This window comes from Moschus berezovskii, chromosome 5, assembly GCF_049115385.1.
Source record: "Moschus berezovskii isolate FMDL1 chromosome 5, NW_MosBer_1.0, whole genome shotgun sequence".
Classification (NCBI taxonomy): domain Eukaryota; kingdom Metazoa; phylum Chordata; class Mammalia; order Artiodactyla; family Moschidae; genus Moschus; species Moschus berezovskii.
Window position 1 is genome coordinate 22,522,579 of NC_142464.1, and position 144,179 is coordinate 22,666,757.

General features: G+C 39.0%; 1 protein-coding gene and 1 pseudogene across 4 annotated transcripts; one reads left to right on the top strand and one right to left on the bottom strand.

Annotated features, from left to right (window-relative positions):
* Nucleotides 1–394: 394 nt before the first annotated feature.
* SEC24B (SEC24 homolog B, COPII component) lies at nucleotides 395–82,393 on the bottom strand. Of its 4 annotated transcripts, none has more exons than XM_055434792.2 (24): nucleotides 82,178–82,393; nucleotides 66,125–66,868; nucleotides 56,427–56,600; nucleotides 47,296–47,400; nucleotides 33,724–33,804; nucleotides 30,428–30,645; nucleotides 23,519–23,700; nucleotides 20,253–20,355; nucleotides 18,454–18,580; nucleotides 17,431–17,540; nucleotides 16,503–16,615; nucleotides 13,315–13,433; nucleotides 12,906–12,961; nucleotides 12,454–12,660; nucleotides 10,402–10,525; nucleotides 9,291–9,449; nucleotides 8,617–8,790; nucleotides 7,904–8,014; nucleotides 7,086–7,261; nucleotides 6,341–6,478; nucleotides 5,288–5,392; nucleotides 4,224–4,316; nucleotides 1,830–1,933; nucleotides 395–1,593 (listed from the first exon to the last, which is right to left on the bottom strand). In XM_055434792.2, exons 1-24 carry the CDS (start codon nucleotides 82,302–82,304, stop codon nucleotides 1,479–1,481), a joined length of 3,765 nt encoding a protein of 1,254 aa, XP_055290767.2. In that variant the 5' UTR covers nucleotides 82,305–82,393; the 3' UTR covers nucleotides 395–1,478. The 4 variants fall into 4 exon arrangements, with proteins under 4 accessions (XP_055290767.2, XP_055290765.2, XP_055290769.2 ...); XM_055434790.2 differs by having other exon boundaries at nucleotides 399–1,593; nucleotides 23,519–23,703; nucleotides 82,178–82,392; XM_055434794.2 differs by lacking the exon at nucleotides 47,296–47,400 and having other exon boundaries at nucleotides 404–1,593; nucleotides 82,178–82,392.
* Nucleotides 82,394–86,383: 3,990 nt separating this feature from the next.
* Nucleotides 86,384–88,694, top strand: LOC148777799 (elongin-C pseudogene; annotated as a pseudogene).
* The last annotated feature ends 55,485 nt before the right edge of the window (nucleotides 88,695–144,179 follow it).

Genomic DNA, 144,179 nt, shown 5'->3' on the forward strand with positions numbered 1-144,179 from the left:
TGGCAGGGCACAGGGACACATACAGCGCTAGGGGTGGGCTGGGCTCAGAGTAGGTGGTGGGTGGGTAGAACATTTGACTTCTACTATCAGCTCTGTCACTAATGAGTAATGTCATTTAGGGTGAGTCATTTAACCTCTCATTTCCAGCAGGGAATTTGAGAGAGTCCTTTTATTTTTATCCAAAGAAAAGAGATCCAACAAGCGCAAAACCACTCATCACACGTATCAAGAGCCTTTTTCCCTTCCAAAGTTCATCAGTAGGACTTTTATAATGTTTATAATAAAATTTTATTCTACAACCTAATGGGTCATTACCAGTTTTTACAGTAAATATATGTCAGTAAATGAGATTTTTTAAAATCAGAATAAGATAGCTCTCAAAGTTCCAAATGGTAATCTTAAAAGTCAATTAAATAGGATAGTCATGTTATTATGAATGTGCAAAGAAAAAGAATGCCTAATTTAACCAAGAAAGACAAATTAAGGTTATGATTAGTTAATAGTCATATATATTTTGAAAGTAGGGTTTGTTTTCTGAATACAAACAGAGTAAGTACTTGGAATGTCCACAAATTAATAAAAACATGTTCACATATATTACTAGTTGAATACAGTATCACTGCATTTCCTAGAGCAGTAAATCCAATACATTCTAGATGTAAGAATACCACCGATTCTCCCCAACCATAAACACACAAAACACCAAGCCATATTGTCAAGCAAAATATTTTTAATTAGTAGGCTGATCATAAATAAATCCACATAAAAGATTTAACAGAATTACAAAGAGTTTTGTGTTTCTTTTGTGGACTCAATTCATAATATGCATTAGTCAACCTCATTCTCTAACTGCGACAAAAAGAGTTGTCATCCAACAATGCAGCACAGTTTAAGCAATTCATATTCTGTAGTTACATTTTTACATTTTCTTTACAAATGTAACATTTATGTACATTATATATATATATTTTTCTATAGTTCATGTACTGAAACTCTATTGTTTTTACAGGGAAAATATTGAATTCATTTAATGAATATGAATCATTCCTTGTTAAAAAGTAATTCATATAAACAAATAACACGGAACCACTGCCTTTTGGCATCTCCTGTCAGAGTTCAGGTCCAGAAGTGTTATATTAATTATAAGAAAAAGAATTTATCTAATTTTTCATTGACATATCATCCCACATAGCTACGGAAGTTTGCCAGCTTGCAATGAACAGAGAACTGTACTGCTGCACTCTGGAAATGTGTGGAAACCAATTCAAAATATACTTGGTGAAACAGCATCATCAGCACGAAATTTAGGGTGAAGAAAATCTGTCAAGTTCCTTCTTCCTCTTTACCTTTTGCCAAAGCCTCAGACAAGGTACTATGCTACGCACTGCCTTCATTTCAAATTTCCTACGTGCTTCTCTGACAGATTATGCTTTATCTAGTTTATAGATCTCTTTCTTCTTATTCAGTTTTATTTCACTTCACTTACAAATCTGCTGCTGAACATGAAGCAAAAATTCATAGTAAGAGAAGGCGGCTTCTGTCCGGTCTTCAATCAAATGTTGAAAAAACTCTGTTTTGGCAGGACTCTCATCTCTGAAAAAGAAAAAGGAATATTTATCTAAAAATGCATATTATTAAAAGGAATATTTATACATTAGAAAAAATATGTGGGGACTTTTACGAAAAAGGATAGGGAATGTTAGTCAAGTAACAGCCTTCTACCACTACAATGTATTCTGATATTATTATCTAAAATTTGATTTGAAGACAATTTCACATGGGTTGGACAGGATAAGACAATTTCATAATTAAGTTACAGAAGTACTTACTTTACCACGTGAAGAACTGGGCTTAATGGTCTGCTGTCTCTAAGCCAAGTTATAAAGGATCTGGCTCTCTCTGATGAAAGTGTGTCTAGCTCTGGAAGATGTGTCTGGCAAAAAATGCAATTAGGAAGTCATTTTCTTTCTCACAGACTTAGGCAGTATTAGAACTCAATCATAATCACCACTACTACCAAACGCCAGCACTCAATTCCAGCCCCAACCAAACACAAGACATTTATTACATTGTTGATAAATCTGTTTTTCTGACTAACAGGACATATTTAATGATAAGTATGCCACTGATATTTTACCTGAATATTATAGTTTTTCCAGACAAGTCAATAAAACATACACAATTAGTATGTTACTCATATTGTGTTATATATTTTGTTTCTTCCAACGGAAATATTCAGATCAGGGGGCTATCATTAAGCTCCAATTTCACTTATAAACAATTATACATTATTCTAATAACAGACATTCTTACAGAATTTTATGTTTCCTTTGTTCTTAATATTTAAGGGCAAGAAATTTTAAAAGAATAGTGTGAATGTTTAAATATATTTAAAAACCATATGCAAGACTATTTTTTAAAAGACCTAACAGAGAATGAGATGGCTGGATGGCATCACCAACTCGATGGACATGAGTTTGAGTGAACTCCGGGAGTTGGTGATGGACAGGGAGGCTTGACGTGCTGTGATTCATGGGGTCGCAAAGAGTCGGGCACGACTGAGCGACTGAACTGAACTGAAAGAATCTATTCTTTTATATATATGTGTGTGTATATGTATATCTGAGGGCTTCCCTGGTGGCTCAGATGGTAAAGAATCCATCTGCAATGAAGAAAAAGTATATTCTTCTATGTGTGCAATGAGTTTTTTCCAAAGTACATAGTATACAAAAATTTAAGCAGAAAAGTTTGGGTTAGTTATATTTAAATTTATATCAATATTAAAAAGTACAAGAAAAACGTATTTTTATGTACATTCTTTCATATATTTTCTAAATATATATAATATAGCCACTATTATATATAGAAACACATTTTTGAAAATACAAATGGATATTATGCATGTTGTTTTTTCAGATTGGATTCTTTTTAATAGATTCATAGATTTTACTTGGGCTTCCCTGGTAGCTCAGTGATAAAGAATCCACCAGCAATGTAAGAGCCACAGGAGATGCGGGTTCAGTTCCTAGGTCGGGAAGATCCCCCTGGAAAAGGGCATGGCAATGCACTCCTGTATCCTTGCCTGGAGAATCCCATGGACAGAGGAGCTGGGGCTACAGTCCAAAGGTCTTAAAGAGTTGGACAGGACTGAAGTGACTTCGCATACAAGCACGACATCCTCATAAGTATGTGTACATATGAACACTTCCATGAGCATATCTACAGGATACATTCTTAGGAGTAAATAGTTTACTGTGTCACATGCTGTGCAATTTTAATTTCAACAGATATTGTCAAATGGTCCTCCTAAAGACTATAAATGTATACAGTTCAATCAAGACATTATTGCCTATTATCAAATTAAAAAAATTTTTTACCAGGGGGCAAAATCTGAAAAATGAAAGAAATACTATGCTGTTATTAATAGTTTATTTTGTCTTCTTATTTATAAATGAAGCTGAACACTGATTCATATGGTCACTACTATATTTTCCACCTATGAATTACCTGTTCAAATCATTTTCTCATTTTTCTTCTTTGTTGAGTCTTAGAAATAAACTCTATATGTTTATTATCAGCAAAATAATTTAAATTAGAGAAGTTAAAGTTGTTGGAAAATAGTTTGGAGTTGCTCAAAAAGTTTACCATATGACCCAGCAATTCCACTTCTAGTTACATATCCAAGAGAACTTGAAAACATGCTCACACAAACATTTGTACACAAATTGTTCATGGAAGCACTTATTACAATAGCACCAGAGTAGAGATAACCTAAATGTCCAAGAAGAGATGACTGGATAAACAAAATGTGATATAGTCATACAATGGATTATTATTTAGTCATAAAAAAGGATGAAGTACTGATACACATTAAACATGGATGTTGAAATCATGGTGAGAAGAAGACAAACTCAAAAGGCCTCATATTGTGTGATTCCATATATATGAATTGTCCAGAACAGACAAACCCACCCAGATAGAAAGTAGGTTAGTCGTGGCCCAAGGAAAACAGAAAGGAGAATTGGGAGATACAGGTTTCTTTCTGAGGTGATCTAAATGCTCTGAAATTATATACTGGAAATGGTTGTAAACACCGTGAATATACTAAAAACAAATGCATTGTACATTATAAAATGGTGACTCTTATGTGCATTATATCGCAAAAAAAAAAAAAATTAAACAAGTAAGTACACAAAAAGTTAAAGCTATATAAATCCACTGACCATTTTCTGTGGTATTGATGCAAAATCAGGATACCCAAGCACATCCTCTATAAAGTTATTGTCACAGCTCTTTCCAATCCAAATGTAAAAAATCTAAAAACAAAACAAATCACAGTTAAACTCCCTAAATGGAAACCCATTACAGCTAATTTTCTCAAAATCATCAAGCATAAAAGAGGAAAAGTACACTAGCTCAAATCAAGTAGCAACAAACAAGAAAGTAAACAAGGAAACCTGTAACTTGCATGTTTGGAATCTGCATTCAGGAATCCAGAGCGGCTCATATCTTTTCTGCTTAAATTTCAAGCTTCTCATAAAATATATTTTACCATTTTCCTTACTTTTCCCCCAGTGCTTCAACCAAGATATGTGACTTACTACATTTCCCACCCACTATTTCCATTATTTCAATCACTGTCTCTGTACTTTAACTAAAGTCCCCTGCCCCCTACCACTGCCCCACCCCATACGTGGCTATTGGAATTCTTTTCCTGCTCACAAGGTTTCATTCATGAAGCCACCCTGCCTATTCTGACACTCTTCACCATCACCCTGTCCAATGACATCTCCTGAAATCCTAAATATTAATGGCATTTCAGACAACAGATCAAGTTGAACGAGAAAAATTCTTGAGGTCCCTTAAAATTTTATGATTCTAGACAAAAAATTCCTTGAAGTAAGGAATTTATCTCTTTCAGTTCAGTTCAGTCGCTCAGTCGTGCCCGACTGTTTGCGACCCTATGAATCACAGCACGCCAGACCTCCCTGTCCATCACCAACTCCTGGAGTTCACTCAAACTCACGTCCATCGAGTCGGTGATGCCATCCAGCCATCTCATTCTCTGCCGTCCCCTTTTCCTCCTGCCCCCAATCCCTCCCAGCATCAGAGTCTTTTCCAGTACTTCTCTTAAATAAATTGATCTCCTGTGCCATTTCCAATTTATTGCCCCTGAGTTTCCCAATCCACCTCTCATTGCCGATCTGTGGTAACAGAGCTGGATCCTGTAAGTGTTTCTCCTTTTGCCAGATGCAAGTGTTAAACTTTGTCACTGAAGGGTACTTACAGAGCCACAGTCCATAAGGAAAGCACCTTCTCTTGTCAGTTTCTCTGCAGACAATTTTTGAAGAGGTGGTTGAGGTACAACCCTGTCATTAACGTGTATTGCACCCTGAAAATACAAAAAGATAGAATGTGAATGACCTTCCATTACTAGTATCCCAGGCTGGAAGCTAATGGCCACTAGCTCTGATACTGAAAAATGATACTTGATAATTTTATAATACGTAAAAACTACAGTTGACCTTTGAACAACATGAGTTTGAACTGCGTGGGTCCACCTACATGCAGTTTTTCTCAATATACTACAGAACTACATGCTCTGCAGTTGGATGAATCCGTGGACACCGAATAGAGGATACAGAGGACTGACTATGAAGTTACACGTGGCCTTTCAATTGCACAGGGGTTGGTGCTCATAACCCCCACGGTGCTCAAGGGTGAACTATATTGATAATATATACCACCTTGGCGGTAGAATCAAGACTCTCAAATGTATTTAAATTAAAAGATGCTCAAAGGAATTCAAATTTAAAAGATAAAAACTTGACTAGGTAAAAAGATCTGCCCATTTCCTTCCCTTCTGGGGTCAAGATATATTAAAAGTACGACAACGACATCTGCTACAAAGGACTTTTTGATTCCAAAGAGTAGAAAAAAAAAGACATTACATATTTGCATATTAAAAATACTGTTGGATACCAGATTAGTTTTACAATAATATAGTCAAAATTGCACTCTGATCACATCAGAAACTGTCAGTATCTTCAAAATACAAATGGAAATGCCCTTCTATAATGCAGCTTTGTAGTAAATGTAACCAAATCCACAAAGTGAATCACTTCCCACATGAAACTATTTTTGAAAAATGCCATAACCATGATACTATCTAACAGTCGTGTTGTCCAATCAAATCCATAGTTAACGTCTGTATTTAATGTATTATTGTCACAGGGGAAAAACAGTTGGAAGAAATTGTTTACATTACCATCTTAGATGCAGAATCAAGACACCCAAATTAAATGAAAAAATTTCAAACACAATGAAAAAAAAATCATACCTCATCTGTCAATCTGTCTATCCTGTACAGGTTGGGATGAATCATTTTCATTAGATGAACAAGTGGCTGACACTTTATCTGACACATGGCATATACACGATCATCCAGGCGTGTGCTTGTGCCGGTTCTAAATGCTTTCTACATAGAGAAACAATACACATTTTTCAGTAAAACATAAATATGGTGGACAAACATTAAAACAGATAGATACCATCAGCCATGGGGAAAGCACAGCCTTCACACCAGATAGGCCTGGATTCCGTTTTCAGCTCTGACAATTTAATTGGTAGATATGTGAGCAAGTTACTTAGTTTCTCAAAGGTATACTGACATCATAAGAAAAAAGGGGAAAATAATACCTCTAGGCAGCTGTAAGGATTAAATACGATGATGTGCACATAACACGCATTATGGCACCTGAGACTTGGGAAGATGCTCACTGAACAGTAGGCCCTTTCCTTAGTCTCTTTCCAGGAGCACATACCAAGACTGTGCTATACGCACACCATTATTCAAGCTGCTCCCACATATCAGAGTGAGAGCATCCAGTTTCATGAGAGTCATGTATTTGTGTATCTTCATTTTCCATTTATCTCTTCCTGTTTAAAACTCTTCCAGTGCTAAGCTGCAACTGTCTAATCAAGTATTTAATCCCCTACCACCCACCAGAAAAACTAGGTTTGGAAACCTATATACTGAAAATTTCAAAAGACTTTATTAAATCTAACAGTGTATAGAAAGTCACCTGTTTGAGAAGGGCCAAAACATAGAGAGGAAACAACTTGAGGGAGCTGGGTGCTATCAACCCCGAGTGCTGTAAATTTGAGACAGTTGAGCCGTATGCAGATAATGAATCCACCACAGCATTCACTAAGGCATCTCTTGCATCTGATAGACTTGAGGAAATTGATCGATCCACAGCTATAAAGCAACCAAAATGAAAAAGTTTTAACAATTAGATGCCAGTGAATACTGTAAGAGATATAATTTACATGCAGTACTTAAGAAACAAACAGAAGTTTCATCTTTATGTTAGAAAAATACATTTCAGTTGTTCCCTTGAGTATGGCTGCCCGTTTGTAGTAAAAATCCTCCTCCTGCCACCAACCCTGATAATCAGTGAGCTATTCTTCATTCTTATAATTTTCACTTTTCCAGAATGTTGAATGAATGAATCAATTGTATGTAGTGTTTTGAGTTTAGCTTCTTTCACTTAGCATAATGCCTTTAAGAGTCATCCACGTCTGTTCACATATCAACAGTTCATTCCTTTTTATTTCCAAGTTGTATTCCATCATATGGATGTACTACAGTTTGTTCACAAAGTCACCATTTGAAAAACGCTTGAGATGCTATCAGTTATTAATGATTATGAATCCCACACATGATTTTTAAACTAAAGCATTTGTAAGAATGAGAACAGCCCAATTCACACTGTTGTAAATGAAAACGTAAAATATAAATACTTTTTAAATGAGGAATTTCTAGGGTAAAACAATACCCAGGCTTCAGTTTTTAGTATAGAAAAATATATTTCACCTGGTGCTTCACTTTTTTACTTACCCATGTTTGCCAGGAGGCAGATGGCAGCCTGTACATCCACTCCTGCATATACATCTGCTAGTGAACTGACCACTGGCAAGCAAAGAGTGTGCACTCTAATTCTCCGCTCACCTAATGAAAGGATGAACCATGTCATTGCAAAATACATTAGGCCAAGAAAAAAAAAAAGCAAACAGGTCAAAATATTATTCAAGTTATTGTTTGATGGTATTAAATTATAAACAGGATTCTGAAATGGCAAAAACAAAGTTTTACAATGAACATGTTTTAAAGAAAATTAAACATTCCCTAAACCTGAACATAGACTATGAACATACATTATATTTTGAACACTAGGTTCTGGTTTTTATCTTAGCAGTACTCATTCTAAACTATATGTTACATGGTATAATGTCAGAAAACAGACCACACAGACCTTAAGTGCAATAGAGAATTTCTCATGTTACAGATAAAGAAATAACGCTCAGCATAACCCAGACAGATTTAGTTTGAGTTATTATGCTAATATGATTTTGGGGGTACAAGTCTTCCAAAAGTCAAAAAGGTACTCTTTGAAGATTCAAAACTGAGTATTAAAGCAAAGAACGGAACATATATTTGATGAACACAAATTCCGTGACTTCCCACTGGTGTTCACTCTCCCTAATCTCCCGGGATGTGAGAAGAGGGGTGACTTACTGGGGCAGGTCACATTTCACTTCTGTTAACATTACCTTTGCTAGATGTATACAATAGGGCTGTCTGAAAGCACACCAAGGAAGTATCTGCCAAACTTTCTTCAATTGAGAGTTGTACTGCAAATCCAGCATCAGGATTGATGTTGGCAAGGGATAACAAATCAGTAGAACGGACAAAGAAATTTCCATGAAAAGTGTGCATGGAAAGACCTAGGGAAAAGAAAACTTGTTAAAAAGATGAGGTAGCACTAGTCTCTTTACCGCGGGTTAAAGCTTCTTTTTAAATAAAAAATATCTCTGGTTTTGAATCAAAAGGATAACTGGGGAGCAATACTTTTCACATAAAACAGAGATAATCTAAACTGAAGACTTTTTGAATGATGAGGAAGACAAAGATCATTCATTAATTTGACAGTTTTCACTTAAGATCCTCCCTGTTCCTCAAATTCATCTGAAATCACCTCCAATATGGGCTTTCTCTTGACTTCCTCCTAATAAGGCAAAGCATTACCTCTGACCACTTATTCAAATTACTTAAGAAACTGAACAATGATTATTTAATAATAATATTTAAAACGGTACAGCTAGTTGGATCAAGCAGTAAATCTTTTTTATGATAATGAAAGGTGGTCACAGGTTGTCAATATATGAATGCTTATTAATTTTGAAAAAAGTATATAATATAAAGCATAATTTTTATAATTTCATACCTTTAGTACACCTTATTCTCATAACAGCTTCAAATCCAATTTTTCTTGTGAGATACCGTTTTAGATCTTTTTGTAACTTTTCTGCTTGTGAGGGATTGTGAGTATAGTGGAAAGATGGATAATAATAGATGCACCCTGCAGAATACTTGGACATGCAAGCTTTAGAGAGAAAAAGGAAAAGTATTAGCTACTGAAATGATAAAATTTTACTCATCCAACAGCAGTGCAGATTCTGTATTATGAAGAAATCTAAGTTATAATGAAAAAACAGTGGTCAAAAATGGGGATAATATATAAATCTGAGAAAGAAATATTCATAAAACATAATATATATTAAGTTTACTGTTGAGCAGAATGGTAACGAATGGATAAGAAAGCTTTGGTACATATACACAATGGAGTATTACTCAGCCATTAAAAAGAATGCATTTGAATCAGTTCTGATGAGGCGGATGAAACTGGAGCCTATTATACAGAGTGAAGTAAGCCAGAAAGAAAAACACCAATACAATACACTAATGCATATATATGGAATTTAGAAAGATGCAAATGATAACCCTGTATACGAGACAGCAAATGAGACACAGATGTATAGAACAGTCTTTGGGACTCTGTGGGAGAGGGTGAGGGTGGGATGGTTTGGGAGAATGGCATTGAAACATGTATATTATCATATGTGAAACGAATCGCTAGTTCAGGGTTGATGCATGTTACAGGATGCTCGGGGCTGGTATGCGGGGATGACCCAGAGGGAGGATAATGGGGAGGAGGGAGGTGGGAGGGGGATTCAGGAGGGGGAACTCATGTACACCCAGGGCAGATTCATGTCAATGTATGGCAAAACCAACCAATATAATATTGTAAAGTAATTAGCCTCCAATTAAAAAAAAAAAAAAAAAGAATTTTATCTAAACAAAAACAACAACCCAGATTAGCATTTTATATTTGTATAAGGTTAGGGTTTTTAAGTTTAATGGTAATTTTCATAGACATTATCTAATCCACATGTCTTTCTCCCCAAATAATTGAGAACTCTTTTAAAGAATTTACATTTAATTATATGCTAAAAATGTTTATATAAAAACAGATAAATACAATGGTATCTCCTTACCTAGAGAAGCGAGATCAGAATACTGTGAACTTAAAAGGAACAGATCCACTGCAGTCTGCTGCCCTGAGCAATCTAAAGCGAGTTTCTTATAAAAATCAGTTGCAGGGCCAAGATGTTGTACAACCTAAGTCAATAGGTCATAAAGTAAGAGCTAGAAAACCTTGAATTATGCATATATTTCTTGTCTGTTATAATAAGGAAGAGAATATCCTCTGTCCCCCTATCAAACTAAGGATTTTTTTTTTTAATGTCTAGGTAGTTGGCATAGATTTCCTATGAGAATAATCACTAACATTTATAAAAGCACATATAGGGCAGCATAGATGTCTCATATAATTAAATTATTTAATCCTCATAGTAATATATATTTCACAGAGTTACCAACATTTTACAGATGAGGAAACTGAGGCAAACAAATGACTAATTACATAGTTACTGAGTGGTAGATGCTGGAATATCCAAGCAGTCTGGCTCCAGAATGAGTGCTGTTACCAATTATTACCCGTATATTGTTACACAATAACACGAGAGACTAACAGATTAAGCAAAGTCTTTCCTGTTGGTATGAGGACACTTAAGCTGAGGAGATGGCACTAGAGAAGAGTTAAGAATGCAAGAGCCAGCACTACATTGCACAACAAAATGTTTCAATTATAGTGTATGATTATATTATAATCAATTATATTATATTAGAGTTTAAAACAGAACAGACACTTAAATTCTTGAGTCTCAGGCAGATAGACAATACTTCTAAAAGTTACATGAGAACAAAAAACCCAAAACTGTATCAAAGAAATCAGTAAACACTTTGCTTTTGTTCAGTATTCCATGATGGATTACGATGGATCAATGCACTGGATAATGCTAGCTGTACTTGCTGATGAGTTAAAAAATATACTTGTTCCCAGTTTATTTTGAAATTTGCTTTCTCAAAAGCAATTTAAAAACACAATTTCATAAAAAGTAAAATATGCTGCTATTCAAAAGTAAAACACAGTGCTATTCTTCTTTAGCAAATTGGTAAAGAATAAAAAAGTAGCAATTCTTAATGGTGCCCAGAAGATCAGAGTCCTTAAGAGTACAGGTTCATTAAAAATCCAAATAAGTAAAATAAAATAATAATTTGAAATACAGTTTATACTCATTGATCCAATAATTTTACTTCTAGGAATTTACCTTAGGGAAAAACTCAATATGTGGCTAAAGATTTACAACACTATTAAAACTGTTTTAATTCAAACTCATAACTAGTTGCAATGGCATTTTCATATATATAAGTTGAGGTCAGACAAAACTTATTTACAGAACAAAAACAAGTATTTGAAAATGGTGTTAAAATACCCTGAACAAATCTTCACTGTAAAACCCTAGGAACATTCAGCTTCATTTCACTCTTAAACAGCAAGAAGGCCATTAACGAAATCATGTTTTTCACATTTACTAAAAAACCTTTTTTAAGTAGAATTTTTAGGGACCTCCAAAATGATCACTATCAGCGAATGCTCACTTCAGTGAAAAAAGTCAATGAAAAAATATAGTATATGTATAATGCCCAATTGCACTTACTTGTATTTATTTAACTACTATTATCTTGACAGTGAGATAACTATCATCTATGTTTCCACGTTACAAGTTTTATACAATGATTTATATTACCTTCATTAAGTTTATTAATATGTGAATATTAAATTGTATCTCAGATTTAGTAAGTTTTATCAATTGTGAAATAGAAAAGAACACTAGAGTCAGAAAATCCAAGTCACATCTTTACCATTAAATATTTATTTAACTTTTGGCAAGACTGTTTAATCTGTTTCCTCAACTGTAAAAAAGGGTTAGAGTAGATAATTTCTAAATTTCTATGACTCATAAACAAAGTATTAAAAAGAACACACTGCAACACAACAATAAAATGGTAATTTGAATTAAACTCTTACCAGTTTTTTTTTTAACTATCAAACAATTAGAAAAATAGACTAACAAATAATTAAACAAGTCGATAGAGATAGAAGCCATCCACTTGAATACGAGAGAGGAACTAATATAAAATACCTTTGTGCTTGATCTCTGATTAGGATCTTCTCTGGACTGCAGAAGTCCTGCCCCCAAGGAAGGTAACTGTGTCTGAAATACAGACACACGGCCACCTGTTGGAGACATTAATTTAAAGGCAGCCTGGAGAGCAGGACCCAGGGCACTGTGTGTTTCTCTTGTATTGGTGAACATATTTGGTAATGCATTCAATAAGTCTTTTATAAGCTGGGAAAACAAAGATTAAAAGTTGAATTACTGAGAAGGAAGGGCAATATTCTTCTTTAAAACATTCCAGAGTACAGTATATGCCAATATATTTTGGAGGACTGTACAGTGAGCACTCAACCGATACGCTGCCTACATTGTTTACTGCAAGGTTAATATATACCAAGTAAACACACGTTCAACATTACAAAAAGCTGAAGTAACAGAAATACTTTAATACTTAAAAAAAAAAAAATCAATCTCACCTCTTTACTTTCATATAGATTCACAAGTAAGCTATCCGGAGTAGGTAGAAAAACATCTATAGGGAAAACATATATTTTAACCAAAATATAAATAAACTCAAAAGAATTTCGAATTAAAAAAATCTTAGTTTTCTAAGTCCATACATGTAAAGGATATGCACAATATTGCTTTATTTAATATATACCCTCTGTACATATCATACATGTGTGTGTGAGCATGTGCGAGTACACAAACATAGGTGTAAAAAACTTTGACTCAAGTACTTTCTAGGAAAGCAATTATTTTAAAACAAATATCTAATGAGCTAAATTATCTGTACAGCATTATGACAAGATGTATTGTAAAATAAAGTACCCTTAATTCCAAAATTCTGTTTTATTAATAGAGTTTTGTTTTTTCACTGCTTACCATCTATATCAGACACAATCAACATTTGAGGCTGTGATAATCCTTCTTGCAAATTGTAGAAATGAATAGTGCTATCAAAGGTCACGAATCCTATTCTCGTTCGTGAATCTCCAGGGAGCCTAAAGATAAAAATGATAATTTTAAATTCAAACTGCTAAGTGACATATTCTGTTTAAAAAAAAAACTAAGAATAATTGTTTATGTTTTTATATAGAGGACAGAATACCCCTATCTAAACCAATGTATATCAGAAAAGAGTAGTATAAAACATTCCATTTTCAGATGAAACCAGACATGTTTAGAGTTCATGCCTCTGATAACAGAACTATCTTCAAATAATATATCAAAACTTAAAATGATATGCTTAAAAACAAAGATTTCTTGCTAACTTTCCTCTGAAACTCCCCTAAGTGAAAAATTGATATTTTCCGTTTCAATATTACAAAAATCATGTATGTTGTTTAAGTATTTTAAGGACAGATTGACAAAATGAGTACTATTCAAGAAAAGATTTTAACGTGTAAAATTTTAAATAAAAAGCACATTCAGAAACATCAAGATATTTTATCTATGATCACTCCTTTAAAAATTTTCTGTGAGTATTCAAGTATTCAAATTTTCTGTCAGTATTCAAGTCAATAATACAGCAAAGAATAAATGACCATTTAAAAGCCTGTCCAAAAAAAAGGCTGTCAAGCTATCCTTATTAATAAGATAGAGGCTGTGTCTTACAAAAATATCAGTACATTTCTAAGTACCATCATGTTAACTGCTGTAATTTTTTAATGTAATTTATAACAATTTTTATGTAATTTATTGTTTTAGCAATGTCTTTAAAGATATTTTTTAATATTACAGGACGCCAAAACAGTGTGCATCAAAGCAAGAAGCACTATTATTATTATGAAGGATCAATCAGGCTACTCTGAGGCTGACTCATGACACTGCAAAGCAGAAACTAACACAACACTGTAAAGCAATTATATTCCAATTTTTAAAAAAGGCATTTCAGAGAACAGAAAATAACAAGTTACGTAGGTGTTTAGTTTAGCAATACTGGTCAAGGTTTATCTTGTTTCTACAGACTAATTTCTTCACTTCTTTGAGATTTCTAAGGTCACTGATTATTAGAGTCATTTGTTATCAATTACAATGGAGACTACGTACCTCTAGGCCAAAATACAAAGCTGAGCTAGAACCGCTCCAGCATCAGATTTCCTTTCTCAAAGTTATATACACAGCCCTTTCCAAGAGCACAATAGTATCTTATTGCTATCCTATCATCTTTACTTTTTTACTTTCCTGATACTTTTAATATCCACTTTAATCAAACATATACATTTAAAAAACTATTTTTCATTCCCAATATTATCTTTTTGGCTTTCCATAGACCATTTAATTTGCAAATAGTCACTCATCTCTGTTGAAAGTGAAAAGTGAATGTGTTTGTCTCAGTCGTGTCCAACTCTTTGCAACCCTATAGACTGTAGTTCACCAGGCTCCTCTGTCCATAGAATTCTCCAGGCAAGAATACTAGAGTGGGCTGCCATTTCCTTCTCCAGGGGATCTTCCTGACCTGGGGGTTGAGCCCTGGTCTCTTGCACTGCACTGGCTCCTATTTCTAGAGCTGTATCATCAAATACCTTCCCAGCAAGCGAACCCTTCAGTCTTAACAGCTATTTCTTTGCAGAGTGTCTTCCTTTGCTACTCACTGCTAAAGTCATGTCTGAATTAAGCACTTGTGACTTAAAAAGGGTAAATTATTCAATCAAGAACAAAAACATGAAATAACTAAGTTACTAACAGAAACTTAAAGCAAATCATTTAATATCTCTGGATGTTTTTAATCTTGAATGTTTCAATGTTATCAGTTTATTCACAGGCCAAGATCAGTGACATACAATTATAGCAACTAGAGCTGGTACTCCGGAGAAGGCAATGGCACCCCACTCCAGTATTATTGCCTGGAGAATCCCATGGACGGAGGAGCCTGGTAGGCTACAGACCATGGGGTTGCTAAGAGTTGGACACGACTGACAAAACTTTACTTTCACTTTTCACTTTCATGCATTGGAGAAGGAAATGGCAACCCACTCCAGTATTCTTGCCTGGAGACGGGGGAGCCTGTTGGGCTGCCGTCTATGGGGCCGCACAGAGTCAAATACAACTGATGTGACTTAGCTGCAAGAGCAGCAGCAGCAGAGCTAGCACTCAACAGAATCAGGACTCAAACGCAAATGGAAAACGGGAGAGAAGAACCTTTTGGAATCACCGAGTACTTCTGACAAAATATTCATGTATTTTGAATACTGAAGTATATTTCAATATATATCAAATATATATATGTATACACTATATATACACAATATATAAAATATATACTATATATATATACACTAAAGACCTATAATATATATGTATATATTGAATATATATATTCAATATACATTAACACCTACATCTCTACACAAGTCAAGAACCACTGCAGTAGGAAGCTACTAACAACCTGAAGTCATATTTCTTATGGGTGTTGGAACAGAAAAAGAAATGTACAAACAACTTTGTTTCCAAGAGATCTGGAACATCCACTTTTTAAGTTAGTTAAGGGTCTCCTTCATGACTAATACTGGTAGATAGACAGGCAGGAATGAAAGCAGTGTTTAATCACCTTATCCTATACTTTGTTTCCACTTTCACCATAAAGCTTCTTACTAATGTGCCAGTTCAGTTTCTGGCTTCTTGAAATATTCAGCATAGTATCAATTCCCTCTTTCCCTTTATCTGGCTCATTTTCTCATTAGCACATCTGAAACTATCTTATGAAAAACTTCTTGCTTAGGCATAAATTACAGCTCGATCTTTTTCATCCAGATCCTTGATACCCTGGCTAGGTTGAGTTTTCTGGATCTAAGTGCTCAGACTTGCTAAGTCAGGGGGATAGTTAAGATAAAATCTAAATTCCTAAGTATTAAAACTATTATGGTTTTAAGATTCAGATATAAAGTTATAAATCCAAATAATATACATAGTAGATCTTTATTCTAAAGTAGACAGGATGTACTCTTTTAGTGATAAATGAAATCAAACTTAATAAAAGCCAACCCCATAAACTGCTAATAAATACACTTCACATTTTATACATTTATACACACACACACACACACACACACGAGTAAAAAAATTCTTACTTGTCTAGATTTTCTAACAGTGACTGGCACAAAATTGTCAAATATCCAGCTTCTACTGCATTATGAGACACATCTAAAACAAACAAGTAAACTGCCGGTTGAGGTGGACGGAGCTGAAAGGAATAGAAATAATGTAACATATTTATTTAGTAGGTATAAGTTATTCTTTTTATATTGCAACTAGTACTGGATATTTACTGACTGTAATATATATATATCTACACAAATAGAATTAATGTTTTATAAGATCTTAGGTAATGAAAATGACATTCCTTTGATTTTTTTCTTTTAAATTTGGTCATGGATTAAGCATGATTAGGCAGTAATTACACAGTAATGGTTAAGCAGATGGGCAAAATGTCATCCTGATAGAGTGATGGCTGAGATATCTTTCCAAGGAAAATTAAATGTATTATTAAGTATTAACCTTTAAACCCCTTCCCTACTCCTAAAAATATTTTACTTTAAACATTTTTAAACCCGACAATCATTAGTACCATTGGGTCACCTGATGGCAGTCGAATCCCAAGGGTTAAACGCTAGGTGTAAAGCAAGTTCTTAAAAGCAATTTTTGACAAAAATACGAGTTTTTCTGTTGAAGGATCTTAAATACTAAGTGGTAAAAAGAATACTTATATTCATTCCAAGCAAGTAATGAAATCAAAAGGGCAACAAATTGTAGATGATAGAATTTATTAGGAAACATTACCAATGTTTCTTAGTGATATAATTGCATTATTCTAGGAGATCAAGTAATCTTTACAAAGATACAAAGAGTTATCTATTCGTTAAGTACAAGCTTTCAGCACTATTTCAAAAAAAATCATACTATGGACAATTAAACTTAGACAAGAATTCACTTAAGAGTAAACTACCAAATGACTTATACAATTGCACTCCAGGACTAATTTTAACACTGAATAGTTACCATATAATCTGAAGAAGCAATGAACTCCACTGTTGAATTCTGAACTTCTGGCCGCTTATGAGGCTCTCCATAGGATCGGGTAAGGGGATTATACATAAATTCTTCAGGAACTAGATAAGATTAGGAATCCAGTACAAATTTAGTCGCACAATTTCTAAACACATATATATGCCTAGAAATAAACACCGCTATCATTAATATTTACGAAGTTTATAATAGCTTTGTGAAGATCTAATGGTAAAAACTAATCCCCTAAACCGTCTTTAAAAAATAAATCAGGAGGGCAAGAAAACTATCTTCTGAAATCAGATGAGAAAACCAGGACACAAGTAGCCTTGCTTCTTAGGCTTGTGTCCTATTTATTATGTCACATGACATGGGAAAGAAATCAGAAACACAGATATGAAAGCAATCATAGTAAGAGGATCTGAGAAATGTCCCTAAAGGGGACAGCAGATACACACGCACACGCTGTGTCCACGCACACTGGCAGAGACCTACAGTGAGCTGAATGAACCAAATGTACAAGAAGACAATCTAAACTGTCAGGGTCAAGCAAGATTAGTGCACATGCTCTCATCTGTCAGACCTGCACTGCTTCACTTTACTTCTTCAAAAATAATCTATGAATTCTTTTTACCTTCTCCCCTCCCTGTCACTGTCTGCATTATCAATTACCCCCTTGGCGAGCCAAAAATGAAGTGTCCCTCGCCTGTATTCTCTTCATTAAAAGTGTCATGAAAGTTGAGAAACAGTGAGGAGAGACCAGATAATAGCAACAATGTCAAAATGTCTAAAATAATATAAGACACATTATTTTAAGAATCTGAGGGACTTCCCTGGTAGTCCAGTGGCTAAGATTCTGCTCCCAATGCAGGCAGCCCAGGTTTGGTCCCTAGTCCGAGATCTAGAGCTCACCTGCTGTTAACTAAAGATCCCACATGCCACAACTATACACCCTCAACTAAGACCTGGCACAGACAAATAAATGAAATAAATATTAAAAAAGAACATGAAACTCACCATCATTAACTCTATAGCACAAATTGCATTTCCATCTACGTTGATCAATGAAGGATACAAAAGGATTGATATATGTTCGACAAGATCGGCACCTCACAATGGTATTGGATGTTATCACTGGTAATTGCTAGGAAAGAGAATAAAGATGTAGCAGCAGAAAAAACACCCCAGAGGAAAAATGGACTACATACTGCTCTGCTCCCTATGCAGAACAGAAAACACATTTGTGTTTTGAAACTGAAGCATTTAAATAAATTCCAGTGGTGCACTGAGCAACATAAGCAGCTATCAAGTTTCTCCCTCTTCTGACACAACCTGTAAAGTAACACTAAAATAAAGCCAAATCAAATGTAATGAAAGTTACTGGCAGACAGTCTGGTTGGCCAAGATAATATAACAACCTCAGCTTATCAGCTAAACTGATAAGAAGCAAGAGTGAGTGAGAAACACGTACTGTATAAAATGTCTCTGTCTGTGCCGCCTGACTGCACCTGGTACCAGACTCCGAGGCCCTTCTTGTTAGGCAACCACACAGCCCAGACGGGGACCACAGTCTCCAGAAACCAAGGACAATGTGCCTTAAAGACAGTACATCTCTCAAGGCTTAGTGTGGGACAGGAACTTTATATATAAGTAACTACATGTTATTTGTGAAAAAATTAGGAAATATATTTAACTGAAAATGGGAAAATTAAAAATCACCCAGAATTCTACACTCCCAAGGAAGTCACTGCTGCCAATTTAGCATATACACTTCTAGAAGGTATCATACATGGAATACATATTTAGACAAAAATTTTCACCTATGTATCTGGGAAATTACATATCTTGGTTTAGAGATAAAGGCTGCAATTTTATTACAGCTGGTCAAATAATACTTACTGAATGAATATAATGAAGGTACTTATCACATATTATACTTATTTTATTTTCTATTCACTTGAGGAAAGAAAACTCCACAAGGAAGCTTAATGACTTTTGTATCCTCAGCACTCAGCATGACAGGTAATCAAAAAAGATTTTTTGGTTGAATCAGAGCAAAAGAAACTCATTAGCAACGAGAGGGTAAAAAAACCCACAGTTATAAAGAAGTATGAGGGCGAAATACAACTTATAAAGTATAAATAAAATGTATCTGATTAAATGTTTTTCCGAAGTTTAGAAATTTAAGTTTAAATATACTTGCACAAAATACCAGAAATATGTATAAATATCTAGCATGCTAGGTATTAAATCAAATAGACTACAGAAACTTTAAAAAATAATGTTTTAACTCAATAGGCTTGAAGAATTTAGACTTTATTATACAAAGGTTACTTGATTAATACAGTTGAGAACAATCGTATGGCTTCCTTCCCTAACTGTGCATCACTGGTGGTGTTTCCTTTATGTTTAAAAAAGAACTCCTAAAGTTTATCTGTCACCGATGGCCATTCCACAGTACCACTGAAACTACTACTCTTTCCAAATCCAGCTCAGATCTCTTTGCTCGTAGAAAACATCTGCTACTGTACCCAGAGGAAACCCCTTCCAGGACTGTGTTCATTACCTGACTACTTCATAGATTCTGATTAGTTACACGTATTAGTTATCCTGCACTGCAATTATCTGCCTTTACATTTTTGCTCCTGTTAGCAGGGGACAGAAAACGTTTGTTGTATCGAAACTTGACAGAAATAATTAATTCTACCTTTAATAAAACAAAATAAAAACAATTCTAAGAAAATATACAATCTAAACATCTTGCACGTAAGTACAGAGGTCAATACCCACAAATACCTTAAAATATGTTACTTTACCGTTAGGTCTCTGAAGGGATGTAACAATAATCCTAAAGGAAGCTTAGCTTTATTCAGTAGCGCCTGTGTCTGTGGAATATTTGTTAAAGTACACCGAAATGAACTGTAAAGACAGAAACAACATGGACTATGTTAGCTATCAGGAAAAATATTAACACTGATGTGGATACTTGCAGACAGCCAGACGTTTAAGAGGATACGTGAAAATCATTGGACATACTACATAACTATAACTATGAGGGTCCTGATGACTTAACAGGTATATATGTAATTTATATGTCAAAAGATCCAAATTAAGGTCTCAACATTTTCATGGTGAAAAAGTACAACATGCTGATGAAAACATAGCAACTCTAGGGTGACTATCAGGGCACGAATAGGAGGGAGCAGAAAACAGGACTGAAAAGGTACCTGCGCATCTTAAGGATGCTGTTCCTGCTCTATTGTGCATCCTTCAGCTGTTGAACTCCTCCTTCTTCTAAGAGACTCATCAGAGTTCCAGCTTCCTGTGAAACCACCCTCAGCCCTGATCACAGGTCAGAAGGAAAGACTTCTGCCTCTGTGCTCTGACATCCACTTGTGCTCCTATGGCATCAGTTAGCCTGATCTGCTTTAGCTGTGTACCTGATCTTCTCTATCGGCGATCTTCTGTTCGTTGTGCCACCCTAGCACTACTCCTCTCACAGACTAAGTGCTTACAACTTGCGATCAGCAGACACAGAATCAATAAAGGAGCAAGCAGATATACAAAGCAGAGGTGCTAGAAACGGTGACAGGAATTTTAAGAAGAGTGGTTGACAGTATGTAGAGATAATCCAGATATGGGTTGACTCCACACTGGTGAGTTCCCTGAACACACCAAGCTGGTTTCTGCTTCAGGACCACTGCATTTGCTGTTCATGCAGCTTGGCACCCTCTTTCTAGAGTCACATGTTGCTCTTTCATTTCATTCAGACCTCTATTCAAATGTTAACTCCTTGGGAAAACCTATCCTGACTCCTCAATTAAAAATGATCAACCTCAATCCTTTCTACTCCCTACTTCATAGTCATTCTGAGATTACACTGTGTACCCACTGGTTGATGATTCACAGTGCATCTTCCCTAATAGGATACAGGCTGCACGAGACTGTGAGAGCTCTGGTTTACTGCTTCATTCCCAGCGCCCGGGAACAGTGTCTGCCACCTAATTTAGAAAGCATTTCATTCTGGTGGCCATGCATGCATGTGAGCTGGACGGTGAAGAAAGCTGAGCGCGAAAAGAATTGATGCTTTTGAACTGTTGTATTATAGAAGACTCTTGACAAGTCCCTTGGACTGCAAGAAGATCCAACCAGTCTATCCTAAAGGAGATCAGTTCTGAATATTCACTGGAAGGACTGAAGCTGAAGCTTCAATACTTTGGCCACCTGATGTAAAGAACTGACTCACTGGAAAAGTCCCTGATGTTGGGAAAGACTGAAGACGGGAGGAGAAAGGAACGACAGAGGGTGAGATGGTTGGATGGCATCACTGACATGATGGACATGAGTTTGGGCAAGCTCCAGGAGTTGGTAATGGACAGGGAGGCCTGTCATGCTGCAGTACATGGGGTCACAAAGAGTCAGACACAACTGAGCGACTGAACTGAACTGACTGAAATACTGAATAACTCATCTTAACACGCAGACACAATTACTATTCCTGTTTTACAGTTGATAACACAGATTTGAGACGCTGAGTAACTGGCACAGCTTCACAGATACTTATCAGTGGAACCATGATAAGTACCTAGGTCTGTAAAACTCTAAATCTATGCTCTAAAGCCTAATACTCTGCTCTGCTATTTAGGTAAGAGGTATTTTATGTATTTTACACATGACTGAGTAGAAACATAGAACCATTCCCTATCTATGTGATCTCTTACACATAAACATATACTATATTTACCTACTTACTGGGGGGGTTGCCTAACCATTCATAGTACAAGGCCATAATTCACATACTTATTGACCTGATAGCAACTTACACATAGTTTGGGTGGCTACTTTCAATCTGGAATCAATGATTATACATTTTTATAGAAATGATCTTGGCACTGCCTTAGGCACTGACTGGGGGCTGGTGTAGGGTGTGGTAGAAGAGGTGGAACCCTCAAAGCACCCCCATTTTCTGTTTCCTGTATTAGAAATCTATATAAGACTTTGGTTAAAAACAGGGGAACTTGTTAGCTTTTTTTTTTTTAAGCTAGAAAACTATCACCTTAAAAATACATATAGCTTTTTTATTTTTTTAAGCTAGAAAACTATTGCCTTAAAAATACATATATATATGTTGCCTCTGCTGCTGCTAAGTCGCTTCAGTCGTAAAGAACACTAATTCTAATACAAGGAAGACAGTGTTGTCTGTGAATTGAGTTTATGAGGAGAGATTCCAGAAGCAGGATGATGTCTGGGTACATAGAAACATTCTATATTGAGGAGACAGAAAAACAGAAAGCAGGCAATAACAGTGAACCTTTGGTCTAGGGGGCACTGTGAGGTAACAGAGCTCAGCAAACACCAGTCGCTCATGGCCATCAGATGGAGGCTGCCAACTAAACTTCTCTGTGAGGTGAGGAAATACTCAACAAAGAAAATCCAAATCAATATTCAGGCTAAATAAATGGATAAATACACATTGGGGCAAGGGTCTTCTCATTCATCACTAGGTGGGAAAAGAAAATTTAGAAATAAAACTACTTATCTAATCTGTATCCTTTTCAAGCAGAGATTGAATTGCATTAAGATTTCACCTAATTTAAAAGGCATCAGAAGTTACTACTGGTGAAAAGTGAGGAGAAAGAAATTTAAGAAAAATATAGGTAGATTCGGGTTTCTAAAACCCTTCACTAAAACAGAAAAAAAACTTTCCCTAGCATTAGATAATGGAGAAGGCAATGTCAGCCCACTCCAGTGTTCTTGCCTGGAGAATCCCAGGGACGGGGGAGCCTGTGGGCTGCCGTCTGTGGGGTCGCAGAGTCGGACACGACTGAAGTGACTTAGCAGCAGCAGCAGCAGTAAATAATAGGGAATGAGACAAGGAATGAGACTCGATAGCAACAAAGAGGACAGGAGCCGATGACTTCACTGAATTTTACATCTAGAATTTCTACGCAAACTAAATCACAAGAGTTCCCATTAACAAAACTTCCAATCAAGGAATTAATACCATAGTATTTTTACTATGTTTGAAAGTCGTGCAATGTTTTTGACAAGGTTTCACTTACTAAAGATTATAAATACTTACTCTGGGCTACAGTTTAATTTTTTGAGGTCTAAATTCAAGTTGGGTACAGGAGCCCAAACAGGAGTCATGGGTAAAATATTCCTCTCCTGAGTAAGGTTGACAGGTCTCAAGCTCTCTGGCTGTGAAGAACTCTGAAGACTCAATCCTCCCAGACTGGAGGACAGCTGGTTCATACCAGGATACTGCTGAAAGGGCAATTTGAAACAACACAAAACAACACTGTATCAACACAAATACAATTTATTATACTATGTATAGGAAATTAACATACAGGAAAGCAAGAAGATAAAATTTGAATCTAGCTTTGTAACAGTAGAAAAACCTAATTGGGCAGCTCAGTTTAAAGCACTCTTTAAAAAACTCAAAGCAAAAAAACTGAAAAAAGTTAAACCTTATGTGAATGGTTAGACATAACAACAAAATTTCGACAATGCTTTTCAACATCAAGAATTTGGTTTTACTGAATGTTTTTCATACTGGAAAGATAGGATAAATGCTTATTTTTTAAGTTTTTCAATTTTCAGAATGTGTTGCTGCCACAGGAATGATAATGATGTTCTATGGGTTCTGCTTGCTTAGTTTTTGTTTCCTTTTATATTTTGAGTATTATTATGAAGTCATGGCTCTTACTAACTCAAAGTGACTTAATGAATTGTAGTTACTGTTCGCTTTGAAGCCCACACTACCCAATCTTTTGCCAGTGACAGCCCCCTAACAGCTGATCCCAGTGTCCTTTTGATATGAAGCCTTGTCTCTGTTGGTTTCCTTGCTTTCTGGCATGACATTCCGTATCACTCCTCCTTCAGAACTGAAATCAGCCATTTATCCAAAAAAGATTCCTGGTTCCTTTTAAATTGGGATGGTATCTAGTGACCAAAATCTAGATAACATTGTTATTGTGCTGTTACTTCCAGACTTCTACAACAGAGACAGAAATCATAGAAGAAAAAAAAACTAATGAGTTCACACTGACATTTCCAATTCAAATTTAGGTAATGGCATTTTAACTTTTTTGATTTTATGCCTATATCACTCTTCTCTTTTGATGAAAATCTTGAATTCTAGTGGTAACAACAGCCTTATGCATATGTGCTCAGTCAAGTCCAACTCTTTGCATCTCCATGGACTGCACCTGCCAGGCTCCTCTGTCCTGGAATATTCCAGGAAGAATACTGGAGTGAGTTGCCATTTCCTCCTCCACGGGAAATTCCCAACCCAGGGATTGAACTCCATCTTCTGTGTCGGCAGGTGGATTCTTTATCATTGAGCCACCTGGGAAGCTCCAATAACAGCCTTACTTATTTGTTTCATCCTAAAATATCCTAAGATAGTTCCAATATAACAACACTAATATTATTATAAGTGTAAGGTTATTTAAAGATTTCTTTATTGTTCTTTTGTCCTTAGATTATTTTCCATTCAGAACATACAAAATACTGAGTTTTAAGATTTGTTAAAACAATACTTTTTTCTATATCAGAATGTATTCAACTTGATAAACTGGTTCACTTCTTTTTATTTTTATTTTAATTTTCAAGGATTGCTTTCTTTCATTCATTTTGTTTTTTTGAGTAAAATTTATGTAGTTTTAATGTCAAAACTTAATAATTCAGAAATATTTTTTTTCACTCTTGATTCCTCTCCCTAAGCTAACTAGTAGCTTTTGGTCTTACCTTCCATTGTCTATACTTAATAATACAATATAAACGAATATATACACTGCTCTAAATGTGACCTTTTCACCTAAAAAAAGGTGCTAGCAATAACTCTACATCTGTATATAGAGATTCTCCACATTCTTTTGTATAGTTCTCAAACACTCCATTATGTGAACATACTGAGGAATTCCAGCTAATCAGTACAGAATGATAAAGTCAGGAAAATCACTATTTTACAACCCATATGGGAATAAATGATACGGGTAATGGTCATCTGGAATAGATGATAAACAGATACCAACAGATGAGTGAAAGCTTAACAAGGAAGTTCACAATGAAAAGATCAGTCTGTCACCAAATGAACCCACTAATCTATCTTAGCACCACTAAAGTGAGACAATCAGGTATTATTATGTTGTACACAGAATCAAAATATATATTTTGGCTTACGAAATAAATAAATGAAGTAATATACTGAGTTCAATCAAGCCATTGGATCTAATTTCTACTCCACAGGAAATAAAACAGAGGAACAAGTCAAATGATACCACAAGAAGCAATTAGTCAAATTCAGAATGTGGGACAGTCTATAGATCAAGAGACTTAGTTGAATTAAGAGACATACACTAGTACAATTAGTGAGTCTTGATTTGAACAAACCAACTACAGAATAGCAACCTGGAAACTACCAGGCAACTCTGAATACTGACTGAATTGTAAACGACATTTAGAAATTATTGTTACTTTTGTTGGCTCTAACAGTGGTATTACAGTTTGCACTGCCCAGGGTCAGCTTTAAGACCCTCAGCAAGAAAAGGGGTTGGTGTGTGCGCCCTCAGCAAGATGTGTGTGTGTGTGTGTGTGCCCTCAGCAAGGTGTGTGGTGTGTGTGTGTGTGTGTGCCCTCAGCAAGGTGTGTGTGGTGTGTGTGTGTGCGCCCTCAGCAAGATGTGTGTGTGTGTGTGTGTGTGTGTTGGGGATAGGTAAAACAAGTAGAGCAAATTGTTGACAGTAATTGAAGCTGCTGAAACTAAGCAAAAGGAAAGAAAACATGCATAATAAAATGGATTCTGAGTTTTCAGCAGAGCTGTAAAGGAGGGGAATAAAATTATTATATGAATTTAACAGTGTATAATAGAAAACCCCAAACAGACCCAAGTTTAGGATAAGAACTTAGAATTTAAATTTAAGAATTTAGGATATAAAATAAGGGTAGAATATTTAATCAATGAGAAAGAACAGATTATTTAATATCAGTGAAATTAGAACTATTTTGGAGAGGGAATGAGATTTATATTTATATACCAAAATAAAACCTTAAAAGATGCAAAAGTAAAGTCACCAAAGAACTAAAAAAAATATACAGAGGGAATTTTTCCTATCTTAATGTTGAAAGACTTTTAAAAGATACAAAGGTAAAAACAAAGGAAATTATGACTATGTAAACATTTCTCTAATATATTTTAAAAAACACTAAAATTGAAAACTAATGTCAAGCTGGGAGAAAAAAACTATAATATAAATTAGACAAGAAAAGGTTAATCTACTTATTACAGACAGCTTTTACAAACCAGAAGGACCTGAACAGAATAATGGTGAAACAATATGAACAAGGATGTCAGTAAAGAAACACAACTAATAATTATGAAAATAGTAAAACATTTTTGCTTATAAAAAGATAATTCTTGGCATACTGAGAAGTGGGCAGTCATAGACACTTTTGCTAGGAATATAAATTGGTTACATTATTTTTTCGTATCTGAGCACCAAAAACTACTGTCTGCTAGACAGCTCCACTTGGATGTCTACTGGGCATTTTAAATTAATATGGCAAACTCGATTCCCATTCCCAGAACTATTCCTCTGTCTTCCATCTAAATAAATACACTACCCTCTATCCAGCTGTCCTGCCCAAAACCTAAGCATTATTCTTAATGCTTCCTTTCTCTCACCCACCATAGCAGTCAAAAGATATCCCTTATCCATCCACTTTTTACTATCTCTGCCAATACCACCTTAGAACAAAGCATAATCATCTATTTCTGGGATGATGCAAAGCTTCCATCTGTCTCCCTGTTTCCATTTTTATCTTTTCAAATACTCCCATCCCTAATCCGTTCTTCACTTAAGTAGCCAAATGATTCTCTAAATACATAAATCAGATTTCATTCCATTCCATAAAATCTCCTATGTCTTTCCTTTGCTCTGGTGTAAAACTCAAGTTTCTGACTATGGTCTTTCCCAAACTCTCTGATTTCATTACTACTATTCTTCCCTTTGCCAGCTGAGCTAGAGCCACACTGGGACTTCAGTTCTGAAACACGTCAAAGTTGCCTCTGCCTTACGTTTCTGTATATCTGTCTTCTCAGCCTGAAATTCTCTACCCTCATATTTATCCTTGTCTGGCTTTTCCTGTCATTCAAACATTAACTAAACATAACTTCTACAGTGAGGGCTTTCCTGTTTACTCTATATACCCAAGCCCTGCAATTTCTTCAACTCATCTTGTTTCACAGCATTTGTAATTGTTTGAAATGAGCTTGTTAATTTATGGATTTACTTATTGTCTTATTGGTCTGGCCTTCCCACCAAGTTTCTTGAGAGAGGGAACTCTGTTTTGTTCACTTGGCTTCCTCTTGTAGCCTCAGTGCCTAAAGCAGGGCTGTCACACAGTAGAAATTCAGTTCTCACTGAATGAGTAAGCAGAGAGAAATTCTAAAGTCTGGTATCAGCGGCTGTGATTGACTTAACTTTACCTGAAGAAATTTCATCTAAGGAAATAATGAGACAAAGGCACAAAGAAGGTTTGTGCACACTTGTACATGTTGATTCTGATGCTCACTTATGACCAACAGCAGTAGGCTGGGCTATTACACAGCTATTAGATGAAAGGTATGAAATAATATGGAAAGGTTCCCTCTCATGCTGTTCAAGGACTTTAAAAAAATTTAAAACGATGCCCATATTTATTAACTTGTTTTTATAAATAAGTCATTTAGATGCCCAGCTCCTTTACTGGCTTTCTCCCATAGACGCATATAGCAAGAAACCTGGAAGGACAAAATGCAAGTGTTACTGTTTATATCTTGATGGTGGGAATACTGGCTGATATTTATTTTCTTCTTTTCTGCTTATCTGCATTTTCCTACAACTGCTCATGCACCGCTTTTTAATAATAATAAAAAAGCCATACAGTATCTGTATCTGTTTTTTATTGTTACATATTCACTAAAATATATTTTTTTAAAGATTTAAAGAATTTTTTTGGCTGTGGTGGGTCTTTGCTGTTGTACACGGGCTTTCTCTAGGGCTTGTGGGATCTTACTTTCCCAACCAGTGATTGAACCTGAGCCCAAGGCAGTGAAAGCACTAAGTCTTAAACAATGGACTGAGGGAATTCCCTTCTTTTTAAAACATCAACTTTTGCTGTTTTTCAACTCTGAAAAACTAATTTTTTTTCTTCCTCAAAGGGCAACCACTGGAGTTTCCCACTACTTAGTATAGGTCATCTCAAATAAATGAATACCAAGAAAGCCCTTAAGATTCAGGGCCCTCCCACTGGGTTACACTAAATGCAATATTTAGAGTCATTTCAATTTTACTCCTTGTGGCTCAGCTGGTAAAGAATCCACCTGCAATGCGGGAGACCTGGGTTCGATCCCAGGTTTGGAAGATCCTCTGCAGAAGGGAAAGGCTACCCACTCCAGTATTCTGGCCTGGAGAATTCATGGAATGTATAAACCATGGGGTCACAGAGAGTCAGACATGACTGAGTGACTTTCACTTTCACTTTTCAATTTTACTACAGAAAGTTATTTGAAGTAAAATATTCCTATTCTAAATAGGACTTGAAAAATAAATGGCTTCTTTTAAAATTAGCTTGTTAATGTTAATATTAGATTAAAATCTATAATCTTTTTTTAAGTAGACAGATAAGAATTTAAATGCAAATCCCTGCTATGTGCTTAAATGATTATTGCTCACTTATCCTGAAATATTGGAATTCCAGTTGGACCAATACAGGACTAAAGAAAATCTAACAAAACACAAGGCAGGGAAACTTGAACTAACCAACCATTATTTCTCCTGTTTCTTTCCCAGTTTCCTTCTTCCTGCAGTGCTTTAATTCTAAAATTAAATTCCAGGAAGAAATTTTTTTTTTCTATAGCTTTATTTTTTTTTGTCCTGAATACCCTTTTTTTAAAAAATTTATTTATTTTAATTGGAGGCTAATTACTTTACATTATTGTATTGGTTTTGCCATACATCAACATGAATCTACCCCAGGTGTACATGTGTTCCCCATCTTGAACCCCCCTCCCACCTCCCTCCCCATCCCATCCCTCTGGGTCATCCCAGTGCACCAGCCCCGAGCATCCTGTATCACGCATCAAACCTGGACTGGAGATTCGTTTCACATATGCTAATGTATATGTTTCATTGCCATTCTCCGAAATCATTCCACCCTTGCCCTCTCCCACAGAGTCCAAAGGCAGGGAAACCTGAACTTAACCAACCATATTTCTCCAGTGCCATTCCCAGTTTCCTTCTTCCTTCAGTGCTTTAATTCTAAAATTAAATTCCAGGAAGAAATGTTTTTTTTTCTCTTCTCTAATTTTCATCAGTTCACCATAAGATGAAATCTCTGTAAAGTTAGTCTACTAAGAGCAGTTTTTTTATTATAAGTAGAATGCTTTTGTCATTTAAACTGTTTCCTTGTATTTTACTTTTTCTCAACAAGTATAAATGCAAAATACTTATTGTTCTTTTAATAAACTGCTATGGTATTTAAGAGGTAACTCCATGAAAGGTCAAGTCAAAAATAATGAACAAATGAATTAATGAGCATTTGTCGAAGCTTTAACCAATTTTAGTTATATGCCACAGAGACTTCAAGTTAAGCGCTGAAATCAAAATCCCAAACTATATTTATACCATGTCAGTTTTTGAGAAAGCCAGCTTAGTAATACAAAATTTAAACTAACATTTAATTTCCTGATCATAGAATGAATATCCGCACATTACAGAGACTCTGAAAAATGAAAGGACAAGGCAGAAAAGAAAAACCAGTTTCATCTTCTTCTGTGTATACACACGCACGTAAACACACACACAAATGGGAATCAATGTCTGTGCATGTTTAAGCTAGGCTTATCTACATTAGCACCTATGATCCGTTTCAATCACCAGGGACTTGTCAGAATTGCTAAGTTTCACAATTTTTATGTAACTTTATATGACTAAATACATACTTGAGCATACTGCTGGAATCCAGAATACACTGGGCTACTGGGTGGTCCTCCAGGATTAAGTGGTGCTGTGGCATTCTGATACCCAGGCTGAAGAGTCGGATAACCATACCCAAAGGGCTTAGGCATTTTTGAAGGCTGAGGAGCAGCTGGCGCTGGCGCTGGAGCAGGGTCAGGAGCGGGGTCAGGAGCAGGACTACTTGCTGATGAGGAAAGCACATCTAACAAAGGAAAAAATCATGCTGTTCACTGAAAAGCAGCACTCCACAAAGACACCTGGGTAAGCCACAACTTTGGGTACTTTCCTTTCTTTTATTAAAACTTTTTATTATGAGAAATTGTGAATGTATACAAAAATGGAACAAAATAATAAACCCATACATCCATTACTTAGCTTTAACTATTTTGCTAATCTTGTTTCACATGTTCCTACTCCATTTTTTTTAACAAATATATTACAGGAAAACTCCATCTTGTATGTTTCATTTCACTGACACATACTCCAGTTGACATTCCTAACAGATAACACATTAATGTATATAATACATACAATATAGCATATGTTATAATATAAATATATATTTATATATATATGAAAATAGTTATTTTTTCCCTTTATTCTCTCAGCAGAAGTGGGGTTAAGAAGCAGAAAACACAGCAAAGCAATAAAAAGAGTGTCAATTACTCTCTTCTCCAACTTGCCTTTTTACCTGACCTTGACATTTATTTTAAAAAAAAAAAAAAAAAAGGCCCATGGAAGAAATGGCCTATCTCCACAGTCCCCCGGAAGTCTGCTTTATTTTCAGAAACAAAACTGTGACACTATGAAAGACAGTGTCTAGAATAGTGTCCAGCTCCTAAAACAATGTCTGGTATATAGTAGAGGCCAAATAAAATTTAATGAATGAATGCTTTTCCTTCATTTAAATTTAAAACAGAAACTAAAACTTGATGAAAACTGCAGGGGGAAAATAACTGTAGAAAATTTAATTATCATATACAAGAATAACATCAACAAAAGAAAGCCTATTACTCTACTACACAAAACCATTATTAACATTTTGTTATACTGTTAGTCTTATTTTTAAAGTTATATCTAAAATATATGTGTATTTTACACTGCTGTATTTAAAAGGAACTACTGAACAGCACATGGAACTCTGTTTAACGTTATGTGACAGCCTGGACAAGAGGGGAGTTGGGGGAGAATGGGTACATGTATATATATGGCTGAGTCCCTTCCCTGTTCTCCTGAAACTATCACAACATTGTTAATCAGCTATACTCCAAAACTAAATAAAGTTTTTTAAAAAATAAAATATATGTATTTTAATCTATTTTTCATATAAAAATTAAATTCTTCACTAGCAATCAGATTCTGCAAAAAAATTCTTAAAAGCATCTGACTTTAATAAATTTATTTTTTCAAAGTTTATTGAGGAATCCCATCCTTCTACTGACTCTATTAGCTCTCATTTTTGAAGAGACCCTTCCTGGACATTCTTAAAAGGACAAAAGCATCAACGTCATGTCATTTCCTTAGACTTCCTCCTTGTCTCTCCTGATGGTGACAGAAATAGAAGTATTAATAGAAAGGTCTCTTAACATAGCAAGTCATCAGCTTAAGAAATGAAGAACTGGAGTCCTAAACATGAGGGTCCAAAGCTTTTTGCCTTATTAGGAAAGGGACAATATTTCATACATCTCTATAGTCCCTAAGATCTATCTAGTATCTGACATACAGACTTATTTCACTTAATCTTACTCTGACAGATTCTCATCTTTCCTTAATTGTGGTGTAGTACAAATAGCTAGAAAAGTTGCCCAGGGTCATTCACTTACTGTCAAGGCATAGTCCATAACAAGATTAAGATCTGTTGATTAAACGAGCACAGACAAACACAGCAAGGTCTAACTCCAAGGCCACCATCTTTTAACTCCACTACACTGGATGTTTTACTTCAGGTTAACCTGATGCTCATGAAATACTATAGTTATCGTTTTCATTTTTTAGTGAATGAAGTGACTCTTCTAGAATATTCTGATAATGGGGATTGCTTTTGGAATGGTCCACAACTTCTCACCCATACACACACACAGATCCACAGATTCCTAGGAGAAAAATCCCTTAACCACAAAAGACTGAGTAGCTCATATAAGTATTCTTGAAATATTAAAAGGGAACTCTATATTAAGCTGAGATGATTGAAGTTTTCTACTGATTCATACGACAGTGACGCAAGACAGTGTGTGAAGTCCAGCACATTCCAATTCCAGTTAAGCTTCATCCTGGATAACTACCAATGTGATAAGAAAGAGAAAAGCATAAATAAGTTGTTTTGTTAGTCCTAAAGTTTGGAATCATTAAAAAGAAAAGACAGAAGGTCAGGTGTAGTTGTCAGGCTGTTGGTGTTAGGAGATAGGCAAACAAGGAAAATAACAGCACAAGATGCTGGAATGAAACAACTATCCATTATAGAAGTCAAATTTGTATATTTTTTTAACACTATCCACTACTCGGGCTTCTACATGATGACCAAAGTTATTTCCAGATATGGTTAAAAGTAATGCCTCCAAAACCTACCCACAAATTGGTTAATCTATTTACTGGTGGAGGCAGGAAGGAGCCATAGGGGGAGTAAAGAATCAAAGACTGTTTATACTCAGAGGCTAGTTGGAAGAAATTCAAGGACCTAAGCATGAGAACAGAAATATAAATTTAAGGAGTTATTAGCATTAAAAAGAAGGGAAAGAACAGAAAAATTATTCAGTATTAAGTCTTCTAGAAAGAGGAAAAGGATAAAGAGCATGGTAATAAAAATCAAATACTAAATTTCCTTAGGCCTCCCAGAGACAGCATCCATAGCTATTAACATGATAACTACACCATGAAATTAAGGCTGAAAATAACAGGAAAATGTTTCCTTTCTCTGTTAAAAATATAACCTGCTAATTATGCACAGTAAGTGTTCATATTTGAAAGTAATTGATGGTCAGTAACTTTTCAAATAAATGTCAACTATGCAATGGCAAGCCACTCCAGTACTATTGCCTAGAAAATCCCACGGATGGAGGAGCCTGGTAGGCTGCAGTCCGTGGGGTCGCTAAGGGTTGGACACGACTGAGCGACTTCACTTTCACGCATTGGAGAAGGAAATGGCAACCCACTCCAGTGTTCTTGCCTAGAGAATCCCAGGGACGGGGCAGCCTGGTGGGCTTCCGTCTATGGGGTCAAACAGAGTCGGACACGACTGAAGTGACTTAGCAGCAGCAGCAGCAGCATACACAAAACAAATTACCTGGATAGCTGCCTCCTTCTAGAGCATCATAACTGTTGGGCATGGGAGAAGCACTGCTTGTCGTAGAAGAGCTGTCAACACCTGAAAGGAGAATCAAAATATCTGCTAAGTTTAAAATGACCATATATCTTAAAGCAGTCTTTGGCAATTCTGAAAAAAGATGTTTTGCTGATCTAGGAAAATTCCTGATCCTAAAAACATGAGATGGCTGATGTTTAAAGACATTTAAAAAACTATATAAATTTCTGATAAGAACAGGGGATGAAAGTGGGAAGAATACGGAGCTGATGAGTAGAATAAAATTTAATCAGATACACATGAAAGAATCTTAAAGATATATAACTTCTTCAGAAGTAGTAAAACACAAATATCAATTTAGAATGATAGAAATGTTAATATAATCACACCTCAAAGACAAGCTCTACCAAATCGCAAGCTATTAAATCAAATACCTCTTATCAACATCAGGGTATTTTAAAATAATTAAATTTTAATGACTTTTATAACTCAGTACAGTTGTATGAAACCCACATAAGAGGAATCTCTGGCTTGGGTTGCCACCTAGCATGTTACTAAGCTTTTCTATGTCTTGGCTTATTCATCTGAGCCATAGAGATTAAATAATATCTGTGATTTTAATAAGATAACAAAAATAAGTGGTACTCTATTAAATATGTGTTAGACTATAAAAACTTTTATTACTGTGTTCATTCGAAACTTGAAAGATTAACTGCAATGTTCAGTGGCGATTTATGATAAAATTTAGTAATGTCACACAGATAGTAGGATACAATATAAAACCTCTCATTTACTCACTCAACAAATACTTGACTGAAAGCCTATAGTTAACATAGGTAGATACACTAAAGTATATACTACTAAATAAAACTGAAAATGCACATGGCCCCTCTCGTGTTGGCTTTTTTCACCAGAAGACAAAATTCTGAGTTATAGAGATGATCCATAGCTCTTAATACCAATATTGTAACTGGGGTTAAAACTATATTTTAGGTTAAATTTCAATTGTGATATAAAAAGAATAAGTATGCACAATATCTTTCACTGAATAATTTAGATTAACTACAAGAATTCAGTGTACTGACTCAGGGCATGACAGCTAAAATTCTTTGTGTAGGAACATTTTGCTATAAGTAAATAACATGATTTAAAGGCAAAAGGTGATAGTTACATTAGACTCTGCCACTTAAGTGCTACATAAATTTGGGTAAGTGACAACCATCAATAATACTCTCTCCTGGAAAACAAGAACAATTTTTTAAAAGCCCTATGTGTGCTTTTTAATGTCCTTGTGATGCTTAAATGAGGCAGTGGATATTAAGCAACTTACAAAACATGAAGATTATAAAATAAATAACAGGCGAAAGACACTAATGCAAAGTGCTTTCTTGGTGGTAAATAGAAAATTGTTGCATATTTTTGTCATTACTCTTAATGGGCTCTTCCTTTTTGTTCCTTGTATTTGTGAATTTATATTTAAAGAAGCATGCTGATATATAAGATCAAAAGTCTTGAAGTAATAGCATTAAAAAACAATATTCCAAAAGCCAAATATTCACCAGGAGATGAATGGACACACAAAATGGACTAAATGTAGTATATCTATACAAGGGAATATTATTCAGCAATAGGAAGGAATTAAGTACTGATACAGGCTACAATATGAATGACCCTTGAAAACATGTTAAGTGAAAGAAGCCAGACACAAAAGGTCACGTGTATGATTTGTATGAAATACCCAGAACAGGTAAATCTACAGGGGTAGAAAGTAGATTGGTGGTTGCCAAGGGCTGAGAGGAGGAGGATATGAAAAAATGAAGACGGAAGTTAGATCCCTTTCTTACACCTTATGCTAAAATTAATTATCATAGACCTAACTGCTACAACTCTTGCCTAGAAAATCCCATGGATGGAGGAGCCTGGTAGGCTGCAGTCCGTGGGGTCGCTAAGGGTCGGACACGACTGAGCGACTTCACTTTCACTTTTCACTTTCACACATTGGAGAAGGAAATGGCAACCCACTCCAGTGTTCTTGCCTGGAGAATCCCAGGGATGGGGGAGTCTGGCGGGCTTCCGTCTATGGGATCACACAGAGTCGGACATGACTGAAGTGACTTAGCAGCAGCAGCAGCAACTGCTACAACTCTTAAAAGATGGGAGTAAATCTTCACAACCTTGGATTAAGCAATAGATTTTTAGATATGATATCAAAGGCACAAGCAACAAAGGTTAGAAAATAGATATAATGGACTTCATCAAGTTAAAAACTTGTGTTCCAAAGATATTATTAAGAAAGTTAAGAGATAACCCCAGAATGAGAGAATATCAAATCGTATATCTAATTAATAAAGGTCTAATATCCAAACTTGGGCTTCCCTGGTAGCTCAGCTGGTAAAGAATTCGCCTGCAATGCAAGAGACCCCAGTTCAATTCCTGGATCAAGAAGATTCCCTGGAAAAGGGAAAGGCTACCCACTCCAGTATTCTTGGGCTTCCCTGGTGGCTCAGACAGTAAAGAATGCACCGTGCAATGCAGGAGACCTGGGTTTGATCCCTGGGTTGGGAAGATCCCCTGGAGAAGGAAACTGCTATCCACTCCAGTATGCTGGCCTGGAGAATTCCATGGACAGGGGAACAAAGCAGGCTACACTCCATGGGGTCACAGAGTCAAGACACAACTGAGCGACTTTCACTGATATCCAAAATATTTACAGAACTCTTATGACTCAACAGTAAAAAGACAAATAATCAAATTAAAGTGAGCAAAGGATCTAATTTATTAAAAAAAAAAGATAAATGGCCAATAAGCACACGAAAAAGATGCTTAACATTACTAATTAGAGAAATGCCAATCAAAACTACAACAAGGTACCACCTCACGCTGATCTGACTGGCCGTCATCAAAAACTCTACCGATAAGAAATGCTGCAGAGGGTGTGGAGAAGCTCACTGTTGGTGGTATGGACACCAGTATGGGGGTTCCTTAAAAAAGTACTAACAAAGCTATCACATGTTCCAGCAATCCTACTGCTGGGGGTATATACCCAGAGAAAAACAAAACCTCTAATTTGAAAAGATACATGCACCCCAATGTTCACAGCAGTACTATTTACAACAGTCAAGACATGCAAACAACCCAAGTGCCCATCAACAGACAACTGGCTTAAAGAGGTGTGATACATAAATACATGCAACAGAGTACTATGCGGCCATTAAAAATGGAATGAAATATCACCATGTGCAAGAACATGTATGGATCTACAGAAAATCGGAGTTAGTTAAGTCAGACAGACAAACACCGTATGATATCACTATACAGAGAGTCTAAAAAATAATACAAATGAATTTATATACAAAATACAAACAGACTCATAGACATAGAAAGCAAACATGGCTGCTAAAGGACAAGGAGGGCTGGGGCAAACTCCTGCACTTTCCAAGCTGTACTGTAATCACACACTGTACTGGCTGAGTACTCACAGTATGCTGCCCTACCATACTACGAGTACACAGAGGCAGCTATGCCACTATACTGATATTTGGAACCATGATACCAAGTAAAATACTGCCTTCTGCATCCAAACCAGCGTTAGCTGAATGAGAAGCTCTGGCACTTGTTGCCACTCTTAAACATTACATCCAGTCTACCTCACTTCACACTACAGCTACTGATAATAAGTATTCTGAGATCAAATGGATGTCACAGGGAACATTTTTCCTCATTCTTTTACTGGCTCCATGTCACGGGTGGAGAGAAGACAAGAAGCTGGAAAAGAGCGGGAGCTGAGTCAGAAGTAAGGTAAAGTAAATAGCTCAGAATCTATGAAGTTGGGGGAAAACAAACCACAGTACCCTAGAGTCTCATAAAAAAGACTTAAGCCATTCGCTCTCCTTGGGTCAACAAAGTCAAATGCACTTATTAATATTTTTCAGCTTGAAATTAACGAGGCAATTTGAAATTGCATTTTCTCATAACATGTATAAAACACGGAAAAAGTATAAGCCAAACTCCACTTCTACCACTTAGCAGTTGAGAGAAAATGGGTGATGGTGGTTTAGTTGCCAAGTCGTGTCCGGCTCTTACGACCCCATGGACAGTAGCCTGCCAGGCTCTTCTGTCCATGGGATTCTCTAGGCAGGAATACTGGAGTGGGTTGCCATTTCCTTCTCCAGGGGAATCTTCCCAACCCAGGGATCAAACCCAGGTGTCCTGCATTACAGGCAGATTCTTTACCAACTGAGCTATAAGTGAAGCCCGAGAGAAAATGAACAAGACTCCTAACATTTCTGAGTGATTTATTATTTGTTGCAACAGATTTTATAACTCCACAGGGGTAATGTTAAGATTAAAGAGCTGTAACCTGGATGTTCATTGGAGGGACTGATGCTAAAGCTGAAACTGCAATACTTTGGCCACCTCATGCGACGAGTTGACTCACTGGAAAAGACTCTGATGCTGGGAAAGGTTGGGAGCGGGAGGAGAAGGGGACGACCAAGAATGACATGGCTGGATGGCATCACCGACTCTGTGGACATGAGTTTGAGTGAACTCCAGGAGTTGGTAATGGACAGGGAGGCCTGGCGTGCTGTGATTCATGGGGTCGCGGAGAGTCGGACACGACTGAGCGACTGAACTGAACTGACTGAACAGATATAAACTAAATAGTTACTAGCCAAAGACTGAGAAAACATCCTTCATCTTTTCTCTTCCCTCCTCCTAGCCTAAAACCGCTACAAGAGAGGAAAAGAAAGAACAAGACAAAATCTCCTGACTGATGAAGCCAAGCGTTTATTCTCAAGCCTCGACCAGACTTAACATTTATCACCGCTAACCAAGTTTCTTTTGATTTGTAAAAATGGTTCCCTTCTTTCTGGAATACTCTGTTAATATGCTTCCCTCCTCCAATTTTCTGCTACCTTAGTCTTATTTCTCACAAGCTTATTCCTTATTTCAAAAGCCTCTAGCGCTAATCAATTTCTTCTGTTAATGCAAAATCAATTTGCATTCTAAAATACAAGTTTGGTTATGTTATTTTCCCATGTAAACTCCTTCATTGACCTCTCACTACCTTAAAGATAAAACCCAAACTCCTCACTAGGAAATGTGAGGTTCTTAAAGATCTTATCCAGCCTACTCACCTTCATTCCAAATCTTCTTACCACTTGCCCTCTGCAAACAATAGATCCAAACTCGCTTAAGTCCCCCAAATATGCCACTATCTCTCATGTTTCTTCTTGCTTTGTTTCAAAAGTGTCTCTGCCTCTCCCGAGGTCCCTCACTCGCTCAATTCCAAGTTCTTTCAGATTCAGTTCAGGTTCCCCTGTCCGCCCTTCAGAACCCTCCTAGTCATCTCCACCCTACATCTGGTTCTAGATTCTCCTATGTATTCCTATAAAGCACCACGATTAACACAGGACTGACTGTAATTTCATTCTATATATCAAATCTGACTGTGAGCTTCTTGGGTTTTCAATGAAGCTCACATATGGAGCGTTGCTAATCTGTTTATAAACTGGTTGTTCAGAACTCAAAACATTTTTCAGAGAAATAATAAAATAACTGGTTTTTAATATCCCAGTTCAGTCAAGACCAAAATCAGATCGGTTATATTCTTTGCAGCCAAAGATGGAGAAACTCTATACAGTCAACAAAAACAAGACCAGGAGCTAACTGTGGCTCAGACCATGAACTCCTTATTGCAAAATTCAGACTTAAATTGAAGAAAGTAGGGAAAACCACTAGACCGTTCAGGTATGACCTAAATCAAATCCCTTATGATTATACAGTGGAAGTGAGAAATAGATTCAAGGGATTAGATCTGATAGACAGAGTCCCTGAAGAACTTTGGACAGAGGCTCCTGTCACTGTACAGGAGGCAGTGATCAAGACCATCCCAAGAAAAAGAAATGCAAAATGGCAAAATGGTTGTCTGGTGAGGCCTTGCAAATAGCTGAGAAAAGAAGAGAAGCTAAAGGCAAAGGAGAAAAGGAAAGATATACCCATTTGAATGCAGAATTCCAAAGAATATCAAGGAGAGATAAGAAAGCCTTCCTCAGTGATCAAGGAATAGAAATAGAGGAAAAGCAACAGAATGGGAAAGACTAGAGATCTCTTCAAGAAAATTAGAGACAGCAAGGGAACATTTCATGCAAAAATGGGCTCGATAAAGGACAGAAATGGTATCAACCTAACAGAAGGAGAAGATATTAAGAAGAGGTGGCAAAAATACAGTGTAACTATACAGAAAGATTTTCATGACCCAGATAACCATGATGGTGTGATCACCCACCTAGAGTCAGACATCCCAGAATGAGAAGTCAAGTGGTCCTTGGGAAGCATCACTACAAACAAAGCTAGTGGAAGTGATTGAATTTCAGTTGAGCTATTTCAAATCCTAAAAGATGATGCTGTGAAAGTGCTGCACTCAATATGCCAGCAAATTTGGAAAACTAGCAGTGGCCACAGGACTGGAAAATGTCAGTTTTCATTCCAATCCCAAAGAAAGGCAATGCCAAAGAATGCTCAAACTACCGTACAATTTTACTAATCTCACACGCTAGCAAAGTAATACTCAAAATTCTCCAAGCCAGGCTTCAATAGTACAACAGTACATGAACTGAAAACTTCCAGATGTTCAAGCTGGATTTAGAAAAGGCAGAAGAACCATAGATCAAATTGCCAACATCTGCTGGATCATCAAAAAAGCAAGGAGTTCCAGAAAAACATCTATTTCTGCTTTACTGACTACACCAAAGCCTTTTTGACTGTGTGGATGGCAACAAACTGTGGAATATTCTTCAAGAGATGAGAATACCAGACCACTTTATCTGCCTCCTGAGAAATCTGTATGCAGATCAGGAAGCAACAGTTAGAACTGGACATGGAACAACAGATTGGTTCCAAATCGGGAAAGAACTCCGTCAAGGCTGTATATTGTCACCCTGATTATTTAACTTATGTGCAGAGTACATTATGTGAAATGCCAGGCTAATGAAGCACAAGCTCCAATCAAGATTTCCAGGAGAAATATCAATAACCTCTGATATGCGGATGACACCACCCTTATGGCAGAAGGCAAAGAAGAACTAAAGAGCCTCTTGATGAAAGTGAAAGAGGAGAGGGAAAAAGTTGGCTTAAAACTCAACATTCAGAAAACTTAAGATCGTGGCATCTGGTCCCATCACTTCATGGCAAATAGATGGGAAAACAATGGAAACAGTGACAGACTTTATTTTTGGGGGCTCCAAAAGCACTGCAGATGGCGACTGTAGACATGAAATTAAAAGACGCTTGCTCCTTGGAAGAAAAGCTATGACCAACCTAGACAACCTAGAAAGCAGACATTACTTTGGCAACAAAGGTTTGTCTAGTCAAAGCTATAGTTTTTCCAGTAGTCGTGCATGGATGTGAGTTGGACTATAAAGGTAACTGAGCACTGAAGAATTGATGCTTCTGATCTATGGTTTTAGAGAAGACTCTTAAAGAGTCCCTTGGACTGCAAGAAGATCAAACCAGTCCATTCTAAAGGAAATCAGTCCAGAATATTCATTGGCAGGACTGATGCTGAAGCTGAAACTCCAATACTTTGGCCACCTGATGTGAAGAACTGACTCCTTGGAAAAGACCCTGATGCTGGGAAGGCTGAAGGCAAGAGTAGAAGGGGACGATAGAAGATGAGATGGTTGGATGGCATCACCAACTCGATGGGCAGGAGTTTGAGCAAGCTCCGGGAGTTGGTGATGGACAGGGAGGCCTTGCATGCTGCAGTGCATGGGGTCGCAAAGAGTCAGACATGACTGTCAACTGAACTGATTATCCCAGTTATTTCATAGGCATTTATAAAACTCATAATCTATATTATTGATTAAATACCATATATTTATGACAAGCTTGAAAAAATAAGCATTTACAAATCTTTAGTATTTTAGTTAATTAGTTTTGATGCTAGCCTAGATATCCAATTACCATCCTATCACTATTTCTACTTGAATGTGCCCTTTGAACTGTAACTCTGGACACTGGTACCAAGCCTCCTTTTGCTATGGCTTTAATACTCCGCCCTCTCTCACTGTCCAGAAAGTTGGAGTTTCTAGTGATAGTAATCATACATACAGATACTTGCAAGCTCAATGTTCAGGCAACAGGTGCCACCTGCAAACATGTGACGATATTTTGTTTTCAATGAATACCGAAGACCCTCAAACTAATAATGTTCTTAATGGCGCTGACATCTTTTTACATCCTTCACAGACCCAGTACATGTGCTCAATTTCTGAAATTTTAAAAACATACTAAATATGTACTGAATTTAGTTGGAAGATATTCACTTTTTAAAATAATCAAATAGCAGTACATCAGTTAGCGAGAAAGATAGACTGGGGCTTCCCTCAGTGGTAAAATAATCGGCCTGCCAGTACAAGAGACACGGGTTCAATCCCTGGTCTGGGAAGATCCCACATGCTGAAGAACAACTAAGCCCACGTGCCACAACTGCTGAGCCCGTGCTCTAGAGCTCACGAGTAGCCGCTACCGAGCCCCGTGCTGCAACGGCTGAGCGCGTGATCCACAAGAGGGGCCACCGCGAGCAGCCTGTGCACTGCAACTGCAGAGCAGTCCCCTCTCTGCCCCTGGAGAAGAAGCCTGCGCAGCAGCGGAGACCCAGCACAGCCAAAGACAGGCCAATTACTCAAAAGACAGACTGAACCCTTTGAGGGATTTTCCTTGGCAAGGGGTGTTAGGGTGGTGGAGGAAAAGGGAAGATGTTGATCAAAGAAGAAACTCTTCCAGTTATAAAAGTTCCAGAGACCTGGGAATCTAATGTATAGCACATAATGATTACAGTTAGTAATTCATACACTTGAACTATTAAAAAAAAAAAAAAGGAATTTTCTTTGGAAGTTAGAAATAAGGCCAATACTGTCCTGTTCTTTATAAGAGTTGTTAACTTGTTCTATGTCAAAATGCAGCATTACCTTTTAAAATAACCAAGTCACCCAAAAACATATTCTCTCTGAGGTAGTGCCTGGCACTAAGTAATTACTATTAGTCTGTGTGAAAGTCAAGTAAAAACTGAGTAGCACCTGAAAACTCATTATGAAAAAAAAAGTTTTTTCTTCTCACATTATTTACAAAATACAGCATCATGCTGTCACATTATGGGAGAGAACTTCTCTTGTCCTCCGGCCTCTTCCCAACCTGAAAATTCCCCAGAGGAAAGGCAACCGGGCGTATGGGGAGCAGGTGACAGAATGTTAGACAACAGTGTCTTCCAGGGACTAGGGCTGGCACTGGTCTTCGGCTTTTTACCCCCTCTTTCACTTTATCTCACGTCTCAATTTCAGTTCACTGCTTATTACCTTTCACTCCCATTTTCAAATTAGTATTCCTTACTAGTACAGGTATGACGGTATTTGTCCATGAAAGGTCCACTTTAGCACTAACAACTGAAGGAGAGAATATCTGTAACCGAATAACTTAGTGAAGAATTTAAGATATAACCATTATGAGCAGCTTGCTATCTGCTTTCTTTAAGTTTATTCTTTAACAATTCTAACTTTCACAAGCTTCCAACAAAACATAAGACTGTCTTCAGTACAAAATCCTATTTCAGTTTCCAAGTATGCATTTAACAAGGAAACTTGAAAAAGGAAGCCTATTTGTAGCATGTAATTTTAAAGATATAATTAGATGGTTTAATGTAAAATCAGAACTGAAATTAAAATTTTCTTTTACATCTGAAAGCTTTAAAAAAAAAAAAATGAAATGAAAGCTTTAAAGAAATATCCCTGTACTTGATTCCCAGATAGTCACACTGTCAAGCAAACCATAAGCTTTAAGAAATGAAAAGCTAAAATAAGTGGAGAGTTACTTTAACTGTAACTATAAAGAATATATACGGGCTTCCCTGGTGGCTCAGACAGTAAAGAATCTGCCTCCAGTGCGGGAGACCTGGGTTGGATCCCTGGGTTGGGGAAGATCCCCTGGAGGAGGGCATGGCCACCCCTCCTGTATTCTTCCCTGGACAGTTCTCATGGACAGAGGAGCCTGGTAGTCTACTGTCTATTGGGTCGCAAACACTTGGACACGACTGAGTGACGAAGCACACACAGCACAGCATAAAGAATATTAATATTATGATTTCCAAAGCTAGTTAATTGATATTTTACTACTGCTTAACAAATTTTTCCAAAATTGGAGGATAATTTCACATGAACTAAACACACATGAATCTAATGATAATAGGAAAAAAACACCACTGAAACACTTAACAAATAGAGCACTCCAAATTCTCTACTTCACAGAGCTACTTATATGTAACCTCCACACCAATTTGAGGCACTTTCTTTTACCATTTTATATATGGAAAAAATACTGTAACTGACCAGGACTTTAAAAAAATCATTTTAAAGCTAAATTTCTTTTCTACTTTTTCTTTCCCCTCACTCAGAATGTCCCTTTAATTTGCAACCGACAAAAACAAGATTTTTATTTACAAACTATAAGGAGATAACACCAAGATCCTACGAAAGATATCCATAATACAGTCTTATTTTATTTTAGTGTGAACAGTGAAAGTCACTCAGTCATGTCGACTCTCTGCGACCCCATGGATTATACAGTCCATGGAATTCTCCAGGCCAGAATACTGGAGTGGGTAGCCTTTCCATTCTGCAGGGGATCTTCCCAACCCAGGGATCAAAACCAGGTCTCCTACATTGCAGGCAGATTCTTTACCAGCTGAGCCACAAGGGAAGCCCTTATTATTCTGCTGCATGATAAAAAGGCAAAGGAGGAAGACCATGGTGACCACTGCCATCTGCTCTTTAGTCCCCTCTACTTCAGGGCTTCATGCTCTCACTAGGAGATGAAGACTATGCTGTTCATACCTCTCAGCAAAGAGACCTAGTTTGAGGCAAATGCGTTGTTCACATCTCAATCAACTCAGCTGTAAAATGGACCTAATTATCTCTGCATTGCAGGATTGTAGGGAAGAATAAAACTGAGATAAGAACATGTTCTCAACATTATTAATAATTAATTTTTAGAGACATTTTAGTATTTGCCAGACACTGTTCTAAGCTCGTAACAGAGAACACCTTCAATCCTCAAAACAAACATGTGTAGCTGTTACTATTATTCTCCACTGACAAGATGAGTAAATTGAGACTCAATGAGTTTAAGAAACTTGTCTAAGGTCACAAAGCTAGTAAGTGACAAAATGGGGGGTTGAAATCTAGAAGAAATGATACAAAAACCCACAGCTTTAGTTAAATAATGTAAGGTGACAGGAGAAAAGCCATAAATGCTAAATCTTCTTGATTTTCTGATTTTTTTTTCCATCTAAGGAAACTAGATTTTTCAACCAACTCACCTAATTGTTCAGCAGAACAAAAACAGGGCAATTGAGGCTGACAACATTACACAAAGTAACACATTTCTGACCTGCGTAAAATTAGTATCATAAGATTAAAAACTGAGACATTTGCAGGATCTGAATAACACATGCATTAAATAATTAGAATATCAGGGCCTGGGAGCAGTGGCCTATCAGCAGCAAGGGCCATCAATTACAGTAAGATCTTGGTTCCTAAAATGCCCTTCTCCACTACAGGTACCAGGACTGTAGGAAATGGTCCATCCCAGGTTGCAGCAGCCCAAACACAAGATGAGCTAGCAACACCTTAGTGAGGACTTAACGGACTTAAAATAAGTGATTAAAGATTCATGGGAACATTTTTAAAAGACAGCTTGAAGGAACTGCTGCTGGCCAGGTTGAGGACAAATTGCTATTAGAATAACTAATGACAGTAATAGATTATTACCCACTGAATTAAACAAGAATCCATGAGTCATTATAAACCCAGAGAAATCAATAAGGGAGAAGACAAAGCTCTTCACAGTGAAACCTGAACTCATAAACAAAGAAGGAATGTTAGAACTAGAAAATCTCCGAAGAATGTTCAAACTAATGTATGCTAGTTTAATAAAGAACAGGATATTTATAACAGTATCAAAGAACTTCCCCACAAATTACTTATTAATTTCAAGGGAAAAGAGAAGTACCTTTACAGTTGAGAAATCTGGCAGACACCATCTTAATCAAGTCATCAAAGTTAATATCATCAACATGGGAACAAATCAACATCATGTGCCTCTTTTCAGGAGGCACTGAGAACACACTACTTCAGTGGTAATCTTGGCAAAAATGTGTGATTTCAATTTAATCAAAAGTGTCAAAGTCAGAAAAAGAAAGGTTAAGGGACTGTTGTAGGTTGAAGAAGTCTAAATAAATGGCGACTAAATTCAACACATGACCCTGGATTGGATCCTAGGCCATGGAAACAGCTATAAAAGATCTTATTGAGACAACTGTTAAGATCTGACTATGGATTGTATAACAGACATTAAGGTACAGTGACTGATTTCCTGATAACTGTATTATGCTTGTGTGTGTAAGACACTGTCCTTACAGTCAGGAAATACACACTGAAATATTTAGAGGTAAGGGTTCATGGAATCTCCACCTTGCATTCAAATAACACAGGAAAAAATGTATATAGAGAGGATGAGGCAAAAATGGTTTATGTTGGTAAAGTATATATGGTAGTTTCTTCCACTCTTCTGTAAGACTGAAGTTATATAAAATAAAAAGCTACCAAAAATTCATAAAGATAAATGGGTAACTGGATTTTAAGGGAAGAAAAAAATACCATCCTTCTGGAACCCTTTACTTTCACCCTGCCCCCACAAATCATGCATACGGATTTGAATGTTTAAAAAATGCAAAAGAAACAGAAAGCTCTATTTAAACAGACTGTTTACAGAGCAAATCCTTCCACTCAGTTATAAAGATAACAGAATCGTGGTCATGTATAACTTGACAGATCATCACTTATTGACTCAGTCTTAAAATATTAGAATTAACAGAGGAACTGAACTACTTAGAATTGAGCAGTTACACTTATCAAAGGTAGAAAAAGATATTAAACAGGCTGCAACACATCATCGCATGCACAATTTCTTCAACTAGCAAGATGTGAACTTCTACTTCATGAAGTAGGAAAACAACTACAAATTTGGGGTCTTCAAAATATATGACAAGACGGGCCACAAAGAAAGACCTCAGAGAAACTCTCTCCAATTTTTATATCAGTTTTATAAAACCCACATGATTCATTTTGATTATCCCAAAGTAGCATGCAAAGCAGAAAATAAAACATTCCTAAAAGGGTGCTACAGCAATCATCAGCCGAAAGCATCAGTCAAGACTCATTCTTTAGCATGTGGCATGAGAGAAAATAAACTTCTGAAAGAAGGCACTCTATCATCATGAAAAATGCATTGTTACTTACAAAATGGTAAAGATGTCCAAAAGAGGAAACACAAAATAAACAAGCAAAACACCTCCAGTGACCCCCATCTTCTATAACCCAAACCAATCTATTGAGCTAAATCTGCAAAGACACATTGTTTTAAGGACGAGTTAAGACTACGGACATAAAAAGAAAACTTGAGTAGGAAAAGTTCAAGAACTGGGGTAAAGCTAAAGCAGACCTGCTTCCTCATCCTCCTCCTCCTCTTCCTCATCATCGGAAGTTGATGACAAGGGAGTTGGTGCGGAGCTAGCTTGATTATTAACATATTCACCATACTGCATGCCTGTAAAGTGGAAAGCACAAACACAAGAGTCAAACCAACAGGAAAGATGAGAAATAAAATTTTGACATTGCATCAAAAGTGAGAAAGAACTCTGACATTCCAAAGAACACCCCAGCATGCATATTAATATTAGCTAATTTATAATCAAAACTGAAACTGTTAGAAATCTCTGCGAAGCAGTTTAGTAAAAGCAGCTTTAATATGAACTGGTTTAAGTGTAAACAAAACAAAACAAAAAAAAGCACCATGTCTGACATCAATAATATTTAGGAAATTTCACTGATATCCTCTGAACATTTTACTGAGCTCTACACATGTTTACCTTCTTTGACCTTGGGGCCCTTGTGGTATACTTCCTTTGGGACCATGTATTCTTGGTGAGCAGTGATCATTTCTACTGAAATGAATTTATACAGCAAACAACACACATACAAATCCTCGGTACCTTCCTTCTGCTAATGCCACCCTGATGGTAACTCACTTCTCATAACGGAAAAAGAATGACAGTTAAAGAAAGAACTGTATCTAGCATAGTTCTCTGCTCAGAGTAGATGCTCAAAAGAAAAAAAAAAAAGAGGGGGGTGCTTATTAACTGTGGCCCTACAAGTGAGACAATTAAAGTGAATTTTCAGAGACGGCAAATCATCTCAGCATCAGCCTACTGCCTACATGTGAGCCCGCACTCACTGAGTGAAGGAGACTGGTCTGCAGCGGGAGATAGAGCAAGAGAAGGCAGCCTACGGAAAAGGCACAACTGTGCAATACCTCCCTTTAAAACAAAAAAGTTGGCTGCATATTTTCATTATTTAATTATTCTAGCAAAATCAGGACAAAAACTAAGATCCACAAAATTTTTAAGAGGGAAAACTTTAAAAACATATAAAAATACATATTTATACGTATCTTAAAATACACACACACTTAAAAATACATATCTTCATAAATAAGAATAAACATCCTTACAAAGAAAAATCTTAGAGCTCAATTTGAAAAAGAAAAAAAGGAACCCAGAAACATAACGTGGATTTTCAAGAAAATGTCACAATATTGGAAGGACAATGAAGTCTGGCCTCACTAAAAAATCATGTGGTAGTCCTCTCATGCTCATGTTTGTTTTTTTTCAGGTGACCTTCTTAATTAGCATGGAGAAACATAATTCATGTGTATAGTAAGAAAAAAATTTTAATGAAGTAAAGTCTGAACTTAGAAGACAGCAAAGGTTAAACTATATATGAGTAAAGCTTTGATCCTCTTGACTAAAGACGTCATTGACAAATCTGCTAGTTTTGCTGAAATATGTTTTAAATACAGATAAAATGGCAGTTATCACAAATTCACCTGAAAAAGTAAAAATCAGTGTGAAGTAAGTTCAGGCAACACAAAAAATAAACTTGATACCTTGAAAGACCAAATTCAGAGTGGCAAGTTCCTCTAATAAAAGCCTAGTTAAAATGAAAATTTGACTAATATTAGACTTTAGGTTAAATAGACTAAGAAGTTTATATTTAGACATGTTAACAGTAAAAATATTTTATAGAAAAATTCTTCAATTTAAGGACTTCTTTAAAAATGAAATACTTTCTCAAAACACCAATTAGCACTGCACTTTAAAAAGTACACATATGTGTATGTATCGGAGAAGGCAATGGCACCCCACTCCAGTACTCTTGCCTGGAAAATCCCATGGATGGAGGAGCCTGGTAGGCTGCAGTCCATGGGGTCGCGAAGAGTCGGACATGACTGAGCGACTTCACTTTCACTTTTCACTTTCATGCATTGGAGAAGGAAATGGCAACCCACACCAGTGTTCTTGCCTGGAGAATCCCAGGGACGGGGGAGCCTGGTGGGCTGCCGTAATTGAGGTCGCACAGAGTCGGACACAACTGAAGCGATTTAGCAGCAGCATGTGTATATATATAATAAGAAATAAGAGAAGAAAACAAGAAATTTCCATCTACTGTGCTAAGCTGAGAGGCCAAAAAACAGGAAGAAAATCCATTCTTTTCATGACTGTGTAGACTGTTGACTTTGTATCTAATCAGAGGAGTCAAAGCATAGGGCAAACCTGTACGTGTTATAAGATAAATATTTTCCTCTTTTTCCAGATTTACTGAATAGAAACAGATTTCACATATTACTGGAAAAATATCCAATGCTGAATTGGAAGCAAAAAAAAAAATTTTATAGAGCAACTACTCAATGCACTGGAACAAACCTAAAAATAAGATGGAACAGTAATATTATTTATTATAATATCATTTTAGATCATTCAATGGTTGTCAACATACTATATTAACTGAATATCACACGACATACTTAATTTTACTGTCCTAAAAAGAGGCAATCTCTTTTGAGAAGTGCTGGAGAAGACTCTTGAGAGTCCCTTATACTGCAAGGAGATCCAACCAGACCATTCTAAAGGAGATCAATCCTAGGTTTCATTGGAAAGACTGATGCTAAAGCTGAAACTGCAATACTTTGGCCACCTCATGCGACGAGTTGACTCACTGGGAAAGACTCTGATGCTGGGAAAGGTTGGGGGCGGGAGGAGAAGGGGACGACAGAGAATGAGATGGCTGGATGGCATCACCGACTCTGTGGACAAGAGTTTGAGTGAGCTCCGGGAGTTGGTGATGGACAGGGAGGCCTGGCGTGCTGTGATTCATGGGGTCGTGGAGAGTCGGACACGACTGAGCGACTGAACTGAACTGAGGGATGAATGTATCAATATTTAAGCTCTTTCCCAATTATGACTCAATCTACTCTGAATTTAACCTTTCTTTGCTCATTTAACTAAACTTTGTTAAAAGTTTAGGAATACTAATGGTACAAGAATATAACATTCCATTTAATCCACAGAAGAATGGAGAGTTCCAGAAAAACAATCAATCCCTATTTAAATGCCCTGCTCTAGACTGTAGAAATGTACATGGGGCACCTCCCACCTCAACCATCACCACCACCACCAACGAGGAAGTAAAGCCACATGCCTATTTTATTCCGTCAGGGCTTTCAAGGGATAAATCTAGAAAACCCGGAGGGAGAACATTATTTCACAGACTGAATGACATGATAAAGAACCTGTACTAACAGGGCTCCAATATTTAAAAAAGGACATTCTCTTTAACCTACCTGTCATTATTCTCTTCAGAGAGTTGGAGTTGCTTAATAAAAGGCATCTTTACTGTTCCCTAGATACAGTTACACTGGGAATAAATAAAACCAGTCTAAAGAGAAAATAAATCCCTTGGGGAGGCTAGCTTTTTTAAATTCAATAGCTCAGACTTTTGAGCCACTGTTACCTTTCCTAACCTAGTCTTCTAAGTACATACACTAGAAAACTTTGCAAGGGTTCCCACAAAAGAATGGTTTTACAGGAATCACTTTCCAAAACATTACTTTCCTTCCTATACTTTATCCATCTAAGAAAGTACCTGTGTTAAGAACAGACTTTTTCTCAACTTACAAAGGAAACACATTCCCTTAACTTATCCTAAATCTTAATATAGGAAAGTTTCCTCCTTCTCTAAATGATTAATCAACGCACCTTAAATCTATAGACTTTCTTTTACCTTTCCATACATGCTTCAGTTAAAAATTAAACATATTAGAAACAGGATTGGCTTTATTACTTCAGAAATATTGAAAAGTAGCGTAGTGGGAATAATGATTTATTTAATGATTCTGCATGTATGCATGCCCCAACAACTACTATCAAAGAAGCCACTGCTTTTCAGAGTTTGATGAGAACAAAGCAAAAACAGTAAGAAATATTAAACAGACAAGCAGCAGGACATTATGGATAAAATGGGGTCTCTGAGTTCAATTCCAGGAAATACCACTGTCTGTCTTTGGGCAAATTACTAACCTCTCTGTTCTTCATTTATATCATTTGTAAGGCGGGGCAATGAGTACCTCAAATGGTTGCTGGGAGGATTAAATGAATCAATATATTTTTAAATCTTAGAATGGAACCTGAAATACAGTAAATACTACACAAGTATTTGCTACAATTACTATTGAACTTCAAAACATGTTTTTGTGTATATTTAAATGAAAACAATTATTTTCAACTATTCTTAATACTTATCCCTAGGGCAAGTCATTAGAAAAAGGACATTCCACCAATCTGAGCAATATTTTGAGTAATGCCAGTTCCTTTAGTAGAATATTTTCTAGGACTACCAGTCTTTTTCAAGATACACTGGATTTCTCTCAAAGTCTATGAGATATTCAATAAAGTACTTTACAACACATTTTATCATAAAATATTTATAATAATTATAACCATTTCATATTTCCTTCTAATTTATACAGTATTTACTTCTTTCTACCTTCTTTTAAAACCAACAACAAAACATTTACTAGCAGGTAAACCTATTAGCTGGGCTTTCCAGGTGGCTCAGTGGTAAAGAATCCGCCCACCAATGCAGGAGACATGGGTTCTATCCCTGGGTCAGGAAGAACCCCTGGAGGAAGAAATGGCAACCCACTCCAGTATTCTTCCCTCAGAAATCCCAGGGAGGGACAGACAAGATTGGCGAGCTACAAGCCAATGGTGTCACAAAACAGTCGAACACACCTTAGCAACTAAACAACAACAGTAAATCTATTAGTACTTAGTAGTATACATATATATTTTATAAAATATATATACATACTGTATATATATATTTGTATATGTACAAATTTTTACTATGATGAAATTAATGTAATTATTTCTAACTTTTATTCATAATTCCTATTTAAATACTGGAAAAAAGTCAAATAACAGAGTTTGATAAACACTATGCATCTATTTGGGGCTTCCCTGGTGGTTCAGAAGATAAAGAATCTGCCTGCAGATCCCCTGGAGAAGGGAATGGCAACCTACTCCAGTATTCTTGACTGGAGAATTCCATGGACAGAGGAACCTGGCGGGCTACATACAGTACATGGGGTCGCAAGTTGGACGTGACTGGAGCGACTAACACTATGCATGTATTTTACCACAGGAATACAATGCTTTTTAAGACAATCCTTGCTTCACAAATAGCCTAATATTAGGTACATATTACAACGCTTTGTTTCAAATTTGGCAATGAGAAACAGCATACTGATTCACTGTCTAGTTTTTATAACTTACTATAAAAAAGAATAATTTTGACATTTAAACTTGACAGCTTTTAGAGATTTTGGCTTATGAGATATAAGATGAAATTTATTTCTCAGTGGAGTTTATGATACCTCCTGAAACTTTAGGAACACATTTCATTGGATTAAAAATTAAATCAGACTATTTGACAAAGAATAAAACGTGCCTCACTGGTTTGAAAATGAGGACTGCCTTTCCCAATTAGGTTATGTGGAGATACTACCTGTGAGATAAAAGTATGCGATATTATATTGGCAATAGTGAAAGTCGCTCAGTCGTGTCCGACTCTTTGAGACCCCATGGGCTATACAGTAAATGGAATTCTCCAGGCCAGAATACTGGAGTGGGTAGCCTTTTCCTTCTCCAGGGGATCTTCCCAACCCAGGGATTGAACCCGGGTCTCCCGCATTGCAGGCAGATTCTTTACCCGTTGAGCCACCAGGGAAGCCCATATTGGCAATAGTATAATGAAATTTACAGTATTTTGAATAACTGCTAACTCAGTAAAACAAACACCTCTCTAAACCTCAACTTCTCTCTTCTATAAAAGAAATACATGGTATGTCTGCTTCACATGATGATCAAGTGAGACAATAAAACCTAAAGGTATTTTTAAACTATAAAGTGCTACATGAAATAATAATGTTACCAGTTATCTACAACCTGGAAAATAAACTCAGAAGGTTAAAAAAACCTAAAAGAACAATATTGCTTTAATAAAACCCTTCCAATACCATTCCTATCTACCTTACATGAACAAAATTTCCTTAGTAATTATCTGTACAAAAATAAACAACTATAAATTAAACTTTTCTAAAATTTATCTTATTTTAATAATGAACCATATGCAACCCAGGTACAGAAAGCTATGGTGGGGAGGAGGGAAAGCCATTAACCTCAATGAAAGATGTATTTCCAATGAAAAGGTACTTTCCATTTAAAAAACACCGAAATTCATAATGTTTATTGTTTTCACCAACTAGAAACTCAAAATAACTGTACTGATAGAATAATCAAGAAGAAGAAGTGTTAACGCTTAGACACCTGTGGTTATAGACAATAACACAAATTTTAAAACTTCAGTTTTATATATATATATATATACATATGTGTATATATATAGTAGCAGAGAAGCATGATGGAGTGTCAAAAAGTTTCTAGCTTATGTATATATTTTTACTACATTCAAGAGAGGAGATACGATATTAAGAAGAAAAAGGAAAAATGTAAACTTTCTAATTGTTAAAAGACAGGCTCATTTCACTGTTTTTTTAAAAAGATGACAGACTTCATCCCAGTGTATACAACAAAAAACACATCTTTGTTTTAAAAGTCAATATATGCAGTACAGTGAAAATTATGTAACTGCAAGTATTTAAACTTCTGGTGAAACATTTTAGATGTTGATCTAAAAATGTTCAAGTAGATCTAGTTTTCTTCAAAAAAATTTTAGGAGGTATGCAAGCAAAAATTTGAAGTCTCTCCTCTAAAAACCAGTAAAAATTGCTGAGAGAATAACTAAGAAAGGGTATCTCTGAAACACTGGGAAAAAAGCACAACGTAAAGGTTGAGAACTGTTGTTTTCTTTGGCGGGCTTTCTGAGGACTTCCAAGCCTACAGGCTGGTGTCTCAGACAGCTCTGAGGGGCTGCTCTGAAGGGGAGGCTGGTGTCTCAGACAGCTCTGAGGGGCTGCTCTGAAGGGGAGGCTGGTGTCTCAGACAGCTCTGAGGGGCTGCTCTGAAGGGTAAGGGAGAAGCCAGGAGGGACAGAGGTTTTGGAGACAGAGACCAGGCAGCTGGAACATCAAAAGGTCACCATTAACTAAGGAAAACCAGCTAATGGATGTAGCACTTTCCTATTTGTGGGGAGATGCACTGCAATCACTCCATGATACACACCGCCGCTAAGGAGGCCAACGTCCAGTTCCCTTTCCGCGCTCCCTCAGGCGCTCGCTGCCGGGCGGCTGCAGCGGTTCAGGGCTAGGCAGCAGGTAGCCCCAGTGCCTCTGTCCTGAGTTCCCTCAGGGCTGACTGCTGGCGGGCAGCTACAGTGCCTCGCTGGCTGCCCCATTTTTCATTCACAGGAGAAAAAGACTAATCTCTTTCAAGTATCAGTATTTGAGAAGTCCTGTCAGACCCACAGCATACCATACACAGCCATAGCCTGCACAACCACCAGAAGTATCAGGCCCACAAACTACGATGTGCACGGCACACTTGGTGCCAGAACTCACACAGACCTGTGTGTATGTATATTCCAAATCTATCCAAAGGCAGACACCACTCAGTAGCCAATCTTCTACTTCAGAAAATAGAACAATAAAAGCTGCAGTTCAAATGTCTGCAGTATTATCTTTTCTGTTACTGATTCAAGGAGCGTTATCTTGGGTAAGATAAGAGCTTAACAGCTGACAAAAACAATAACTCAGCCTCACAGAGACAGCACAAGATGGGAAGGTGAGAGTTAAAAGATCTTTCATTCTACTATTCCCTAATTTATAATCTTGAGCAAGTCACCTAATTGCTGTGAATGTCACTTTTCTCATCTGTAAAACCAGGATGTCTCCTAGTAGAATTGATAAGGGGATTAAAATAAATTAGCGGGGGCAATGTAATGGGCCAAAACAAGCAAGATATGTGATATCTGGAAGGTGGCCAGCAATGGTTAGGAAACACACCACTCATTTAGTTAGGGCTCCTACCTACCCTTAAGTTTCTTCTACTCATGATAAGTAAAACTCTCCTAATAGTCCCTCACTTTGAAGGTAAATGCTGTAATAACTAGATTCTATTCCTAGTACATCTACTGGCTTGTTGGAAATCAGTGAATGCCCTTTGGTGCTGCAGTTGGTTTTTCTTAAAAAAAAAAAAAAAAGAATAAGAAAACCTATAATGTACATTCCAATCAAATGATAGAAAAGCCTCTGCTGACCATAGGAACACTTAGCAGGTAAGAGCAGTGAGACAAGTCGAAGGATTTATGTTGCTTTTTCCAAGTTTCAAAACAAAAAAGGGTTCTTCAGACTCAAGGTGAGGGGTTTTCATCACCTAGTGATACACTGCCTAAAACATTACTAATGATTATGATGGGAACACAAGGCACACATCCCTAAAGACAGTCCTTTCTCATCAAATGAGAAATACAGTATATTAATCTGAAACAGCAACAGATCTGGAATTTCAGCCAGACAGAAAACAATCAAGAATACTGCCAAAAGAAAAGGCAGTGTGGGGAAACAGGGTTAAAAGAACACCTGTCACTTAACACATGCAAACTATTAAATGAGCAAACAAATACACCATATTGTTTGTCAACAAGGCAAGAGTGTGGCTTACAAGTTCATTTTCATCCTCTCATTCTCAAAACTGGGTCAAAAGTTACTTTCTATTAATTATAAAGACAAGCAAAGAAGTCATCAAAGAGGATTTGTAAATTCACTAAATAAATCTTGGGTGTTTCATCCTAGAAGAAACAACAATCATCTATTAAAAAAAAAAAGAAATGAAATGGTCCATAATAGAGGGATGATTAGTAAATTATAATATACTGACACAATGAATTAGTCATCATGATTACAAAACTGTACAGACATATATGGAGAACTGCATCATTTAATAAATGTAAAAGCAAAATATAAAATATTATGTAAACTGATTACAATTACATAAAATACGTAACAGATTTAACAAAATTCTACAACATACATAAAATCATAAACAGGGGCTGGAATATATTAAAACATAATCATTTGAATAGAAACTATAAATTAGTTTTTCATATTTTCTATAAATTATGGTTATTCAGTTTGACTTTTTAAAATTAGCTATTTGAATTAGCATGTACATATATGTATGTATGTACTATACCTAGTATAACAGATTTCTCAAATACCTTTCTGCTGTAATAGCTCTGACGGCTGTGTAACCGAGGCCACAGGCTCCACTGGATGATTTGCAGCAGGAGGCATTCTAGTTGACGAGGCTCCTGACACAACAGTGGTTACTACTGGGCTGGACTTAGGAGGCTGAACATTTTGCATTACAGAACAGGACAAGGAATCTGCAACTGAAGACAAGAAACTGTTTCACCCACAGCAATAAGCTTGAAATACATTAAAATACCAACAAAACACAGTTTATCTGAAGTTCTTGTAGAAACTTCAGCAGCATCACACTTACCTGGTATGGCTGTATCTAGGAAATAACGGCTCCAAAGAAATGATTTTCCAAAAAACGAAAAATTTACTAAATGTTTTAATAACTTTTAATGGCAATTTTCCTAAAACATTCCACAAGCTTCCAAACCTTCTTAAACAAAATGAACCCCATCGATCTTTCCTAAAGATCACTATTGTTAATATGGATTATCGCACTGTGCAGTGGTGTACCTCAGATGATAGAGGTGGCTTGCTCCAACAGTAATGTCATTTGTGAATTACGCAGATGTTTCCAGCACTAGCTCTGATCCCATTTTGTACTGTAAACTGCCACGTCTCATTTGCTGTCTCTAGTCAGATGCCCTGTCTCACAGGTAGCTAAGGAAGGTTCTGAGATTATCACCAGGTTGGACTTCTGGAGCAAAGTGCATGTGATTCACAGTCGGTCTCCGTGACAGCTCCAATTGCCCGACCTGCAAGATCATCTTCAGCCAACCAAAAGATAATGGAACAACCTTCGATGACAACCTAGGTGTTCACTGGCGGATGAATGGACTTCAAAAGTTTGGTGGATCTAGATACACATACATGGAGGTATGTGTATGCAGATATACGTGTGTGTGTGTATACACACACAGTGCATGAACGGATACAGAAAATGTAGAAATAAATACACACACATACACTGGAATATCATTCAACCATAAAAATGTAGGAAATGCTGCCACATGACAACGTGAATGGACCCTGAGGTCATTATGCTGAGGTTAAGTCAGAAAAATAGTGTATGGTCTAATTTATATATGGAATCTAAAAAAGCCAAACTCACAGAAAGTTTTGGTTACCGGAAGCAGGGAGGTGAGGGAAATAGGGAGATACTGGTCAAAGGGTACAAACTCTCAGTTAGGAGTAGGTTCTGGAGCTCTAACGTACAGTATGGTGACTATACTTAAAAACACTGTTATTATACTTGAAAGTTACTAAGACAGTATATCTTAAATGTTCTCACCAAATACACACAAAAGGCAATTATGAGAGGTGACCAACCCTACGATGGTAGTCATTTTGCAATAAACTTGTGTATCACTATGCGGCACAGCTTAAACTTACACAACAGTATGCACACACACACAGACAGGTACGTATGTGTATTACATGCATGACGCACGTATGTGTATACATACATGAGCAAACTCAGGTCTAAGACTGAAACAAATGTAACAATATAAATAGTAACAGAACAAAATGGGATATACTTGCCAATAGTGTACAGACGACACAAACATGACGCACGGGAAGGAAGATGGGCTGTGGTCTAAGCGCGCTGACTGCCATATTACTTTCAGTAAGGACACACGTCACTGTGAGAGACACAGCCAACAGTATTTTTCAGCTTCTCTCATTAAGAAGTGGGAATCTATTTTCCCACTCCCTGAATTAGGCTTAAACCTTCGACTGGCTTTCACCAGCAGAATGTGGCAGAAGTAAAGGCGTACAAGCTCAAGACCTCAGATTTTGAGAGGCACTGAAACTTATACCTTTCAGCTCTTGAAACGCTGCCCTGACCCCGTCATGTAAGGAAGCGGATCTGGTCAATGTGGAGAAAGACCTAGGTACTCGAGTGAACAGTGGGAACCAACGGATAGACATGTGCGTGAAGCCCTAGGATCTTTCAGCCCAGCCAACTGTCAAGCTAAATGAAGTCACAGAAGTCCAGGAAAACAAGCAGAGGAGCTGCCCAACCAACCCACAGAACTGTGAAAAACAATAAATAATTCTCGTTTTCAACCAGCATTAGATAACTGATAAAATCATTCAAAATGTCAAAGTAACAAGAGTGATGAGTATATTTAACAGTACGAGGTAAAAATTAAGAAAGATATAATCACTTAAAATCGAGTGACAGAGAAAAGGAAAGGGGTATGGAAAACAGCAAATACACTAATTTTACCTTTGCTCATATGAGAAACTAAAAGACACTGTATAAAAATATATAAAATATTTCTGCTTCTGGTAATGATGATCTAGGTGATTAGGACTAAACCTTCTAAAGAAGATAACTTTAAAAAACTATATTTAAAAAGATTTTCTTAAAATCACCAAAAATCCAACTAATCTCTGGGGGAAAATCTATAAGAAATTGAAAATGCAAGAGAAATAAGCCCAGTACTCACCTGCTTTCACCCTATGGCTATCTATCGCAAACCAGATCTGTTGTGCTTGGTGGCCCTGCAGAGTGTGGATAATAAGATGTCTCCCACAGCAAACCCAAGACAGGGCATCTGCTACGGCACCCCACACCTTCACTTTTAGGATAGTATCTGAAGGGTGATAAACCCAGGACCAGGATAAATCAGGAAACCAAGCCTGACAAAAGCCAGCAGCTTTGTCAGAACATCTACACAGTCCACTACATCTAGGGCCTTAGACTGGGATCAATGTGATCACAAGCTGGTAGTTCTTGGAGGAAACTGGCAGAAGGAAATATAAATCCTCTCTGAAGAATGATTCCATCACCCTGGGCCTCTAGATGGTCCCACAAGTAATTTTTCAGAAACAAAATTCCAAGCACCAAGTCGAAGATAAGTAGTTCAGATGTGTACAGGCCCCTCTGTGTTCTCCAGTCTCCAGCTTGATACATGGCATCATCCTGCTTATAGTCCTTCAATATTCTGCCAGTGCTTGAGGGTGAAGACAAAACATCTTATCCTGAAAAACTTAATGTGGTCAACCAGGCCCTGAATGACCCCAGCCTCCTGCTGGTCCATGGTTCTCCTCTAGCTTCACAGTCTTTCGGTCCCTTGAACTCTCTTCCATTAAAGGGAGTTACACGTAATCCCCTTTAGATGTAACAGACTTTTCGCTTTAATCCAATAATTGATACAAATAAGTCTACGCCTTACATATGGGTATGTAGTTATAAAATCATAATAAAAGAAATACCCATGAACTCAGCATCCAACTGTGAAAAGAAAGCGTTTCCAATATTGCTGACACTCTTGATTCACTCCTCACAGAAGGCATTCCCTTGCCTCCCTCCTGATTGTGTTCACTATCCCCTTGCTTTTGTTATTAAATAGCTTACCACACAAATATGTATCTCTAAACATTATTCCTGTTTGTTTTTTAACCTTTATCATCACAGCATATGACATATATTCTTCCATGAATGCTATATTTCCAGGATTCATTTGTGTTAATGAGTGCAGCTCTATTCAGCAGTCCATGGAAGGATATACATGATTTATCCATTCAACTACCAATGGACATTGGGGTTCTGATTTTTTCATTTTCACATGCAGTACTACAGGAATACACATGAACCTGTCCCTGGTGCACATGTGCAGCTTCTCTGGGGTGGAGCTTCTCAACGCGTGTGCCACAGCTCCAAAGTATGTAGCTGCGCAGCAAGGAATGAGAACACCCTTGGCCCCAGGGGTATTAGCCTGTGGGAAGTGAGCTCTTTGGCCAAGGGAACAGACTAGTCTCTTTAGCTCAGAATCCCCAAAATGTCATTTCCTACTAGCACTATACATCTAAAACAGGAAGTGGTGCTCTAGGGCCTTCTTATTCAAAGTGTACTCCACAGGGTAGCAACACTTCGGTCAGAAACTTGATAAAATCCTTAGGCCGGGCCACACTAGCCCCGGTGAATCAAGACCTGCATTGTAACAGGACCCTGGGTAATTCATATGCACAAAGTATGAGAAGAACACTTCTCTACAGCTCACAGAAGTGGGATAGCTGTGTTCTAGAGTATGGTTACCTTCAATTCCACTAATGCCAAATTTCCCTAAAATACTGAACCAATAGATCCTCCGACAAACAGTGTCTAAGATTTTTTTTTTATTCCACATCCTTGCCATGCCCTGGTATGGTCAGTCTTTCCAAGTTTCATCATCCTGACACTAGGTACAAGTAGTTTTCCCATTCTAAGCTGCTTTTCCCTGATTATTAATGAGACCGAGTATGTTTTCTTTTGTGAAATGCCTGTTTGTGTTATTTTCTTGGTTGTGTATTTTTCTTTTCCTTATTGATCTTATGTGTTATTTGTGTAATTTTGGATAAAATACTACAAAATTTTTTCTCACGGTTAATGGCAAGTAAAGTTCTTAATTAGAAATTAGTAAAGCTCATCAACAATGTTAGGCTACCTAACATTGTGTGTAGTGTCCTTAAAAACGTCTTCCCTACCTGAAGGTTCTTCCATATTTTCTCTGAAAAGTTTTGAAGTTTTGCCTTTTTGCATTTAGATACTTATTTTATCTGTAATTTATTTTATACATGGAAAATTCATTCTTCAGATTGCAGCTCACATATCAAATATCAAGGAAAACTTCCCTAAGCTCCATGACTAACAGGCCAGATGTACCTAGAATACTCTTCGCCAAGCACCATAAATCTCTGCCTTATGATACTTAAATGACAATAGCAATTTTACATTTATTTGCATTTATTTGGATAATGTTTGCCTTCCTAAGAAGATTACAATTTCATCAGGTAAGGCATCAAGTCTTTTTATTTGCTTTTTTATCTCCCAGCACTAAAATAAATGCTTGTCACATAGCTGGCTTTCAAATATCTGGCAAATAAATGAAGACAAGTTCCACAAATATTAAAGACCACCGAAAAAAAGGCCAGGAAGAAAAACAACAAAACTACCCCTTTCATAAAGAGAATGAGACAAATGAAATATGGTATATTTAGCGACAGAACACAATTCAAAAATAAACCGTCTATCTATTTATTTGTTGGCATTAAGGTAGCTCCCATGTTAGTTCTTAGCAGCTTCTCAGTAAGTGTACATACAACTCTGCTGGAACTAGGGAGATTAAATTCTCAACTAATAACACCATTACCCATTCAAGCTGTTCAAACTAGAAAACTTAAATCAACTTCTATCATTCCTTTTCCTTCATAAACCCTATCAACCAATTCTTGAAATCATCTCTTGCCACCTGTCTTCTGTCTAAACGCATCCCAACCTATGTTATCATCCTTCAACTAGATAGTTGTAGTTAGTTCCTTCCTAGTTAGTCTCCTTGTCTCCAAGTTCTTCCTCTTCCAGTTCACCTACCACACTGCTCACAGAGAAAGATCTGAAACACAAATCTGACAGTGGCACCACTGTGCTTAACAATTTCTGATGGCTGCTGATTACGGATAGAACCAAGCTTAGGCTTTTCCTTCACCTCGTCCTTTCCACTCACCTGCCCAACGCCACAGCCCAGCAGAAACTGGGAAACGGAGACACCAGAAAAGGAATAACCGAGAAAACCAAGTTTCGAAGGAAGTGGTCATAAAGATGGACACTGCATCTTCTGAGCTTAAAGGCGTAAGTACAGAAAATCTTCAGGTGGAAGGTACAAAGGTGAGAAAAGATACGGTTCAAGAGTGCCTATGAAAAACTGAAGACTATGAGGGTGAGGGAGCAAAATTATTATTATCTCACAACTCTGCAATCTCAACACAAGTTCCCGAAGCTGAAAATAATCTCTTAACTGTACTATTTGTACCTCCAACGTAGTTTTCTAACTTATTTCTAACTTGACTTCTTTTATCCAGATAGTCAGTCACCTCCGAGTATCCACTTTGCTTTTCCTCAGGCACGTCATCACCTCAAGATGACAGACATATATTAACCTATCAGTGATTACACCTTGGTATCATGTAAGTTTAGATTTTTACACAAGGATTTTATCAGTGTTTATTATTATTATTTTTATGAGTAGATTTTTAAAAGTTTCTTTTTAAAAAAAATAAAATTATACTTGGTAAAATAGCATTAATCAGATAGTACTATTTTACAATATGCCAGCAAGATGTGATCCTTGTTGAACTTGTATTACTCAACCAACTTCACCTCAAACTAGGAAAGAGCTTCTGAACCTTGAGAAATTTACCTACAGAGATAGTTAAAAAAAAAATTAATGGCCTAATGATACCTTTTAAACACTAGCCAAAATTTCACCCTAAATTAACTAAACACAGCACTCAAATCATGCATCACTATGTTTTTAACAAAAATAATCTGAAATTCTAGTGCTAAATTATATTAATGTGCTTTTCTAAAATAAAGAGGCAAATGAGATAATGTTTAAATGTCTCTTTTATTCCACATTTCTGAATATGAACTCAACTGCCTAAAAGTAACCACATGTATCAATCACTGTATTTCTGATAATCACTTAACTTTAGGATCTCAACCCTTCATGAATTGCTGAAGTTTAACTATATTACCCGAAACTGAAACTAATATAATCAAGTAAATAAATGCAATCATTCTTATCAATTACTCAAAGATTAGTTTTCATACAAAACCACGCTTAATATGTAAGATTCCTACTTTGACAATATAATTTAAGTGTCCAAAGCAATTAAACTGCTTGTCTTTCTAGAAAATTAAAATCAATATACCTATAGTTCCCAAACCTTGTACTTGGGCATCCAAGTTGCCCTTGCACACAGCCCCAAGGGATGTTTTAAATTTTCCAAGAGAAAAACAGTAACATCTGTCAGAAAACCTTATGAACTATTACTACGATGTAGTGTGGGCCACTGGAAAAAAATATTGAGAAACATCAACTGAGGAAGTTTAGGAACTACTGTAATACTGAATTTTAAACTAAAATTTAAAAGTAATCTCTTTATTTCTTTAGAAATCATGACAAGCAGTAGGCCATATTAACCTGAGATATATCTAATTTGTCAACTTCTGAACTATAATTAAAGTCATTTACCAATCTAAGGCGGGGGGAAACCCACTTCTTTACACATTAACTTCTAAAATTATATTTATTATGGCTTTCATAATATAGTATTACAATTAAAACAATAGAAATACACTCCCTTCTCTTTGCCTAATGGATTAATTACTAAACATTCAACTAGAAGGTAACTTTGTAATTATCCTTCAGTTCAGTTCAGTCGCTCAGTCGTGTCCGACTCTTTGTGGCCCCATGAATCACAAAAGCCAGGCCTCCCTGTCCATCACCAACTCCCGGAGTTCACTCAAACTCATGTCCATCGAGTCGGTGATGCCATCCAGCCATCTCATTCTCTGTCGTCCCCATCTCCTCCCACCCCCAATCCCTCCCAGCATCAGACTCTTTTCCAGTGAGTCAACTCATCGCATGAGGTGGCCAAAGTATTGGAGTTTCAGCTTTAGTATCAGTCCTTCCAATGAACACCCAGGATTGATCTCCTTTAGAATGGACTGGTTGGATCTCCTTGCAGTCCAAGGGACTCTCAAGAGTCTTCTCCAACACCACAGTTCAAAAGCATCAATTCTTCAGCGATCAGCTTTCTTCACAGTCCAACTCTTACATCCATACATGACCACGGGAAAAATACTCTTTATTCAATATTTCTTTCAATAGTAGGCCCTTGCCAATAGGTATTCTACTCATAAGCCAAGTGGCCCCACCTTTTCCAATCCTACATCTTAATATAAATTCATTCTATCTGGTCCTATTCCCACCTCAGAAATAAGATAGGAATTACCTGACTTTCTTTTTTTGTCACAAAAGTCATAAAATCCTTAGGTCAGAGGGACCTTATATAAGCTGATCTGTAAAAAGATTGCTGAAAGGAAAAAGAAAACAGGATCTCTACCGGACAGAAAGCCCTGGTTCTGAGATGGGTAGACTGAGAGAAGAAACTGAGCTTTAGGACACACTCTGCTTTCAGTACTCAGGACAGGCTTTCCTAGTTTGTAAAGCAAAGGGACAGCACTAGAATTTGGATCTGTCACCAGACATCACTCAAGATCCAGTCAGAAATTCAGATTCCCAAGACTACCATGGAGATTATTCTATTCTAGCTCAGTCAGTTGGGTTTGAGGGATTCTATGCAAGGGACTCTGGGGACGACAGAGAACGAGATGGCTGGATGGCATCACCGACTCTGTGGACATGAGTCTGAGTGAACTCCGGGAGTTGGTGATGGATGGGGAGGCCTGGCGTGCTGTGATTCACGGGGTCGCAGAGAGTCAGACACGACTGAGCGACTGAACTGAACTGATGCAAGGGACTCTGGTGCAGGGCCAGATTTGGGAATTGTGACGGATGCTTCAAGTTGACTTACCTAAGACCCAGTCAATGCTAACTCCTTTTTTCATGCCTGTCTCTACCATGGAGGCTCCAAAGCGAACTATTCATTTTCTGGCCTTCCCTTAGACATGGTCTTTTAAAACAGCAATGTCAAATGACATGGAAAATGAAGTCTGTTAGTGCCACGAACCCATTGTTTTTCCTCTCCCTTCTTTCTGCTTTTGACAGGTATGTAATATATCTTGTTTCTATAAACCAACATACTAACGGTGGCAGAGAAGACAATGAGGACACCTGGATCTGCATCTGCCTAGACTTCCCGACTCCTTGTTATGTGAGGAGAAAAAACACCTTTTCTGTTTAAACCACTATTAGTTGCTTGTAACCCAAGGTGTTTCTAAATAACATAGCACTGAAAGAATACATGATCTCAAATGTACAGTTCAGATCTAATACTCTAAAGGTCTAACTTCAAACAATCGAAGCGTCCAAGGAAGAATACTTCTCTACAACATCCTTGACATACGGCTATCCAGGCTCTGATACACCATCTAGAGACATCATTCAGAAAACTATCACAGATTTCCAATATTCATTCTTTACAGACTGTTTCATTCAGTTCAAGAGAAGATTTTGTTAAGGTCAAAGTGACAAGATGAATTAAAGTGAGTGTATTTATGCAAACCCCACACTAAATAAACCACATATATAGCTTGCGTACATAACTTTTAAATAAACAAATTTAATCATATCTTGGTCCAGGAAGGTGAGAAAAACTAATTACAAGGGTGTTCTTCATGTATCTTTCTCCATCTTCACCGTCCTTCACTCTAACTTACCTACCTGGGACTGAGAAGACACCAGCTTTAAGGTACAGGAAATATATCTTCTGTGAAAGTTACAAATAAGGGTTCACCTAACCAGTTTGCTATTTCAGGCCATAATTTTTTCTACAGAGAATGGAGCTATGGCTGGAAGAATAACTGTCCCAAAGTTGAACTAATATAAAAAAGAAAGTAGCAGATAACAAAACATATTCTCAAATGGACTTTCCACTGTGCCCTATTCCTAACTCACATTAAAGACAACTACTGCAGAGGCAAGAAAACGTATCAGTAAACACCAACTGAGATCCTAATCGTGGCAAGGAACCATGCTATACAAGGCAGATGGTCAGGTGGCTAACTGTGAACAAATGAAGGGGAAGGGTTCAAGGAGAGGCTGAAAAATTTTACAGTAAATGAAAGCAAATAAATAGCAAAAGTAAACTAATTTCCAATTTTTCTAATGGGCAATATCATCTTTAACCTTCATGCAATAAAAATGGATTGCAAATGCACTGACTTTCAACAATGCTTTGGTGGACTTTTCATTCAACCTACCGGTATTTGTTGGGTTGCTGGCTGTAGCCAGGGAGGTGTGGTTTCGAATCAGATTGTCTTGGGTTGATGGAAGGCCTGGAGGTGACCACGAAAAAGTACTGTATCCTGAAAGACTCTGCTGCTGGTGGTACTGCTGTGATGGTGGAGGTGGAAGCGGTGATGGATGGCTGACAGCTGTATTTTGACCAGAAAATGAATCATCTCGCATTGGCCTGACAGTTGGAGCATTCTGTGAGGTAAACATTTGTTGCCCGTATGGATCACCGGCAGGTAGAGAGGGATAGGAAATACTAGGATACACAGCATCAGAAACAGTTGACAAAGCATAGTGACCACAAGTAGAGGGAAATCCCTGAGAAGCAACAGAGGAACTGGCAGAGTACATGGCTGGACTGTTGTAATGATTCACAAAAGAGGAGTACGGCTGGGAGGCACTCGTATGCAAATGTGATGCGGAGGACGAGGCACCTTGGAAAGATCCCGGAGTGGATCCCACAGCATGAGGGGCAGGAGGAACCCTGCCATGCATCTGCTGTGCTCCTGGTTGCTGGCTAGCTGTGTTAGGAGTCGCCACGTTCTGGGTTGGTACCGTATAGAGACCAGAGTAGTAATCACCACTCTGGCTATCCAATGGCAATGAGGTCATTTTCCCAGGTCCTTGAGAGTAATGTCCTGAGGGAACAATATAGTTTTGAGGAGGCAATCCATACTCAGATGGAACTTGCATTTGATTCTGTGCTGGACCTGAAAAAGAAAAGCAAGTATTGACAGGAATTAGTAAGAAGGCAACTAATTTTTAAGCATAGTTTCCATCTAAATGTTGCCCTATTTGACTTCTTCATAATCCCAAACTGTTACAAGAGATTATACTCTAACAGACCTGCCGTGGTAGTCAGCCTCCAAGATGGTGCCCAGTTATCTCCATGCTCTGGTACTCACACCCTCACACGATATACCAGGATGGGACTGTGTGACCAGCAGCATACAGCAGAGGTAATCTATCGCTCCTAAGACTCGTCCTGTCTCAGGCACTGGCACTCTTAGATCTCTCAGTGTGGAAGATCAAAGTTGCCAAGTTGTGAAGAGCTCTCTGGAGAAACCCATCCAGTGAGGGATCGCATTCACTGAGGTCTGCCCACAACCTCAAGAGTGAGTCTGGAAGCAGACTCTTCACACCAAGTAATAGTCTTAAAGATAACCAGAGCCCCAGTTGACAGCCTGACTACAATCTCATGCTTGAGACCCTAATTCAGAATCTCCCAGCTAGACTGCTTCATGTCCCTCAGAAACTGAGATTAGTACTTTTTTGAAGTTGCTAAATTTTAGGCTATTTTGTCATGCAGTAACAAAAAACAATATACCCACCATAGATGACATTCAAACCTTTCTTACTGCCCCTCCTTTTCTTTTAATTATAAAACTAACAATATACCTACTATTAAAAAAACTCAAACAATGAAGAACATAAAGTGAAAAGCACAAGTCCTCTTCTTTCCCTGGTAGCTGAAATCCTATTTCCCAAATGGAGTTTAGTTAATGGTTTCTTGTGTGTTCTTTGGATACCTATATGTACAATATACGTAATATTTATATAAACATATATATATATATACACTTAACCACAAAGACCATACCACAGTTCGGCAAGGATATCCTTCTGTATTAGCATATATAAATCTTTATTATTCTTCTAAAAGAATCTAATAATATTTCATTGTAGAAACATAACATTATTTACCAAATCCCCATGATGAATATTTATTCCAGGGACTGATGTAATTTATGAGGTCAACCTCTGCGATGAATCTGCAGGGTAAGTTCCTAGAATTGAAACTGGAGGTTCAAAGAGTTTGCTGCTGCTGCTGCTAAGTCACTTCAGTCGTGTCCGACTCTGTGTGACCCCATAGACGGAAGCCCACCAGGCTCCCCCGTCCCTGGGATTCTCCAGGCAAGAACACTGGAGTGGGTTGCCATTTCCTTCTCCAATGTGGGAAAGTGAAAGTGAAAGTGAAGTCGCTCAGTTGTGTCCGACCGTTAGCGACCCCACGGACTGCAGCCCACCAGGCTTAGGGGCAATTAAAATTGACTATTATTGCCAAATATCTCCAAAAACGTCTATCAATTTGTACCTCTCATCAATGATGCTTCAGAATGCCTCATCTTCCCAACACTGAGTACCATTTTAATCTCTGCCAAACTAACTTGCAGTACTAACTTTGAGTGATGCTGAGAATCCTTACAAATGTTTCTTGGCCACTTGGGTATCTTTGTTACCTACCCTTTACCCACAGGATTGTGTGTCCCTTAATAATTTATAAATGTTCATATACATTAAGCAATTTAACCATGTTATTATTATGTGCTGCCTGTATTTCAGGTTACTTAACTTTGTCCATGGAGAAGGAAATGGCAACCCACTCCAGTGTTCTTGCCTGGAGAATCCCAGGGACGGGGGAGCCTGGTGGGCTGCCGTCTGTGGGGTCACACAGAGTTGGACACGACTGAAGTGACTTAGCAGCAGCAGCAGCAACTTTGTCCATGTTGTCTCTTGCTGTAGTTTCTCAATTATCATGTAGTAAAATCTTTCATGCCTGATAAAATTTAATTCATACTTCATAGCGCCTCTACTCCAATATTATAAAACTACCCATGTTTTCCTCTAGTGCTTTTAATACTTTCATTTTTACATATTTATCTTTGATCACTATAGAATGTATTTAATCAGTATGATTAGAGTTAGCATAATTTAATATTAATTTTATTAATAGTCTAACTAAACATTACACTTTGAGCCACTCACTGTTCTAACGTTTTACATACATTCACTCCTTTATCCCTCCTCATAACCACCTGAAATAAAGAGTATCATTATAACTACTCTGTAATAAGATAAATGAAACAAAATTTAAGGTAATAAAGTCACATACTTAGTAATAGGGCTGGGATTTGATTTAGATAATCTGGCTCAAGTCCATGCTTTTAAACAATGATCTGCTGGCCCTCGCTACACTAAAATCCTACTAGCTTTCTTCAGCCCAGAAGGTCAATTATCTCAAACAATGGAATTCTAGTTTTGGTTCCAAGGGCAAACTTGAATTATCCAAAATCTAATTTGCTTGTCTTTTGGAATGAAATAGGTATCTGTACCTCACCTCAAATGAAAAGTGAAAGTAAAAGTCGCTTGGTCATGTCCAACTCTTTGCAATCCCATGGACTGTAGCCCGCCAGGCTCTTCTTTCCATGGAATTCTCCAGGCCAGAATACTGGAATGGGTAGCTATTCCCTTCTCCAGGGGATCTTCCCAACCCAGGGTTCAAACCCAGGTCTCCCACATTGCAGGTGGATTTTTTACTGTCTGAGCCACCAGAGAAGCCCAAATGAAAGGATAATCAACTATATATATATATATATATATATATGTACATATATACACAAACACACACACACACAGAGAGATAAGATATATGTATATAAATTTCAAGCTGCTTCAAGTTCACTGACACAGAAGAAAGTGTCACTGTATTCCTTGCCATAATAATGCATAAAATAGAAAATATGTATTCATGAAAGATACATGAATAATTCCCTTATTCTATTTTCAATTCCTACTAAATAATCTTCAGTATTTAGTCATTTAAATACATTCTCCAAAGATAACACACAATCAAGCTGTAAACAAAAAATAATGTCCACACTTCTATGATTCCAAAATCACCGCAGATGCTGATTGCAGCCATGAAATTAAAAGACACTTACTCCTTGGAAGGAAAGTTATGACCAACCTAGATAGCATATATTAAAAAGCAGAGACATTACTTTGCCAACCAAGGTCTGTCTGGTCAAGGCTATGGGTTTTCCAGTGGTCATGTATGGATGTGAGAGTTGGACTGTGAAGAAAGCTGAGCGCCGAAGAATTGATGCTTTTGAACTGTGGTGTTGGAGAAGACTCTTGAGAGTCCCTTGGACTGCAAGGAGATCAAACCAGTCCATCCTAAAGATCAGTCCTGGGTGTTCATTGAAAGGACTGATGCTAAAGCTGAAGCTCCAATACTTTGGCCACCTCATGCGAAGAGTTGACTCACTGGTAAGACTCTGATGCTGGGAGGGGTTGGGGGCAGGAGGAGAAGGGGACGACAGAGAATGAGATGGCTGGTTGCCATCACCGACTCGATGGACATGAGTTTGAGTGAACTCCGGGAGTTGGTGATGGACAGGGAAGCCTGACGTGCTGTGATTCATGCGGTCGCAAAGAGTCGGACACGACTGAGCGACTGAACTGAACACTTCTGTAATTCCAAGTATACAAGGAACCAAAACTCATTTACTAATTTACTAGGTATATAATCTTCTTTTCTTATAGGATATTTCACATGATCATGGTTCACTTAAAAGAATTTATTTACTTAAAAGGAAACAAGTCTTAATACAAATCTTTCATTAACATGCCTTAAAAAAAGTGTAAAATGTTCTTCTCCTCTTACTAAAATAGATCTTAAAAAATGTTTTTGCCACTCATTACAGCCCCAGAAAACCCAACAATGTACATTTATTAATCAAGAGATCAGATAAATCTGTTAAAATATCTACTCACTCTATGATTTGATTTGGCTTATCTATGCTAAATGATCTCTGAAAACAGGACAATAACCATCATCTTGTCCAAGCTATTCAAATGCCATTCCTCTAAAAATAACAGGAATGTTGGAACTGGTAAAACTTATCAGAAGTAAATTACCCACCCAAAAAAGTCTATTTACTTTTCAATCCATGAAGGAAAAGGAAGGTACTTACTTTGGAGAGAGGGTGCAAAGGTAAGAATAGCTAATTATATGTTGATGCATACCATTCCTTATCAAAATCTAAATGATCCAAGAGTACCCACCCCAAAAATTCTAGTATAATTTAACCAAAATAATATCTGAATTAACTCCTTTGAAAGTAAAATTAAGTTTTTTAATGTTTAAAATCAATTTTTTAAAACCTGCACTAAAAAAAATTAAGATCAGTTTGAAATGAAAGAAAATGTTAGGATAAGAAAATAATTTTTAAAATTTTGTCTTACTGTGACCTAACAAGTTGTGCATCTTCTTCAACTTTAAAATGTATTAGGTAATTCTTAACTTTTTCGTGGGCTATATTAATAGTGAATGCTTAGTTGCTCAGTCGTGTCTGACTCTTTGAGCTCCCATGGACTGTAGCAAGCCAGGCTCCTCTGTCCATGGGATTCTCCAGGCAAGAATACTAGAAGGGACTGTCATTTCCTACTGCAGGGGATCATCCCAACCCAGGGATCAAACTTGGGTTTCCTACATTGCAGGCAGATTTTTTACCATCTGAGCCAACAGGGAAGCCCAGGGTGTATGAATATTAAAGTTATATTTCTTCTGTACAAACTAAAAAATAAACCTGGCAAAGATCACAAATGCACCCATTCTCTTTAAAAAAAAAAAAGACACTCTATAAGTTATGGGAATTTTACTAATATCAGCATTTTCATTTACTTATATTCCCGATAATTGCCTCAGCAACCATGGCAGTTTTAAAACATGGTCGCCAAACTCTTTGACACTGCTGATTAAAGGGTAGGATCTGTTTACTCCCCCTGAATTTGAGCAGGCTTGTAACAGCTTCCACCAATAAAGAATGGCAGAAGCAAAACTGTGAATTCCCAGACTCAGTTATAGGCAACTGAGCACCTGTATTGTTTGATGGGATTATTTGCATGAGGATCCCTAAGCAACTCCATAAGAAGCCCATTTACTCCACAGCTGCCATGGTCTGTGGATGCCAAACCACACAGTGTGGTCACTGCTAGGCACTCTGGTCCGAAATACAAGTCTGATATATTCTAGTCTAAATGCCAGATGTGTGAACAAATGAGCCTTCAAGATCATCCTAATCTCCAGCCATCAAAATAACCTTTGCATCTTCCCAGCTCTGGCCCTAGGGATCCTAGAGCAGAGAAAAGCCATCTCTGCCGTGCCCTGTTCAAATTCTTAGCTCAACACAACCTGTGAGCATAATGGTTGTTTAACCCCTAAGTTCTGTTGTAATTTATGTAGTAATAGCGACTAGAATAGCAATTACTATTTTTAAAAATTCAGGATTCAGATTCTAAAGCCAAAACACTATTTACAACAGTTCACACAAAAAGTAGTACTGAAAATACAAATCTAATGAAATATGTGAAGAATCTGTATGTAGAAAACTACAAAACACTGACGAAAGAAATCAAGGGCTTAAATAAATGGAATGATATACCATCTTTGTAGAAAGGAAGGCTTGACATTAAGATGTAAGTTATCTTAATTTTGATCTTTAGATTCAATACAATCCCAACAAAAACACATGAAGGCTTTTTTTTTTTTTAAATAGGTACCAACAAGAAGATTCTAAAATTTCTAAGGAAAGGCAAGGTACTAAAATAGAAAAAAAAAAACTTTGAAGAATAGCAGATTGTTAGTTCCTTGTTTAGAGCTTTCTAATGGTTTCTCTTGCCATAAAGAATAAATTCAAATTCTCTAATATGGCCTGTAAGATAGTGGGAGACAGGATAATCCCTCCCTCACCCCACGTCCATGTCCTAGTCCCTAGAACCAGTGAAAATGCTAGGTTACAGGCAGAGGGGTGGTAACATTACAGACAGCATTAAGGCTGTTAGTCAGTGGACCTCCGAGGAGGGAATATAATCCAGGTAAGCTGGGCTTCCCTGGTGGCTCAAAGGTTAAAGCTTCTGCCCCCAATGCGGGAGACCCGGGTTCGATCCCTGGGTCGGGAAGATCCCCTGAAGAAAGAAACGGTAACCCACTCCAGTATTCTTGCCTGGAGAATCCCATGGACGGAGAAGCCTGGTAGGCTGCAGTCCATGGGGTCGCATAGAGTCGGACATGACTAAGCGACGGAATGGAACGGAACGGAAGCGCCACATAATCAGGAGAGTCCTTAAAAGTGGAAGAGGGATGCGGAAGAGAGTCAGAAGGAGATGTGACTACAGAAGACTCCTCTGAGAGAGGCAATGTTGCTGGCTCTCAAGATGGAAAGAGTGGCCAAGAGCCAAGGAATGTGCACAGCCTCTGGAAGCTGGAAAAGGCAAAGAAATGGATTCTCTCCGAGAGCCTCTGGAAGTGAATGCAGCCCTAATGACACCTGGATTTTAGCCCAGTGAGACTTCCAACCTACAGAAGATGAATTCATGCTGTTTTAAGCCACCAGTTTGTGGTAATTTGTTACAGCAGCAAAGACAAAACCAATGCAAATACTTTTTATGACCTGACCCCTGGCCTGCTCGTGTGTGTGCTTGTCCTCAGTTGCTAAGTTGTGTCCGACTCTGTAACCTCCTGGTCTGTAGTGCTCCAGACTCCTCTGTCCATGGGATTTCCCAAGTAAGAATAGTGGAGGGGGTTGCCATTTCCTTCTCCAGGGGATCTGCCCCAACCAAGGATTGAACCCGTGTCTCCTGCATTGGCAGGCAGATTCTTTACCACTGAGACACTGGGTAACCTCTACCACTCACAGCTCACCACTCCTCCTTTTCACAATGATCTCTTAATACTGCAAGTCCTCACGTGAGTTTGCCAAACTCTGATCAATAAAATGTGTTAAAAGCTCTGCTACAACTAGAAATGCCTAGTATTATGATGAAGTGACACAGAATGCTGAGCTGGTAAAGAAGTATAACTTGCCACAAGAAAAGCAAAGGAGCCACAGCATAACATCAGGTAAGGTTGCATGCTAGAGCTCTGTGTCAAAAGGCCATCAAAGAGGTTGACTAGGGCAGAATATTAAGTTGCCTTATAAAGACTTCTGAAGAGGACCATGTTAACATATTTTTCCTGGAACTTGCTCTTTTAAAATACATGTGTTCTATGTTTAATGCCTTCAAAAACTTTAGCACTAAAGTAGCCATGAGTGAAAAGGTTGAAAATTTCTATTTCACACACACTCACTCTTAGCACAGAGAGTTCCCAAGTCATGCTTGTTCACTCCTGACTGTTCACACAGGCTCTTCCTCCTACCTGGAACCTTTGAGGTCCCCTTCTACCCGCTTCACCTGACCAACTTTTACTCATCCTTCAGCTCTCAGCTCTTCCTCTAGAAAACCTTCTGTAATTCTGCAAGTCAACGCCCGCTCAGTGTTGCACTACAGTACACTGGACCTCTGAGACAGTGCTTTCCACGTGTAACTGTAACTAAATGTGCACCCTATAAGTCGAAACCCTGGGCCTGCTTTGCTCTCGGCTCTATCATATCCTTACGGCTTAGGATAGTGACTGGCTCACGGATTTACTGCTGTGTTTTGAAGGAGAAAAAAAAAAAAAAAAAAGCCCAGTAAATAATCATCAAATATTTCTGTATCAGGCACTTATCTCATCACAATTATCAACAACTACATGATATTTAAGGGTTTCCCTGGTGGCTCAGTGGTATGAGAACCCGCCTGCCAATGCAGGAGACTTAAGAGATGCAGGTTCAATATCTGGGATGGGAAGGTCCCCTGGAGGAGGAAATGGCAACCCACTCTAGCATCCTTGCCTGGGAAATCCCATGGACAGAGGAAGCTGGTGGGCTTGGTCCATGAGGCCCCAAAGAGCCAGACACGACTGAGCGACAGTATGGATGCACGCACATGATATTCAGAGAAAGAACTCAAAACTTACCACTTACACTCTATTCCGTTCCGTTCCGTTCCGTTCCGTCGCTCAGTCGTGTCCGACTCTCTGCGACCCCGTGGACTGTAGCCTACCAGGCTTCTCCGTCCATGGGATTTTCCAGGCAAGAATACTGGAGTGGGTTACCATTACACTCTATTACCAGAACAAATTACAAGTCTGAATATTTTTTCTCTGCCATTCTACACTTTTTATTTTGTAGTTCAAGTATAAGAACACTCGAAACAAAAGGAAAGTAAAAATCTACTGCATTTCATTGCATCTGAAGTGTTTTGACATTGCCGCTTTTTTTTCCTTCTTATTAGATGTATGAGTTTCCTAGTACAAGTGTAATAAATTACTACAAATTTAGTGGCTTAAAATAGTACAAATTTATTACTTTACAGTTTGGAAGTCAGAAGTCCAAAATCAGTTTCACTGGGCTAATGTCAAGGTGTCATGGGCAAAGCTGGTTCTTTCTGAAGTTTGAGGGGAGAATCCATTTCCTCACCTTGTTCAGCTTCTAACGGTCACCTGCCTTCCTTGGCTTGTGGCCCCTTCCCTCCATCTTCAAAGTACATCATTCTAACCTCTGCTCCTGTGCTCTTGTTACTTTCTCTGTAGAGTGACTCCTCCAGTTTCTAAAAAGGATGGTTGCAAATATATCAGGCCCACTCAGATCAAGGATAATCTCCCTAGCTCTAATCACAGCTGCAAAGGTTTTAGATGGTCAGCCTGACTGATATTATCATGCACAAGCGAGATACAGCCTCTGATTTTCGATAAGCACCCTTGTTATCCTTATTGAGAGAAAATTATCACAAAATCTACCCAAAGGATAGATCTGCCTCAGTGATATAATTTCCTTCCTGAGATCAGATTCTCACCAAAGGAAAACTGATTCTATTCCTGCTTTATGCAAACTCGATATGAAAATCAAAATTTACACAGCAAGTATTTTATGGAACATCTAGTCACTATACCAAAAAAATCACAGACTCTTAAATGTTTCCTCATTCCCCTCATTCCATAGAGAAGCAACATTTTGAATATGAAAATGTTTGCTTCATTAATCTTTTCCTGAATTGAAAAGACTGAATTAATTCAGGAAAAACTGAATTCCTCAATCAAATTCCTGAAATTAAAAAAATTTTAACATTTAAAAAAAATTTATTCTTTTATTTTTTGGTCATGCCACACAACATGCAGGATCTTAGTTTCCCAACCAGGGATCGAACCTGAGTCCCCTGTAGAGGAACTGCAGAGTACTAACCACGGGACTGCCAGGAATTCCAGAATTTCAACTTTTTTAAAAAGGCAGATTAAAACGTTTTCATTATCTTCAAAAGAACATCAGGGTCAGCAAACTACAAGCTCCTCTGTCCTACTGATATACAATTCATACTAACTCGGAAAAGTAATTAATTACTAAAAATTTATTTCATTCATCACTGAACTACCAAGAAATAATTCAATATTCAGCCTGTATGTACTTTAACAACCATCTTTATTAAAACATTGCTGAGCCAGTTGGTGAACAGTCACAGTCCTGACCCTGCTTCCCTGTTACATCCCACCGTGCTGGTCCCTTGCCCCAGACCCACTCTCAATCCAGCAACTAACGGAGTAATGCCAGGCTCATTATAGTCTGACACAATTCTGCTCCAGTGTCAAGGCTGGGATCTATTCAGTGGTCAGTATATTAAGTACTAATTACTAAACGTTTTGAATATAAAGTATCAGTAACATTGCTAAAATACATTTTTAATGAGCATAAAATGTATAGACACATACACCTCTAAAAAGTCTGCAATTAAAACCCTAGTGATTTACAAAATGGGGAGTCTGAATCACATCTGATTACCCTGGATTATTCTTCCTGATGGAAGGCTAACAGCTACACAGGTTCCAGTCACGGCTGGCAGACACAGCGTGTGGAACCATTTAGATGAACTCTCACTGCACTAAGTACAGATTATTCCTGCCACTCCACCAGTTGTCCTGGATGCCATCATGACTGCTAAGAGTAAAGGGGCCAAAAGAAAACCATTATTGGTTGAAAACCTACTACATGCAAGGTACTCTGCTTTTCTACCCATAATCTTATATAAATCTCATAAAATCCTGTGAAATATCACTATCATCACTTTACAAACAAACAAGGACGTGAAATGTTATTAATTCATACAATTTCACACAGTTCGGAAGTAGTGAAGATGCCAGTCAGTGAAGGTTCCAAACCCATTTCACAATACCTATTTCTCAGAAACACTAGGAAAAACAAGTGAGTTAGGACTTGGCTACAGTCTAGGCAAGGCATCTTACTACTCCCTCTTGCCTCCCTATTTCATCTTCCTTTTCCTCAATTCCTTTTCCTTGCAGCTTTCAGCATGTAATTGTAAATGTAAAACCCCTCTTCCCACAAACCAGTTAGCTGAGGTAGTGGCCTATCGGAGGAAACCTTCCAAGAGCAGATTCTTTGCAGGGAGGGCTGGACAGTGTAAGAAAGTTAGTAGCCAAGTTCACGTACTCCATTGAGTGCCTATCACATGCTGCCGCTGGAAATATGAGGAAAATTCGTATGGTCTCTGCTGCCTGAAGAATTTATATCCTGGTGTATTGAAGGAAATGAAATGAAGGAGCCCCTCATTTGCAAAGCATCTCATTTTACTAAACACCAGGTACCTTAAAAAACAGCACCTCATTTAATGTAATCTTCTCAACAACCCTAAGAGGAAGGTATTATTATCCCCTGAAGCCGAGAGATGTTAAGTAATTTTCTCCACAAAACCCTGGGCTGTAACAGAGCCTACACCTTTTTCACTAGCCTACATTTTCTGGCAATTCTGAGTATGCTTAACCTACTGGAAATAATAGTGGCTTCCCCAGGGCTGAATACAACAAGATCTGCTCTAACACGTAGTGTTAACTCTGAAGATGCTCTCATTTCTAGGAAAGTCCACTGAAGATTGGCTCAAAATCCCTTCTATTTCAACGTCTTTAGCATCTAATACTTCAGGGTTTACAGATGAATCAGAAAGATGGAAGTTAGCTGAAATACCAGATCAGTGGCAATGAATGTGATCTACAAAAATTATTACACATATTATCGCAGAAATTGAGGGGGAGGTATGGGGTGGGAATGAAAATACAATAAAAATAACTAAAGCAACACAATGACAAAAAAGTAAAAACAATCCAGATACCAGACACTTGTGTATATATTTTATAAGATCCTTGAGACATCTATTAATCAGTTTAGGAGGAAATTATGTACGCAGAAAGTTATATTATACCACTGCACTGTCTTCATGAGAGGACCAGATGCTTCTGGTCGGCTATGAAGGAAGATTAGAAACTTGAGACAAAGACACTGCTCTGATCAGAAAGAACTTATGTCAGATACACTAGTATCTGTATGTACACTTGTATCATTTTAAATTTTGCATGTGCTCTCAAAGTTGAAGAGTTTCCTATAACCCACCAGATAGTATTCCTGAGTGAAAGGTATGTTTATGTAATGCTGCTGCTGCTAAGTCGCTTCAGTCATGTCTGATTCTGTGCGAACCCACAGACGGCAGCCCACCAGGCTCCCCCATCCCTGGGATTCTCCAGGCAAGAACACTGGAGTGGGTTGCCATTTCCTTCTCCAATGCATGAAAGTGAAAAGTCAAAGTGAAGTCACTCAGTTCTGTCCGACTCTGTGTGATCCCACAGACTGTAGCCTACCAGGCTCCTCCGTCCATGGGATTTTCCAGGCAAGAGTATTGGAGTGGGGTGCCATTGCCTTCTCCAGTTTATGTAATGAAGTCTAATAATAGAGTAATGAAGTCTGATAATTCCCATTACTACCTCATCTTTCTTGCATTATGGACAATAAAATGATAAAACTGCCAATAGTATCATTCTTGGGAAAGGCACATGGTAGGAAAAAAACATATTTTCATTTGAAAATGAGCACCATTTGCTTCCTAAAAGAAGAATCAGAAATCAGAATTTTATTGATAAATCTGAGTGCCCCCCACCAAAACAAACAAAAACATTTCTAAAATACCTTTTTCAATTTAAGTCAATGGTGAGAAATTATGGAGTCTTGCAGGTTCCCTGGTGGCTCAAGGTGAAGCAGCCGCCTGCCAATGCAGGAGATGTGGGTGGGATCCCTGGGTTGGGAAGAGTCCCTGGAGAAGGAAATGGCAACCCACTCCAGTATTCTTGCCTGGGAAACCCCATGGACAGAAGAGCCTGGCAGGCTACAGTCCACAGACCCAAAAAGAACTAGACATGACTTAGCAGCTAAACAACAACAGTGGGGTTATGCCGTAATTACCAGGATATTATTCACTCAGTCTTTCCTTGTTTGAGGACTCTGTTTTAGAAGGACTCTCAAAAGGAAAGTGTAAGCTGAAAAATATTCAACTAATACTTTCTATGAAAATACAATGATTTAAATTGCCCATATGTTGCTCAGTGAAAAACTGAAGTACAGAAATGTAACTCCAAGGAAGGAAGTTCAAAAAGAAATATTTCACAAACTCAAAGAAGTCAAATTGTATCTTCAAATAAGGGGGGGTGGAATAAGTGGGGAAAAGTATGTTAACAGTTAAACACAGAAAACAAGGAAAAATATTAATGAAGTCTGGGCTTCTGCCTCCCAACCCTTTGCAAAGTCAAAGTTTCTAGTAAGAGACTTCTCAGAGTCTGTTAATAGAAACAGACCTGGACTTGGAACTAGAAAGACTATATTAGACTTCATTTAACAAATCAAACTATAACTTGTCTTAGGCCTTGAAAATACTGAATATATAGCAGTGAACAGGAGACAGGCAGCTACCCTCAAGAAGCTTATATAGGCATTGGTGAAAAACACCCATCCGAACCTTTCTGGGTCTTGATTTCAACTGTTTAATTAGAGAATCGAGGTATCTTACAGACTGTACTCCACAAACACCTGTAACTCCACCTCTATTTTAACCACAACAGCTCTGCTTTTTTCAGATGTCTGTAGCAGGGCTCTACAAATTCCTCTGGGAAAAGAAATCTGTTTTAAAAAATGTTGTTAAACACTCAAGTAAGTGATTGCTAGGTACCAATCCAGTTTTACAACTCTGTCTTCTGTGATGTTTCAAACTCATACTTCTGATCTATTTCTTTTTCACCATGTCTGGAATTCCAGAGATATAAAAAGGCAAAGTAGTTTATGCAGGACTGAAGAACCAATCACAAACCCAAACGACTGCTTAACCATTATCTATGGATTCCAAAAGCAAAAGTTACTTTTCTCTGAGATTAACAAGCACAACAAAAACAGATTTGATCTTGTTATTTATCTACTTAAGCCACTTATTTTCACAAAAACAAACAAAAATTAGTTCATCTTAATTTCCAAATTCCTTAACACTCAAGACCTTTCTGTAATCTGCCTTTTTCTTTCTGCCCCCTTTAAGTATTCTTTTCAGCTTTAATCACTTGGGTTTTCCCTTTCACCTAGCACTCTTTTTGCCTCTTGGTTCCTAAATTTTTCAGCGTTGGTTCATGCCCCCGCCACAGCCCTCCCCTCCTACCTCTATCTGTCAAATTCCTCAAGGTCATAATCAACTTGAATGTCACCAAAATACATGTCAATTTAGGAGAAAGGCAGGGATTTTGTTTTATCTACTAGGGTAATCTCGAGTCCTCAATTGCAAGCACGCAACAAATGCTGAAATGAATTATATCAAAGGAAAGCAATGATTATAAACAGTAGAAATCAAGCATCATCTATATCTGGCTTCTAAATGTATTAACTGATTTTTTACATATTTAACATCTTGATTACAACTGATATCCTGCCACTCTTTGAGTATTCACAAAATTTGTAAGATTAAGGCAAATATTTGCCACCTTAAAAATTGTACACTACAACAATAATGCATACTCAGGAAATCAAGAAAAGACACAATCCTCCGATCACTATTAAACGTGGATTTACAATATTCTAAAAGACTGGAGAATCTCTTCTTTCAGTTTTTCCACACACAAAGCTATTTCAAAAACTAAACAAAAACAAGAATTTATGTTACGTTTACAAGAACAAAAACTGCTCACAAATAATATCTTCATGTTTGTTCAGGGCAGAAGAACAAAACCTACTACCCTGTTCACATTTAAAACCCATACAGTAAACAATGAGCAGAAAAAGTACAGCACGTAACACTGACAGCCATGGCTGATCCAAAGGATTATGAAGACTAAGCCATCACGTTTGACTGACAAAAAAAAAAAAAACAATTTGAACTTCTGCTTCTCAGGATAAACTGCAAGCATGAACAGCATCAGCTATAAAAAATTAAACGTTCGCTGAACTGATTTATGAAGTCCAGTATGTTTTCACTAGCAGACTGGTTAAAATAGGTGAGTCCAACAATCATTTGAAGAGCAACCCTAGAATTTGTTCTTATACAAACAGAGAACCCGACATATTCTTCTAAAGTATTCAATTAGTTTAGAGAGTTCTCATCTGAGATATTATCGTTTACACAGAAAGGGCCCCTCTGCCCGGGCCCCATCCACTAACTGAGGGAACGGATATCCCACAAGCATCATTTTTCAGCGGAGACTGTTACATCCCCAAAGCCCACGACCTTAGTGTGGAAGCGGCCTTCACGTTGCACTGCCTGCTGCCGGTATGAAGGCCTTGCCTCAAACGGGGCCAACTCTGGCACGTTTCTGTGTTTCTGAAAGTGAAGCTGGGGGGCGGGGGGGTACACCCAGATCTAAAAGGATTCGTTTCAATCCGTTTGACACCTGCTCCTTTTCAAACACGACCAGCCAGCTCCAGACGCTTGAGCAGCAGCCGCAGCAACAATGACAGACCTGGAGGCCGAACTGGGTCAGGGTTACAGTTACACTCGTGTTGCCTATTTACACCCTTTGTCTACAAACTTGAGCACTAACTCAAGTTTCCTTCCAGGGAGCGTGCTCGCCGGGCCGCAGAAATCAGAGCAATCTTCGCCGAGACAGGAAGGGCACAACCCTCCCCAGCTCCATGGCTACAAGCAGCCTTCCCCGGACCACGCAGCCTGCGGCCCCGCGTCTCCCCGCGGCAGGGGTCGCTGGGGCGTCTCGCCCGCGCCCGGGGCCGGACAGGCGGCACTCACGCGGTCTGCGCGCTGCCCCTCTCTACGCCCCGACCCGCGCCGGCGGTTCAGGGCCCGGGGCCACACCGCAGAAGCAGCCCGGGCCCCCGCGCCCCGGGGCGGCCCCGCGCCGCGGCGGCCGTCCCCGCGCCCCGTCCCCGGCCGGGCTCTCGCCGGGCGCCCGCGCCCCCAGCGCGGCAGCCCCCCGCCGCCGCCGCCGCCCGATCGCGCCGCGCAGGCCGCCCCGCCGGCAGCTAGGCCCCGCGCTCCGCCCCGGCCGCCCCCCTCACCGTTCTGCCGGTGCGGCCCCGGGCCCGGGCCTGCCGGCGCGGCGGCTCCCGAGGCGGCGGCTCCGCCGAGCTTGGGCGGGATCCGGGCGCTGGCGGCCGGGTGAGGGGACCCGGCGGGGGCCGACATGACGGCGCTGCTGGCGGCGGCGGCGGCTCGGCTTCGGCGGGGTGGGCGGAGGAAACGGGAGGGCGGGGCCGGAGAGGCGAGAGGAAGAGGAAAGAACGCGGCCGGCGTCACCGAGGGAGTCACCCGCGACCGCGGCCGGAACGCTCGCGCTCCACCCCGCAGCGCAGCCGGGCCGCCGCGGGCTCCGCGACCCCGCCCGCCCCTGCCCCGCCGCCGCGCCGCGCCCGGAGCCGCGGGCCTCCCGCCCCGGCGCGCTCGCCGCAGCGCCCCCTGCAGGCGGAGCCGGGTGCACGCGGGCGCGGGCAGGGCAGGGGCGGCGGCCTCGCGGGCCGGAGTGCCGACCCGGGTCCCAGGGCGCGGGGGCGGCTCCGCGCGGGGCAGCGGCGGGGACGGAGCTCGCGGCTGCGCGAGCGGCGACCTACGGAGCCCGGGGCTGCGTCTGGCCGGACTGACCGCACTCACCCTTCCCCGAAGAGGAGCCCGGGGTTTGTCTTTGTGTTTCTAATCTTGAGGTGTTCCCCCCCTTAATATTAAATTCTGAAGGAAATAGGCGTTCAAGCTCCCAGTCCTTCGGCAATTATAATCCAAGGCGAAGGAAGAAGAAACATGGCTCTGTGATAAACACGGAATCTCAGTCAGAACGGAGAACTCTCCTCACTGACTTACATACTGGGAAGAGCAAAGGGGAAGATGGAGTAAGGGAAACTGAAAGACAAACTTAACCTCCCCAAGACTTTTGCCAAGGGTTGGCTCATCCTGTTGGTATTCAGAAGAGAAGCTGTAGCGCCCAAAGCAAGAACTCAGTTTCGTGTGTCTTCGTGAGGGAAATCCTTGAATCTCTGGCATGTTCCAGCATGCTAACTGGCAAGCAAGCCCTGGACTACATTACCCAAGTCGTTTTGCCATCTTATTCTGGCCACACTTTGTGTTAGAAATGAAACTGTTCAAAAACATCGAATTCCGAATGGAATCCAACAAGATGATATTTCTAATTACTGAATGATTATGCCAACCATAAAGTGAGTTGTAGGCCTGGAATAATGCAAAGTTCCCCTTTTAATTGTTGCCATGAATTAATGATACTTGGTGCTTTAATGCACCAGGTGAATTACAAATAGGGTTTCAGTAGTTGGATTTGTAGTTTTTCTTTTTAGAATTTATCTTTATTCTTATTTCAACAATTCTGGTTAATTTTTCCTTTCCATTTTATACATTTACACTAATAAAGGACCCAAACAGTACCAAATGCTAAAATGTACTAGTTACTGCATGTGGAAGATACATTGTCAGATTCTTAGGTTTAAAGCCTATGATTTTGTTAAATGTGAATTTTCAGCATCTTTAGAGAAAATTAAACATATAAGACAATCCTGTTCTAGAAAACAGTATCACATTGATAAAAACTACTGGAATTTTTAACATTTTAGGTAGATAATAAAAGAAAATCAATGTAAGAGAAAATAGTATAATGGGCTATCATATACTCATCAACTAGTCAACATTTGTCAATTCGGGATAATCTGTTTCATCTATACTGGCACCAACCTCTATTCTCCTGAGATTATTTTGAAACAAATCTCAGACATACTATTTTACAAGTAAGCATTAAACATGTATCTTTAACTGCATAGCATAATCACAATACTGTTATACCTAAAATCATTAAAAATAATGTGTATCAGCAAATATACAATTAACAGTTGTGTTTTGTAATAGTTTGTACTTTTGAGTTTTAGGATTTTCAACAATACATTATATTTCATCTACACAAAATGAGCAAGTGCTTTTCCACAGCACTGGCAGTTTTTCCACAAAAACCTAAGCCTCTGTGTGAGCAAAAGGTCACACCTTGCTTCATCAAGAAGATTATACAATAACAGTTTTCAACACTTCCTGGGAGTCCTTTGAAAAGTGGCTCAGAAAAAAAAAAAAAAAAGCCCCTTAAGGGAATAATTAGGCATTGGCTTTCTGCCCCTGGAATGTATTCTCTTGGGTGTTAAGAAGCCCATTTTAATCACAGGTGTAGGGGATGAAGTTGAACCTTGTCTCTTTAGGGGAGACTCTTCTGAAAGGAGGACTAGAATGCTATGTTTTAACACTTCTTCCCCACAATCTTTTTTCTCTTCTTTTGGCCAGCCATGGGGAATCTCAGTTCCCAGACTAGGAATCGAACCCATGCCCCCTGCTTTGGGAGCACAGAGTCTTAACCACTGGACCTCCCTGCAATCTTTATCACCTAAGCTGCTTACACTTGTCCACTAATTCATTGTAATATTTTCTAGCATTTTTATGAGTCTTTTTGCATGACAGTCTTTATGAAAATATATTATTTCACTCTATTGCTTCAAGACCCACGACTGCTGTCAGCCAAGAAGAGGAGAAGGATGAAGGACTGAATGAATGCTTACTATGTACCAGGCACAGTGCTAGTCTCTTTAGATATATTTCTCCTGTTTAGTCTTCACAGTAACTCTATGGGACATTTTACTTATCGCCATTTTACCAGAGGAAACTAAGGCTTATATAAAGTTTAAGTAATCTTGGTAAAAATCATGAATCTGTAAATAGCAGAACCAGAGCTTAAACCAGAGTCTATTTAGCATCAAAAATCTTTGCTCTATTCACTACAAGCTATAGTTGGTTAATTTACATTTTTCTTCATAAAGCTATGCTAATTACAACGTACTATTTTGCTTGTCAAAAGATTTTCAGTTTTACATATTTAGAATTTGTTCCAGTATTCTTTTGAATGGTGAATCTTAAAGTGTTTGAAATGCAAATTCTCAGGTCCCACCCCAGACCTACTGAACTCTGGAGATGGGACCAACAGCAAGGTCTCCTGGTAATTCTGATGTACTGGAAAATTTGAGAACCGCTGCTTTGAATAGCAAAATGAAGCTGAATTCATTCCCTTCTTTTTTTGCATTGGTGGATAATAGTTCTTTTCTTCAGCACATTTCTCCAATTTTTTGCCAATCATTGAAAGTGATATTTAGTAGGTGTGTGACTACAGTGCCAGGGTGCCCAATATGGTGTCAATCCTGCTTGATTTGATGGGGAGTGCTGAGACCAGGTCTGTGTCCAAAAGGAAAAATTGCTGTTTTTGAAAGTGAGCTCTGCCACAGGTGCAGGAGGGACATTTTTGCTGAATGTCAAATTCTGACATGTGCCACTATTTGTCACCCCCCATTTGGGACTCATATTCTCTGTAACAGAAGTTGTGGGAGCCTTGAACAACTGAACACCTATTTTTATATTAAAAAAATTGCTAATCCAGTTCCTTCTCTGTTGTGTCTGGCTTCCATATTCCGCAACTTTTACCACTTCTAGTTTTTAAATCACATTTGACCTTTGTGGAACACCTATCCTCTTTTAGTGGAATTCCCTATTAGGAGTCCCTCTACCAATATAAAGACACAGTTTTCTTTTTTCTTCTCCTTATTCTGATCTGTTTACACATTTATTGCATTTTTAATAGGCCAGGTATTGGGAATACAAAGATTAATAGGATGTAACCTGTCCCCATATATATATGTATACATATATATCTTTTACATATATCACTACTGACTTTCTTATATATGGATTTCTTTGATTTTTCTTTTTCTTAAAATTTACTTTTATTTTTTCTCAGGTTTCCTGTGTATCTTCATTTCTTCTTTTTATTAGGGCGTCCTAAGTTGAGTTCCAAGACTCATATTATGATAGGAAGAAATAATTTCACTGTTGTTCATATCATTTGATCACCTATGTTGATGTCATTTAACTAGCATTTAAGTCTGAAGTGCCTAAGACAACTAAGATCCTAAAAGATTAAAAAAAAAAAAAAGGGTGGGACTATTGGCAAATAATTACCACACAGCCTATGTGCAAAAAGTGCACTTACAGAAAATCCTCTCAAGTTGTCACTTAGAATATTTAGCTGTTATTTTAGCTATATGGTAATTTCTGTGGCTGTCCACTCACCTAGCCCACAGCAAGTTAGAAAGAATGACTCATGAGGCAGAGGAAGGGAACACTGGATACAGGCACAATGACAGCAGCAACACCATTAGTTGGTAGAATAAATACAGGAGAGACAAGAAAATTGGGGGAAAGGTAGAAGTGAAGATGCATAGCAACCTGAGGCAGTAGTTCAATTGAACCACCTTACATATTCCACTGAGAATATGATAAACATAACCCTCAGGTCTCTGGTATTCTGAAGGGAACTGAGTGGAGCGGACTCATTTACTGAGCATCTACTATATAACTTGAAAATTCTTTAGAATATCACTCTTTTATGTACAGATATTCATAGCTTTGCCTCTCAACTACTAAGAAATCTGTGCTCTACACTCTGTTTCAAAAACAGGGATATACAACCCATTTTTAGAATCTTAGAAACTTTCACATATGAACAGGTTAGGTTCCCAAAGCTCCTTTCTTCAAAGTCCCAATACTCACAAATCCAGGGTGAACTCTATTAGGTCACAAATGTATTTCCACCAAACAGAAAAGTGAGTTTCTTTGAAGCTTTAGAACCAAGCTTACTCATCCCTTTTCTGTTGATATAAGTCGTAAAGTGGGTGCATCTCAAACTACAATGTGCCTGTGAATCACTTGAAGATCTTGTTAAAATGCAAATTCTGATCTGATAGATTTGGGAAGGGCTGAGGTTCTGAATTTCTGCCCATCTCCCAGGAGATGCTGATGCTTGTGGTCCACAACCACTCTTTGAGCAGCAAGGTTCCAAAGGCATCTTTTCATTTACATTTCAAAGTCCACTGAAGAAAGGAATGCCCTCCGAAGGGAGCCTTTTAGCAGCTACTGTTCCCACCCACTCATGTGGATGAAAGAAGAGAGTGAAAAAGCTGGCTTCAAACTCAACATTCAAAAATGAAGATCATAGCAGCCAGCCACTTCACTTCATGGCAAATAGATGGGGATACAATGGAAACCATGACAGACTTTATTTTCCAGAGCTCCAAAATCTCTGCAGATGGTGACTGCAGCCATGAAATTAAAAGATGCTTGCTCCTTGGAAGAAAAACTATGACAAACCTAGAGAGAATATTAAAAAACAGAGGCATTACTTTGCCAACAAAGATGCATATAGTCAAAGCTATGGTTTTTCCAGTAGTCATGTATGAATGTGAGAGTTGGACCATAAAGAAGGCTGAGTGCTGAAGAATTGATGCTTTTGAACTGTGGTGGTGGAGAAGACTCTTGAGAGTCCCTTGGACTGCAAGGAGATCAAACCCGTCCATCCTAAAGGAGATCAGTCCTGGGTGTTCATCGTAAGGACTGATGATGAAGCTGAAACTCCAATACTCTGGCCACCTGATGCGAAGAACCGACTTATTGGAAAAGACCCTGATACTGGGAAAGACTGAAGGCAGGAGGAGAAGGGGATGCCAGAGGATGAGATGGTTGGATGGCACCACCAACTCGATGGACATGAGTTTGAGCAAGCTCTGGGAGATGGTGAAGGGAAGGGAAGTGTGGCATGCTGTAGTCCATGGGGTCACAAAGAGTCAGAGATGACTGAGTGACTGAACAACAACATGTTGAAGTATAGATTAAAATGGGTCTGGCACATCCATGGCTTTCTACACCAGTAGTACTTTTTAAAGATACTGACCCACCGGTGACCCATCAGAAATGATTCCTCTAACTTCCCCAGAACCCTTGGTGGCAGGCAGTTGGGGGTAGGTGGGGAGCTGTGGTGTAGATCTGGGGACCAGGTCTGGTGACTGTGGACTGCGGGAATGGCAAGCAACTACTAACGTTCTTCTGGATGCTAAGTAGAATTTCATAAGAATCTAATGGATGGCAAAGAGAAAACCTATGGTGGTCGTATGGGCCCTGTATGTCAAATCAGTATCTTATGATGGTCATGAATTTATTGTAAAAAAAGAACATGAGCTAACATCAGGAACAACTAAAGCCATGTTGAGTGGGTCCAGGTCAATTTGCTGAGAACGAAACTAATGAAGTCAATTTTGGAGAGATCTCTTCACATGTGCTACCAAAAGTATGCATGCATTTCACCTACAAGTTTCATTCCATGGAGACTCCTGAATTCCCAGTTACACCTGAAATTGCCCTGGAACTGCTGATAGCTAGGAACTTCCTAAATTGTTAAATAAAATTAATTATAATAAACTTAACATTTTTCAGTATTTAATACCTATAGTTCAGTTAGTTGGAAAAGGCAATGGCACCCCACTCCGGTACTCTTGCCTGGAAAATCCCATGGATGGAGGAGTTCAGTTAGTAATTTTTTTTCATCTATAGAATGTTGCCTGTGTGCAATTGGACTTTAAATTCATTGCAAAGCAGATTATCTTCTGTTCCTTTGCATAGCAGAGTTGAAATTTGTTTGATACAGCAACAAATTAAAACATGAACAAAATGAGACATGAACAAATATGCTATTCTTAGGTGGTTTTGCCTTACCCTTAGATGTGATTTTTTAAATTAGAGCTGTGGTGATACAGCAAATGCTGAATTTAGCATAAATTGAACATGTTCTATAGGTAATTAATGGGGTTATATATTTTTATGTTTTTAGTATTTTTCAAAAAACCTATTCTGATCTTATAGCAGTTGTTAGCATTATTAGAGTTATAGAGTTGCATATCATTGCAAATAATTGCATTATAAACATATTTATAATTTAGCCAAAATATTGATTTTTATAACTGTCAGACTTGAGAGTTGAAATTTCTTAAGCATCTTTTGATAAATCTCAGTATTGTTTAAGTGTATCTTATCTTTTTGTTTATTGCTACAATTTAAGAATTTTATTTAAAATTTTGGAAGTACGGCTTTAGAAGCAGGGACTTTTTGAACAGTAACCACATGGTCAACAAGTAAACTATATGACTTTTATTTCACATGCATTGTGCATTTTGGTCAATCCAAAGTACTGTATTTTCATTGACTCTGAAATTTCCTTTGCAATGTTAAAAAAAGAAATGATACCAAACTGCCTCCAATGGGTTAATATGCTTGATGTTGACATTAATCATCTTGCCACCCATTCAATGATGTTTCCATTTTTCTAATTACTTTCCCTCTGGCTGGGTACTGTTTGTCCTAGAAAAATACTGTATTAGCACAGGCTGCCATAACAAAATACCATAGCCTGACTGGTTTAAACAACAGAAATTTCTTGTCTCACAGTTCTGGCAGCTGGAAGTCTGAGATCAGGGTTCTAGAGAGAGCTCTCTTCCTAGCTTGCAGGGCTCCACCTTATCACTGTTTTCTCATGGTGTGGCAAGAGCTCTCTCTCTTGTGGCTCTTCTTATAAGGGCACCAGTTCTATCAGATCAGGGTTCCAAACTTCTGACCTCATTTAACCTTAATCACCTCCTCAAAGGCCCTATTTCCAAAACAGTCATATGAGGGGTGGTGGTGGTTACGGCTTCAACATGTGAATGTAGAAGCAACATATCAGAATCAGAGGGGCCTTTAGGATATCCAACTGCTAGTCTCCTTTGGCTGCAAAACCCTTGTTTACTTATCAAGTGAAAATATTCTTATTTTACACCTCTGCTCTGACGTGAAGGAGCTGGAAAGCTCTACCCCAGAAGAAAATTACTTTGTGCAATCTTTAGTGCCATCTGCTGGAAGCAGGCAAAATTGATATACTGACCAACCTTGATAGTATATTAAAAAGCAGAGACATTACTTTGCCAACAAAGGTCCGTCTAGTCAAGGCTATGGTTTTTCCCATGGTCATGTATGTATGTGAGAGTTGGACTGTGAAGAAAACTGATCTCCGAAGAATTGATGCATTTGAACTGTGGTGTTGGAGAAGACTCTTGAGAGTCCCTTGGACTGCAAGGAGATCCAACCAGTCCATCTTAAAGGAGATCAGTCCTGGGTGTTCACTGGAAGGACTGATGCTAAAGCTGAAACTCCAATACTTTGGCCACCTCATGAGAAGAGTTGACTCATTGTAAAATACCCTGATGCTGGGAGGGATTGGGGATAGGTGGAGAAGGGGATGACAGAGGATGAGATGGCTGGATGGCATCACCAACTCGATGTACATGAGTCTGAGTGAACTCCAGGAGTTGGTGATGGACAGGGAGGCTTGGCGGGCTGCGATTCATGGGATTGCGGAGAGTCGGACACGACTGAGCGACTGAACTGAACTGAATCCATTATGGTTGGTGTCCTTATGAGAAGAATAAGGACCATGTTAGGACACAGAGAGAAGGCACCATCTGCAAGCCAGTCAACCCTGCTGAAATACTGACCGTGGACAGCTAGCCTCTAGGACTATGAGAAAATAAATTTTTATTGTTTTAAGTCAACCAGTCTGTAATATTTTGTTATGGCAACTCTAGCAGACTAAACGATGTCCTTCCTGTGGAGTCCTTCCTTTTCTCTAAATTATATTGAAGGAGAGTTTCTTTGCTTCCTTGGTTCACCATCTCTTCATCTCTTTCAAAAAGATTTTTTTTTTTCTTATATCAGTCTTCTTCTTCACTAATGAAAAGTAGAAATCAAGGAGATTCCTAAAGACAGTTGCTATGTAATAGACTAAAGTAGTCCTTATCACACTCTAGCAAACATATGATGTTATAGAGTTCAAGTTACAGGAAACTTGGTATAAGAAGGGGTTATTTTAAAAAAGAACTTCTCCCAGGAGATTTTCTCCTTTTAACTATAGCAAAGTAGGGAATGTAGACAAACATTCAGGAAAAGAGATTGCATATTCTAAGGGATGCCACAAGCTTTTCACCAAGAAGAGAAGAATAGCGAAAGGCCTCCAGTCGTCTCCTTGTGTGGCTGGAGCCCAGGTACACCTCACTCCATGGCTTCTCACTTTTACACCATGTAGGGAAAAGGTAGGAAAAGGTAGTGAACAAAGTAGAAGCAAAACTCTGAGGGACTCGGAGATTGAAGGAGCAGGAGGAGGGACTTCCGTGGTGGTCCAGTGGCTAAGATTCCCCAGTCCCAATGTAGAGGGCCTAGGTTCCATCCCTAGTCAGGGAATTAGATCCCACATGCCACAGCTAAGACCTGCACAGTCAAATATAAGAATAAAAACTAAACATTAAAAAAAAAAGCAGGAGGAGGTTTTAGCTGTCATGAGTAAGGAGCTTGTAAGAAGCTTCAGAGAGAGAAGGGATTATGTTGTAGGAGGCTCTCCTTTTTGCTTTTTCAGTGAAAGGTCTCGGTATTAATACATCTCCATGGTGATGGTTTAGTCGCTAAGTTGTTTCCGACTCTCGAGACTGCCCTTCCTCAACCCCCCAAGGACTGTAGCCTGCCAGGCTCCTCTGACCATGGGGTTTCCCAGGCAGGAGTACTGGAGGAATACTTATTTTGTAAATAAGTTTCCTTTAAGGACACTTTTAATACTAAAGATCTTTATTTACAAAATTAGTCCCATTATCTTTGAATGAGACGCCTCACAGACACCGGATCACATGGTACCCAGTTGCAGACTGAACAAACAATCCAAAAAGAATTTCCGGTCTCATTGTTGTTATTTCCTGGATCTGGGGGAGTTTTGATATATGAGTAAAGTGGGCCTTTCCTGCCTACTTTCCAAGACAAGAAAAAAAAAGTTCTTTGTTTTCCATAAAACTGTAGTGGAGCTCTAAGTTGCATAGCTGAAGTATATAATCTAATCCATAGACTTTCTCCATAATTCAGTTCAGTTCAGTTCAGTCGCTCAGTCGTGTCCGACTCTCCGCGACCCCATGAATCACAGCACTCCAGGCCTCCCTATCCATCACCAACTCCCAGAGTTCACTCAAACTCATGTCCACAGAGTCGGTGATGCCATCCAGCCATCTCATTCTCGGTCGACCCCTTCTCCTCCCGCCCCCAACCTTTCCCAGCATCAGAGTCTTTTCCAGTGAGTCAACTCGTCGCATGAGATGGCCAAAGTATTGCAGTTTCAGCTTTAGCATCAGTCCTTCCAATGAACACCCAGGATCGATCTCCCTCAGGATTACTAGTGTGAAAATTTGCAGTCCTGATGTCTATTAGTTTCTCCCCCTTCAACTAAAGTTTGGAAAATATGTGTTTTGAGACACACTCTGAGCTGAGATAACATTTCTTCTCTGTGTGTTTTATTTTTGTAAATTAATTTATTTATTTTAATTGGAAATTAATTACTTTACAATATTGTATTGGTTTTGCCATACATTCACATGAATCCACCCCGGGTGCACATGTGTTCCCCATCCTGAACCTCCCTCCCACCTCCCTCCCCAACCCATCCCTCAGGGTTATTCCAGTGCACCAGCCCTGAACACCCTGTCTCATGCATGGAACCTGGACTGGTGATCTATTTCACATATGGTAATATACATGTTTCAATGCTGTCTCTCAAATCATCCCACCCTCTCCCTCTCCCAGAGTCCAAAAGACTGTTCTATACATCTATGTCTCTTTTGCTATCTCGCATATAGGGTCATCGTTACCACCTTTCTAAATTCCATATATATGCGCTATTGGTGTTTTTCTTTCTGACTTACTTCACTTTGTATAATAGGCTCCAGTTTTATCCACCTCATTAGAACTGATTCAAATGTATTTTTTAATAGTTGAGTAATATTCCATTGTGTATATGTACCCCAACTTTCTTATCCATTCATCTACCAATGGACATCTATGTTGCTTCCATGTCCTACCTTTTGTAAACAGTGCTGCGGTGAACATTGGGGTATACGTGTCTCTCAGTTCTGGTTTTCTCGGAGTGTATGCCCAGCAGTGGGATTGCTGGGTTGTATGGCAGTTCTATTTCCAGTTTTTTGAGGAATCTCAGCACTGTTCTCCGTAGTGGCTGGACTAGTTTTCTTTCCCACCAACAGTGTAAGAGGGTTCCCTTTTCTCCACACCCTCTCCAGCATTTATTGTTTATAGACTTTTGGATAGCAGCCGTTCTGACCGGGGTGAGATGGTACCTCATTGTGGTTTTGATTTGCATTTTTCTGATAATGAGTGATGTTGAGCATCTTTTCATGTGTTTGTTAGCCATCTGTATGTCTTCTTTTGAGAAATGTCTGTTTAGTTCTTTGGCCCATATTTTGATTGGGTCATTTATTTTTTTGCATGAGTTGCTTGTATATTTTTGAGATTCTTTGTCAGTTGCTTCATTTGCTTTTATTTTCTCCCATTCTGAAGGCTGTCTTTTCACCTTGCTTATAGTTTCCTTCGTGTGCAAAAGCTTTTAAGTTTAATTAGGTCCCATTTGTTTATTTTTGCTTTTATTTCCATTACTCTGGGAGGTGGGTCATAGAGGATCCTGCTGTGATCTATGCATGTCAGAGAGTGTTTTGCCTATGTTTTTCTCTAGGAGTTTTATAGTTTCTGGTCTTATGTTTAGATCTTTAATCCATCTTGAGTTTATTTTTGTGTATGGTGTTAGAAAGTGTTCTAGTTCCATTCTTTTACAAGTGGTTGACCAGTTTTTCCCAGCACCACTTGTTAAAGAGATTGTCTTTTCTGCATTGTATATTCTTGCCTCCTTTGTCAAAGATAAGGTGTCCATAGCTGTGTGGGTTTATCTCTGGGCTTTCTATTTTGTTCCATTGATCTATATTTCTGGCTTAGTGCCAGTACCATACTGTCTTGATGACTGTGTCTTTGTAGTATAGCCTGAAGTCAGGCAGGTTGATTCCTCCAGTTCCATTCTTCTTTCTCAGATTGCTTTGGCTGTTCGAGGTTTTTTGTATTTTCATACAAATTGTGAAATTATTTGTTCTAGTTCTCTGAAAAATACCGTCAGTAGTTTGATAGGGATTGCATTGAATCTATAGATTTCTTTGGGTAGTACACACATTTTCACCATATTGATTCTTCCGATCCATGAACATGGTATATTTCTCCATCTATTTGTGTCATCTTTGATTTTTTATCAGTGTTTTATAGTTTTCTATATATAGGTCTTTTGTCCCTTTAGGTAGATTTATTCCTAAGTATTTCATTCTTTTCTTTGCAGTGGTGAATGGAATTGTTTCCTTAATTTCTCTTTCTGTTTTCTCATTGTTAGTGTATAGGAATGCAGGGATTTCTGTGTGTGTTAATTTTATGTCCTGCAACTTTACTGTATTAATTGATTCAGTTCAGTTCAGTTCAGTTCAGTCGCTCAGTCGTGTCCGACTCTCCGCGACCCCATGAATCACAGCACGCCAGGCCTCCCTGTCCATCACCAACTCCCGCAGTACACTCAAACTCAGGTCCACAGAGTCGGTGATGCCATCCAGCCATCTCATTCTCCGTCGTCCCCTTCTCCTCCCGCCCCCAACCTTTCCCAGCATCAGAGTCTTTTCCAGTGAGTCAACTCGTCGCATGAGGTGGCCAAAGTATTGCAGTTTCAGCTTTAGCATCAGTCCCTCCAATGAACATCCAGGATTGATCTCCTTTAGAATGGACTGGTTGGATCTCCTTGCAGTATAAGGGACTCTCAAGAGTCTTCTCCAACACCACAGTTCAAAAGCATCGATTCTTCGGCGATCAGCCTTCTTCACAGTCCAACTCTCACAACCATACATGACCACGGGAAAAACCATTGCCTTGACTAGACGGACCTTGGTTGGCAAAGTAATGTCTCTGCTTTTTAATATACTATCAAGGTTGGTCATAACTTTCCTTCCAAGGAGCAAGCGTCTTTTAATTTCATGGCTGCAATCAGCATCTGCAGTGATTTTGGAGCCCAAAAAAACAAAGTCTGACACTGTTTCCACTGTTTTTCCATCTATTTCCCATGAAGTGATGGGACCAGATGCCATGATCTTTGTTTTCTGAATGTTGAGCTTCAAACCAACCTTTTCACTCTCCTCTTTCACTTTCATCAAGAGGCTTTTGAGTTCCTCTTCACTTTCTGCCATAAGGGTAGTGTCATCTGCATATCTGAGGTTATTGATATTTCTCCCAGCAATCTTGACTCCAGCTTGTGCTTCTTCCAGCCCAGCGTTCCTCATGATGTACTCTGCATATAAGTTAAATAAGCAAGGTGACAATATACAACCTTGACGTACACCTTTTCCTATTTGGAACCAGTCTGTTGTTCCATGTCCAGTTCTAACTGTTGCTTCCTGACCTGCATACAGGTTTCTCAAGAGGCAGGTCAGGTGGTCTGGGATTCCCATCTCTTTCAGAATGTTCCACAGTTTATTGTGATCCACACAGTCAAAGGCTTTGGCATAGTCAATGAAGCAGAAATAGATGTTTTTCTGAAACTCTCTTGCTTTCTCCATGATCCAGCGGATGTTGGCAATTTGATCTCTGGTGCCTCTGCCTTTTCTAAAACCTGCTTGAACATCTGGGAGTTCACGGTTTACATATTGCTGAAGCCTGGCTTGGAGAATTTTGAGCATGACTTTACTAGCGTGTGAGATGAGGGCAATTGTCGGTAGTTTGAGCATTCTTTGGCATTGCCTTTCTTTGGGATTGGAATGAAGACTGACCTCTTCCAGTCCTGTGGCCACTGCTGAGTTTTCCAAATCTGCTGGCATATTGAGTGCAGCACTTTCACAGCATCATCTTTCAAGACTTGTAATAGCTCAACTGGAATTCCATCACCTCCACTAGCTTTGTTAGTAGTGATGCTTTCTAAGGCCCACTTGACTTCACATTCCAAGATGTCTGGCTCTAGGTCAGTGATCACGTTATCGTGACTATATTAGCTCTAGTAATTTTCTAGTTATGTCTTTAGGGTTTTCTATGTAGAGGATCATGTCATCTGCAAACAGTGAGAGTTTTACTTCCTTTCTCCTTTTATCCCTTTTCCTTTCTCTGATTACTGTGGCCAAAACTTCCAAAACTATGTTGAATAGCAGTGGTGAGAGTGGGCACCCTTGTCTTGTTCCTGACTTTAGGGGAAATGCTTTCAATTTTTCACCATTGAGGATAATGCTTGCTGTGGGTTTATCATATATGGCTTTTATTACGTTGAGGTATGTTCCTTCTATGCCTACTTTCTGGAAGGTTTTTATCATAAATGGATGTTGAATTTTGTCAAAGGCTTTCTCTGCATCTACTGAGGTAATCATATGGTTTTTATCTTTCAATTTGTTAATGTGGTGTATCACATTGATTGATTTGTGAATATTGAAGAATCCTTGCATTCCTGGGATAAAGCCCACTTGGTCATGATGTCTGATCTTTTTATTATGTTGTTGGATTCTGTTTGCCAGAATTTTGTTGGGGATTTTTGCATCTATATTCATCAGTGATATTGGCCTGTAGTTCTCTTTTTTTGTGGCATCTTTGTCAGGTTTTGGTATTAGGGTGATGGTGGCCTCATAGAATGAGTTTGGAAGTTTACCTTCCTCTGCAATTAAAGTGTTTGAGTAGGATAGGTGTTAGCTCTTCTCTAAATTTTTGGTAGAATTCACCTGTGAAGTCTCATCTGGTCCTGGGCTTTTGTTTGTTTGAAGATTTTTTATTATAGTTTCGATTTCTGTGCTTGTGATGGGTCTGTTAAGATTTTCTATTTCTTTCTGGTTAAGTTTTGGAAGGTTATACTTTTCTAAGAGCTTATCCATTTCTTCCAAGTTGTCCATTTTATTGGCATATAGTTGCTGATAGTAGTCTCTTGTGATCCTTTGTATTTCTGTGTTATCTGTTGTGATCTCTCCATTTTCATTTCTGATTTTGTTGATTTGATTCTTCTCTCTGTCTTTCTTGATGAGTTTGGCTAATGGTTTGTCTATTTTATCATCTCAGAGAATCAGCTTTTAGTTTTGTTGGTCTTTGCTATAGTCTTCTTTGTTTCTTTTTCATTTATTTCTGCTGTAATTTTTATGATGTCTTTCCTTCTACTAACCCTGGGGTTCTTCATTTCTTCTTTTTCTAGTTGCTTTAGGTGTAAAGTTAGGTTATTTATTTGATTTTTCTCTTGTTTCTTGAGATAAGCTTGTGTTGCTATGAACCTTCCCTTTAGCACTGCTTTTACTGAATCCTATAGGCTTTGGGTTGTTGTGTTTTCCTTTTCATTCATTTCTATGCATGTGTTGATTTATTCTGTGATTTGTTGGTTATTCAGAAGTGTGTTGTTTAGTCTCCATATGTTTGTGTTTTTAATAGTTTTTTTTCCTGTAGTTGACATCTAATCTTACCACATTGTGATCAGAAAAGATTCTTGAAATGATTTCAATTTTTTTGAATTTACCAAGGCTAGATTTATGGCCCAGGATGTGATCTATCCTGGAGAAGTTTCCGTATGCACTTGAGAAAAGGGTAAAATTCATTGTTTTGGGGTGAAATGTCCTATAGATACCTATTAGGTCTAACTGGTCTATTGCATCATTTAAAGTTTATGTTTCCTTGCTAATTTTCTGTTTAGTTGATCTATCCATAGGTGTGAGTGGGGTATTAAAGTCTCCCACTATTATTGTGTTATTGTTAATTTCCCCTTTCATACTTGTTAGCATTTGCCTTACATATGGCAGTGCTCCTATGTTGGGTGCACATATATTTATAATTGTTATATCTTCTTCTTGGATTGATCCTTTGAACATTATGTAATGTCCTTCTTTGTCTTTTTTCACGGCCTTTATTTCAAAGTCTATTTTATCTGATATGAGTATTGCTACTCCTGCTTTCTTTTGGTCTCCTCTTGCATGAGATTTCTTTTTCCAGCCCTTCACCTTCAGTCTGTATGTGTCCCTTGTTTTGAGGTGGTTCTCCTGTAGACACATATATCGGGGTCTGTTTTCTTCCATCCATTCAGCCAGTCTTTGTCTTTTGGTTGGGGCATTCAACCCATTTACATTTAAGGTAATTATTGATAAGTGTGATCCTGTTGCCATTTACTTTGTTGTTTTGGGTTCAAGTTTATAAACCTTTTCTGTGTTTTCTGTCTAGAAAAGATCCTTTGGCATTTGTTGAAGAGCTGGTTTGGTGGTGCTGAATTCTGTCAGCCTTTGTTTGTCTGTAAAGTGTTTGGTTTCTCCTTCATATATGAATGAGATCCTTGCTGGACATAGTAATCTGGGTTGTAGGTTTTTCTCTTTCATCACTTTAAGTATGTCTTGCCTTTCCCTTCTGGTCTGAAGAGTTTCTATTGAAAGATCAACTGTTATCCTTATGGGAATCCGCTTGTGTGTTATTTGTTGCTTTTCCTCTGCTGCTTTTAATATTTGCTCTTTGTGTGTGATTAACATGTGTTGGGGTGTTTTGCATTGGGGTGTTTTACCTCAGAGGTTTATCCTGTTTGGGACTCTCTGGGTTTCTTGGACTTGGGTGTCTATTTCCTTCCCCATTTTAGGGAAGTTTTCAACTATTATCTCCTCAAGTATTTTCTCATGGCCTTTCTTTTTGTCTTCTTCTTCTGGGATGATTCTTCTCCTATGATTTGAATGTTGGGGCGTTTAACATTGTCCCAGAGGTCTCTGAGGCTGTCCTCATTTTTTTTTAATTCTTTTTTCCTCTCTGCTTCATTTATTTCCACTGTTCTATCTTCCACCTCACTTATCCTATCTTCTGCCTCAGTTATTCTACTGTTGGTTCCCTCCAGAGTGCTTTTGATCTCAGTTACTGCATTATTCATTATTGATTGATTCTTTTTTTATTTCTTCTATGTCCTTGTTAAACATTTCTTGCATCTTCTCAATCCTTGTCTTTAGGTTATTTATCTGTAAGTCCATTTTGTTTTCAAGACGTTGGATCATCTTTACTATCATTATTCTGAATTCTTTTTCAGGTAAACTCCCTATCTCCTCCTCTTTTGTTTCATTTGGTGGTCATTTATCATGTTCCTTTACCTGCTGAATATTTCTCTGCCTTTTCATTTTGTTTAGATTGCTGTGTTTGGGGTGGCCTTTCTGTATGCTAGAAGATTGTGATTCCTCTTTATTGTGGAGCTTGCTCCCTGTGGGTGGGGTTGGACAAGTGGTTTTTCAAGGTTTCCTGGTTAAGGAAGCTTGTATCCGTGTTCTGGTGAGTGGAGCTGGATCTCTTCTCTCGGGAGTGAAGAAATGTCCAATAGTGAGTTTTTAGGTGTCTATGGGTTTGGTGTGACTTTGGACAGGCTGTATTTTAATGCTCAGGGTTATGTTCCTGCATTGCTGGAGAATTAGCATGGTATGTCTTGCTCTGGAACTTGTTGGCTCTTGGGTGGAGCTTGGTTTCAGTGTAGGTATGGAAGCTTTTGGATGAGCTCTTGTTGATTAATGTTCCCTGGAGTCAGGAGTTCTCTGGTGTTCTCAAGTTTTGGATTTAAGCCTCCTGCCTCTGGCTTTCAGTCTTATTCTTACAGTAACCTCAAGACTTCTCCACCCATACAGCACAGATGATAAAACATGTATGTTAATGGTGAAAAGATTCTCCACAGTCTGGAACACCCAGAGAAGTTTGTGGAGTTACACCAAGAAGAGGGAGGAGGGTGATAGAGGTGCCCAGGAGGAGAAGAGGGGGAATCAAAATGGGAGAGAGCAATCCAGCCAGCGATCAGCTCCCTAAGTGTTCTTCACCACCCAGAACACCCAGATAGATTCACAGAGTTTAAAGATGAGAGCGGGAGGGAGGAGATACCGGTGACCTGGGGGAGAAAAGGGAGAGTCCAAAGGGGAGAGGGCAAGCAAGCCAGTAATCACACTTCCCTGGCAGCTCAGTGGTTAAAGCATCTGCCTGGAATAGGAAACCCGGGTTTGATCCCTGGGTTGGGAAGATCCCCTGGAGAAGGAAGTGGCAACCCACTCCAGTACTTTTGCCTGGAGAATCCCATGGAGGGAGGAGCCTTGTAGGCTACAGTCCATGGCGTTGCAAAGAGTCAGATACGACTGAGTGACTTCATGAAGCAAAAATGGGTACAGAAGATCACATTCTCAAAGGCACAAAATTGATAACAAATACCAAAAAGCAAATATTAAAAATCTAGAGTAGAGGTTAGACTCTGAAAAATACAATATTAAAAATACAAAACAAAATCAATTCCAAAAATTATTAAGAAAACATATGAAATTTGCTTTAAAAATAGGGTCTTTTGGGGAAGGTAATAGTAGATTATAAAAATGAAAATTAAAGGTGTGATAAAGAACTTAAAAAATTTTTTTAAATGATACAGTAAAAATATATCTAGGAATTTCTCTGGAGTTGTTGAGGGCAGTGTGGGGTCAGTTCAGTTTCAGATAGTTCCTTGTTCCAGCTTATACTTCTTCTCAAGGCCTATAGGCCCCTTCCAATGCTTAGTCAATGCTAACTACTGTTTAATCTGTTGCATCTGTCATTTCCAGAGTGGTTCGTTCTTCTTTGTTTATTTTGGCTTCCTCTGTTTGCAAGTCTCTTCAGTGTATAATTTCCACGCTGACACAAGGGGGCAAAGGTGGTCACTTATTTAGCTCACTTGTTCAGTTGTGCTGTGGGGAGGGAGGAACACTGCAAACAAATACTGCTGGTGCATGTGGGGAGTGTTCTCAGTGTATGGACCACACTGGGTTTGCCCCAGCTCACGGCATGTGTGTTTTCCCAGTGTACACTGCTCAGCCTCCAGGTTGCTTTGCAGGCAAACTGTCCAAAGTGGACCCTGAGTTTCATGCACTTCCTGGGTCTAAGCTGCTCAGGTTCAGGTTCTCAGGTACTCCACAGAGGCACAGACTCAGTTGGGCATGCGTTTTGTGTCCTTCCCAGGTCCGAGCAGCTCAGGTGACCAGATGCTTGATGAGCACACTGTCCCAGGTGGGCTGTGTGTCTTAATCACCTCCCTAGCCCCAGCTGCTGGGTTTTCCAGGTGCGCCGTGAGAGCACCGTCTCAGGTGTGCTGTGTGTCTCCTCTGGGGAGCTGATCTCTGGCTGCGGCCCTCTTGGCAAATGTCAACCGTCCAGGATCCAAGGAAGACTTGGTTAGCAACTGGGAGCCTGCTCACAGTTTAGTGGAGGATGCCCTCTCTGGGGCTGAGATTACCCCTTGCCTTCCGGTTCTGGCTGTAGCCCACCTGCCTCTCTGCCTCCAGCAAGGGGATGGGCAGGTCCGCACTCAATCCTTTGTTCTGTGAGCAGGCCAGGCTGTGCCTCAGGTTAGAGATTTTCATGGGAATGTTCTCTGTCTCTCGCTCGTTTTTCCTCTCTCTCTGGCTATCCCACTGTTTGGGTTGCTATCTCACTGTTAGCTCCCTCAGATTGTCCTCAGGGCTTTCAGGCCCAGTTCTTACCCTAAGCAATGCAGCCCGTGCCTCCCTGTTCAGCCCCCGCTCGATGGTGGCAGACGCAAGCATCTGGGCTTCTTCTCCGCTGGGAGTTGCTGTTAGGCGTGTATTCTGTGGGATTTTGTTTTTTTTCTCCTCCCAGTTATGTTGCCCTCTGAGATTCCAAAACTCCCCACAAACCCACAGGTGAGAGGGTTTCCTGGTGTTTGGAAACTTTTCCTCCTTCACAACTCCCTCCCTCGGACAGGTCTCCGTCCCTAACTCTTTTGTCTCTCTTTTTGTCTTTTATATTTTGTCCTACCTCCTTTTGAAGAGAATCGGCTGCCTTTCTGGGTGCCTTGTGTCTTCCGTCAGCGTTCAGAAGTTGTTTTGTGAAAGTTGCTCAGCATTCAAATGAACTTTTGATGAATTTGTGGGGGAGAAAGTGGTCTCCCCGTCCTATTCCTCCAACATCTTAGTACCACCCCTCTGTGTGTGTTTTATGTTGTAATTGGCCTACCAGGCTAAAGAAACCAAAAGTTGTAATGACTACAAATACATGAATTCTTGAGTTCTTTGCCAACATGAAATGTGTGAATTTTGATGGTTCATCTGCACACATGAACTATAGACAAAGTCATAATTCTGTTGTGAGATCATGAGGCACGAGCAATAAGAACTAGATGTAAATCACTTGACTTTCAAAAGTCACATGTTCACTTTCAAAATAAAGTAGAAGTTGGAGGCAAAAATAATGATGATTGCTATTCTTGAGCTCCTACGAAGCACCAGGCATTGTTCTAGGGTCATTAAAATGTTATTTCCACAAAATAGTAGACTTTTAAAACATAATTCTAAGGAGGAGAGCTCTGAAAGTGAAAATGCTTAAGAAACTCCCCTCAAGCTCACAATTATCCCAATAATTCAGTGAGTGGGATGAGAAATGAGGACAGTCATAGAGGAAGAAGGCATGGTTGCCTGGAAGACTCCACGATTCCTGTGCAAAGTTAGCTGACCCAGTTTCCAGTAGCTGGTGATGTCCATTAAGAGGATTTTCTCTTCTGTGCCTTAGCTGAGTGAGAAAAAGTATAAGAGATTGCAAGCATATAGAGAAAAAAGCCATTTTCTACTCCTCCCCAAGCCTAGTCACTTCAATGAGCAGATTACTGAGAACTTAAAAAATATATATCCTAGCAAATTTTACCCAGGCAGTGATGATGTTCAGTACCATTTTGTTTCATTTCTTTAAATACCAGAAAATGTAATCTAGTTGTTGTTGCTATTTAGAAGCTAAGTCATGTCCAACTCTTTGTGACCCTGTGAACTGCAGCATGCCAGGCTTCCCTAAACTTCACCATCTCCAGGAGTTTGCTCAAACTCATGGTCCATTGAGTCAGTGATGCCATCCAGCCATCTCATCCTCTAGTTAGATTACTAAAAATACTTTGTCACTAACGAATCTTTCAAAAAGTTCTTTTATAGTTGGACATTTAAAAAAAAAACCAGTATCTGAGGTACTAAAATGCAACAACCTTCCTCTATTTAAGTTTTGGAAAAGATTTAAAAAACAGCGTCCCCACAGCCGCTTGTCTTTTCTTCTGCTACGGTATAAACTGATGGTGGGCTTCCACCGCCATCTGGTGGACTATGTGTAGATGTGTTGCAAGACCCTAGAGTTGAGTGGACCACTTGAGTAGGCAGCTTGGCAAATCAGTTAAATTACAGTTCCTTCACTCTGGGTGGGGCTGGATAAAATAATCTAGTCTCATTTTGGAACCTCTCTTGAAAGGAGGAGCTATACATTTCGGAGCTCTAGGAGGCCATTGACCACCTTAGGGAATGCTTTTCAACAGCCTTTCCTCCCTTGCCTGTGATTCCATCATGGTTATCGGGGAAGAAAAGAAAGGAGGAAAAGGGTGAAGGAATGAAAGGAAGGCAACTGTGAGCAGGCGGACAGAAGCAGAAGACACGCCGGGAGGAGGAGCAGAGGACACTCCTGCCCGCTGGTGGCAGGTGGCGAAGGACCTGGAGCTCATCTCACTTTCCATTGCAGTTCCACTTCTTATAGGAATAATCTCCCCTCCTTTCCATTTAAGATACTTTGTTTCTTGTAGTCAAATTAGTTTAAACCGACACCCCACTCCCAGGTTCTTGCATGACTCCCGATAAAATTCTTAAAGGAAATGTCTTCAGACCCAGTTCAAAAGTCAAGCCCCAGTCTCACTTTTAGAGTTTAATCACCTTGTATGGGCTTGGAGTTGTTTCCTACAGTAAATATTTCAAAAGTGCTTGCTCCGTGCAATGCACAGGGCTTGTCAGTCCTAGGAATGCAAAGACTAGTAGGAGATAATAGTTTCTTAGTGGGTTTCCCTGGTGGCTCTGTCGCTGAAGAATCTGCCTGCAATGAAGGAGGCCTGGGTTCGATCCTTGGATTGGGAAGATCCCCTGGCGGAGGGCATGGCAACCCACTCCAGTACTCTTACCTGGAGAATCCCCATGGACAGAGGAGCCTGGTAGGCTGCAGTCCATGGGGTTGAAAAGAGTTGGATACGACTGAATGACTAAGCACAATAGTTTCTTGAGGAGAGGAAATAACATACAAAGATAATAATAGGTAACCAGTTCCATGACAGAAGTATAAGAAAAGTGATTTGGGACATAGAAAAGCATAATTTAGTCAGATTAAAAAAAAATTTACCAATGCTGAAATGCTAACAATGTGCTGAGAAGTATGTTACCATCTGAAGATATGGTGCAGAATAAAATATAATCTTATAGCTTAAGGAGCTTAAGTTTTATCACAAAGATAAATGTAAATGTATTTGGCAGCCAAAGGAGCACCAAACCATGTGTTTAAGGGGCAGACCTGAGAAGGCACCCAGAGAGGAGATATCTAAATTGATATTGAATGGCAAAACCAACCAATATAATATTATATAAAAAAAAGATTCCATAAATTGATATTGAAAGGTTTAAAGGTTAAGTAGGATTAGATGAAGATGGGTTGGAAGAAATGATTTCACAGAGGAAACCTGCAAATACAGAATGCTGGTATTGAAACAGTTCTCTCAACAGCATTAGATATTAACTTTCAGATTCTGTTACTTTCCACTTTTTTGTTTTTCTTCTTACCTGTCTGGCTCCTTCTTTTTTTTTAAGTGTAAATTTTTTTGAGCTATGGTTGATGCACAGTATCATAGCAGTTCTAAGCACAGAACATAGTGATTCACAATTATTAAAGAACAAACAGTGGGAACAGTGTCAGACTTTATTTTTGGGGGCTCCAAAATTACTGAGGATGGTGATTGCAGCCATGAAATTAAAAGACGCTTACTCCTTGGAAGGAAAATTATGACCAACCTAGACAGCATATTAAAAAGCAGAGACATTACTTTGCCAACGAAAGTCTGTCTAGTCAAGGCTATGGTTTTTCCAGGGGTCATGTATCGATGTGAGAGTTGGACTGTGAAGAAAGCTGAGCGCCAAAGAACTGATGCTTTTGAACTGTGGTGCTGGAGAAGACTCTTGAGAGTCCCTTGGACTGCAAGGAGATCCAACCAGTCCATTCTAAAGGAGATCAGTCCTGGGTGTTCATTGGAAGGACTGATGCTAAAGCTGAAACTCCAATACTTTGGCCACCTCATGCGACGAGTTGACTCACTGGAAAAGACTCTGATGCTGGGAGGGATTGGGGGCAGGAGGAGAAGGGGACGACAGAGAATGAGATGGCTGGATGGCATCACCGAGTCGATGGACGTGAGTTTGAGTGAACTCCGGGAGTTGGTGATGGACAGGGAGGCCTGGCGTTCTGTGATTCATGAGGTCGCAAAGAGTCGGACAGGCTGAGTGACTGAACTGAACTGATACTCTGTTTATAGTTTTTTAAATAAAATATTGGCTATATTCTCTGTGTCGTACAATATATCCTTGCAGTTTATTTATTTTGTAAACAATAGTTTGTACTTTTAATCTTTACTCCTATCATGCCCCGCCCCTCTCCCCCGTCTCCCCTGGTAACCACTAGTTTGTTCTCTATATCCATGAAGTGAATCCATTTCCTAGCTGTTATATCATGAGTTTGTTGTATTTTTTTAGATTCCATGTATAAGTGGTATCATAGAGTAGTTGTCTTTCTCTGTCTGATTTATTTCACTTATCATAATATCCTCTGTAATATCTTTTCCTTTTACCTGTCAGGCTCCTTCTCAGTCTTCTTGGTCCTGAGTTTCTTTCCCTTCTCTTTCCTCACTCCCTTGCTAGGAGTGTTTTAACTAGCAAGTCCATATCCTGAGACCTGAGCTGTGATCGGTGAGTGCTGTGGATCAGCTCATGTCTGTGCCCTCCATCACGTTCTCCGTCACCTGGTAGTGGGGCTGCTGTGGCTCACGCCCTCTAGCATGATTGCCACCAGGATTCCTGCAGCAGTCACATGTCTCCTTGAGGAATGCCTCTCAGCCTAGGGCCTCTAAATTTTGAAATTTCCTTCCTTGCTCACTTTCCATTGACTTTAAACATGGTAGCTGCTATCTGCAGTTGCTATTTCTGTGCCCTTAGAATCCTCTTATATCTGCATTTATATTAAACTTTTCTGTTTAAATAACTGACACAGTTTTTGTCTCCTGATCGGAACTTCGGTGATGGAATGAGTCTGAGAGAGGAGTTGGGAATGATTGCAAATAGCACAAACTACAACAAAGAAGAATTAGGTGGTTTGACTTCATAAAAGTTAAGGACTTCTCTGATAAACATTGTTAAGAAAATAAAAAAACTAAACAAGTCCTACTCTACTGCCCAGAGAACTATATTCAATATCCTGTAATAAACCATAATGGAAAAGAATATTTAAAAAGAGTATATCCTGAAATATGATGGCATCACCGACTCAATGGACATGAGTTTGAGCAAGATCCAGGAGTTGGTGATGGACAGGGAAGCCTGGCATGATGCAGTCCATGGGTCTCAGAGAGTTGGACTCTACTGAGTGACTGAAACAAACTGAATTTTCCCCACCTGACCCAGAACTTGAAGCTTTCCTCAAACATACTGAAGAATCTTAGCAATTAATCATTGAATGATTGATGGCAAAGTTGACAAGGCTTTAGCTTTCAATTCCAAAGAACTGCTGATTTCAAGGAGTGCCTAAGAAACTTTGCAAATAAACACATTGTCTGAAATGTTCCCTCCCTTTCCCTTTGTCTTGCAAGTTTACATTAGTCTGTTTCAATATCTCATTAGCAGAATGAATAGGATCCTCTATTCATTTGAGGTGAGGCAGTTGAAGAGTTCATATTATCTTGCTTTCACGTGTTTATCAGCTTCTCTCTCTTCACATCTACTCACCTAAAGGACCTTCCTTTTCTGGCTGCCACTGAAACAGTACTTGCTGATATCCCCTCTGCCTTGTAAATATTCTTTTTTAAAAATTGTTTCTTTATCTATTTATTTTTGCTGCACAGGGTGTCTGTTGCTTTGCACAGGCTTTTCTCTTCATTGAGGTACAAGAGCTTCTGTTTGTGGTGGTTTCTCTCGTTACAGAGAACGAGCTCTGGGCGCCCAGGCTTCAGGAATTACAGCTCGTGGGCTCTAGAGCACAGGCTCAGTGGTTGTGCGTGGGCTTAGTTGCCCCGTGGCATGTGGAATCTTCCCAGACCAGAGATCCAACCTGTGTCCCCTGCATTGGCAGGCAGCTTCTTATCCACTGTGCCACCATGCCTCCTTTTCTTTTTTTTTTAGGCCATGAAGCATGTGGGATCTTAGTTACTTGACCAGGGATCGAACCTGTGCCCCTGCATAGGGAGTGCAGAGTCTTAACCAATGAACCACCAGGGAAGGCCCTCCTTTTCTTTTTCGACCAGTCTCACAACGTTTCCAACATCTGTTATGCTTTAGAAGGGATCCTTGTCTGAAAATAGTTGTTTCCAAGCCATGATATAAATTTCTAGTAAAAGCAAATGGATGAAAATATAGCAAGAAATGACATTTCACAAGGAAGTTGCCCTGAAAGTGGGCTGTTGTAGTATAAAGAGGCCAATGCCCAATCCTTAGTCCCCACAGCCTAATCACTTCCACCCCTCAGGACTCCATCACATCGTGTGGTTGGCTGTTTGATCCTCAGCAGACTGTGTGGATTACACTATGTACATTGGCACTTGTTACACAGCAAGTGCAAACAGCTGGGTTTCTTGCTGTTCATCCACTGCCAAGATATTATTCCTCATAAGGCCTTTTAACTGCTTTTGCAGTTAGTAACATCAGCGACTGGGAAATCAAACATTTTATCTAGTGGTTTGTTAACGCAATGCTATTTTCCAGATGTTTTCTAGAGCTGTTCCTCAGATGTTGATTTGTGATGGTGTTGATATTTTCTTTCTATAGCCTTTTTTAATTTTTAAGCAGTGATATTTAATTTCGTTAGGTGAAATGTCCTTTCCAAACTCTTTGTTTCTGATGACACACAGTTATTTTGTGCCTCGTGTTAATCCCACAAACTACGGGACTTGGCCCAGTTGTAGACAGGACTAGACAATAGACGCTTTAGAGGAAATGCTGCCCCAGACTTTGGCTTCTATCGAAGATACTAGATACATAATGGATTGTAGGCCCAGGAAATTTTAGGCCCAGGGAGATTATTTACTCAGATCTTCCCTTTATTCACAAAACATAGCTAGAAGTTGTAGATGCTAAATGATTTTATTCTGGTCCACACAACTAGTTGTCAATAAAATGAGAATTAGAACCCAGATCTCCCAGGTACATGTGTGTGTATGTGCTAAGTCACTTCAGTTGTGTTCAACTCTTTGTGACCCTAAGGACTGTAGCCCACCAGGCTCCTCTGTCCATGGGCATTCTCCAGGAAAGAATACTGGAGTGGGTTGCCATGCCCTTCTCCAGGGATCTTCCCCACCCAGGAATCGAACCTGAGTCTCCTGCATTGCAGGCAAATTCTTTACCACGGAGACATGGGGGAAGATCTCTCCTAGGTACAGGGGAGAGGAAATCTTTTTTTTTTTTTCACCTGAAGGCATATGTGTAAATTTGTTTGTCCCTTTCAGTGGTCCAAGGGCACATTCATTGACAAAGAAATCTCTTGGCAGCATTTTGAAAAGGCAGGACAAACTCTTGCCACCCCAGTCTACAGGAACCATCACTCTTCCCCAGTGAGCAACCCTCAGTGTCTCTACCACCTGGCCACTCTTCTTATAGGCTGGCACCAAGATATCACACAGATGGACTGATTCCCATGCAAAGCTGTTTTGCCAAGAACGGTTCCTGTTTCTCTACTCTCCAATTCCTCCTTTCTCCCCACAAGTTCTCCTAGATCATACAAACCTACCAAGGTCCCCTAAAAGTGTTGTGATCATCTATTTCTCCATCCCTCGTGAGAGAGAGAGGAGAAGGAATCAAGATCAGGATGCTATGAGGCAGAAACGTTTTGAAAGTTTGACAGCAGTTTATAAATAACACAGGGTGGATGCAGCCGACAGTAGCAAGTATATATATGGGAAACAACATCATCAAAAAATGTCTTCCTTTAAAAGGAAGGATGACAGCATACAGCCCAAATCCCCAAAAAGCTTAACAGAAATTCTCATAAAACTGTAGGTAGGCTTACATTCTATGACATAAGTTTTAAACTCTGGATCTAGACCGAAAACATCACCTGCTTTAGGTCTTCCCGTAGACACGTAAGAGCTACAGAAGAATGCAGTTGACCAGCAAAACACTTTAAGATTCAGCCGTAATCTATAGACTGTCAACTTGAGGGTAACTGGTAAAGTAATTTGTGGTCTTTTTGGGTCTGATTTAACTCATGATATTTCTCTGCAGCTAGCTTTACAAGAGAAACTGAAGCACAGCTGCTGCATTGTAAACCCACAAAGTGAAATAAGCATTGTCCAGGAGAAGGCAATGGCACCCCACTCCAGTACTCTTGCCTGGAAAATCCCATGGGTGGAGGAGCCTGGTAGGCTGCAGTCCATGGGGTTGTGAAGAGTAAGACACGACTGAGCGACTTCACTTTCACTTTTCACTTTCATGCATTGGAGAAGGAAATGGCAACCCACTCCAGTGTTCTTGCCTGGAGAATCCCAGGGATGGGGGAGCCTGTTAGGCTGCCGTCTATGGGGTTGCACAAAGTCGGACATGACTGAAGCGACTTAGCAGCAGCAGCAGCAGCAGCTGACATAGGGCTCCTGAAAACCTTATAATCTTCTGGTGTTGGAAGTGTCTTTTGTTCTAATGAGGTGATTCTTTCTCTTTTTAAAAAATTAATTACTTACTTATTTTTTAACTGTGCCCTGCTGCATGTGAAACCGTAGTTCCTCGACCAGGGATCAAACTAGTGCCCTTTGCACTGGGAGCAGTCTTAACTACTGGACTGCCAGGGAAGTCCCTCTAAAAAGAGGATTCTAGGTGGATTCCTGGATGATTCTTGGAAGGGGACTGGTTACCAGAAAGACCAAGCCATGATAAGAATCTTAGAATTTTCAGCTTACAACCTCTCCTTCTTCTCCAGAGAGAGAGAAGAAGGGCTAGACACATAATTAACATTTGATCTTGCCTCGATGAGGAAACCTCCACAAAATCCCAATCATATGGGGTTAAGATTGCTTTCAGAGTGGTGAACTCATCCACACACTGGGAGGGAGACACACTTCAACTGCAAGGAAACAAGCTTCTGAGCTCGGGACCGTTCCATACCCGGCCTAGAACTTCATATTTCTCCATATCCTTTATCATATCCTTCAATACTGCTAAACTAAAGTGTTTCCTGAGTTCTATGATCCACTCTAGGAAAGTAAAAAACTCCAGGAGAGGGTTATGAGAACCCCTGATTTATCAACAACTTGGACAGAAGTTCTGGGTAACTTAGGGTCCATTTGGAGGAAGGGACAGTTACATGGTACTGAGCCTTTAATCTGTGGAATGAGATGCTGTCTCCAAGTAGGCAGTGTCAGAATTGAGTTAAACTGTAGGACAATTGGCTGGTGTCAACGAACTGCTTGGTGGGGGGAAAACACCCATATCTGGTGTCAGAAGTGCTATGAGTCTGGTAGAAGCATGAGAGTGAAGGAGACGCACAGGAGGGGAAAAAATGAGTTCTTCCCAATACACATTTTCTTTTTCTATTTCAAATAACCTTTGAAAATGCAAAATTCATCTCTAGCTCACAGGTTGTGCAAACACAGGCTTCACACTGGTTTTAGCTTGCCGACCCCTCCTATCCAATCCATAGGACCCAGATCAGTGCTTTGTGGATATAAAATTTAACCGAGAAATGTCTGATTAATTAAATGAGTGATCACACGATGAGTGCTCTGGGAATGCCGCTGTTCTTTGTTTGCCTCTTGCAAAGGTCTCCGTTTTGTGCCCTCACACTCTATACCAGAATCTAAGTCCAGAATCTTTCCAGCATGTCTGATTCTAGGAACAAGCTGGATGAAGTCCCCAAAGCGTGGAGCCAGAAATGAGTTGTGCTTCTTCCACACAACTAGGCTTTCTGAGTGATCCAAACTAGCAGGGGAGCTGAGTGCACTTAGTGAGGTTCAATTATTCTGGGGAGAAAAGTGGTGAGAGTATTAGAACAATATTATTATTATTGCATTTGGATGGCAGGTATTCATGTTTCTCCATGAATGTGTAAAATCCTCCCTTCCATGCCGATTTTAATTGAATTCTGACAAATCCAACTTTACTGAGGCAAGAGAAAATGAGAATGTTGGTATTAGCATAGCTTTCACCCTTGTTAACGGTATTTACATATCAGCTCCTGGGACAGCACACATTATTTTCTCCTTTGTGCCTAGGTTTTATCACAGCAGCGTCAATTAGCTCTGTTAAGCATCTTTCTACAGGTATACAGAAATGCAAGTAAGATTTTTACTACCAACAATTCAGGCATTGGCTCTGCTTCTCCTATAAAGTCAGTTTTAGGAAATAATTAATATGACATTAAATTTGAAGCACAGACTATATGTGTACCTTCACACATTTTACATACTTCTCTCTTTAAATACTCAAAAATTGTGAGGTTGATTATCATCGTTTATGTCAGGTGAACTCCATACATTCACACATTTGCTCACTAGAGCAATGTTGAGATATAAAATCATCAGCAGTATCTATATAAATTGCATTCCTTAGCCGATTTCTTACTTTGAAAGGTAGAGATGTTTCTTAGCTGAGAAGTACAAAAATGTCCAGTAGGTGTTGCTGTTGTACACTGAATTAGCCAGGAGAGCTTAAAGAAATACAAATAATAATTCCACCCACAAGTTGGTTATTATGATTGTTTAAGCCAGCACTGTTGGGAAGACAAGAGAATAAATGGTACCTAACTTATTCTGATGTAATTTTGAAGACATTGTCATTTGAAACATTTGTTTCAAAGTCTTAGGAATATAGCTAAAAAAGAAAAATTTCATTTTCTTAATTTAAATAACCTTAATTTTTATTTTTTACTAAAATAACTAAAAGGAATCTATAAAACAGAAATTATAGGGAATGCAAAAAATCATAAATAAGGAACATGTATAGACTATAGACAACAACTATACTTTTAACAATGTTGAAAAAAATTGTGTTAATATAATGATTATTAGTCTGAAAATCTGGTAAAATTCTGTGGCAGCCAAACTAAATCTGGAAAGAAAGAAAGCCTCAATTCTGATTCTGCTTCAAAGCTCAAGAGGTAATCACTTTATTTCTAGGCTTATAGAGTAGTAACAGTTCCCAAAACATCAAGTGTAAACTATACATTTAATGACCTGCACTTTCATTTACCTTTTATGATTGAGCTGTTGGAAGTTGTATGATGTGGCTCGTTTTATACATACATAATTTGTGTACTTGTTTTTGGCTGTGCTGTACCTTCGGTGCTGAGAGTGGGCTTTGCTGTAGTGGTGGTGAGTGAGGGTTCCTCGCTACTTGTGGTGCCCTGGCTTCTCGTGGGGGCTTTTCTTGTTGTAGAGCACAGGCTCTAGGGTGCTGTGGCTTGCAGCACACAGGCTTAGTAGCTGTGGCTTGTGGGCTTTCTTTAGTTGCTTCGCTGCACGTGCAATCTTCACTGACTAGGGGTCAAACCTGTGTCCCCCTGAATTGGCATGTGGATTCTTATCCACTGTACCACCAGGGAAGTCCTATGGTGTGGCTAGTTATGACAACACTCCAGACGAGTTGAAGAAGGCTGAGAGGCAAGAAGATCTCCCTTCTATTAAATATTAGTATGCATGCCTGCTCAGTTGCTTCAGTCATGTCCGACTCTGTGCAACCCTATTGACTGTAGCTCGCCAGGTTCCTCTGTCCATGGGATTCTCCAGGCAAGAATACTGGAGTGGGCTGCAATGCTCTTCTTAGTATAGTCACTACAGCTTTTGAACTGTGGTGTTGGAGAAGACTCTTAAGAGTCCCTTGGACTGCAAGGAGATCCAACCAGTCTATTCTAAAGGAGATCGGTCCTGGGTGTTCATTGGAAGGACTGATGCTAAAGCTGAAGCTCCAATACTTTGGTCACCTCATGCGAAGAGTTGACTCACTGGATAAGACTCTGATGCTGGGAGGGATTGGGGGCAGGAAGAGAAGGGGACGACAGAGGATGAGATGGCTGGATGGCATCACTGACTCGATGGACATGAGTTTGAGTGAACTCCGGGAGTTGGTGATGGACAGGGAAGACTGGCGTGCTGCGATTCATGGGGTCGCAGAGTCGGACACGACTGAGCGACTGAACTGAATTGAACTGACAGTTGTTATAGAAAGGTAAGTTTGAAACTACTTGGACTATTTTTCTTTTCACAGTAGTTTCTGTGTTATGGGGAAGGAGAGTTATCCAAACTGTGGACTGTGCACCTTTTCCTCCTGAGCTGCTGCTGCTGCTGCTAAGTCTTTTGCTGCTGCTCTGGTACTTCCCTCTCATGGAACAAATTTGCAAGGTCTGGGCAGTGATTCATAGCTCAGGAAAGACACACCTTCCAGAGGCAATGATGAAGAAAGAAGGATATTATATGTTTAGCCTCCGCTATTTTTATCCTTCTGGTTTTCAGTTAAATTGTGACTTACAATTGTTTGATTATGGTAACCCATTAATTCATCAAACAGAAGCTCCATTGGAGTCAAAGACTCTTTTTTTCAAACTTAAAAGAAAATGGGTCTATATGTTCTTATACTTTCCCTGTAGTATATTCTTTCATTTTAATAGTATTCAAAGTCTATCCAATAGGCCTGGACTCAGCTTGAAAAAAAATATATAGAGTTTCACATGAATAGGTAAATAGAGGTTAGTATTTTCAATAAAAATGAGCACATATAAAGACCCAATTTTTTTTCCTCCCCATCCCGGCCCTTGGTAATATGCACTAAAAATTACTATCGTACTTAGGAATATTTTTAAGACTGAAGCTGACCTGATTGGTATTGAAATATTTGAACATTCTGGTTGTGTCATATGGCAGGAGCCATGTGCCATATAAAAATATCATTTGTATATTTAATTGTGCATAATTTCTTTAGCATCTGCCTCTCGCTCCAGGCTGCAAAACCCCAAGAACTCTTTTAGATAAAGTGTCTGTACAAGTGGATACTTAAACATTTTTGTAGATTGGACTAGTGAAAGAATCAGTAAAGATAAACCCTGCTGTATTAAACACATGCAATATTAGCCAAGGTTAAATACAATCTTAGTTAAAAATAATTTTTAACATGTGAATCAATCAGAATATTCTGAAAAGTAAGTGCTGCCATCCATCCATAGGAGAATTTAAGATGCTAAAGAACTTACAATCTTGGTTGTTTCTTATTTTCCAGCTCCTTCACACCCTCTTTCAGAATACAGATTTCAGCACCTTGTTTCTTGACTACGCTGTTTCATAATGATAAACCCAACACTTGGATAACAGACAGTTGCAGAATGCTTTCTGGTTTTATCTTTAGCCTCCAGTAACACTAGATATGCCAAGACCATGAAAATACCAAGTGATTTAGTTGATGCCACTAAGTATTTACTGCATACTTTCTTGTGCTTGATGTACTATATTCTATACACACTATGATGTTTTATTCCTTTGTGCCTTTGTTAATGACAAACTTTGTAGTTTGAATGCTTTTCCCTTCCTTCTTCTCTGGGTAACCACTATTCATTCCTTAAGACATCACCTACCCCTAAAGCTTTACCTGAGCCAAAAGGCTAGGGTCCCATAAGACTGTACATAGCTGTGTAACATAATTTAGCCATTTTATTTTAGTACATATAAACACTATCTGTTTATGTATCCAAATGTCCCACTGGACTATGAACTCCTCAAAGTAAAGCAATCAGAAGAGAACTGGCCCTTATTTCCATTATCAAATATACCAACCTACCTGAGTGTACACCTAAATATTCAGTCTTACTTCCTAGTAGAATGAGTGGACTGCCATTGATTCATAAAGGCCAATCCATCTATTCGGGCACTTCTTTTGCACTTGATTTATAGTTCGTTTAGTTACGGAATTCTAGTTTGGAAATACTTTTCAATTATTAGAAATTTTGAAGGCATTGCTTCATTTCTTTTTGTTTCCAGTACTGCTGAGAAATCCAAATCTTTCCTATCATTCCTTTAAAAAAAAAAAACAAAACTCCACATTACAGAAAATGTAAATATCTACAATGAGTACAAATGAATCCTTATCTGCTATCTTTCTGCTCCCACAGTTATCGATTCACAGCTGATCATGTTGGATCTAGTTCTTCTCTCCTCCACAGTTGCCTTTTTTTCTCTTTACTTTTCTTCTGACCTTGCCCTGTGGCATGTGGGATCTTTTCCCCACCTGGGATTGAACTTGGGTTCCTGCACTGGGAGGCTGAAGTCTTCACCACTGGACAACCAGGGAAGTCACTCTTTATTTATGTTGATTTCCATTTTCTGTGACAGAGATTTTGTTCTTTGGGTTTGTCATCTCTTGGCTCTCTGCCCATAATCAAGAAGCATTAGTCGCTCAATCATGTCCAACTCTTTGCGACCCCACAGACTGTAGCCCACCAGGCTCCTCTGTCCATGGAGTTCTCCAGGCAAGAATACTGGAGTGGGTTGCCACTTCCTTCTCCAGGGCATAATCAAGAAAGTGTGAGACTAAAAACTGATTCACACTGAGCCTGTGGGAAGGACTTTTCAACTATGAATTTCATTGAATAGGAATCTGGGTGGGTCACTTATAGAGGAAACTCTGAGGTCCGTGCCTTTAGGTATTGATCTTAGGTCAGAGTCTGTGGAAAGGAGTTTCAGTTTCTTTTCTGGAGGGTAAATGTCTGCTGCCAGCATGCTGGGAGTTGTGTTGGGGAAGAAGGCTAGAGGTGTCTGCATTCAGCGATTCATTAGCCATCTGCTCTCATGGCACCCCTGCTCTTTTTCCTGGGCTGGAGTAAGTGACCAGATTTTTACTGTTTCTCAAACAGCTTTTACCTCCATCTCCTTATTTAGGAATGCTCATTCACACCCCATTTCAGATTTTTCTTAATATTGCTAATTTCTGATCTTTTTGAGGCTGTGGTGCAAATTATGTTGATTTTGAACTTTCCTTGCAGCCAACTTGGGATTTGAGTCTCTTGCGGGTGCTAACTCAGTTATCACACATCCATCTGCTTTCTAACTCTCAAAATCTTGTTGCTGTTTTTTCCTCTACTGCTTTCCCCACATGTGTATGTTTAGAACAAAACTCATTTATCATACTTTTAAGGCCTCAGGAAGGAAAAAAGTTAGATGTATGTATTTACATCACCTTCACCTGGAAAAGTGCCCCCCGCCACTGTTTTCTTTAAACCTTAAAAATCCCACAACCTTTGTTTAATATAAAGGTGAACTCTCTTCCTGGTGGTTGGTTTCTCCCTGAGACTTCTGGTAGCTGGGAATTTCCTCCAGTGGTTGGGACTCCATGCTTCCACTGCAGGGAACATGGGTATGATCCCTGGTGGGGGAGATAAGATCCTGCATGCAGAGTGGCACAGCCAAAAAAGAAAAGATAAAAAGACTTCTGGTACCACTGTGTGTACTGAGGCCTCTAAACTTTTTGGGTTTGCAGAGATGGGGTCAGCTACTAGCAGAGAGTATGTGGTCCTGCCAGATGAGTACGTCTTTGATTTTCTCCTTGAAGACCCATCCATGTATTTCTGGTAATACGCCACCAGGGTTTTGGAGATGGGCTAGCCCCTGGCAGAAATGTGGGCTACCCTTCATGCGGGGGTGGATGTGCATGCAGGGGAACTGCTCTTTGCCCGCGGAACAGATAGGGTTCCAGAAGCAAGTATCTATAGTACAGAGCAAGCAGCCCAGTCACCGACAGGGGCCACTGTTCAGTGGTACAAACAATCGGCTCTTCGTGCTGTACTGAGGCTGTGGTCACCTCGTTGCTTCCCAAGACCTGCACAGACTGCAGTGGACCCTCGGGAAGCAGGGCGGCCGGCAGAGACAAGGATGCCTTCACAAGGAGCTCCACAGCTGGAAATACCTCTTCATGAAAAGCTACCTTTCTCACTGGAATTCTGGGGTACTGTATTGGCATGTTTTTGTTTTTTCCTTACCTCACTGGCCACCCAATCAAAGGCAATACTTTGGCGTGTTTGGAGTTTTTCTGTTTTCCAAATGGCTGCTGCTAAGGCACTTCAGTCGTGTCCGACTCTGTGCGACCCCATAGACTGAAGCCCACCAGGCTCCCCCTTCCCTGGGATTCTCCAGGCAAGAACACGGGAGTGGGTTGCCATCTCCTTCTCCAATGTGTGAAAGTGAAAAGTGAAAGTGAAGTCGCTCAGTCATGTCTGACTCGTAGCGACCCCATGGACTGCAGCCCACCGGGCTCCGCCGTCCATGGGATTTTCCAGGCAAGAGTACTGGAGTAGCCGGCTTGCCATTGCCTTCTCTTTCCAAATGGCAGACACTGTTTAAGATAATGGCAAATAATTAAGGAACACAACAGACAACTTTCTGTCCCCACAGAGTATGTATTTCCCTGTTTCTTTGTTGAGCTCTTACCCTTTTTCTGATGTTTAAATTATGTAGGGCCCCAAGCTTTGGTCCTTAGATAATTTTTGTCCTTCCTAAGTTATGCCATTCAGCTCCATGGCCTTAAAAACATCTATAAAATGATGCCTCCAAATCTCATACTACTCACTGCTTACTCAACACTATCGCTTGATACTTGTAGGGGGCTGAATGGTGGCCCCCACAAAAGATATGTTTACTTTTTATCCTCAGGATCTATGACTGATACTTTATTTGAAAAAAGATTTTGTAGACTTAAATATGTTGTGATGAGGAGATCATTCTGGATTAGCCATATAGAACCTAAATAAAATGACATGTATCCTTATAAAAGACACACAGAGGAGAAGACAGACATAGAGGAAAAATAAATGTGAAGATGGAGGTAGAGACTAGAAGGATGTGGCTACACGGTGAGGAATGCCAAGAGTTACCAGAAATTGCAAGCAGCAAGGAACATTTTTAAGTGTAAGTATGTAATTATAATTAAATTACTATACTTAAATAAATAATGAATTTCAGGATATAAGATCAACACACAGAAATCAATTGTATTTCTATATCCTAGCAGCAAATATTTTGAAAAATGACACTAAGGAAATAGTTCCAATTGTGATAGCATGAAAAAGAATAAAATCCTTAGATATACTTTTGACGGAAGCAGTGCAGGTCATGCATACTGAAAATTACTAAGTGTTGTTGAAAGAAAGAAGATTTAAGTAAATAGAAACACATCCTACATTCATGAATTGGAAGACAACATTTTTAAGATGGCATTATTTCCCAAATTGTTCTTAAATTCATACAGATTTATGACAATTCCAGTGAGACTCCTAGCGTTTTTTTGCAAAAGTTGACAAGCTGGTCCTCAAATCATGTGGAAAGGAGACCTGAATACCCAAGGCAATCTGGAAAAGAGAAACAGTGTTGGAGGACTCATATTTCCTGATTTCAAAACTCATCGTGAATTGACAGTAATCAAGATGGTACTGACCTAAGGGTAGACTTATATATTAGTGAAACAGAATTGAGGGTCCAGAAATAAACCCTTACATTTATGGTCATGTGATTTTTGCCAAGGTTAGCAAGACCATTCAGTGGGAAAAAAACAGTATTTTCAACAAATGTTGTTAGAGCAACTAGATATATCTGCATGGAAAAGAATAAAAATTGGACTTTTGTCTCTCACCATCAATAAAAATAAAAGGTAACTAAGAATGGAATACTGAAATGTAAGAGCTAAAATGATGAAACTTTTAGAAGAAAATACAGGAATAAATTTTCACGGCCTTAAGTTAAACAGCACACAACAAAAGAAACTGTAGGTAAATTTAACTTTATTAAAATTTAAAACTTTTGTGCTTCAAAGGGCACTGTCAAGAAAGTGGAAAGACAACCATGGAATCATAGAAAATATATGCAAAATGTGTATCTGATAAGAGATTTGTATTCAGAATACATTATAATAACATTTAATTCTGTAATATATAATATAAAGAAAAAAACTCAATAATAAAAAGAGAAATAACAATTTTGAAATGAGCAGTGAATAGACACTGTGCTGTGCAAATTGATGACCCTCCCAAATATGCCCTTTTTCTAATCCTTGGAGCCTGTGAAAGTGCAAAGACCTAACCACCAGACCTCCAGGGAATTCCCTAAAAAATGTTGAATTGTACACTTTAAAAGGGTAAATTATACAGTGTGTGAATTTGATCTCAATAAAGCTTTTTTTTTTCCTTTTTAAAAAATGATTCAATGAACTCCCATCTATTCTTTGCCCAGTTTCATCAATTGTTTACATTTTGCTCCATTTACTTTTTCATATTCTTTCTATGCATCTTTTCTGAAACCATTTGTAAATCATCTGGGATGATTTGGGGATGATTGTGGAATACTACTCGGCAATAAAGTAATTAACTATTGACAGGTATAGCACAGATGAATCTCATGCAGAATGAAAGAAACTAGGCAAGAAAAAGCAGTTTATTGTAAGTCAATTCTATCTCAAGAAAGTTGTTAAAAGAATCAGAAGACAAATGAAAATTAAAAGAATACCGTAAAATCACAAGCAAAGGGCTAATTTCCCTAATATAAAATCTGCACCAAATCAATTAGAAAACAAGAAAACACAGCTGAAAAGTGAATAAATGATATGAGCAGTGCATGAAAAAGAAAATATACCTGGGCCTTAAACAGAGACGACCCTCAACCTCACTGAGAAAAATTCAAATTAAAGCACCACTGACACTATTTTTGCATTCCTAACTGGGCGGATAGCCACAAATTTCATACAACACTGTGTTGGCATGAGTTTGGGGAAGCTGGTAGTCTTCCACATAGACAGTAAGTGTATGGACTGCTGTAACGTGTAAGAAGGACACTTTGATAACATGTATTTAACTGCTGTGTCCTTCCCTGTAGTTATTCCACTTGGAATTTTTCCTACAGATATACTTGTGTAAGTGCAAAATGACCTACCTTCAATGTTATTAATTAAAGTTTATTTGTTGTTGTTCAGTTCAGTTCAGTCGCTCAGTTGTGTCCGACTCTCCGCGACCCCATGAATCACAGCACGCCAGGCCTCCCTGTCCATCACCAACTCCCGCAGTACACTCAAACTCAGGTCCACAGAGTCGGTGATGCCATCCAGCCATCTCATTCTCGGTCGTCCCCTTCTCCTCCCGCCCCCAACCTTTCCCAGCATCAGAGTCTTTTCCAGTGAGTCAACTCGTCGCATGAGGTGGCCAAAGTATTGCAGTTTCAGCTTTAGCATCAGTCCCTCCAATGAACATCCAGGATTGATCTCCTCTAGAATGGACTGGTTGGATCTCCTTGCAGTATAAGGGACTCTCAAGAGTCTTCTCCAACACCACAGTTCAAAAGCATCGATTCTTCGGCGGTCAGCCTTCTTCACAGTCCAACTCTCACATCCATACATGACCACTGGAAAAACCATTGCCTTGACTAGACGGACCTTGGTTGGCAAAGTAATGTCTCTGCTTTTTAATATACTATCAAGGTTGGTCATAACTTTCCTTCCAAGGAGCAAGCGTCTTTTAATTTCATGGCTGCAATCAGCATCTGCAGTGATTTTGGAGCCCAAAAAAACAAAGTCTGACACTGTTTCCACTGTTTTTCCATCTACTTCCCATGAAGTGATGGGACCAGATGCCATGATCTTTGTTTTCTGAATGTTGAGCTTCAAGCCAACCTTTTCCCTCTCCTCTTTCACTTTCATCAAGAGGCTTTTGAGTTCCTCTTCACTTTCTGCCAAAAGGGTAGTGTCATCTGCATATCTGAGGTTATTGATATTTCTCCCAGCAATCTTGATTCCAGCTTGTGCTTCTTCCAGCCCAGCGTTCCTCATGATGTACTCTGCATAGAAGTTAAATAAGCAAGGTGACAATATACAACCTTGACGTACACCTTTTCCTATTTGGAACCAGTCTGTTGTTGTTGTTAAAGACTGGTAAAAGTCTAAATGCCTGTGCATAGGAGATTGGTTACATAATTATAGTTCAACTGTTGAATGGAGTACTGTGTATTGGTAAACAAAGAATGAGAAAGCTCTTTATATGTTGAAATGAGAAAATCTTATCTGAAGTGAAAAGAACAAGGTACAGAACAATGTGTTATAGTGTGCTGCCATATGGATTAAAAATCAGTCTACAAATACCTTTTGCCATAATACACAGAAGTCTGTACAAGTGCAGATTTGCTTCTGGGGAGTGGTTTGAAGAAAGGTTTGGGAATACGTCTTTTCCCTATGTCTCTATTATAAGACTTGAACTTTGAATTATTTTAATATATTTCCTACACTACAAAACCCCCTCTTTTATTGATATTAATAAACCCCTCCAGGGCTGCCAAAATTTTAGCTCATAAACATATTTATTTTGTTTCCCTCTCCAACATTTAAAAAAATAAATTCATTTTTAATCCAACATTCCTTGGTGTTTTGCAGTGAAAGCTTATTTCATATTTTTAGTTTATATAGTTCATGATGTTTCTAGATGTTGACATCCTTATTATTTCTTATTGTATTCTGGAGGTAAAAGCTGGGTGAAAAAGGTCTGAACAGTTTTTTTCAACACTTTGGAAGAATATTGCCAAATTGCCCTTTGAAAGATTATACCAATTCACATTCTCACCTGCAGCGAATGGATAGGCCGCTTTGCTTGAACTCTCATTGGCACTTGTGCAATCATTTTCTAAATTCCAATTTTATGGGTTACCCTCTTATCTCCTTCTTTTTTCATGTTCTGCATTGCAGTGAGTTTGAAGACTATTTCAAAGTTTTATTAATCATTTAAGTTCTTTTTAAAAAAATCTTTTTCTGCTTTTTTAACTATGTAATACATTGATTTCATTTTCACAGTATATGATTCAAACTGTATGGAAAAATGCAAATATAGGTTAGTATATGGTGTTAGGTAAAGAATCTAATTATATTTTCCCATAGTTAACACAATTTTTAAGTTGCCATTCATTAAAAATCTACTTGTTCTGTACTTAATTAGTAAATTAGTAAATTCAGCGTGCAGGTACTATCCCAGGCTAATTTATACACTTCCGGAAGGAAGGGCCTCTTGAATCCAGAGTGTTGAGGTGGGGATTACTAATTAAGAAATGAGAAACCAGAACTATAAAGGTGGCATAGAAATACAAGAAACCATTCTTAAGTAATCTTTTAAAACTTTGAACAGAGTTACAGATTTTACCATTTGTTATAAACTGGTATATATAATTTAACCAGAACCAAAAGAAAATTAGTATTGTGTGAATTCTGAAGCACTTTCAACATGTTGTAGGAATAATGTGGACTTTCTTGAGTTTTACACATTCATAAGTGAATGGTCTGTATCTCGTGTCTTTGTTGGTTTTCTGTGAGCTGTAGTTTCTGGGAAGTGAGCAGCTCTCATTCCTGTAACTCTTGTAATCCAGTCATTCGTGTGCCTCCTTCATGAGGATTCAGTGTGGCTGTGGTGCTGTTATCCCTCTGATAGGAACTCTAACTCGGTGTAAAGCCCCAAAGGTCTGTTACTTATTTTTATTTTATATTGTACTATATTTCATTTACAGTGTTGTGTTTGTTTTAGGTGTAAAGCAAAGTGATATAGTCATATTTATATATATGAATTAACAAAAGCAGTTCCCATCTTTTGATGGGGTGCTCATGGTTTATAACATAAATGGCATTATATTGAGAGAGGGATAACTTAGGTATGGCATTGGGTTTTTTTTCTTTTTGTAGCCTGAGGCAGTTGAAAAATAACTTAATGTAGCTTTTTACAACTGTGTATTCTATAGTATTTTTTCTTTTGGTGAAATTTTAACTGTTAATGTTTTTGGCATTATGCTTTGTACCATTTATTAAATAAGAATTTTTTAAAACTCTACTTGTTCTGTACTGAGCACCGAAGTGCTTCACTAATTCTAAATTCTTGGATGTATCACAGAATTTAGGGTCTGTTTCATTAAACTGTCTAGTATCAGGCTGGAAACATATCATCTAGTTATTTTTGCTTCTTTATTTTTTGCTGCATAGTTCTGGACATGCACATTTAAATCTAATGACATTAAATTTATAAATGAAATGTAGGAGATCTGAGATTTTGCAACATTAATTTTTCTCATCTAAGAACATGTTTTACTCCATTCATTTACCACTACTTTCATATTCCCCAGTAAAATTTTGTGTGTGTCTTTAGGCCGGCAAGCATATTTCTTGTTAAGCTTACTCTAAGGTATTGGAAATTTATAGCCCCTTCCCTGGTGATTTGATTACTTTATGGTGCTCTTTCTACCACTCAGCATCCCTCAGGTCCCCTGCTGTCAGAGCAGTTGACGGGAGGTTCAAATGCCATCGGTCTGATGGATATTATTTACTCTCCTTGGGCTTGAGCTGACCACCTCTTAGTCTCCTTTTATGGCCTGTAGAGAGTTTGCAGTGACCCTCTGCTGGAGCAAGGACCAGGAGCTGTAGTAGCTCTCCTTCATTTACATAAACAGCTAACTGGTTGGCTGCCAGCCTTTAGTGCCCCTCCACAGAGGGCTCACCACTTGTGCTTCTGATCCCTGCTTGGATATCTAATTCCAGGCACTTCCTTCCTCACAGAGCTTGTCCCCACCCAGGGCTCCCCCACCCCCAACTACCCTAGAAGAAAGTCAATTGCTTGTTTCCATTTGACCCCAGAGAATTGTTCCTGTATTGACTAAATAACAATTAGGGATTGCAGAACATACAAATGAGCCTGGTCCTCAATCAGAAAATTTTAAAAAGAGGAAAATAAAGATAATAGTAGTCCTTTTTTCTTGAAACTCTTTATACCATGCACTTTTCAAGTGTTTTTTTTTTTTAAGGTAAAATAAAATCTACATTAAAAATTTTTTTCTTTTCTGTTTTTTTTCCAGCAAAAAATTGTGGTGAAATACACATAACAAAATTTACCGTCATAAATGTTTTAAGAGTACAGTCCAAAAGTGCTAAGCACTTGCACATTGTTGTGCAACTGATCCCTAGAACTTTTTCGTCTTACAAAACTGAAATTCTATACCCATTAAATAATAGCCACCCACTGATCCCTCCCCGCATCCCTTGGCAATGATCATTCTACTTTGTTTCTCTGAGTCTGAGGACTCTTGATACCTCAGAGAGTGAAATCAGACAGTCTTTTTGGAACTGGTTTATTTCATTTAGCAGAATGTCCTCAAGGTTCTTTCATTCATGGTAACATGACTGAGAATCTCCTTCCTTTTTTTTTTTTGCCATGCTGCAGTCAGGTGAGATCTTACTTCCCCAACCAGAGATGGAGCCTGTGTTCTCTGCAGTGGTGGAAGCTCAGAGTCTTAACCACTGGACCACCAGGGAAGTCCTTCAACTCTCCTTCCTTTTTAAGAATAAATAATATGCCACTCCATGTAGATATCATATTTTATTTATCCATTCTTCCATTCATAGACATAGACTTCTACATTTTTGGCTATTGTGAACAGTGCTGCTATGAACATGGGTGTACAAATTTCTCTCTGAGACATGTGATTTCAATTACTTTCTTTTAAAAAAAAGTTATTGATGTATAGTTAATTTACAATGTTGTGTTAATTTCTACTGTATAGCAAAGTGACTCACTCATATATATATAATCTTTTTCATGTCTTTTCCATTATGGTTTATTGCAGGATATTGAATATAGTTCTCTGTTCTCTGTGCTGTACAGTAAGACTTTGTTGTTTATGTGTTCTATATTTAGTTACTTTCTAAGTGTTTTACTAAGTTTATCTCATTTAATCCTTATTACAACTTTATCAATCAGGTATTATTACTATTCAAGCTTTATTAATGTGAAAACTGAGGGCAGAGAGGCTAAGTAAATAGTTGTGTATATGTGTGTGTTCAGTCACGTCCAACTCTTTGAGGCCTCATAGACTGTAGCCTGCCAGGTTCCTCTGTCCGTGGAACTTTCCAGGCAAGAATACTGGAGTGGATTGCCATTTCCTTCTCCAGAGGAACTTCTTGACCCAAGGATTGAACCTGTGTCTTCCGTGTCTCCTGCAATACCACTGAGTCACTGGAGAAGCTCCTTTTAAGGTATATCTTCTACTAAAATATCCTGTATAATGACTTGAAATATTACTCCCGGAAGGAAAAATGAGCCTGAGCACAAGAGTTTTCATAGTTAAATAGGCAATGTGGGGCTTGGAAAACCTGGTGATGGATCACTCCATGACCTGCATTCCTATATCACTGATTTGATGACGTCCTAACTCACATATATTCCCTTTATGCTTTTGCAGTATAAATTCCAAAACCTCATGAGAAATGTAAAAATTTGTTCTGGGGAATTTTTTTTAAGTCAGGTGTCTATAAAATGTATTATATATTGATCATAATATATATATATCAATATATATATATATTGTTTTTTTCTTTTTTTTCAACTTAGCTACACATTAAATTCTCCATCTTCTTTAAGGATCAAAACACTGCTGAGTTTTCAGGATTGAGAAATGAGTGTCTTTATTTCCTGCCCTCCAAAATAATTTGGGTTGTTTTTCCAAGCTAAATTGTATTTAACTTCCTTTTAGGTTTTTTTTTTAACCAGCAGACTTTTTTAAGTTAGTATAAAATCTATACCTAGCAAGCACATTTCTTTTTTTTTTTTTTTTAAAGTAAAGTCCTTTCTAGAGATAGAAATCATTGAATACTTTTTTCATAAAATTATCCGCAAAATAGATGGAGAATGCTTTACTGAGTCCGATGAGTTTTAGTTTTTCAATGATATATGCTGCAGTGGATAAAGAAAGAAAGTATTTGAGGAAATTAAAAAATAAGTAAAGCAATATCCTACTATGGTGGGAAATACAGACATTATTTGTTACTCTACATTTAAACATTTCTTTCTTTACCTATTCTGGCTGTGTTGGGTCTTAATTGCTGCGTGGGCTTTTTTCTAGTTGCAGTGAGCCTCGGATACTCTGTTGGTGCTCAGGTTCTCATTGTGGTGCCTTCTCTTTTTGCAGAGCACAGGCTCTAGAGCAGTCTGGCTTCAGTAGTTGCAGCATGCAGGTTCAGTAGTTGTGGCTCCCAGACTATAGCGCACAGGCTCAGCAGCTGTGGCACGTGGGCTGAGTTGCTCTGTGGCATGTGGGATCCACCCTGACCAGGGATTGAACCCATCTCTCCTGCATTGGCAGGCAGGTTCTTTACCACAGAGCCACCAGGGAAGCCCTGCTGCTGCTGCTGTTGCTGCTGCTGAGTCACTTCAGTCATGTCCGACTCTGTGTGACCCCATAGACGGAAGCCCACCAGGCTCCCCCGTCCCTGGGATTCTCCAGGCAAGAACACTGGAGTGGGTTGCCATTTCCTTCTCCAATGCATGAAAGTGAAAAGTGAAAGTGAAGTCGCCCAGTCGAGTCCGACTCTTAGCGACTCCGTGGACTGCAGCCCACCAGGCTCCTCTGCCCATGGGATTTTCCAGGCAAGAGTACTGGAGTGGGGTGCCATTGCCTTCTCCGGATAACATCATAATAAGGTTAATAGTCAGGCTTCTCTGGCTACGTAACAGAACCCCAACTCAGATTTGTTTTGTGATTTTAATTGCTCATGGAATCCTTGTCAGGGTTGACAGATATCACTCACTGAAGACAGGATGTATGTTGGATGATGCCTTGGTTTGGTATATAAAATAATAGGTCTTTACTCATAAAGTGGTTAAGAACGTGTTTTATAAAATCTTTGTTCTGAGCATTTTTGGGGGGTGGGTAACTTTGTTTTGCCGAATGTGGTCCACTGGAGAAGGGAATGGCAAACCACTTCAGTATACTTGCCTTGAGAACCCCATGAACTGAACTGAACTTTGTTTTAAGATAATTTTGAACTTAGATAAAAGTTACAAGAATAGTATGAGGAACTATCAAATACCTATTGTTCAGATTTACCATTGGTTTATATTTTGCCCCATTTGTTTAAAACTTTCTCTCTTCTTTTTTTTAATTGAAGTATAATTGATATACAACATTGTATTAGTTTTCAGAATGATTTGCTATTTTCATATGTCCCATTTAAAAAATTAATCTTATTTTAAAGATTATTTATTTATTTATTTTTGGCTGTGCTGTGTCTTGAGGGCAACAACTAGAGAAAGCAATGAAGACTCAGCACAGCCAAAAATAAATAAATAAAATTTTAAGTGAGATTAATTATTTTATTTTTTTGGATGATTCAGGCAGTAAAGAATCAACCTACAATACAGAAGACCAGAGTTCAATCCCTGGGTTGGGAAGGTTCCCTGGAGAAGAGAATGGCAACCCATTCCTATATTCTTGCCTGAAAAATCTCATGGACAGAGGAGCCTGGTGGGCTATAGTCCATGGGGTTGCAAAGAGTTGGACACGACTGAGGGACTAACACTTTACTCTCTAGCTGTGGTGTGTGGGCTTCTCATGGCTGTGCAGAGCATGACTCTAGAGTGTGAGGCCCTCAGTAGTTGTATGTGCAGGCTTAGTAATTGCACAGGGGCTCAGTTGCCCCGTGGCATTTGAGATCTTGCCAGAGTAGGGATCAAACCCTTGTTCCCTGCATTGACAGGTGGACTCTTAACCACTGGACCACCAGGGAAGTCTCCCATTTGTTTTTATACTATTCTCTATACCTGCAGACATATGTACATATAACACATAAATATCTTTATAGATACATATGTCTGTATAGATATATGCACTTTATATATTATATATGTGTAAAAATATATTCATATTTTTTCTCTGAACCATTTGAGAGTGTGTTAGAGGTGTTATGCCTCTTTATCCTTAAATACTTGAGTGTGTTTTACCAAGCACAAAGAATTATCTTACATAATTGAAATTGCAGTCACAAACTCAGAAAATTCATTATTGATTTTATACTATTATCTAATCTATAGTCCCTGTTCAAATTTTAGCAGTTAAATCAATAGTATCCTTTTTTTTATGTTTCATTGCTAATATGTTTATTTATTTTTTTGATTGGAGGCAAATTACTTAACATTAATATATTGGTTGATTTTGCCATACATTGACACGAATCTGCCCCAGATGTACATGTGTTCCCCTTCTTGAACCCCCCTCCCACCTCCCTCTTCCCCATATCCTCCCTCCAGGTCATCCCCGTGCACCAGCCCCAAGCATCCTGTATCATGCGTCGAACCTGGACTGGTGATTCATTTCACATATGATAATATACATGCTACAATGCCATTCTCCCTAATCGTCCCACCTTCACCCTCTCCCACAGAGTCCCAAAGACTGTTCTATACACCTATGTCTCTTTTGCTGTCTCGTATACAGGGTTAAAGTTACCATCTTTCTAAATTCCATATATATGCGTTCTGTTCTGTTCAGTCGCTCAGTCGTGTCCGACTCTTTGCGACCCCGTGGACTGTAGCCTACCAGGCTTCTCCATCCATGGGATTCTCCAGGCAAGAATACTGGAGTGGGTTACCATTTCCTTCTCCAGGGGATCTTCCCAACCCAGGGATCGAACCCGGGTCTCCCGCATTGGAGGCAGATGCGTTAACCTCTGAGCCACCAGGGAAGCCCATATATGCGTTAGTATACTGTATTGATGTTTTTCTTTCTGGCTTACTTCACTCTGTATAATAGGCTCCAATTTCATCCACCTCATTAGAACTGATTCAAATGTATTCTTTTTGATGGCTGAAAAATACTCCATTGTGTATATGTACCAAAGCTTTCTTATCCATTCATCTGTGGATGGACATCTAGGTTGCTTCCATGTCCTGGCTATTATAAACAGTGCTGCAATGAACATTGGAGTACATGTGTCTCTTTCAATTCTGGTTTCCTCGGTGTGTATGCCCAGGAGTGCGATTGCTGGATCATATGGCAGTTCTATTTCCAGTTTTTTGAGGAATCTCCACACTGTTCTCCATAGTGGCTGTACTAGTTTGCATTCCCACCAACAGTGGAAGAGGGTTCCCTTCTCTCCACACCCTCTCCAGCATTTATTGCATGTAGACTTGTGGATAGCAGCCATTCTGACTGGTGTGAAATGGTATCTCATTGTGGTTTTGATTTGCATTTCTCTGATTATGAGGGATGTTGAGCATTTTTTCATGTGTTTGTTAGCCATCTTTATGTCTTCTTTGGAGAAATGTCTGTTTAGTTCTTTGGCCCATTTTTTGATTGGGTCATTTATTTTTCTGGAATTGAGCTGCAGGAGCTGCTTGTATATTTTGGAGATTAATTCTTTATCAGTTGTTTCATTTGCTATTATTTTCTCCCATTCTGAAGGCTGTCTTTTCACCTTGCTTATAGTTTCCTTTGCTGTGCAGAAGCTTTTGATTTTAATTAGGTCCCATTTGTTTATTTTTGCTTTTATTTCCAATATTCTGGGAGGTGGGTCTTGGAGGATCCTGCTGTGATTTATGTCGGAGAGTGTTTTGCCTACATTCTCCTCTAGGAGTTTTATAGTTTCTGGTCTTACATTTAGCTCTCTAATCCATTTTGAGTTTATTTTGGTGTATGGTGTTAGGAAGTGTTCTAGTTTCATTCTTTTACAAGTGGCTGACCAGTTTACCCAGCACCACTTGTTAAAGAGACTGTCTTTTCTCCATTTTATATTCTTGCCTCCTTTGTCAAAGATAAGGTGTCCATATGTGCATGGATTTATCTCTGGGCTTTCTATTTTGTTCCATTGATCTATATTTCTGTCTTTATGCCAGTACCATAGTGTCTTGATGACTGTGGCTTTGTAGTAGAGCCTGAAGTCCGGCAGGTTAATTCCCCCAGTTCCATTCTTCTTCCTCAAGATTGCTTTGGCTATTCGAGGTTTTTTGTATTTCCATACAAATTGTGAGATTATTTGTTCTAGTTCTGTGAAAAATGTCATTGGTAGCTTGATAGGGATTGAATTGAATGTATAAATTACTTTGGGTAGTATACTCATTTTTACAATATTTATTCTTCCAATCCACGAACATGGTATATTTCTCCATCTATCAGTGTCCTCTTTGATTGCTTTCACTAATGTTTTATAGTTTTCTATGTACAAGTCTTTTGTTTCTTTAGGTAGATATATTCCTAAGTATTTAATTCTTTTCATTGCAACAGTGAATGGTATCAGTTCCTTAATTTCTCTTTCTATTTTCTCATTATTAGTGTATAGGAATGCAAGGGATTTCTGTGTGTTGATTTTATGTCCTGCAACTTTACTGTATTCATTGATTAGCTCTAGTAGTTTTCTGGTAGAGTCTTTAGGGTTTTCTGTGTAGAGGATCATGTCATCAGCGAATAGTGAAAGTTTTACTTCTTCTTTTCCAATTTGTATTCCTTTTATGTCTTTTTCTGCTCTGATTGCTGTAGCCAAAACTTCCAGAACTATGTTGAATAGTAGTGGTGAGAGTGGGCACCCTGGTCTTGTTCCTGACTTTAGGGGAAATGCTTTCAGTTTTTCACCATTAAGGATAATGTTTGCTGTGGGTTTGTCATATATAGCTTTTATTATGTTGAGATATGTCCCTTCTATTCCCACTTTCTGGAGGGTTTTTATCATAAATGGATGTTGAATTTTGTCAAAGGCTTTCTCTGCATCTATTGAGATAATCATATGATTTTTATTTTTCAGTTTGTTAATGTGGTGTATTACGTTGATTGATTTGTGGATATTGAAGAATCCTTGCATTCCTGGGATAAAGCCCACTTGGTCATGATGTATGATCTTCTTAATGTGTTGTTGGATTCTGATTGCTAGAATTTTGTTAAGGATTTTTGCATCTATGTTCATCAGTGATATTGGCCTGTAGTTTTCTTTTTTGTGGGGTCTTTACCAGGTTTTGGGATTAGGGTGATGGTGGCCTCATAGAATGAGTTTGGAAGTTTCCTTTCCTCAGCAATTTTCTGGAAGAGTTTGAGTAGAATAGGTGTTTGCTCTTCTCTAAATTTTTGGTAGAATTCAGCTGTGAAGCCGTCTGAACCTGGGCTTTTGTTTGCTGGAAGATTTCTAATTACAGCCTCTAATTCCGTGCTTGTGATGGGTCTATTCAGATTGTCTATTTCTTCCTGGTTCAGTTTTGGAAAGTTGTACTTTTCTAAGAATTTGTCCATTTCTTCCAAGTTATTCATTTTATTGCCATATAATTGCTGATAGTATTCTCTAATAATCCTTTGTATTTCTGTGTTGTTGGTTGTGATCTCTCCATTTTCATTTCGAATTTTATTGATGTGGTTCTTCTCCCTTTGTTTCTTGATGAGTCTGGCTAGTAGTTTGTCAATTTTATTTACCTTCTCAAAGAACCAGCTTTTGGCTTTGTTGATTTTTGCTATGGTCTCTTTTGTTTCTTTTGCATTTATCTCTGCCCTAATTTTCAAGACTTCTTTCCTTCTACTAACCCTGGGATTCTTCATTTCTTCCTTTTCTAGTTTCTTTAGATGTAGAGTTAGGTTATTTAGTTGACTTTTTTCTTGTTTCTTGATGTGTGCCTGTATTGCTATGAATTGTCCCCTTAGCGCTGCTTTTACAGTGTCCCAGAGGTTTTGGGTTGTTGTGTTTTCATTTTCATTCATTTCTATGCATATTTTGATTTCTTTTTTGATTTCTTCTATGATTTGTTCATTATTCAGCAGCGTGTTGTTCAGCCTCCATATGTTGGCATTTTTAATAGTTTTTCTCCTGTAATTGAGATCTAATCTTACTGCATTGTGGTCAGAAAAGATGCTTGGAATGATTTCAATTTTTGTTTAATTTACCAAGGCTAGATTTATGGCCCAGGATGTGATCTGTCCTGGAAAATATTCCGTGTGCACTTGAGAAAAAGGTGAAATTCATTGTTTTGGGGTGAAATATCCTATAGAGATCTATTAGGTCTAACTGGTCTATTGTATCATTTAAAGTTTGTCTTTCCTTGTTAATTTTCTGTTTAGTTGATCTATCCATAGGTGTGAGTAGGGTATTAAAGTCTCCCACTATTATTGTGTTATTGTTAATTTCCCCTTTTATACTTGTTAGTAATTGTCTTACATATTGTGGTGCTCCTATGCTGGGTGCATAAATATTCATAATTGTTATATCTGCTTCTTGGATTGAGCCTTTGATCATTATGTAGTTTCCTTCTTTGTCTCTTTTCACAGCCTTTGTTTTAAAATCTATTTTATCTGATATGATTACTGCTACTCCTGCTTTCTTTTGGTCTCTATTTGTGTGGAATGTCTTTTTCCAGCCCTTCACTTTCAGTCTGTATGTGTCCCTCGTTTTGAGGTGGGTCTCTTGTAGACAACATATATGGGGGTCTTGTTTTTGTATCCATTCAGCCAGCCTTTGTCTTTTGGTTGGGGCATTCAACCCATTTACGTTTAAGGTGATTATTGACAATATGATCCCGTTGCCATTTTCTTTATTGTTTTGGGTTCGAGTTTATATACCCTTTCTGTGTTTCCTGGCTAGAGAAGACCCTTTAGTATTTGTTGGAGAGCTGGTTTGGTGATGCTGAATTCTCTCAGCTTTTGCTTGTCTGTAAAGCTTTTGATTTCTCCTTCATATTTGAATGAGATCCTTGCTGGATTACTTTCTTTCATCACTTTAAGTATGTCTTGCCATTCCCTCCTGGCCTGAAGAGTTTCTGTTGAAAGATCAGCTGTTATCCTAATGGGAAGCCCCTTGTGTGTTATTTGTTGTTTTTCCCTTGCTGCTTTTAATATTTGTTCTTTGTGTTTGATCTTTGTTAATTTGATTAATATGTGTCTTGGAGTATTTTGCCTTGGGTTTATCCTGTTAGGGACTCTCTGTGTTTCTTGGACTTGGGTGATTATTTCCTTCCCCATTTTAGGGAAATTTTCAACTATTATCTCCTCAAGTATTCTTTCATGGTCTTTCTTTTTGTCTTCTTCATCTGGGACTCCTATGATTCGAATGTTGGGGCATTTAACATTGTCCCAGAGGTCTCTAATATTGTCCTCATTTCTTTTAATTTGTTTTTCTTTTTCCATCTCTGTTTCATTTATTTCTACAATTCTATCTTCTAGCTCGCTTATCCTGTCTTCTGCCTCCGTTATTCTACTGTTTGTTCCCTTGAGAGTGTTTCTGATCTCATCTATTGCATTATTCATTGTATATTAACTCTTTTTTATTTCCTCTAATTCCTTATTAAACATTTCTTGCATCTTCTCAATCTTTTTCTCCACTTTATTTATCTGTAACTCCATTTTTCTTTCCAGATTTTGAATCATTTTCATAATTAAAATTTGAAATTCTTTATCAGGGAGGTTCCCTATATCTTCCTTTTTTGTTTGTGTTGGTGGGCATTTTTCCTGTTCCTTTACTTGCTGGGTATTTCTCTGCCTCTTCATCTTGCTTATATTGCTGTGCTTGGGGTGGCCTTTCCATCTTGTCAGTTTGTGGAGTTCTGTTTATTGTGTAGTTACCTCGTTGTGTGTGGGGTGGGATGGGTGACTTGTCAAGGTTCCCTGGTTAGGGAAGCTTGTGTCGGAGTTCTGGTGAGTGGAGCTGGATTTCTTCTCTCTGGAGTGCAATGAAGTGTCCAGTAATGAGTTTGAGATGTCAGTGTGTTTGGAGTGGCTTTGGGCAGCCTGTATATTGAAGCTCAGTGCTATTCTTCTGTGTTTCTGGAGAATTTGCGTGGTATGTCTTTCACTGAAACTTGTTGACCCTTGGGTGGTGCCTGGTTTCAGTGTGTGTGTGGAGGCATTTGATGAGCACCTATCAATTAATGTTCCCTGGAACAGGAGATCTCTGGTGTTCTCAGGATTTGGACTTGCCTCTGGTTTTCAGTCCTATTCTTGCTGTAGGCTCAAGACTTCTCCCTCTGTTACTTCCAAGGCAGTTCCTTCTGTTAAAGCTCTTCTGTTTGCTGGTCTCTTCAGTGTCTAATTCCCATCCTGACACCAGGGGGTGGTGGTGGACACTTTTTTTTTTTTTTTCCTGGCTCACCTGTTGAGTCCTGCTGTGGGGAGGGAGCAACGCTGCTAACAAATATCACTGGTGTCTGTGGGGAGTGCTCGCAGTGTCTCGGCTACACTGGGAATGCTCCCGCTCGAGGTATGTGTGTGCTTTCTTTGTTTATGCTGCTCAGGCTCTAGGTTGCTCTGCCGGGAGCTGTCTGCGGGCGGCACTGGGTTGCATGCACTTCCCAGGTCTGAGAGGCTCAGGTTCAGGTCCTCGGGTACTCCACAAAGGCACAGACTTGGCTGGGCCTGCGTTTTGTGCCTTCCCCGGTCTGAGCAGCTCAGGTGACCAGGTGTTTGGCAAGTGCGGTCGCTGCGACTTATCGCCTCCCGGTCCCTGCTGCTCAGTTTTCTGGGTGTACAACGGGTGCACTTTCTCAGGCGGATATCGACTGGCCCGAACCCAAGAAGTCTTGGTTAGCAATGAAGCGTGCCTGCAGCTTGGTATGGGAAGCCTCTCTGGCGCTGCGGTTGCCCCTTCCAGCACTGGCTGCCCTCCGTACCTGTCCTGGCGGGGGCTGGGGGATGGGCCGCCCACAGCCAGCTCTCTCTGCTCAGTCCTTTGTTCTGTGAGCGGGGCTGGTGGAGTCTTAGGTTGGGGCTTTTCGCTGCACAGTCTGCTTAGCTGCCTCCCGTTAGCGCCCTCAGCTTACCCTTGGGGCGTTCAGGCCCGGTCCTCTCTCTAAGCGCTGCCGCCGCGCCTCCCTTCCCAGCCCCAGCTTGCTAGTAGGGGGTGTGGGCGTCTGTGCTGCTTCTCCACTGAGTTTCCTCTGGGCACTTAGTCTGTGGATTTTAATTATTTATATCTTTTTTTCTCCCAGTTATGTGGCCCTCTGAGGTTCCAAGGCTCACCACAGACTCGCCCGTGTTTCCAGGTGTTTTAAAACTTCTCTCTTTTTTTTTTTTTTAGGCCTGCTTTTCCGGGACGGAGCTCCGTCCCTCCCTCTTTTGTCTCTCTTTTTATCTTTTATACTATTTCCTACCTCCTTTCGAAGACTATGGGCTGCTTTTCTGGGTGCCTGGTGTCCTCTGCCGGTATTCAGAAGTTGCTTTTTGGGATTTACTCAGCGTTCAAATGTTCTTTTGCTGATTTTGTGGGGGAGAAAGTGGTCGCCCCGTCCTATTTCTCCGCCATCTTCCCATGCTCCTCCAATAGTATTCTTTCTTTTTCCCTAGTCTACGATCCAATCAGGGTGCCTATACCGTATTTAATTGTCAAATCCCTTTACTCTCCTTTAATCTGCAACAGTTTCATCAACCTTATTTTTCATCAGTCTTGTTACTTCTGGAGAATAGAAGCCAGATGTTTTCTAGAATGTTCTTCAATTAAACTGGTGAATATGTGGGAAATGGAGAGAGAGAGAGCAGTGACAGGGGCTTCACAGATAGCCTTGACAGTCTGCTCATTATCTCTGAAGTGGCTTCCATTCTAACTTATAGGTAGCTCTAGAGAGACTACACGTGAGAGAGAATGCTTGTCGATTTAAGTCAGACAATGCAGTATTATTGGACAATGTTGGAACATGTGGATGTAATCAAAGTATCAGTGATGAATCCTTCAAATCATTTTTTTAAAAAATAATACTGTTCAGAGGTGGTCTCTAACCAAAACTTATAAATAGTGAGTGGCTATGTTGAATATATCATAGAAATTTATAGCTCTGTGGAGCTAGATATTATTTAGTGCATTTTATAGAACAAGAACTTCAGATTGACTGAGCTTAAGAAATCTGACTATGGTAGTCAGTGGAAAGCCAAGAGCAGATCCCATATCATCCTGACTCCTTGCCCCGTTCTCTTCCTTTTTCATTCTGCCCCGAGTGATCAAAATTATGCTTCACTGTAATTGTCATCTTGAATCCCATTTGTGATTTGGTAGTAATCCAATTTTCAGTGTACGCATCTCTTTATTAAACAAACGAAATTTCTTATTTTAAGGGCTACCACTTAAAAAGCATTACTAAAATTGGCAGCTATTTTGTATCTCAAGACATTCATTCTGCCACTAGAAATGTTTCCATAGCCAAATGAACAACTGTTTTGATACGTTAATTTCTGATGTGTAAACTTTTATATTTTAGTTGTTGGTCTTAAGAAAACAGAGTTTCTCCATTAATTGTTTTAATTTAAGAACAATGTACTCCAGAGGAATGCAGATCCATTCCTCTTGTTAGTGATAAAAACAGTGTACAGAGCTTTCCCCTCAACAGGGAGAAATGGTTGAAAGTCAGACTAGTGCAGTGGGAAGAGTGCACGTGTGTGCTCAGTTGCGTCTGTCTCTTTGCGACCCCAGGGACTGTAACCCGCTGGGCTCCTCTGTCCATGGGATTTCCCAGGCAAGAATTCTGGAGTAGGTTGCCATTTTCTCCTCCTGGGGATCTTCCCCACCCAGGGATTGAACCTGAATCTTTGTGGCTTCTGCATTGCAGGCAGATTCTTTACCAGTGAGCCACCCAGGGAAGCCCTTAGTGGGAAGAGCATGAACTCTGATTAACCAAATGGAGTTTCAAAGTCTGTAGCAGAGAATGCTAGCCGTATGAGCTTCATTCCTCATCTGTGTAATGGAAGAGATAATACTGATCATCTGACTCTGGTGCTGTAAGTACTTACTCTTAAGGATGACAGAAATGTATCTCATGGTGGAATTTCTCAATTGTGATTATTTTCAGCTGGGTAATTGCCCAAGTGCTGTGCCCTGAGTAGGTATTAAGGAGCATCATTAGAGGGTGTGGAAGCTGATCCTACCAGCTGGTGCTAAAAATAATTTAAGACTGTCATAAACAGTCCATACAATTATTCTTTAAACTTGCTTTGCCGCAGGTTTGGAGTTAGCAGTTAGCAACAGTATTACACTCCTCCATTAAAAAAAAAAATCCATAACTTCTTTCATTCTTCAAAGCTACTCCAGATTTTAATTTTCACCAGGTTTCCCCAACAGAAAAATGTTTTGGGGGTCCGTTATGCTAGGGCTTTTTCTGTTTCCTTTGGGTGACCATTGCTGTATTTATGAATTGTCTATTTAATTGAAAAGGTGACCCAGGAATTCAGACTGTACAGTGATTCAGACTTGACACTTTCACTACCTTGACCCAGAGTTCAGTCCCTGGTGGGGAGCTAATATCGTGAGGGTCGGTGAAAAAAAAAAGATCCAAGAGTCCATAGTAAGTTAAAGAGACGAGACACAGAAAGAGAGTTCTTGAAATTTTAAAGTATTTCTGTGCTTTTTGTTTTTCTATTAGTTTTCTCGTCTCTAAAGCAAATTGGTAAAATAAATGTCACAGTCTTTCATATGAATATTTCCTTCCTGTTTAAGTTGGTAATGTCGTTAGGCATGAATTACAAAGGTTTGAAAATGGGACCTATAATGGAAATGGCAACTCAACAATATAATGACGCTATTGCAAATTTGAAGCTGACACAGACTCACTCGCCTCCTGAATGGATTTCTCTCCTTTCTAGTCCATGGAGGTGCTCTTCCCTACTCTTCTCTGTTTGAACAGAAAAGGCACCAAGTATTACCAATTATCTGTATGAATCAGTACATTTGAATTTGACAGTTTTCTTGGAAAAACAGTTTAAAAGCCATTTGCCTAGCATGTGAAGATTATAAAACGGCTAATTTGGAAGGAACAGGGGAGACGGCAGGTCCAGGCATTCCCGCTATAGTCTGACAGTCGGCCAACCAGGCTCTTTATCATTCAAAATGATAAGTCATTCTAACGAAAGAGGTGAATTTTTGTAGTTTGAGTTTCACAACCCTTTCCACTTCATTTTTATCATTGCCTTCCAGGCATACAAAAATACAAAAATAAAAGTAAACTAGAGTACTGTGTTAAAAAATCTGTATCCATAGAAAGAAAGGCAATCTTCTATTTCATAAATTTAAAATGATTCATTAATTTCTAGCTGCTGCGCGTCTTCATTGCTGCGTGTGGGTCTTCATTGCTGCGTGTGGGTCTTCATTGCTGCTTGTGGGTCTTCATTGCTGCGTGTGGGCTTTGTCTAGTTGCAGTGAGTTGTGGCTCCGCTTTGTTGTGGTGCGTGGTCTTCTCATTGCAGTGGCGTCTCTTGTCGTGGAGCAGACTCTAGACTTCAGTAATTGTAGCACACAGGCTCCGTAGTTGCGTTACTTGGGCTTCAGTAGTTGTGGCATGACATGTGGAATCTTCCCAGACCAGTGATCAAACCCGTGTCCCCTGCATGGGCATTAATTTTTATTCTTTATTCTAATGGTGCATAAGCATATATACACAGGCTACTAAAGAATATACAACATACGAACACACGTGTGTTTGTGTACTTTATTTCAGGACACCTCAGTTTATTTTTGTAAACAATGTTTAAAATATTCAATGAAAAGGTGGTGATGAGAAGGTTGAACCTGATACTGGGGACTGGACATTTTCCAGGTGGCAGGCTCGTGCTAGACACGACAGCGTCTCAGTCCCCAGGCATGACTTTTGTGCTGGGGCAGGCAGCTCTCAATCCTGCGCTGCACCGAGCTTCCCTCTCCTGGCATCTCTATTTCAAAAAGAGCCCCGCAGGTGAAGGGAAAGCTGTAACAGCTGAAACTAGAATCAAATATGATAAAAAGCACTAGTAGAGTTTTGGTGGCATATAGTAAGCTTTTTGGAGAAGGGAATAGCAAGCCACTCCAGTATTCTTTCCTGGAGAATTCCATGGACAGGGGAGTCTGGTGGGGTCGCAAAGAGTTGGAAGCGACTAAGCAACTAACACTTTCATAATAAGCTTTCTTTCTTTGTAGTCTTACAGAGTAGTGAATTTTCTTTTCTGCCTGCTTTTTAAAAATCTGTCCCTTGGGAGAACCTCTGGTGATCAGCCCTGGTCTGATATTGATTTCCTTTCAAAGACCACTGCTCACGTTGGGCAGCCGTTTCCGGAAGTGCCTCCTGTCACATGGGGCTGGGGTTCTATGTGGAAGAGGGAGGGGAAAGCTGGGAGGGAACAGCTGTGTATCACATAGTAAACAGTGACGGCTGCCCATCAGGACCCAGCTGGAACACATGGCAGGCTGCAGGGACCAAACAGAGCCGCTGAAAATTGGATCCTTCCACCTAGCTCCTGACCCTATGGAATCACAGAGCAGGAGTTTTTCTCATGTAGTTGAAGTTCCTAATTTTTATTCTGCTCCACACATCGCTTTTGATTTTACTCAGAGGAACCAAGGAAGGCCTGAGAAGCAAAGAGAGTGGTATTTCAGGAACTTGAGTGCAAAAGTCTCCACTGCAACCTCACTTAAATGCTAACAAAAATCAGTTATATTTTCCAGCTTGATGCCTACCTTGGGAATGAATACTCTTATGGCATCTGTTGGTTACTGTTGATTATATAGCGGTGGGCCATAAAAATGAAACATTAAAGTCACAATATGTTTAGTACTGGCTTTCAGAGATGACTTAAAAGAAAAAAAGCAAACAAACTCAGTGGCTGCAGAAACGAAATGTTTAGTCATTTCTGAGCACCGATGTGGTCAGAGCTGCCTGTTTTAGACACTGGCTACTTTCAGGTCTCAAGAAACTCTAGCTATTAACGCTTGCTTAGGGTTGTTCCACCTACTTACAGGGCAATTCAATCCATCAGTCAAGGTTTGTTAATGTCTCTTTATGTGCACTCTTCAAAAGAAGCAGAAGACACACATTAAGTCATAAATTCTTGGGGAGCTTATGATTTAATGAGAACCAGAGATAACACAAACAGAGAACTGTAAACATAAAAGACAAAGCAGAAAAAGCTCTCTTCCTTATAGTGTGCTTGCTGCCTTTAGTAACAGAGGAGTTGCTCCTGTGCCAAGGGCACATGTAGTGTTAATTACTAGTGGGTGTTCAGGAAGTAAAGGTCTTCTTGGTATTTTTCCTCTCTTCCAAAAGGGGTGAGTGTAGCACCACAGTTTCATAGTTCCTAATTCATAAAGTGTACCACACAGCTTTGATAGAGAAGTATCAATGTTCTCAAGTACCAGAAATGATGACTGGATTGGGCAAAGTAGTCAGTTCCAATCATGCAGTGAACACGCTGTTTTGGAACTAAAGGGCAAGAATAGTATGTGGAGGATTCTGAGGCTAAACTTCGGGATTCCATGGATCTAAACGAAGCTTGTCAATTTAGTTAATTCATTGAAGGAACATTTGCCTGCCAACTACCTTCCCAATATACTTTTACGGGATTTAAGAATGAGCAACAAAAAGGCCTTTCTCTCAATAAGCTTATGGTGTATGAGGATGAGGGTGGGGAGAGTTTGGGTGGAGAGCAAGTCAGCAGAAAATTGCATTAGTGTGTGGCAATTACTATAATGACTTTTATTTTCTATTTTTGGATTTAGTAGTGGAGTATGGATAGTTGGTCTTCATTCCAATCCCAAAGAAAGGCAATGCCAAAGAATGCTCAAACTACCGCACAATTGCACTCATCTCACACGCTAGTAAAGTCATGCTCAAAATTCTCCAAGCCAGACTTCAGCAATATGTGAACCGTGAAATTCCAGATGTACAAGCAGGTTTTAGAAAAGTCAGAGGAACCAGAGATCAAATCGCCAACATCCTCTGGATCATGGAGAGAGCAAGAGAGTTCCAGAAAACCATCTACTTCTGCTTCATTGACTATGCCAAAGCCTTTGACTGTGTGGATCACAATAAACTGTGGAACATTCTGAAAGAGATGGGAATCCCAGACCACCTGACCTGCCTCTTGAGAAACCTGTATGCAGGTCAGGAAGCAACAGTTAGAACTGGACATGGAACAACAGACTGGTTCCAAATAGGAAAAGCAGTACATCAAGGTTGTATATTGTCACCCTGCTTATTTAACTTCTATGCAGAGTACATCATGAGGAACGCTGGGCTGGAAGAAGCACAAGCTGGAATCAAGATTGCTGGGAGAAATATCAATAACCTCAGATATGCAGATGACACCACCCTTATGGCAGAAAGTGAAGAGGAACTCAAAGGCCTCTTGATGAAAGTGAAAGAGGAGAGTGAAAAGGTCGGCTTGAAGCTCAACATTCAGAAAATGAAGATCATCGTATCTGGTCCCATCACTTCATGGGAAATAGATGGGGAAACAGTGGAAACAGTATCGGACTTTATTTTTTTGGGCTCCAAAATCGCTGCAGATGCTGATTGCAGCCAGGAAATTAAAAGACGCTTACTCCTTGGAAGGAAAGTTATGACCAACCTAGATAGCATATTAAAAAGCAGAGATATTACTTTGCCAACAAAGGTCCATCTAGTCTAGCTATGGTTTTTCCCGTGGTCATGTATGGATGTGAGAGTTGGACTGCCTCCTGTACAATGTCATGAACCTCTGTCGATAGTTCTTCAGGCACTCTATCAGAGCTAATCCCTTGAATCTACGGTGAATCGCTTCCACCATATAATCACAAGGGATTTGATTTAGGTCATATCTGAATGGTCTAGTGGTTTTCCCTACTTTCTTCAATTTAAGTCTGAATTTGTCAATAAAGGGTTCATGGTCTGAGCCACAGTCAGCTCCCAGTGTTGGTTTTACGGCATGTATAGAGCTTCTCCATCTTTGGCTGCAAAAAATATAATCAATTTGCTTTGCTCTAGGCCCTGTTTGCCCATATCTTTGGGGAGCAAGATCCTGTTTTCTTATATCTCGTTGTATTGTTATGATTAGGATTTTACAACAGTCCTTCACTCATTAAGGGAACTTGTGATGAATCCTTTTTCATTTTAAAGCTGACTAACACAGAAATTTGAACATGGAATTAAATTTTCAGTTTTAACTGGTAAGGAAACTAAGGCCCAATGAAACAAAGTGATCTTCTGGTACGGAGAAAACCCCAACTCCAAATTCACAATGTTTTAGGTTTATCAAGAGCAAATGCTAATAACCTCAATTATTGTGAGCAGGCCTAGAAAAAAAAGACATTTCTTGGGTATTCAGCATCATGAACTGGCTTTCTTCATAGTTTCCAAACATATTACCCTCATTATGTATGTTTTACTAAATTTGCACTGGTCCAACCCATAGTTATCAGTGCCATTCTCTAATCTTCCTATTTATTCTTTTGTTTTATACTACTGCATATATTTTTAACCCAATAGCATCAACATCACTTGGGAACTTGTTAAAAATGTAAATTATAGGGTCCATCCCAGAGCTACTGAACCAGAATCTTAAGAGTTGACACTCAGCAATTTCTCATAAGCCCCCGGGTTGATTTTGATGCCATGTTAGTATTTGGAAGTTATTGCTGTAGGTTAAGAAACCATCTGGATCCACTTTCAGCAAGTATTCAGAGTGTTCCTACAGATACCTCTGGAAAAGTTTTTAAAAGAAGAGACACTATAGCCTTTGAAACATTACTGACTCTGTTTGATGCTTATTAGGCCTGTTTTGGTGGTAGTGTTGACGGCAATGATGTGTATTTGTATCAGTGTGTGTGTTTCAGGTCTAACTACATCAATTCCAGTGGTGTGCTAGGAAATGTTTAACAACTGGCTCTCTGGAAAAAGCAAAGGAAGGACATCAATTACAGGATTTACTAATTTATGTCATGGAAATACTCCCACTATGGCCAATTTCAAGGTGTCAACATGATGTCTGTGAAAATGGAGCTGAGAAGAGATGTGGAGTCGGGAAGAGATCAGCATAGTCAACTCTCAAAAGTACTGCCTCCACCCACTGATTTTTTAAAAAATTGAAGCATAGTTGATATACAATGTTGTGTTAGTTTCAGATGTACAGCAAAGTGGTTCAGTTGTACATCTGTCGATCTATTCTTTCGGAGATCTTTTTTCCCTTATAGGTTATTTCAAAATTTTGAGTATAGCTCCTTGTGCTACACAGTAGGCCCCTGTTGTCCATCTATTTCATATATAATAGTGTGTATGTGTTAATCCCCAAATCTTAATTTATCCCTTCCCTGCTTTCCTGTTTGGTAACCACAGGTTTGTTTTCTCTGTCTGTCTACCATTAATTTTAATTCTACACATTTAAGTATATAATTTAAAACATAGCTGTACCTACATGTTTGGTGAATAAAATCTGAGAGAAGAAAATAAAGCTATAGGGCTGGAATTTTATCTTTTGGGTAGGAAAAAAAATAGTGTAATTAAAGCTTTTAATTAGCATCTCAAACCATTCTTCTCTGATTTTAATGACTTTCAGAAAAGTAACCAACAGAAAGAAAACTGAGATTAAGCATGTATTTATTTAAAATGTATTTTAAAAACAGCTCTCTTTATCACCCACTGCAACAAATCAGGCTATTTAAATACAGGGCATTTTCAACACAGCACTTTATGGCAATAAAACACTTTGCAAATCAATTTTATTGTTCCTCTCTGCAACTTCGAGAGGTAATAGATATGACCTTCCTATTTTTACAGATGAAGAAAGTAAGGCACAAAGAGATCTTCAAACTTTCACATAGTGCGTTAATAGAAAGACTGGGATTAGGACTCAAGCCCTGGAATTTCCCAGCCGTAGTTTATTAGGCTGTTATTTTCTGAAATTTGAATAATTAAAAATGAGCCTTTAATTGTATTTGGCCTGCAGAAGTGACTGAGATTGCTGAACGAGATCAAAGGTTCACCCTGTTGCTTGCCACCCCAGACTTCCCACAGTCCCTGCCGAGAAGCATCTTTGAGGGCCAGCATACATGAGTTTGGGTGAACTCCGGGAGTTGGTGATGGACAGGGAGGCCTGGAGTGCTGGGATTCATGGGTCACGGAGAGTCAGACACGACTGAGCGACTGAACTGAACTGAACTGATCCTGCTGCTGCTGCTTGCTTAGTCGCTTCCAGTCGAGTCCGACTCTGTGCGACCCCACAGAGGGCAGCCCACCAGGCTCCTCTGTCCCTGGGATTCTCCAAGCAAGAATACTGGAGTGGGTTGCCATTTCCTTCTCCCCACACCTTCTTAGGTCCCGACAATGAAGATACAATCCTCAGCCTGACAGTCAGGGCATGACTCTGCTTCTCATGGTCTGGGTCCTGCAGACATCAGATGGACCCGGGTTTCCTGAATTCTCCAGCCACAGTCCGACCTCCAAGCCTCTGCAGCTGCGGGTTCCTCGGCCCATCACCCTGTCCCACGCGCCATCACACTGTCCATTACACACAGGGACCACCCACGACCGCCTCACCGTCCTGGAGCCCGGGGCCTGGGCTGCAGGCACGTGAGCAGGAGCCTCGCACTCGGGGCTTTCGTGTCTGGTGAGGTGAGGGCAGTGGGCGGCCGGAGGACGACGTTTACCTGAGGCTGGTCCTTCAGCGCCGCCGCCGCCAGCGACTCTGGGCAGAGCCGGGCCAGGAACGGCGGGGAGGCTCGGGCGGGG

Coding starts and splice junctions, on each gene's coding strand:
- SEC24B (XM_055434790.2), bottom strand. CDS start 82,304: ATGTCGGCCCCCGCCGGGTCCCCTCACCCGGCCGCCAGCGCCCGGATC. Junction 56,601..66,124: donor CAGCAACCCAACAAATACCG/GTAGGTTGAATG, acceptor TCTTGTCTTCAG/TTGCAGATTCCTTGTCCTGT. Junction 20,356..23,518: donor AAATTAAACTGTAGCCCAGA/GTAAGTATTTAT, acceptor CTGTCTTTACAG/TTCATTTCGGTGTACTTTAA.